This window comes from Rattus norvegicus, chromosome 1, assembly GCF_021556685.1.
Source record: "Rattus norvegicus strain SHRSP/BbbUtx chromosome 1, alternate assembly SHRSP_T2T, whole genome shotgun sequence".
Taxonomy (NCBI): Eukaryota; Metazoa; Chordata; class Mammalia; order Rodentia; family Muridae; genus Rattus; species Rattus norvegicus.
In genome coordinates this window covers 222,571,624-222,715,802 of record NC_141534.1, presented here as the reverse complement: position 1 = coordinate 222,715,802, position 144,179 = coordinate 222,571,624, and the positions used below count along the sequence as shown (strand labels likewise).

General features: G+C 39.3%; 3 protein-coding genes across 9 annotated transcripts; 2 read left to right on the top strand and 1 right to left on the bottom strand.

Moving 5' to 3' along the window:
* Positions 1 to 25,059: 25,059 nt before the first annotated feature.
* On the bottom strand, positions 25,060 to 59,617 carry Lpxn (leupaxin). 6 transcript variants are annotated; one of them, XM_087549453.1, is made up of 9 exons: positions 58,526 to 59,617; positions 50,521 to 50,678; positions 44,845 to 44,891; positions 36,080 to 36,179; positions 32,783 to 32,950; positions 31,884 to 32,057; positions 31,699 to 31,780; positions 26,134 to 26,282; positions 25,060 to 25,798 (listed from the first exon to the last, which is right to left on the bottom strand). In XM_087549453.1, the coding sequence occupies exons 4-9, from the start codon at positions 36,107 to 36,109 to the stop codon at positions 25,529 to 25,531; spliced, it is 873 nt and encodes a 290-aa protein (XP_087405579.1). In that variant the 5' UTR covers positions 36,110 to 36,179; positions 44,845 to 44,891; positions 50,521 to 50,678; positions 58,526 to 59,617; the 3' UTR covers positions 25,060 to 25,528.
* On the top strand, positions 57,793 to 95,617 carry Zfp91 (zinc finger protein 91). 2 transcript variants are annotated; one of them, XM_087619455.1, is made up of 11 exons: positions 57,793 to 58,100; positions 64,512 to 64,540; positions 82,057 to 82,263; positions 82,492 to 82,528; positions 83,119 to 83,220; positions 84,153 to 84,287; positions 85,015 to 85,065; positions 85,420 to 85,498; positions 86,587 to 86,701; positions 91,328 to 91,427; positions 91,965 to 95,613. In XM_087619455.1, the coding sequence occupies exons 1-11, from the start codon at positions 58,087 to 58,089 to the stop codon at positions 92,473 to 92,475; spliced, it is 1,380 nt and encodes a 459-aa protein (XP_087475581.1). In that variant the 5' UTR covers positions 57,793 to 58,086; the 3' UTR covers positions 92,476 to 95,613.
* A 1,464-nt stretch (positions 95,618 to 97,081) lies between these two features.
* Cntf (ciliary neurotrophic factor) lies at positions 97,082 to 99,113 on the top strand. Its single transcript, NM_013166.2, is given in 2 exon segments — positions 97,082 to 97,272; positions 98,211 to 99,113. Coding segments are annotated over 2 exon segments (603 nt in total). The 5' UTR covers positions 97,082 to 97,158; the 3' UTR covers positions 98,700 to 99,113.
* Positions 99,114 to 144,179: the final 45,066 nt, after the last annotated feature.

Here is a 144,179-nt window from a genome sequence, read left to right as displayed (position 1 = left end):
GCATATTTGGGTATTAGCTCTGTATCAGAGGTAGGATTGGTAAAGATTATTTCACAATCTGTTGGTTGACATTTTATACTAATGACAGTGTCCTTTGCCTTACAGAAGCTTTGCAGTTTTACAATGTCTCATATGTCAATTCTTGATTGTAGAGCAAAAACCATTGGTGTTTTGTTCAGGAAATTTTCCCCAGTGCCCATGTCATTGAAACTCTACCTCACTTTATATTCTATTAGTTTGAGTGCATCTGGTTTGATGTGGAGGTCCTTGATCCACTTGCACCTAAGTTTTGTACAGGGTGATAAGAACGGATCAATCTGCATTCTTCTATATGCTGACCTACAGTTGAACCAGCACCATTTGCTGAAAATGCTATCTTCTTTCCATTGGATGGTTTTAGCTCCTTTGTCAAAAATCAAGGGACCATAAGTTTGCAGTCTTATCTCTGGGTCTTGAATTCTATTCCACTGATCCACCTGCCTGTCTCTGTGCCAATACCATACAGGTTTTATCACTATTGCTCTGTAATACTGCTTGAGGTCAGGGATGGCGATTTCCCCCAGAACTTCTTTATTGTTGAGTATAGTTTTTGCTATCCTGGTTTTTGTAGTCCAATTGAATTTGCAAATTGCTCTTTCTACCACTATGAAGAATTGAATTGGAATTTTGATGGTCATTGTATTGTATCTGTAGATTGCTTTTGGCAAAATGGCTTTTTTGTACTATTGTAATCCTGCCAATCCATGAGCAAGGGAGATCTTTCCATCTTCTGAGATCTTCTTCAATTTCTTTCTTCAAAGACTTGAAGTTCTTGTCATACATATCTTTCACTAGCTTGGTTAGAGTCACATCAAAGTATTTTATATTATTTGGGACTATTGCAAAGAGTGTCATTTCCCTAATTTCTTTCTCAGTCTGTTTATCCTTTGAGTAGATGAAGGCTATTGATTTGTTTGACTTAATTCTATACCCCTCCACATTGCTAAAGTTGTTCATCAGGCTTAGTAGTTCTCTGGTGGAACTTTTAGGGTCACTTAAGTATACTATCATATCATCTGCAAATAATGATATTTTGACTTCTTCCTTTTCAATTTGTATCCCTTTGACCTCCTTTTGTTGTCTGATTGCTCTGGCTAGGACTTCAAGTACTACATTGAATAAGTAGAAAAAGAGGAAGCAGCCTTGTATAGTCCCTGGTTTTAGTGGAATTGCTTCAAGTTTCTCTCCATTTAGTTTAATGTTCGCTACTGGTTTCCTATATATTGCTTTTACTATGTTTAGGTATAGGCCTTGAGTTCCTGAACTTTCCAGGACTTTTATCATGAAGGGGTGTTGAATTTTGTCACATCTAAGGATTTCTCAGCCTCTAATGAAATGATCATTTTTTTTCTTTGAGTTTGTTTATATAGTGGTTTACATTGATGGATTTTCTTGTACTGAACAATCCCTGCATCCTGGGATGAAGCCTACAGGATCATGATGGATGATGGTTTTGATGTGTTCTTGGATTCAGTTTGCAAGAATTTTATTGAGTAATTTTTCACCAATATTCACAAGGGAAATTGATCTGAAGTTCTCTTTCTTTGTTGGGTCTTTGTGTGGTTTAGGTATAAGAGTAACCGTGGCTTCCTAGAACAAATTTGGTATGGTTCTGTCTGTTTCTATTTTGTGGAATAATTTGAATAGTATTGGTATGAGATGTTTTATGAAGGTCTGATAGAATTCTGCACTAACCCCATTTGGTCCTGGGCTCCTTTTGGTTGAAAGACTTTTAATAACTGCTTCTATTTCTTTAGGAGTTATGGGGTTGTTTAGATGGTTTATCTGTTCCTGATTTGACTTTGGTATCTTGTATTTGTCTAGAAAATTGTCCATTTCCTCCAGATTTTCCAGTTTTGCTGAATATATGCTTTTGTAGTAGGATCTGATTTTTTTTTTAATTTCCTCAGATTCTGTTGCTATGTCTCCCTTTTCTTTTCTGATTTTGTTAATTTTGACACACACTTTGTGCCCTATGGTTTGTCTAAGGATTTATCTCTTTTTTTGATTTTCTTAAAGAACCAGCTCTTGGTTTTGTTGAATATTTGTACATTCCTTTTTGGTTCTACTTGGTTGATTTCAGCTTTGAGTTTGATTATTTCCGGCCTTCTGATCCTCTTAGGTATATTTGCTTCTTTTGGTTCTAGAGCTTTTAGGTGTGCTGTCAAGCAGCTGATGAATGCTCTCTCCTGTTTCTTTTTGTAGGCACTCAAAGCTATGAATTTTCCTCTTACTACAGCTTTCATTGTGTCCCATAAGTTTGGGTATTTTGTACCTTCATTTTCATTAAATTCTAAGAAAGTCTTTAATTCCTTTCTTTATTTCTTCCTTGATCATGTTATCATTGAGTAGAGCATTGTTCAACTTCCATATATATGTGGGTGTTCTTTTCTTATTGTTGTTATTGAAGACCAGCCTTAGTTCTTGGTGATCTGATAGGATGCATGGGAGTATTTCATTTCTACTTTCCTGTATGTGTTGAGGTCTGTTTTGTGACTGATTATATGGTCAGTTTTGGAGATGGTACCATGAGGTGCTGAGAATAATGTATATCCTTTTATTTCAGGATGAAATGTTCTATAAATATCTGTTACGTCTATTTGGTACATAACTTCTGTTAGTTTCTCTATGTCTCTGTTTAATTTCTGTTTCCATGATTTGTCCATTGATGGGAGTGGGGTGTTGAAATCCCCTACTATTATTGTGTGAGGTCCAATGTGTGTTTTGAGCTTTAGTAAGGTTTCTTTTATGAATGTAGGTGCCCATGTATTTGGAGCATAGATAATTAGGATTGAGAGTTCATCTTGGTGGATTTTTCCTTTGATGAATATGAAGTGTCCTTTCTTATCTTTTTTGATGACTTTTGATTGAATGTAGATTTTATTCAATATTAGATTAGGTACTCCAGCTTGTTTCTTTGGACCATTTAATTGAAAAGTGGTTTTCCAGCCTTTTACTCTAAGATAGTGTCTGTCTTTGTCTCTGAGGTATGTTTCTTGTATGCACAAAAATGCTGAGTCCTCTTTACATATCCAGTCAGTTAGTCTATGTCTTTTTTCTTGGGGAATTGAGTCCACTGATGCTGAGAGATATTAAAGAATAGTGATTGTTGTTTCCTGCTATTTTTGTTGTTAGAGGTGGAATTAAGTTTGTGTGGCTATCTTCTTTAGGTTTAGTTGAAAGATAATTTTCTTGCTTTTTCTAGGTGTGGTTTTCCTCCTCTTGTTGGAATTTTCCATCCTTTATAGTGCTGGATTTGTGGAAAGATATTGTGTAAATTTGGCTTTGTCATGGAATATCTTGGTTTCTCCATTTACGGTAATTGAGAGTTTTGCTGGATATAGTAGCCTGGGCTGGCATTTGTCTTCTATTTGAGTCTGTATGACATCTGTCCAGGATCTTCTGGCTTTCATAATCTCTGGTGAGAAGTCTGGTGTAATTCTGATATGTCTGCCTTTATATGTTACTTGACCTTTTTCCCCTTACTGCTTTTAATATTCTTTCTTTGTTTTGTGCATTTGGTGTTTTGACTATTATGTCACCGAAGATTTTTTTCTGGTCCAATCTGTTTGGAGTTCTATAGGCTTCTTGTATGTTCATGAGTATCTCTTTCTTTCAGCTAGGGAAGTTTTCTCCTATAATTTTGTTGAAGATATTTACTGGCCTTTTAAGTTGGGAACCTTTGCTGTCTTCTATACCAATTATCCTTCCATTTGGTCTACTCATTGTAAGGTGGATTTCCTGGATATTTTGGGTCAGGAGCTTTTTGCTTTTTGCATTTTCTTTGACTATTGTGTCAATATTTTCTATGGTATCTTCTGCACCTGAGATTCTCTCTTCAATCTTTTGTATTCTGTTGGTGATGCTTGCATCTATTACTCCTGATCTCTTTTCTATGTTTTCTATCTCCAGGATTATCTCCCTTTGTGCTTTCTTTATTGTTTATATTTCCATTTTTTAATCCTGGATGGATTTGTTCAGTTTCTTCACATCTTTGGTTGTGTTTTCCTTTAATTGTTTAAGGGATTTTTGTGTTTCCTCTTTAAGGGCTTCTACTTCTCTACCTGTGTTTGCCTATATTTCTTTAAGAGAGTTTTATGTCCTTCTTAAAGTCCTCTATCATCATAATGAGATGTGATTTTTAAATGCAAATCTTGCTTTTCTGGTGTGTTGGCATATCCAGTACTTGCTGTGGTGAGAGTACTGGGTTCTGATGATGTCAAGTAGTATTGGTTGCTGTTGCTCAGGTTCTTACACTTGCCTCTTGCCATTTGCTTATCTGTGATGTTAGTTGGTCTTGCTGTCTCTGACTGGAGCTTACCACTTCTTTAGGCCTGTTAGCCTGTGATCTTAGGAGTGAGAGCACTCCTTGGGACACTAGCTCTCTGTGGACAGGTTTTGAGTCTGGAAGGCTCTAGGGCAGCCCCAATGCTGGGTGCAGATGGGGACCAGAAGGGTCCAGTCTTAGCCTGCTCTATGGTTCCGGTGCACTGTGCAATCCTGTCGGATCTCTCTTTGGACAGTTAGTAGAGAATAAGCCGGGTCTCACCTGTGGGCTTAGGAGTGAGAGAGCTCCTGGCTGACCAGCTCTCTGGGAAGGTTTTGGGTCCAGAGGACTGTTGGACAGCTGTAGCTCTGGGCACAGATGGAGACTGGAAGGCATGAAAACAGTTCTAAGAGGCAAGTCCTTACCAGTAAGATGCTATATCAGAATTTAGAAATATCCCCTATTTATGACTAAAATATACACTTGAAATCTCTAGAACCTAAAGAAATAACCGAAAAAAAAAGTAGATGGAAAAATACTCAATCCAGGGGCTGAAAACTGTGAGATAAAAAAAAACAAACAAGGGGCTGGAGAGATGGCTCAGTGGTTAAGAGCACTGACTGCTCTTCCAGAGGTCCTGAGTTCAATTCCCAGCAATCACACGGTGGCTCACAACCATCTGTAATGGGGCTGACGCCCTCTTCTTGTGTGTCTGAAGATAGCTACAGTGTACGCATATACATAAAATAATAAAAAACAAACAAAATATATGCAGTTTGTATCAATGGAACAAAGTGTTTGTTCTTTGAGAAAATTATTAATTGTATCAAACAGCCAAATTTACTAAAAATTGGAGAGAGAAATCTAAATTAATAAAATTAGAAATAAAAAGAGAACCACTACAATACACACGGAAGAAATGAATAGATTCATAAGGACATACTTTAAAAACCTGCACTTTCGTGGGGATCACCATCCATGGCCTATACTACAAAGCAATAGTAATAAAAACTGCATGGTATTGGTAAAAGAGAAAAACACATTGAATAATGGAGTAGAATTGAAGACTTAGAAACAAAACCACACATTTACACAGACTTGATCTTTGGCAAAGAAACCAAAAATATATAATAAAAAAAGAAAGCATCTTTGATAAATAGGGCTGGTCTAACTGACTGTCTGTATGTAGCAAAATGAAAATAGACCAATACTTCTCAACATGCTCAAAGCTCAAATCCAAGTGGATCAAGGATATCAATGTAAAACCAGATACACTGAATCCAACAGGAGAGTGGGAAAGAGCCTTGAACTCATTGGCACAGAGGAAAATTCCCTAAACAGAACTACAATGGCTCATGCTCTAAGATCAAGAGTTGATAAATGGGACATCATGAAACTGGAAAGATTCTGTAAGGTAAAGGACATAATCAATAAGCCAAATTGGCATCCTACAGGTTGGGAAAAATCTTCACTAACCCCATATCCAATAGAGGGCTAATATCCAAAAATATATATAAAGAACTCAAGAAACTAATCACCAAAAAGTCAATCAACCTGGGCTGGAGAGATGGCTCAGCGGTTAAGAGCACTGACTGCTCTTCCAGAGATCCTGAGTTCAATTCCCAGCAACCACATGGTGGCTCACAACCATCTGCAATGGGATCCTATGCCCTCTTCTGGTGTGATTGAAGACATCAACAGTGTAACCACATACATGAAATAAATAAATAAATCTTTAAAAAATAAATAAATCAACCTAATCAAAAAAATGGGATATAGGCTGGGGCATAACCACAGCTCTCAGACCCAAAACCTGCTGGCAAAGAGCTGGTCTGCCAGGAGCTCTCTCACTCCTCTGCCAGAGCCCTACTGAAACAGATGAGAATGGTTGAAGCTAACCGTTGGACTGAACAAGGAGGCCCCAATGGAGGAATTTGAAAAAGACTGAAGGAGCTGAAAGGGTTTGCAACATCATAGGAAGAACAACAATATCAACAAACCAAACCCCATCAGATCTCCGAAGGACTAAACTACCAACCAATGAGCACACATGGAGAAACCCATGACTCCTGTCACATATGTGACAGAGGATAGCATTGTCCATCATCAATGGGAGGAAAGGTCCTGTGAAGGCTTGTTTCCCCAATGTAGGATAAGGCCAGGGCATTGAGGTTAAAGTGGGTGGGTGGGAGTGGGAGCATCTCATAAGAATAGGGGAGGAAGGGAGGAGGTAAGGAAGAAGGGAAAGGGGATAACATTTGAAATATAAATACATAGAATATACAAGACAAATAAAATTATTTTTTAAAAAAGGCAAAGGACATTATCATTAGGACAAAACAGCAACCAACAGATTGGGAAAAGATCATTACCAATTCTTCAAACAATAGAGGGCTAATATCCAATATATACAAAGAATTCAAGAAGACAGACTCCAGAGAACCAAGTAGCCCTATTAAAAAATGGGGTACAGAGCTAAACAAAGAATTTTCAACTGAGGAATATCAATGGCTGAGAAGTACCAAAAGAAATGTTCAACATCCTTAGTCATCAGGAAAATGCAATCAAAACAACCCTGAGATTCCAATTCACACCAGTCAGAGCAGGTAGATCGGTGGAATAGAATTGAAAACCCAGAAATGAACTCACACACCTATGGTCACTTGATCTTTGACAAAGGAGCTAGAACCATCCAATGGAAAAAAAGAAACCATTTTCAACAAATAGTGCTGGTTCAACTGGAGGTCAGCATGTAGAAGATTGCAAATTGACCCATTCTTATTGTCCCATACAAACCTTAAGTCCAAGTGGATCAAGGACCTCCACATCAAACCAGATATACTCAAACTAAAAGAAGAAAAATTGGGGAAGAGTTTCAATGACATGGGCACTGGGGAAATTTTCCTGAACAAAACACCAATGGCTTATGCTCTAAGAATCAACAAAAGGGACTGAATAAAACTGCAAAGTGTCTGTAAGGCAAAGGACAGTATCATTAGGACAAAACTGCAACCAACAGACTGTGAAAAGATCTTTACCAATCCTACAACTGATAGAGGGCTAATATCCAATATAATATTTTATTTTTATATCCGATATCAGTATTATAGTTGCCTTACAGACTAACCTATTCATCCTATGAGAGGATGGGTTTCCTGAGAACATAACATTTTTCAGAGGCAGAACTGATATTTCTGCTTGAGATCTTTGCCACCTGCCTTATCTCACTGGAATCCTATCAAACCCTCCGTTTGGAGCACTGGGCACACAGCCTGTCAGCCTCATCTGCCCAAGATAAAACTTTGTAGATGTAAGTATTCAGATTATTTATTTTTGTGCTTTCCTCTCCCTGCTGAGGGCTTTGCAGTTCCATGCTGTTAAGAATGCCATTCATTCTCTTTCCCTTTGCCTTCTGAAACTGTGTTTAAAAAACATCTGCCATCATCTAAAGTCTTATTACGGGAACACTCCTTTGTGATTGTTCTGCTCTCCAGTGTACTGCTTGTGTCTTCATACGTAGACTGGTTCCTTTTGTTTATTACTTCTAATAATGTACATAGTAATAGACTTTATTACGTCATTTTTCAGGAGTAATTTATTCAGATTAATCTCCTTTCCCCATACCCCTCCTCTGCCATGAGTCCTTAGACTCCCAATATGTTCTTCCTTCCACCTTCCCATCACATGTGTTCCATCTGCCTCCTCCCTCCTTCAAACCCTGTTCCTTTCCTTGTCTCCTTTCTAGCTTCATGACATACATCCACATTTACACCCATGTAAACATACACACACACACACACACACACACACACACACACACACACACACACATACAAAATGCTCAGGAGACCAGAGGCTCAGACAGAATGTGACAAATATAGAGGCAAATGCTAGTACCAAACCACTGAACTGAGAACAGGCTACCACACGGAGAAGTTAGAGAAAGGATTGAAGGGGCTGAAGGGTCTTAAAGCCCCATAAGAACAACAATACCAACCAACCAGAGCTCCCAGGGACTAAACCACTACCCAAAGACTACACATGGACAGACCCATGGTTCCAGCTACATATGTGCCTTGTTAGGCACCAATGGGAGGAGAAGCCCTTGGTCCTGTAAAGGCTGGACTACCCAGTGTAGAAAAATGTCAGGGTGAGGAGATCGGAGGATGATGATTGGGGAGGGGAACACCCCTATATGAGAAGGGGGAAGGGGATGGGATAGAGGGCTTATGGACAGGAAACTGGGAAAGAGAATAACATTTGAAATGTAAATAAAAATATCCAATTTAAAAAAAGAAAGAAATGTAAAACAACAGTGGCTTAAAATGCACAAATAAAATTAGACAAATTTAAAAGGAGGAAAAAAAGTCAGGAGACAATAGATGCTGGAGAGGATGTGGAGAAATAGAAACACTCCTCCCTTGTTGGTGGGATTGCAAGTAGGTACAACCACTCTGGAAATCAATCTGGAGGTTCCTCCGAAAATTGAACATAATATTACCTCAGGACCCAGCTGTACCATTCCTGGGCATATACCCAAAAGATTCTCCAACATATAACAAGGTCATATGTTCCACTATATTCATAACATCCTTATTTATAATAGCCAGAAGCTGGAAAGAACCCAGATGTCCCTCAACAGAGAAATGGGTACAGAAAATGTGGTACATCTACACAATGGAGTACTACTCTGCTATCAAAAACAATGACTTTATGAAATTCATAGGCAAATGGATGGAACTAAAAAATATCTTCCTAAGTGAGGTAACCCAATTACAAAAAAAAAAAAGAAAAAAAAAACCCACATGGTATGCACTCACTGATAAGTGGATATTAGTCCAAAAGCTCAGATTACCCAAGATACAATCCACAGACCACATGAAGCTCAAGAAGGACCACCAAAGTGTGGATGCTTTAGTCCTTCTTAGAAACGGGAAGAAAAAATTCATAAGAGGCCCTTCTGCCTATTCCTTTCTGCTGGGACAGACTGCTAGCTAGTCTGCTTCCTTGAAGAGGCTACAGTCCTCAGACATACCAGAGGACCCACTGCACTCAGGACATTTGACACATATCCTGAAGCATATCAGAAGAACCACTGTATTCAAAACACGGGATACCATATCCTGAGTCATCCCAGGAGATCTGCTGCACTCAGGGCATCTCTCCCCACAACTGGAGCAACCCAGGAAATCCACTGCACCAGGACACCACAGGTTGAAGGCATCCCAGGAGTTTCTCTGTACCTAGGGCATCTGGGCAATTGGCACAACAGTCTGAAGACCTCCCAGGGGCTCTGAGGCATGCAGGGCAACTGACCCAAAAGCCAGAATGCCTCCCTGGAGTGTGATTGCACACAAGGAAACAGAAAACACAGTACATTGACCCCCCCCACCCCCACCCTGGAAAACAGCTTCTCATAGGAAAACCATCTGAAGGCCTCCCAGGAGATCTACTGCAGCCAGAGCAACAAATCAGCAGCTTCTCTACAACTCTGAACACCCTCCAGTTGGAGGGCCCCATAAGAGGTCTGCTACAGCCAGTGCCACAGGCCTACCAGGAGACCTGTTGCAACCCAGGGATAAAAAAAGGCAGACTTTAGACAGAGTCACCCAGATCAGCAAACACCAGGGATAACCAGATGGCGAGAGACAAATAAATAGGTAGAAGCCCCTGAAGAGGAAACAAATAAACCCCTTTAAAAAATATAGGAAAATACAATCAAACAGGTGAAGGAATTGTATAAAGTGGTCTAAGACCTAAAAGTAGAAGTAGAAACAATAAAGAAAGCACAAATGGAGACAAACTGAAAATGGAAAAACTAGGAAAGAGGTCAGGAATTACAGATGTAAGTATCACCAACAGAATACAAGAGATAGGAAAAAGAATTTCAGGTGCAAAAGATATAGTAAAAGAGATTGACACAATGGTCAAAGCAAATTCAAAACATAAAAAACTCCTAACCCAAATATCCAGGAAATTCAGAACACAATGAAAAGAGCAAATCTAAGAATAATTTGAATAGAGGCGAATGAAGATTCCCAGCTCAAAGGACCTTAAAATGTCTTCTACAAAAGAAAATTTCCCCAACCTAAAGAAAGAGATGACCATAATGGTATAAGAAGTTTATAGGACACCAATTAAATGGGACCAGAAAAGAAAATCCTCTCATCACATAATAGTCAAAACACTAAATGCACAGAACAAGGAAAGGATATTAAAAGCTGCGAGGGAAAGGGCCAAGTAACATATGAAAGCAGACATATCAGAATTACATCAGACTTCTCAACAAAGACTATGAAAGCCAGAAGAGCCTGGTGAGAGGTCATACAGATTCTAAGAGAACACAAATGTCGGCCCAGGCTACTATACGCAGCAAAACTCTCAATCAACATAGATGGAGAAACCAAAGTATTCCAGGAAAAAAAACAAATTCAAACTGTATCTATCTACCAATCCAGCCCTACAGAGGAACCTAGAAGGAAAACTCCAATACAAGGAAGATATCTATACCAAAGGAATGACAAGATATTAAACATCTCACAACAATGCCAAAAGAATAAAACCACAAGCACATAAAGCTACATACAAAAGCAAATAAAATAGGAACCAACTGTCATCTGTCTTTAATATCTCTCAATATTAATGGACTCAACTCACCTATTAAAAGACACAAGCTAACAGATCGGATATGCAAACAAGATCCAGCATTTTGCTGCATACAAGAAACACACCTCATTAACAAAGACAGACACTATCTCAGAGGAAAAGGATGCAAAAAGGTCAACCAAATAGTCCCAAGAAACAAGTTGAAGTGGCCATCCTAATATCCAATAAAATAGGCTTTCAACCAAAAGGAATCAATCATGATGAGGAAGGACAGTTCATATTAATCAAAGGGAAAATCCACCCAGAGAAAGTCTCAATTCTGAACATCTATGCCCCAAATGCATTCACTCACATTCATAAAAGAAACTTTAGTAAAGCTCAAAGCCCACCTTGAACCCCACACAATAATAGTGGGAGAGTTCAATACCCCAATCTCACCAATGAACAGGTCATTGAAACAGAAACTAAACCCAGACACAGTGAAACTAATAGAGGTTATGAACCAAATGAATTTAACGGATATCAACAGAACATTTCACCCTAAAACAAAAGAATACACCTTCTTTTTAGCACCTCATGGTACCTTCTTCAAAATCAACCATATAATTGGTCACAAAAAAACCTTCAACTGATACAAAAAGATTGAAATAATCCCATGCATGATATCAGACCACTATGGCCTAAAGCTGTTCTTCGATAATAGCAAAAGCAACAAAAAACCCACATACATGTGGAAACTGAACAACTCTCTACTCAATGATAATTTGGTCAGAGATGAAATAAAGAAAGAAACTAAAGAATCCTGAAATTTAATGAAAATGTTGACATATCATACCCAGACAATGGGACACAATGAAAGCAGTGCAAAGAGGAAAATTCATAGCACTAAGTGAACTGATAAAGAAACTGGAGAGATCGATCTTACACTAGCAACTTAACAGTACACCTGAGAGCTCTAAAACAAAAAGAAGCAAACTCATACAAGAGTATAAGGCAGGAAATAGTCAAAACAGGGCTGAAATCAATCAAATAGAAAAAAATCAACAAGATATTTGAGAGAATTAACAAGATATATATACCCCAAACTAACTAAAAGGCCCAGAGGCAGAACCCAAATTAACAAAATCAGAAATGAATAGGGAGAGATAACAACAGAAATGGAGAAAATTCAAAACATTGTCAGATCCTACTACAAAAGCTTATACTCAACAAAACTGGAAAATCTAGATGAAACAAAGGGTTTTCTAGACAGATACCACATACCAAAGTTAAATCAATAGCGGGTAAACTATCTAAACAGGCCCATATCCCATAAGGAAATAGAGAAAGTCATTTAAAACCTCCCAATCCAAAAAAGCCCAGGGCCACATGAATTTAGTTTAGAATTCTATCAGACTTTCATAGAAGACCTCATACAATACTGTCCAAACTATTCCTCAAAATAGAAACTGAAGCAGCACTACCTAATTCATTCTACTAACCCACAATTACTCTGATTCCTAAACTATAAAAGGAATTCTAAAGAAATGTTCAAAGTCCTTAATGATCAGAGAAATGCAAATCAAAACAAACCTGAGATTCTACCTTATACCAGTCAAAATGGCTAAGATCAAAACCTCAGGTAACAACACATGTTGGCACGGAAGTGGAGAAAGAGGAACACTCGCCATTGCTGGTGGGATTTCAAACTGGTATAACTTCTCTGCAAATCAATTTGGAGTTTCCTCAGAAAATTGGAAATAGACCTACCTACAGATTCAGAAATAGCACTCTTGGGAATATACCCCAAATATGTCCCATCATGCCAAAGGGGCACATGTTCCTCTATGTTCGTAGTGGCCTTATTTTTGATAGCCAGAAGCTGGAAACAACCCAGATGTCCCATGACAGAAGAATGGATACAGAAAATGTGATTCATTTACACAGTGGAATACTATTTAGCTATTAAGAACAAGGACATACTGATTTTTGCAGGCAAATGGATGGAACTAGAAAATGTCATCCTGAGTGAGGTAACTTAGACCCAAAAGAAAATACATGTTATGTCATCATTAATAAGTGAATATTAGCCAAAATATAAGTGCAGAATACTCAAGATATAGTCTACAGAACGTAAAAAGTTTAACAAGCTGAAGGGCTTAAGTGCGGACAACTCCTTCCCACTTGGGAGGGAGAAGAAAGCAACCACAAGAGGGGAGGGAGGTAGGGACAGTGGTGGGAAAGGGGATAGGGGTGGGAAGAGAGGGTAACATGATTTTGTATTGGGTGGAGGGAAAGGACTGAAGCCCTGAGGACTAGAAAAAGAATGGAAACTAGCAACGTCAGGAGAGAAGGAGGTTGGGAGGACCCTCTAGAATGTACCAGAGACCTAAGAAGTGAGAGACCCTCGGGACTCAAAGTGAAATGCCCTACAGCAATGAGAGGGAACTTGTTGAACCCACCTCCAGCAGAAAGACAAGGCATCAAGTGAGGGATGGGGTTGCTATTCCACAGTCAAAGCTCTGACCCATAATTCTTCCTGTCAGAGAAGATGCACCTAATCCTCAACAGACTTGAGGCCCCAGGAAGTTTAGAGGTCTGGTGGGGTGAGTGGGCTGGGGACATCTTGTGGAGATGGGGGTGAGGAGGAGGTTTGTCATGTGGAACAATTGGGGGGTGGACCGGGAGGGAAATAAAATAGGACCTACCAACTCTAAGTCAAGATCAAATAAGGAATTTAAAGAAACTCATAAACCCAAGTGAAATAGAAACAGTAATTAAAATCTGTCAATAGTAATTAAAATAGCTCAGGGCCAGTTGAACTCAACAAGGATTCATACTGGGCCTTCAAAGAGGAAGTAATAGCAACACTTTTCAAATTAGTTTACAAAACAGAAGCTGATGAAAACTTTTCTAATTCTTTATGAAGCCACTACTCCCCTGATACTAAATCTCACCAAAAAAAAATCAAGAAAAAAGAAAATTATAGGCTAATATCCCTTATATATGTGAAACTCCTCAGTAAACATTTGCAAACCATATCTAAAAGCATATAAAAAAGTTTGCACCCTGTGCATTCCACAGATGCAGGGATAGTTCAACATATATACATCAATAAATGCAATCAACCTCGTGAGCAGCCTAAAAGACAATAGTCACATGATTATGTCACTAGATGCAAGCCTTTGACAAAATCCAACACCCCTTCATAACAGAAAACATGGAGAGATAGGAATACAAATGACACACCTATACATAATAAAGGCAGTTTATAACATGCCTTTAGGCAACATCAACTTAAATGAAGAGAAACTCAAAGCAATTCCATTAAAATTAGGAAGAAGATAGGATTGTTCACTCTTTCTATATTTATTTTATATAGGATTCGTAATCTTACTTTGGGTAACAAGACAGATGAAAGATCAGAGGGATGCAAAAAGTTAAAGAGTAAGTCAAAGTAACCTTATCTGAAGGTGATATGATTTCAGACATAAAAAAATCAAAAGTCCACCAAGAAACTTTTACCACTGATGAACACTTTCAGCAATTTATCAGTATACAAAATTAGCATATACTAAATTAGTAGCCTTTTTGTGTACAAACGACAGCCTGTGAAAAAATTAGGAAAACAGTACCTATCACAATGACCTCAAAAAAGGATATCTTGGGATAACTCTAAGTAAGAAGGTGAGAGACTTGTATAATAAACCTTTATAGAATTGAAGAAATTGAAAAGCACGTGAGAAGGTGAGAGATTTTTGTGGAAATGGTCACCCAGTCAAATGCAATCTACAGATTCAATTCAAACCCCATGATAATTCAACCCCAATTCTTCACAGAAACTGGAAAAAAAAAGCAGCTTTGTAAGGAACCATGTAACACACACACACACACACACACACACACACACACACACACATACACACACACACACACACACACACACACACACACACACAGGATAACTTTGACAAAGGAGCTAAAACACATGGCTCCAACTGCATGTGTGTTTTAGGATGGCCTTGCTGGGCGCCAATGGAAGGAGAAGCCCTCGGTCCTGCCTAGGTTGGACCCCCAGTGCAGAGGAATGTTGGGAGGGGATGGTGGTAAGGGAGGTTGATGGGGGAACACCATATGAAGGAGGGGGAGGGGATGGAGATTTATGAACAGGAAACCGGGAAAGGGAATAACATTTGAAATGTAAATAAAGAAATATATAGAATAAAAAATAGATAGATAATAAAATAAAAATAAAGATTATTACATGCTGTCGTTTCAGAAAAAAAACAAAACAAAACAAAATAAATTCCCAAATAATAAAAAAACAATGTGCTGGAAGCACCAGGTTTCAAGTGGTTCCCCAAAGTCGCGGTAAGAACAAAAGCATGGGATCGGCATAAAACAGACAGGATGATTAGTGTGACGCAACTGATGACCCTGCGTGAACCTACATACTACGAAAACCTAATGTTTGGCAAAGCCAGAAATGAACACTGAAGGAAATGCAATATGTTCAACAAATGGTGCTGGTCAAACTGAATGGCTACAAGTAGCTGTGTGAAAACTGATTCTGATTTATCACGCAGCTCAGAACTCAACTCCAAATGGATGAAGAACCTACACATAAGCCCAGAGACCCTTTATCTGATATCGAGAAAGTGGAAAGCAAGCTTGAACTCACCGGCACAGGAAGAGACTTTCTAGACAGGACATTGATAGCACAGGCATGAAGAACAAGTAACAATGGAAATTCATGAAACTGAAGAGCTCCTGCATGCCCAAAGCTATAAGCACAGTGACATTCAGGCAAAGCAGCAGCCTACAGAATGGGAAAGAGTCTTTACTAGCTACACATTAAAAAGCTGAACATCAGAAGATGAATAATTCATTGCAGGGGGAGGGGCTAGGGGTAACGGAGAAGGGGGAAGGGGATAACATTTGAAATATAAATACATAAATTATCCAATAAAAATTTAAAAAATATAGGGTACAAAACTAAGCAGAGAATTCTCAAAAGATGAAACACAAATGACTCAGAAATAGCAAGAACAAACTTTAACATCTAGGCCATCAAGGAAATTAAAAAAAAAAACCACTTTGATATTTTATACTATCCCAGTTAGAACGCCAAGACCAACAACAATTGACAGCTCACACTGGCAAGGATTTGAAGAAAGGGGAAGACTTACTCATTAGTGGTGAGAGTGGAAACTACTATAGCAATGGAAATCAGGTTGATACTTTCTCAGGAAGCTAAGAATAGAACTTCCTCAAGAAACTGTGATTAGAATATATTGTATAAAAATTCTTCAACAAACTATATGTGAATACTTATACACATAATTACTTGTTTCATAGGTTTTTAAAAAGATCAATGGTAATGGCTTTTCCAGACATTTTTATTGTTGTTTTATCTTCGTCAAAGGGCCCACATTTTCCTATTCCCTTCATTAGATCTCTTGTATACTGCTAGTCCTGTAACTATTGCTCTCCATGAACCCTATCCTGGCCATGGTTCCTTTTTACTTTCCAAGTTTCTATAGTTAATACAGAATATGTACTCGCACATGAAGATTAAGAGCTAGGAGCCTCCAATGAGAGGAAACGTTATACTAGTAGTTCCTGGTCTGAATTACCTCATTCAATGTGATCGTCCCTAGTCTCATCAATTTACTTGAAAAGTTCATTGTCTTATTTTATTTTATAACTGATAGTACTCCATACTGTATATTATATTATATACATTATTCATTCTTCGGTTGAAGAACACCAGTTGTTTCCATTGCCTAGCTGTTAGTTGAGAACCCTTTATTAAACTTCTATGTCCAAAAACATTTACATTACAATTCACAGCAGCAGCAAAATTACAGTTATGAAATAGTAACTAGATAGTTTTGTGATTTGAGGTCACCACAGCATGAGGCATTATAGTAAGTAGAGGGTCACAGCATTAGGAAGGTTGAGACCTGCCATCCTAAATGGCAGTGAAGATGTTTTTCAGGAGCTTTGTACTACTGTCACAGCTAGCATTTCAACACATGGGGATTCTTTCCTTGGAACTCCTGTGCCATAGGGACATTCTAATTTGCTAGAGTCACAAATCTACCCTGAGCAAATACTCAAAACAATAGTTATTTAAAATTTCAACCTGAGTGAATTAAGAGACATCAAGGTGTTCCTTTGAGAGTTTTTCCAGAGATTACCTGAGGTGCTGGCCCACGATAAATATAGGCCCCCACTATTCCTTGAGCTAGAGTCTTGGATTGAAGGAAAAGTCAGTGAGAACCTTTCCTGAAGGAAAACTGGCTGAGAACCTTTCTCCCAGGCTTCATCAACCCAGATATGAACAAGAAACTTCCTTCTCCTGCTACTGTGTCTTCATCATTAGAGTGGATTGTACTCTCACTCTATGAACCTAAATAGGGCCTGCTTCCCTTTAATTGCTTCTTGTCAGGTATTTGATCATAGCAAAATAATAATAATAATAATAATAATAATAATAATAATAATAATAATAATAATAATAATAAATGTTGCACTGGTCAGACTTGGAGCTGGTCCGTGCCAAGAGCAAAAGGTGAATTTATCCCTCCCTAAATTACATGAACCAAAAGTGGAGGATGTGATTCCTTAATGGAGAAACTAAACTTGAGATTTAAGTAAGGAAAGCTAAAAACAAAGAAAACTTACTTCCGCTCAATTTCCCATCCCTACCCTCAGTTACATCCATTCCTCTTTACTCAGCACAATACTCCAAAGGCCAAAAGCATTATAGTCTAAAATCAAATTCTCCCCTGAGTTAACATTCTACAAAGGCAAAGTCCTCTTAGAGTTTTGGTCTGTACGTTGTTGTTAATAGTTGTTCAGCACCTATGATCTGAAACCTCACTGGAATTGGGTAGTTATCCCAAGCAAAAATATTAATCTTATAATATAACATCTGATACTGTTCAGTTGTTCCTAAGAGAGGAAGGATTTACTTCAATAAGGTTCAAAAAAATATCTATGCAATGTTGCAGGCTCCTAAAGGCAGGAGCTATCATCTCACAAGATGTTGATTTAGGTACTATATGCTTTTATTCTATCTGGAGTAGGAAAGCTCTCACACAAACTTCTTATTTCTTACAGAATATGTTTGAGTACTTGCTGCCCTCCAGAAATGTTATGTGAAGAGCACAACTCAAGCACTGCTTTGCCTGCCAACCAGTTCTGTGGGTCTCCATAGATTCCCAGCTCCCTTTAAGCTAAGTCTTAAGGCCATCTTAACCTTCCTAATGTGTCTTTAGGTATTAATACCGCTTTAATACAGCTCCTCATGTTGTGGTGAACCTCAACCATAAAATTATTTTTGTTGGTACTCCACAACTCTAATTTTGCTACTGTTTCCCAATGGTCTTAGGTTACCTCTGTGAAAGTGATTTGGCGGTGAAAGGGGTGAAAACCCACAATAATCAGAACCACTGATAGCTACACTGTGCTGACAGCAAGTTCTCTCTAGTACCAACATCTAGCGTCTTGGGCACTTGGCAGCTTTCCCAGTCTTGTATTTTAGTGAGTTCTGCTAATAGCCTTAGTGAATACCTGCATGAAGCTCATCTCCAAAAGAAGTCACTCCTCATCTTAAAATATGAGGAGCTTTTGTTTGTTTTCTGGGTTTCATAGGGTTTTTTTTTTTGTTTTCTTATCTCCTTTTTTTTTAAAAAAAATATTTGTTTTATGTATGTGAGCACACTGTCGCTGTCTCCAGACACACCAGAAGAGGGCATCAGATCCCACTACAGACGGTTGTGAGCCACCATGTGGTTGTTGGGAATTGAACTCAGGATCTCTGGAAGAGCAATCAGTGCTATTAACCACTAAGCCATCTCTCCAGCCCTAGCAGTTGACACCAGAGCTGTGAGCATGCTATGCAATTTTCTTGTCTTTATTTTATCTGGGAGGGGTTTTTTCACATTCATAACTTAAAGCTGATTTGGGTGTTTCTATTATATGGATTGTGGGGAAGGCAGTTTATGTATGTGCAGGTTGTATATGTGTATGTATTTATGTGCCTTTAAGATGGTCCTACATCAACTGAATATGTTGGCTATCACTTGAGCCCTAGAAGTCCATGGAGCGCAGCTATTTCCCAACACTGGGATTACACATATACACCAGAATACCTGGATTTTTATGTGAGTTGTGGGGATGGAATTCAGGTCTTCATGCTTGAATAGCCTGTGATGCTTCTTAATGTTGTGTTCCTAAAAGGTACCTCTTCTGCATGCTTCTCATGACACAATAATACATGGCTCTCCTCTGCTCTTGAACTCTGAAGTTTCAGATATGTTTCTTCAAGGAACAAGCAACACCTACTTGCTTATTTTTGAAATTCTGAAACTAAGATCTTTATTCCTCCTGTCTAAAGAAAACACAGGGACAAAAAAATGGAGCAGAGACTGAAGGAAAGGCCATTCAGAGATCGCCTACCTTTAGATCCATCTCATCCACAGACAACCCCTAGCACTATTGCTGATGCCAAGAACTGCAGACAGGAGCCTCGTATGGTTGTCCTCTGAGAGACTCTGCCAGCACCTGACTAAGACAGATGCAGACACAGCCCACCATTTTACTGAGCCCAGGGACTCCAATGGAAGAGATAGGGACTGACTGAAGGAGCTGAAGGAAATTGTAACCCCATAAGAAGAACAATATCAACTAGCTGGATCTCTCAGAGATCCCAGGGACTAAACTACCAAGAGTATACATGAGTGGGTTCATGGCTCCCACTACATATGTAGCAGAGGATTGCCTAGCATGGCATCAGTGAGAGAGGTGGTGCTTGGTCCTGTGGGGACATGTTGTTTCAGTGAAGGGAGAAGCTAGAGGGGTGAGAGGCAGGAGTGGGTAGCTGGGTGGGTGTGGGAGGGGGGATGGGATGGGAAGTCTGCAGAGGGGAAACCGGGAAGGGGGGACATTTGAAATGTAAATAATCAATTCAAAAATTAAATGTTTATTTTGGAAATGAACTTGAGATTAACCAATAACACCCAAGGTTTAAGTGTTCTTGATGTTCTAAGTTCTGCTTTCTTTTTCAGGGTATCCAGACACCAGTGCACACTGGACTGGAAAGAAGAAGCAGAGCCCAGAATGGGTTGGTCTACAAGATCCAGATCTGGGTAGGGGACAGGTATGCTTTCTCCAAGGAAGACTTTCTTGGAGGATTGTAGAGTTACAGCTCTTTTAGAAAATACTCAAATTGAACACCTCTCTTACGTGATCTTCACTGAAACAGCTGGTGCACTTTATTAAGGGTGACTAAGGACTATATATGAACCTTGGAGAGTGGGAAGTAGTTTTCAGTGTGAACATAAACTCATTTGCTAGAGTTTAATGAACTTTGAATGACTCATTTTTATACCAGGAACACTAGGGACTTGCTGGGTGGGTTCTTATTGGGAAAGATAAAGTTGAACTTGTATTGATTGCTAAGGACCACATGACCTTCCTTAGGTAGAAGATTGGAGGTCAGGCTCCTCAGAGAATGGGAAGACCTGCAGAAAAGAGGAGTTATTTATTTTTCAAGGAGCTTAGAGGAGCTATCAGGAAACAGTAGACTTCACAGTCTTAGGTAGCAGGATATCCCAACAGTCTTCATAACCTTCACAGGCCCTTTGTGATTTTAGGACATTTGGCCTCTTTTCTAAGAATAATTCCAGTATGTCTTATGCCAAACTGCACAATCCAGTCCCCCAGCAATATAGATGCATCCATATTCATTAATTGGAATGTGGCCTGTGATGGTCTAGTTATGATAACTCATTGAAGTTTTGTTTGTAAGAGCTAGAAAATAAAAAGTACATGACCAAACTTGCATGGAAAAGCAACTGTGTCTGTCAAAGCATCACCCTGGAGAACTCTGTGTTTAGTCCACAAAATAGTGGGCCAGGCTGGAACTCTCCCTCAGCAGCAGAGATTTGTGTCTGTGATGTCTGCCATGGATGGAAAAGTCCTGCCTGAGAGAAGGGTTTTATGTTTCAAACCCAGAAGTTACTTAGAACCAAGATGAGGAGGTAGGTGATCAGTTGAAATAATGTACTTGTGGTATGGATGGGGGTTCTTAAGAAGAATACTTACCTGGGCGCGGTTTGCCTGTTAAAAGACTGGCTCTCAGGGCATCATCTTTTCTGACCACAAGCAGAAAATATTTTCATTCTAATTTGAATGCTTGTAAGCTTTGGCATTTCTTTGATTATTTTTAAGAGTTTAGATTGTAAAAAAATCTCAAAGCAGCCAATTCTTCAAACAAAAACAAAAACACTCACTACCTGAACATTCCTTCCTGTGATCGAAAACCTTGAGTATACTTCGTCAAACTGCCAAAGTGAATGTGAACCTTGCAATGATGTCATTGAGTGAAGACAGAGTGAAAGGGACGCTAAGAAGCTAAAAGTGCATGTGCCTCATGTGCTATGTCAGCCAGACAAACAGGACAGGAAGCCAGACAGCTACACATCTCTGTGGCCTCCGATGTACCTGTTTTATAATGTTAACTCCACTACTTCTTTTTTTTTCTTTTTTCTTTTATTTTATTAACTTGAGTATTTCTTATATACATTTCCAGTGTTATTCCCTTTCCCGGTTTCCGGGCAAACATCCCCCTCCCCCCTCCCCTTCCTTATGGGTGTTCCCCTCCCCATCCTCCCCCCATTGCCGCCCTCCCCCCATAGTCTAGTTCACTGGGGGTTCAGTCTTAACAGGACCCAGGGCTTCCCCTCCCACTGGTGCTCTTACTAGGATATTCATTGCTACCTATGGGGTCAGAGTCCAGGGTCAGTCCATGTATAGTCTTTAGGTAGTGGCTTAGTCCCTGGAAGCTCTGGTTGCTTGGCATTGTTGTACTTTTGGGGTCTCGAGCCCCTTCAAGCTCTTCCAGTTCTTTCTCTGATTCCTTCAACGGGGGACCTATTCTCAGTTCAGTGGTTTGCTGCTGGCATTCGCCTCTGTATTTGCTGTATTCTGGCTGTGTCTCTCAGGAGCGATCTACATCCGGCTCCTGTCGGTCTGCACTTCTTTGCTTCATCCATCTTGTCTAATTGGGTGGCTGTATATGTATGGGCCACATGTGGGGCAGGCTCTGAATGGGTGTTCCTTCTGTGTCTGTTTTAATCTTTGCCTCTCCCTTCCCTGCCAAGGGTATTCTTTTTCCTCATTTAAAGAAGGAGTGAAGCATTCACATTTTGATCATCCGTCTTGAGTTTCGTTTGTTCTAGGGATCTAGGGTAATTCAAGCATTTGGGCTAATAGCCACTTATCAATGAGTGCATACCATGTATGTCTTTCTGTGATTGGGTTAGCTCACTCAGGATGATATTTTCCAGTTCCAACCATTTGCCTACGAATTTCATAAACTCGTTGTTTTTGATAGCTGAGTAATATTCCATTGTGTAGATGTACCACATTTTCTGTATCCATTCCTCTGTTGAAGGGCATCTGGGTTCTTTCCATTTTCTGGCTATTATAAATAAGGCTGCGATGAACATAGTGGAGCACGTGTCTCTTTTATATGTTGAGGCATCTTTTGGGTATATGCCCAAGAGAGGTATAGCTGGATCCTCAGGCAGTTCAATGTCCAATTTTCTGAGGAACCTCCAGACTGATTTCCAGAATGGTTTTACCAGTCTGCAATCCCACCAAAAATGGAGGAGTGTTCCTCTTTCTCCACATCCTCGCCAGCATCTGCTGTCACCTGAGTTTTTGATCTTAGCCATTCTCACTGGTGTGAGGTGAAATCTCAGGGTTGTTTTGATTTGCATTTCCCTTATGACTAAAGATGTTGAACATTTCTTTAGGTGTTTCTCAGCCATTCGGCATTCCTCAGCTGTGAATTCTTTGTTTAGCTCTGAACCCCATTTTTTAATAGGGTTATTTGTTTCCCTGCGGTCTAACTTCTTGAGTTCTTTGTATATTTTGGATATAAGGCCTCTATCTGTTGTAGGATTGGTAAAGATCTTTTCCCAATCTGTTGGTTGCCGATTTGTCCTAACCACAGTGTCCTTTGCCTTACAGAAGCTTTGCAGTTTTATGAGATCCCATTTGTCGATTCTTGATCTTAGAGCATAAGCCATTGGTGTTTTGTTCAGGAAATTTTTTCCAGTGCCCATGTGTTCCAGATGCTTCCCTAGTTTTTCTTCTATTAGTTTGAGTGTGTCTGGTTTGATGTGGAGGTCCTTGATCCACTTGGACTTAAGCTTTGTACAGGGTGATAAGCATGGATCGATCTGCATTCTTCTACATGTTGCCCTCCAGTTGAACCAGCACCATTTGCTGAAAATGCTATCTTTTTTCTATTGGATGGTTTTGGCTCCTTTGTCAAAAATCAAGTGACCATAGGTGTGTGGGTTCATTTCTGGGTCTTCAATTCTATTCCATTGGTCTATCTGTCTGTCTCTGTACCAATACCATGCAGTTTTTATCACTATTGCTCTGTAATACTGCTTGAGTTCAGGGATAGTGATTCCCCCTGAAGTCCTTTTATTGTTGAGAATAGCTTTAGCTATCCTGGGTTTTTTGTTATTCCAGATGAATTTGCAAATTGTTCTGTCTAACTCTTTGAAGAATTGGATTGGTATTTTGATGGGGATTGCATTGAATCTGTAGATTGCTTTTGGTAAAATGGCCATTTTTACTATATTAATCCTGCCAATCCATGAGCATGGGAGATCTTTCCATCTTCTGAGGACTTCTTCAATTTCTTTCCTCAGTGTCTTGAAGTTCTTATTGTACAGATCTTTTACTTGCTTGGTTAAAGTCACACCGAGGTACTTTATATTATTTGGGTCTATTATGAAGGGTGTCGTTTCCCTAATTTCTTTCTCGGCTTGTTTCTCTTTTGTATAGAGGAAGGCAACTGATTTATTTGAGTTAATTTTATACCCAGCCACTTTGCTGAAGTTGTTTATCAGCTTTAGTAGTTCTCTGGTGGAACTTGTGGGATCACTTAAATATACTATCATGTCGTCTGCAAATAGTGATATTTTGACCTCTTCTTTTCCGATCTGTATCCCCTTGATCTCCTTTTGTTGTCTGATTGCTCTGGCTAGAACTTCAAGAACTATATTGAATAAGTAGGGAGAGAGTGGGCAGCCTTGTCTAGTCCCTGATTTTAGTGGGATTGCTTCAAGTTTCTCTCCATTTAGTTTAATGTTAGCAACTGGTTTGCTGTATATGGCTTTTACTATGTTTAGGTATGGGCCTTGAATTCCTATTCTTTCCAGGACTTTTATCTCCACTACCTCTTTTTAACTCCCAAAACTCCACTTTTAGTCACCCTATCAAAGGAGACATAATAAATCTTGGTAAGACTCACTTAATTCATTTTAATTCTCTAAGTACTATTCTCATACCAACCTAAAAATAACGCATTCAGTCCTATTTTAAAGGGGCACCTTCTAGTGAAGGGGTTTTTGCCTGTAATCTCAGAATCTACGATTGTAAAAGTTTCTGTTTTGTGCTATACAAAAATAAGTGTGATTATTTTTAAGATTATGGAAAGAAAATAAACTACACCCATCCCTTGCCCCGTGAGTGCCTCACTTACAGAAGTATGGCTTCAGGTACAGCCTACTTCATAAACAAACCAATAGGAACTAAGAAAGTCAGATTCTTCAAGAACTTGCAAAGTTTTCTACAAATTAGTTTAAAGTATTTGAAAGAACAAGTGTTTGTGGCTTGGCTTTTCCATCCAAATTAAGGGCCACCACTTCATCTTTTCTCACATCTTCCCTCAAAGAAGCTGTGCACTGATTTTGCTCGTCTCTCTCCAGAGGCAGTTTTGATCTGAAGGAGATGCATCCTTCATGCTTCACTTTTAAAACTCATCCATACGGTATTAAAGGTACAGCCAGACCTTTTTACAAGAAGAAAATGATGAATCAAATTCTAAAAGCCTTGCTAAGCTTCTAATGCTCCAAAGATTTAACTCTGAAAAACAAAAAGGGCTAAAGGCTCAGACTAGTGAGAAGAGTTACAAACAGTGGGTCTTCTCTTTTAGTGTCTTCTGATTTGGGTGGGCAGTTTCTGCTACTGCAAGGAAAGAAGAGGAGGAGAACACTTTAACTGCAAATAGTGCCTGCTGTTCTCTAACGTGGGAACAGAATGCTTAGCTACCAAATGAATATGACAGTGAGTCACCAAAACCACAAGCTGCTTTATTCATCACACGTGTCAGTTAAAATACACTTCCACATAAAAAGCAAAATGCAGAGACATTGAGGGTTTAAGAGTAATGTCCTGACCCCTGATAGCAAAGAGAGAGTAAAACTTTGTGACCCATAAGGTCTGAATGGGGCATCAGTAGAAGTAAAAAGTGAGAAAGAGAAAATCAGCAGTGAAAAGAACTGTGCACATAAGAAATATACCTTTTGGGGGTCTTGACAGCATGATCTGAATCTAAATGCAAATACATAATTAAAAAGTAATGAGAAGCATCTTCAAAATTAAGATTATAAGCCTAGAAACATCTACAAATGCCTTTACTTGTTCCTTGTTTTTACTCTATTAGCCCACTGAACAGAAGGTTGGGGACAGAAAGTGTGATCTTCCTATCTTGTCCTTAGTTTTATAGGGAACATGAAGCAGATATAGGTCAAAGGGGAGCTACTGTGAAAAGAGCTTAATGAAGCATTTTTCACAGTAGGTCTTGTTGTTCTGCTCCTTGAAGATGCCTTTGGGCAGCTGTGTCAGGCAGAAAGCACACACGAAGTGCTCAGGATGAAACTTATGCCCCATGGCACTGATGCAGCGGCCAGTGATGGGCTGCCCACAGTCATGGCAGAGGGTCCCTTGGCGGTGATGGTAATGGAGTTCACAGAATGGACGGCCATCCAGTTCAAAGAAGGAGCCAGAAGAAAAACTACTGAAGCAGTCCTAAAGGTGGAGTGAACACAGACAAAGGAGATGAATGTCAAGTAATAATACCAGTAAATAAAATGTTCATTATCAAAATTCCTGCTAGTTACATTCCAGTTGTAGGATTTTGCTCAGGTCCCTGACAACAAAGACTAGATTACCCATTTTTAAAAGAGATCAGCAAATGCCCACAATTGGTTCTGTGTGTTATATTTCCTTTTAAAAAATACTACCAAGGAAACGTGGATTCCTGTCCTTGGACTAGAAGCCATCTCATTAAGTAGAAACTAATCCTCTCATGGAAGAAAACTCTTCAATTTTCCCTAAAACTGAAGGTAATTGAGCATACAAACCCCACACACAAAGCACTCTGGGTGCCAGACAGTGTTCATGGCTGAAAGGTAGTTTTCCAACACGGGGCGGTTGCAGCCACCACACTTGGGTGAGAACATGGCTAAGAAATCCTTTCGGCAGTATGGCTTCTTGTCCTTCTCATGAAAACCTGAAAAGACAAAATCAAAGATTCATAGCTGAACTCTGGGTTCTGTAAAGCTATATTAGAAGTAAATATAAGGTCACTGTTAGAACCTCTCACAATGTCAGTGTCTCCATGTTCAAAAGAATTCAGGTGTCTTTCAGCATTGAGTCTTGGTTACAGTCTAAGTATCAGAGCTATTTTTCATTAATCCTGTGATACAAAGTTCTGTTCCTGACACTGATACAACTGTTACTCAACTCAGTCATCTTCTCAGAGGCATCAACCCTGTCTTTTTTTGTCAACTCATCTGTCTTCATGGTCTTTATAGCACTTACTTTATCTTAAGTCATTATGGTCTGCCTTCCCTCACTCAACTAGATACCATTGGTTTTGCTACATTATCCCTCCCCATATTTAAAATAAAATAATACTAAAGAGTAATTTTCTTTGATAAGTTATTCATAACCAACTAGACAATGGAGGAGATAAACTCATATACCCTGACTTAAATGCATCCTGAACTTGACCTCTCTGTGGGAACTAATATGTCAACTAAGTGTGAATATCCTAACCAAAACTGTGTAACATGAGAACACACTCTATGCCTTGCCACCCTAGTGGAATGCAACAAGATATGTTTAGTAAATTGCTTACGCTGCCTACCCAATAAACATTCTAGAAATATCCTGTTATCATAGTAGCCAGATCACAAAACTGTAATAGGATGCTAGGGGTATGATCCAAATCACATAGCTACTGGTTTTGTTCTTAGTTCTTGTCACGGTTATATGCAGTGTGCTTCACTTAATTGAGCTTCATTTAAAAAAATGAGGGGAAGGGGGTGAGTTGCAAAAATTACAAGACCTATGGACCTAAGACTCCAAACAATTTATTTCATACCTATCCAGTATTATCCCTCTGAACCCTACAGACTCAGAAAGCTCAACTTACTTTTATCTCTCTTTCTTTTCTGACCGCTTCAAAAGATTTTTAGAGTCTGTTTAAGGGAAACTGAATATCAAAGCCCTTGCTACTTAAGAAAAAAAAAGGTAATCTTTCTTGCTTTTGTAAAACACAGAATTCAGTTTTTTTTTTAACTTCAGCATTCTTCACTCACCTGAGAACTTAATAAAATGCAGATTGCTAGATCCTCCCTGCTTCCCCCACCCCTATTCCCAGTTTTTCATTCAGTATGTCTGGAATGGTACTAAAGATTCTGCATTTTTTACATGCCCCCAAGTGATATGAATTGGTATTTCTTAAGAAAGCGGCAAGACAACACAGCTAACCTAGGTATGACCTCCATTTAGAAATCTTCAGAGCAGTTGGTCTCCAGAGGGAGACAGTAGGGGAGTAAGAGCCTCCATTTCAACTTGGGTAAGTCTCAGGAGGAGAATCAAAGCAACCCACGAAACTTGCTATAATGTTCCCACACTTAGTAACCCAATAAATTGGGAAAGTTTCAGCATTACTGTCCCTAAGGCTCTCTCTGGGTCCAATTACCTCAAGAGAATGAATGAGAGGCACTGACAATTAAAAGTACCACAGAGAGACAGGGTGTTTTCACTCTACTGTGACTCTCAGCCAAGAGGGAAATTAGAGAGCACTTGCATGGCCTGGATAATGAACAATTAAAAAGAAAGATGTAGGCACTGAGGACATATGAGGACATAGTCCCCTAGGAAGGATGCTAAGGATCAATACTTTTAGAAACTAGAGCCTTAAAGAGGGATTCTCAGAACTAAGGAAAAATGCAATGAATTTAATTTCCCAGGAGAATCCATAGCTAAACTGTTATTATTGATGCTCTGTATGTGGAATAAAAGTCGGGATGCTATCTAATTAATGGACTGACCACATGGCAGGACACCCATTTACACGAAAGCCAGGAAAAAGAATAGAACTATAACCCCAAAAAAGGAGCTTCTAACTAGTAAATAGTCCCTTCGACAGGTGCCTCCATTAATAGATATTTTCAGTGTAGTTTCGTGATTATTTCAAATCATATTGGCTTAATCAATTTTATCAGGTTATGAGGAGCCCAACTCAAGAACAATTAAATTAGATGTTTTGCAGTCATCCTAAAGGGTGGGTGTTTTTCATTTGTACATAACTATGACTGTGCTTCAAATGTCCCTTTACTTGTTTCCAGGCAATTTCTACATCATCAATACCAATGGACAGTACTGTCCACCCTCTCCTTAAAGGTCATCAATGAGAAACCAAAGTACTATTCCACCAAAATCCAGTTTAAGGAATTTTTGCATTTATTGGGTTTATATAGTGTGGTTAACCCCGGAGCAGCCACATCACCAGAAAGTCTCCCTGAACATGGATAGCAACTTCCCTATAGCTGCATAGGTGGAATTCCCTCTTCTACTAACCTTACACACACTGTATAGTCTAGCACCTCCTGAGAACATACCATGTACCCCTAGATCAAAATCCTACTCAGCTAGCCAGGAAGTGGCCCTCTTTAGCCCCTCCTTGTGTGAAGGAATATCAATAATCAACAAGCTCAATTAGTGTCTCAAGCAAGTTAGCCCTCCCTGCTCAGATGAAGATGATGGTTAGAGGAAAGAATTCTGAAGTAGACAGTATTCATTTAATAGCTAATTATTAATTAATTGTAATTTATTCTCATATTTCTATATCTACTTATACATTCAAATATGACACATTATAGTATGATTTAGACTGTCTCAGTAAAAATGTTGCTTAACTAAAGTGCAATATAGAGGTGAAAGGCATACTGATTTATTAAGGGCATTGAACAAGTTCCAATGAACGGACAAGTCACTTTAAAGTACTTAGTAATTATGTCAATGCTACTGTATCAGGCTCTGTTGTCCAGTAAAGTATAATAAGTTGGTGCTGAGAAAGTAACATGGTCTAGTATCAGGAGAAGAACTGAGCATTAGTCAAAGAGCAGTTAAAATCTGTTAGCAAAACTGTGATGTGGAACTTCGCAGAAATGAGAAATGAAATCGAATCCCATCCCTTCAACTTTCTAGTTAGAGTTTAGGGCAGATGTCTCAGTCAATAAAGTGCTTGCCTTGTAAACACAAGACAAGGAACTCAGATACCCAGAACTCACCAAACAATAGAGAAACAAAGCAGCCATGGTGACACTGAGACACAAATATTTGTAATCTCAGAACTGTGAAGCAGAAACAGGTGGTATCTTGGGGCTTAATAGACAAACAGCAAATTCTACCTGGCAAGCTTTCAGGCCTTACCTCAAAAACAAACAAACAAATAAACAAGGCAGCTGAGGAATAACACCTAAGGTTGCCCTCCTGCATCAGTATGCACTTGGGAGGTATATGGAAGAGGATCAGGAGTCATCATCTTCAGATATGCTAAGTCAGAAGCCAACCTGAGATCATGACACTCTGCTCCAAACACAAAACAACAGAAAAGGAAGGGGGGGGGGTCAAGATATTTCAGAAAAAATCTTCCCGAGCAGCTAAAACTAGGTCACATACAAAAGGTAAAACAGGGTTGGTGAAGTGGCCCACGGGTACATGGGGACCTATGTTTAATCACAGGCCCACCTGGCAGGAGAAACTAACTTGTCTTCTGACCTCAACATGTACATCATAGCATGTTCAAATTCACATACAAAATAAAAATACAATAAAAATGGATAGAATGAGAAAAAAATCTTAATGAAACCTCTCAACTATGGAAGCAGAATTCAATCTTAAGAATGATGGGTGCAGGGTTGGGGATTTAGCTCAGTGGTAGAGCGCTTGCCTAGCAAGCACAAGGCCCTGGGGTTCAGTCCCCAGCTCCGAAAAAAAAAAGAAAAAAAGAATGATGGGTGCAAACAGTCCCCACTATGTATTAACATAATTCCCATAGACTTCTAAGTTCAGGCAACTTAAGGGCAGTGACAGTATAAAAACATGTAAGAAATCATCTACATTATAAAAGAATCAGGAGAAAGGGGGGAAGGGGATGTCACTATGAAATTATCAGTAAGAGTGTGGTTTAGTTTTGAATAAATTAAAGGAGTGGTCTATAGAAGACAGACATAAAACTGAAAGGAACACCCACTTTCACTGTTGGCATCCTCAGCATGAGCACGCTTGCAACTGAATGTAAAGTTGACATTGATTGACAATGACAAGATTGGCTCAAAGACTCAAAAGCTATTGGAAGATCAGATGTCTCACCCTGTCACAAAACACAAGGATTACCTGAAGGAATTTAGTAGAGACTCAGGGTGCTCTAGCACACCTATGAACTAAGCGAAGTCCTCCACTGGCAGGGGAAAATACAATTAATTAAGAAAATTACAAAAAGCTGGCAAATGAGGGCTTCCCTGCGGCTGCACCAGCCCTGCCCTGCCCAAGCTCTCCCACCTGCTTAAACTCCGTGGGTCAAAAATCAAACCTAACCACCAAACACCATAAAACTAAAAAAATCCCCCAGGTCAACAACAAAAAGTCATCAGTGTGAAAAGGGTCCTTGTCAGAAGGAAGGGGGTAAAGTGAGGCAGAAGAGAGATTAAGGAAGGAGGGCACAGGTTATAAAGGTTCAGATATACATTCTACATGTATGGAGTTAGCAAAGAATGGAGACCAGAACACAGAGGGTCTGGGAAGAAAGGCAGCAACAGCAGTTTCCGAGGGTAGCTGGGGAGAAGGACCAGGTGACTGCTGCTTAGCTGGAAGACAGAAAGCATGTCTGGCTGGAGCGGGAGGGTAGGCCTCTATTGCCAGATCACCAACAAAATAAAATGAACAGAAGTATTATCAATACAGCTGTGTGTTAAATAGGATCTCACAGTTCTACCAGGTAAAGTAGTGATAAGGACACTGAAAACTAAGCTAGAGGAAAGAAATTCAAATGTTAATTCCAAGGGGAATGAATAGGCTGGTGTATTTAAGTGATAGGGACACATTTGGGGAGGAAGCGGCCTGCATGTTTGTGTGAGTACATGATGCATGTACCATGATTCAAGTATATGGGTCATGAAAACCTTAGGTGGCAGCTCTCTCTTTCCATGCCTGAGACAGTCTCTTGACTGTCTGGACTTCAGGCTTCCAGAGATTCTCCAGTCTCCACCTCACATCTCTGGTGAGAACACCTGCTGTCACAGGCTTGTGCTCCAAGCCTAGCTTTTAAGCATATCCTAGGATTCAAACTCAAGCCTTCTTCATATTGGTGCAGCAAATGCTTCACCTACTAAGGTATCTACTGAAGCCACAGTCTGTGTTTAAATGATAAATTTTCACTCTTTAATTTAAAAAAAATCAATATAAACAAAACTTAGTAATGTTGGGGAAAGGTATAGATGACATCTAGGTGTGAAATGGGCTTTTAAGTGACAGTGCTGAGAACCAAAACTCAGCAAACAGCTGTCCCCAAGGAACAGTGCTGTTGGCCTTCCCATCTCCCTCCCTTGGAGTTTGCTGTAGCCCCCTCCTACCTTCTGCACCAAACACCTCTCCACAGTGAGAGCAGAAGAAGTGCTCTGGGTGCCATGTCTTGTTCATTGCTGTCAGCACTTTCTGAAAACAGGACACACAGAGAGGTGTTAGAAAGCTTCTGAGTTGTAAAGCATGCCCAGGGCACTTCATGCACAAAAACTGGCAGGGGTAGGGCTTCACTTACATCTGTGATGGGAGCAGCACAGTAGGCACAGCGTGGAGAGAACAGGTGATGGTAGTCTTTTGAGCAGTAGGCTAACCCATTTCGTTCAAAGAAGGGACTGGAGCCAAGCTCCTCCTTGCAGTGAGTACAGACAAAGTGCTCTGGGTGCCAGGATTGCCCCAGAGCATGGATCACCTATAGGAACACCAAAAGACCTGACATGGCAGTGCAGCAGAATGTACCTCTAGAGGGCACTCTGCATGCTGCATTTCATATAGACAACACTGCCTGCCTGAGTTGTACAATTACAAGGCTCAGACCTACGTTGCACTAAGACCACCTATGGCCATGCTTATAGGGTAGTAAAAGTGATAAGCAGACTGATCAAGAAGCCATGCAGATATTACTCCTCAGATCTGAGCTCCTTGTCTCTCGTCATTCCAGAGTCAGATTGGAAAACTCTGTGCCATGGGTTTGGTGATAATGATTCAGAGTCTCGGTATCTCTAATTTAAAGTTACATTTAGTTGAAATTGCATCGAATAAATTTAAGTCCAAGAATGTCTGAAGAAAGGGAGCAGCAAAAAAGGTAATCTCAGTAGTGGCAGTGAATTAGAAATTCAAACTCGGAAGCTATACTGTCCTGGCCTTAAATGTTCCCTTTGCTTCTTATTTACTAGACCTTAGTCTTGCCATCCAATGTGAGTGAGCTCTTGCTCACTTCCTAGCTTTTGCAAATGGCATTCTAATAAAAACTTTCTTAACAGGTTGATTCAAGTATTAAATGCAGGAATATTAAAAAACACTCAGCTCAGTGTTCATATTACTGTAAGCAGTCAATGATTGGTAACAAACACTCCAACATCTTATAATATAAATTGAAAGACCCATCCTTGAACACCCACAAACATGCTACCCCACCTTCCCAGCAATTGGTTTCTGGCAGGAAGCACAGTGGCCCTTGGGGACTGTAGCAATCCCAAGATCTTGTAGTTCCTGTTCCAAACCCCCAAGCATTGAGTCGAGAGATGCCTTGTGATCCTGCTTGTCTGGCAAGGGTTTCCTGCTAGCATCTGCTTTCACTGAAACCTAGGACAAGGGAAGAACCGCAAAGAGAATCAGCCTGTGTGCACCATTACTCTTTTGACATCTACTTTACAACCTATCAGGTCACTTCCAATGGCTAATCTTGTCTACCCCTAACCTCCCTTCAAGGTGCTGAAGGCACCCAACATGAACACAAATAAAAACACTTTTATTTCTATTTCATTTTAAATTCCTTGGCCAAATAATATCTGATCATTTGTCATTCATTTTTAAATCTTCTGGCTGCCAAAAATTGAGTGAATGAAGTTAAGTCTTTGTAGGTCTTACAGTTGCCCAGGTGAAAACTAGTTATTTCTCCCTTTTATTTATTTAATTGTCAAACACCTAATTTGTTCTACTCAGCATTCTAAGAACTTGTTATAAAGCAATATATAAACATATTGAGTGTCTAACCTCATGAGTTTTCATTCTATGAGTAGCAGGTAATAAACATGTGCTGCACGTCAGATAAAGAAGAGATGTAGTTATATGAGAGTGATATGCTGGAGTCGTGTGATGAGTATCAGTTGACTTAGGACAGCTGCCTTCAAGGAAGTGATACTTGAGCATATGTACTCAAGAATTAAGAAATACTGACATTAGTGAGAATGTCGTTTCACACAGAGAGAAGGCCCAAAGAATAAAACTATTTGGCATATTAAAAGAAAAATTACAAGATCAACAGAGCCAGAGCAGAAGGACTAAGACTGAACACACAGAAGACTGTACAGAGAAAAGCAAAAATTATCTAGGGCCTTTACAACAAAATTTGATTTGTCTACTAAGGTGATGAGTGTGGTTGAGACTAAGGGAAGCAAATGTGGAGGACACTTTGTAATGGTTTGTGTGGTATTGAAGGCCAGTTAAGAGAGGCCTGATTGGAATCTACCTATGGAGATCACCTATGACACTACTTATGATTGGATTTGTTCAAACACAGATCCAAATCAATTACTACAAATCATTCAAGCCAGTTTTACACACGCACACACACACACGCGCGCGCACACACACACACACGCACGCGCGCGCACACACACACACACACGCACGTGCACACACACACACACACACACACACACACACACACACCTTTTTCCTTCAACATTTCATGTCATGGGTTGCTGCTACCATCTATTTACTTAACATTTATCTTATCAGATAGTGTCTCTCCACTGCCTCCTCATCAATTTTTTATCATCAATATTCAAAGCTTCACATCCAACTCCCCTTACTTTGTCTTCCCAATTGCATTTTCTTTTTTTTTTTTTCATCTTTATTAACTTGAGTATTTCTTATTTACATTTCGATTGTTATTCCCCTTCCAGGTTTCTGGGCCAACATCCCCCTAACACCTCCCCCTCCCCTTCTCTATGAGTGTTCCCCTCCCCACCCTCCCCCCATTGCCGCCCTCCCCCCAACAATCACGTTCACTGGGGGTTCAGTCTTAGCAGGACCAAGGGCTTCCCCTTCCACTGGTGATCTTACTAGGCTATTCATTGCTACCTATGCAGTTGGAGCCCAGGGTCAGTCCATGTATAGTCTTTGGGTAGTGGCTTAGTCCCTGGACCAATTGCATTTTCTATTTCACAGTTAAAAGTCTTATTGTTGAAGCGGGCAGGCTCCCAACATTCTTCTGAATGGTTTGGACAATATCCACCTGCAGGCCTCTCGTTATTTAATCTTCACTGTCTGGAATAGCCTCATATTATTTTACCATGAAAATGCTCATTTCCCTCAAAAGATTGATCCTTAAACAAAATTCTTTCCTCTGTTTTATATAATGGAGGTTAGTGTTTATGAGGTATCTATTCACAGGGTTAATATCTAAAGGTACCAAACGAGTTACTGATTTTACATTTGAAAAATAACTTAGTAAAAATATTCTTCACATCTACATATTTTTATATTATTTTGCATATTCCAAAATACTTCTGGATACATATGTAAAATGCAGTATATTCTGATGACCTGCAGGGGGCAGAATGGGACAATCTGAGACAAACAGCATGGAAATGGTTTTCCTGTATTTTTTTACTTACAATTTTATATAACGTATGTATGTGGATTGTTTTTAAACCATACATTGTAGGTTAAATTTTAAATACAGCAAGATGCACTTTAAATCAACAAGAAAACACAGCATAAATTTCCTAATGATTATTGTTCTAGCATTAAGTATGCAGTGCAAAGTGTCAGTTCACTCAACTTTAGGGTAGATGTCAGCTAATTGTAAAGTATTAGCCATCAAAGAACCTTGTCTGTGACATTTTTTCATATGTCCCTCCAAAAACTATGTGTTACTGTGTACCAGGACAATGAATGGGATTTGGGGAGTCTCATATCTCATCCCTGCCCCGCTCTATCATAAATATTTTAACAGTCTGCCTTAAACATCTCATACTGATTTCATGGGTATACATGTATACATGGGTATACATCTTTCCAATCAGATTTAAAATGGTTAGATTCTCTGTATTAAGAATTCTAGATCTACTTCCTTGATAAATGCTTAATGCTCCTTATCTGTTTTCTGCTTTCTGCCAGGATGCATGTGCTTGTCATTTTCACTCTACAGACAAGAACAAAGAGCAGATTTTATCTCCGTATAGGCTCAGAACTTATCCTTCCTACATTGGCCTCCCTTGCCCCATCCCAGACTGCCCACTGGTCTTGGTGTCCTGCTCAGGCATGTGTCTGTAACAGCCCTTCTGCATGATCATGCCTTAGGTCCAGTCTTTGCCCCTGAGACTCTAACTCTTAGCAATATTTATCTAGGTCTCATGTATTCTTCAAATATCCATTCTAACTCCCATCACAACTGCTCTGATAAAATCTGCTTAACCTCTCAAAATACCTTGGCTTTACTCATTGGAAAATCACCAGCCTTTTCTTCTAATTCTTCTAAAAATATTGCAGAGTTCTATGACTATACCAAGAACAATCCAAAATGCTCCAGATCAAGGCATGTAACACTGTACACATCTTTCATGCACAAATGAGTTTCTCCACTGAATTATATGTAGTCTAAGAAAATGAATACCACCTTAAAATTCCAAATAAGAGGATGAATACTGAACACTACCGAGCCTCTCTGGAACCCAGAGACTTCATAATGCACACAGTACTCACCTTGGCCTGAAGTTCGTTCAGGTGGGCCATGAGCTCATCCAACTGAGCAGCTGCTGAGGTCTTAGGAGGTAAGACTGATTGTTTTGGCTCTTGGACCTCACTACAGAGAGAATAGGAAAAAGCAAAAATATCAAATAAATGTTAAGTTACATATAACATACCAGAGGATACAATTTTACATACTAATCTATTTGATATGAATCCAAAACCAGAGACAGGAAGTATTTTAAGTATAGTTGCTACTCTAAATTTTTAAGTAAGGTCTCTCTGTATTGTGTATCTGTTTCATTTTGATCAACTTAATAAATAATACATGCATGTATACATACATGCATACATGCACATATACATACATAACCTATTTCTTCTCAAGTGTATTATGAAAAGCACTGGACATGCCTCTAATTAATAGAGTATGAGAAACCTCAGAACAGAGCTGTAAACCCATAGCAAGCATTTTAATAGAGAAATTTAAAATTATAAGTCATCCACAGTGAAAAGTTTTAAAGGTAACCATGAAACCTGCATAGACATTCCTCTAAGGATGACTAACAGTCATCAAATGTACAAAAAGGCACTCAAACTCATTAATCATCAGGAAAATACAAACCAATATTACCATGATATAGTCCTTCATACCCATCACAGCCTGAGGCAAATGCAGGCAAAAGTATAGAGAAATGAAACCAAAGGAAACCGTTGGTAGCGTGCAATTGGTGTAGTCGCCATGCGAAACAATACGAAGGCTTCCAAAGAAATGAAAAATAGAACTACCATATGACCCAGCACTCTGCTGTGAAGGAAATGAAATTGACACACAGTAAAAAAAAAAAGTCTGTACTCCTACACTCCTTACAGTGTTATTTACATAGCCAAAATATGTAAATAACCAAAATATCTGTGGATGAGAAAATTAATTAGGGCATTTAAACTATAATGGATGACATAAACACTGGAATATAATTTAGCCTTAGAGAAGAAACAGATCTTCATTTTTTTGATTTAACATAGATGAGCCTAAAGGACACTGTATAAAATTAAATAAGAAAAAGGTAAAATATTGCATGATTGTACATGCATGCTTACATGTAGAATGTAAAAAGATTATATACATAGAAATATAAAACAAAACAATGGCTTCTAGAAGCAAAAATGGGGGAAGGAAATGAAATGTAGGCCAGACAACCAAAGTAGAAGGTACGTGTCTAGAGATCTAATTTACAAGTTGAGGTTTATAGGTAATAAAATTGTACATATTTGAAATTACTACTAAATGTGAAAATGTGTATATTTGCTTCATTACATCACCTTAAGCACATTAACACTAACCTCAGAGCTACCAATAATTCATCACTGTTGCATTATGGACAGAAATCAATAAAGCACTTCCCAGTGGTGTCATCTGACCCAGAGCGAGCCTAAGTTTGAATTCTCTACTTTGCTCTACCTGTGTCTTCCATCATTCGTAACAAAGTGCATTTGCTGTGTATTTCTTAAATAGCACAGAAAGCACTGTGTGAGGAAAGGATGGGAAATGCTGTACAGAAACCTGTAATAGAGTTTTATAAGGATGAAGTCATAACACAAACTGACCCCAAATGACCCAGATAATAAACAAACCAATGCTATCAAACAATATCCATATGCTTCACTTAACATTTATGGGGATATCCATTTTATAAGGTTGCCATCCATCTTTGTTCTGTTTTCAGCAAATGACTATCATAACAAACATGCGTACATTACTGTTGGGTCAGCAGTACATAACTTCAGGATTACAACTACACATTTACTTAGGTAGCTAAAGTTGATTACATGGGAAATCCAAGGCAAGTGAAGTTGGTTGTTACGTCGTTCTCTTAAAAACTAGTTAAACAAACAGGCTGAGTATACAGCTGGATAGCAGTCTTATTTGGCCTTGAGGTGTACTAATTGTCAAGCCCAGCAGAAGGTCCAATCTTTTGTATGTAAGAGATTTTTGTCATCACGCACTGCCACTAATGTAAACATTCACCTGCCTAGGACCTACCTACCCAGAAACTATGAAGCAGCTTACAACTCTCTGTAACTCCAGTTCCAAGAGATCAAACAGGCTTTTCTGATTTTTATGAGCATCAGAAACACAGATGCTACACATACAGAAATGCAAGCAAAATATCCATATACATAAAAATTAATTTAAAAATAAAGTTTGTTTAAAAACCTCTGAAATGAAACAAAAAAGAAAATTTATTAATAACATCTGTTTCACAAAATTACTATAGTTAAACCATATTCAAAATATTTGTAAAACTTCTATATATTAAAAAAGCAAACCAATGTAAATATGAGCTATATTTTTAATAAGTTTAAGAAAGATAAATTTAAATGTTTATTATTATAGATATGAATGAAAGGTCCCAAAAGGAAACTGTGTATTCAACTTAATCTGCCAGGCTGGTCAATTAACGAGCTTCAATGATTGTGGCGAGGGTGGGATGTTGTATGTCCAGAAGCTTATAGCCATTTGTCTTGCGCTATATTTAGGCCTATAAACTGCCATTTCTTAGTTATGCTTCACATCAACATATGAAAATATACAGCCCACAACCCTATGGAGTTAAGAAGAAGGAAGACAAAAATGTAGATGCTTCAGTCCAATGTAGAACTGGGAACAAAACAATCAAAGGAGGTAAAGGGAAGAAGGGACCTGGGACGGAGGAAGGAGGGGAGTGGACAAAAGGGTGGTTAGGATCAGTTATTGGAAGGGACAGAAGGGAAGTACACCAGATCAGGAAATTGAATAGAAACATGTAGCACTGGGGGATGGGGAACTGGAGGTAGCCACTACAAAGTGCCAGATTCCAGGGAAGCAAGAGGCTCCCAGGCCGCAACAGGGATGACTTTAGGCTGAAAATACAACAAAGGGAAACTACAACCTGTAGAGACCACCTACAGTAGATAGGCACACACACACACACACACACACACACACACACACACAACCCATTTGAGGAATGGGGCCACCCATGCATCTCAAAATTTTTAACCCAGAAATGTTCCTGTCCAAAGGAAAGACAGGGACAAAAAAATGGAACAGAGACTGAAGGAAAGGCTAACCAGAGATTGCCCCACTTAGGGATCCATCCCATCTGCAGACACCAAACCCCCACATTATTACTAAAGCCAAGAAGCACTTGCTAACAGGAGCTTGGTATGGCTACTTCCTGAGGGGTTCTATTAGCACCTGACCGATACAGATGCACATACTCACAGCCAACCGTTGGACTGAGCTGGAGGACCTCAATGGAAGAGCTAGGGGAAGGACTAAAGGAGCTGAAGGGGATTGCAACCCCATAGGAAGAACAATATCAGCTAACTGGGCCACCCAGAGCTCCCAGGGACTAAACCACCCACCAAAGAGCATACATGGAAGGAGCCAGGAAACATATGTAGCAAAGGATGGCCTTATCTGACTTCAGAGAGAGGGGAGGCCCTTGGTCCTGTGGACGCTTGAAGCCCCATTGTGGGAGATGCTAAAGTGGTGAGGCGGGAGTGGGTGAGTGGGTGGAGGAGCAACCTCATAGAGGCAAAGGGGAAAGGAAGAGAGGGGGGATAGGATGGGGAGTTTGTGAAGGGGTAACCAGGAAGGGGGATATCATTTGAAATTTAAAAGAATAAAATGATTAATTAAAAAAAGAAAAAGAAAATATGCTTGATCTTATGAGCTCATCAATCATTAAACAGTTTAAATGAGAAAATTTAACCTATTAATCACAATTTTAAAAATTTGGCAATATGAAGTGTTAGTCAAAATTTTACACACATACATATATATATGTATTTATAATACCTAAAGTATATATGGTATATACATATATATATATATATATATATATGTGTGTGCACACACATATATATGTATATCTTATACAGATTTCTAAAACCCTGTATAAGACATAATCTATCAACATTTCAAATGTAAATAAATACCCTATAGTTTAGCACCTTTACTTTTAAGTCTACATCTTACAAAAACCTGAACTTAGACATGAAAACATAAACTAGGACTATTTGGGGAGAGAAAATAAAGTAGCGAGAGGGGAAACAGGAACACTTGAAAGGGCAATGAAGGAGGAATAGAATAAAAGCAAGTATAATGGCATGTATGAAAATACCATAATGAACAACCATTCTGGAAATCAGTCTGGAGGTTCCTCCGAAAATTGGACATTGAACTACCTGAGGACCCAGCTATACCTCTCTTGGGCATATACCCAAAAGATGCCCCAACATATAACAAAGACATATGCTCCACTATATTCATAGCAGCCTTATTTATAATAGCCAGAAGCTGGAAAGAACCCAGATGCCCTTCAACAGAGGAATGGATACAGAAAATGTGGTACATCTACACAATGAAATATTACTCAGCTATCAAAAACAATGACTTTATGAAATTCATAGGTAAATGGATGGAACTGGAAAATATCATCCTAAGTGAGGTAACCCAATCACAGAAAAACACACATGGTATGCACTCATTGATAAGTGGCTATTAGCCCAAATGCTTGAATTATCCTAGATGCACAGAACACATGAAACTCAAGAAGGATGACCAAAACTCAAGAAGGATGATCAAAATGCGAATGCTTCACTCCTTCTTTAAATGGGGAACAAGAATACCCTTGGCAAGGAATAGGGAGGCAAAGGTTAGAACAGAGGCAGAAAGAACACCCATTCAGAGCCTGCTCCACATGTGGCCCATACATATACAGCCACCCAATTAGATGAGATGGATGAAGCAAAGAAGTGCAGGCCGACAGGAACCGGATGTAGATCTCTCCTGAGAGACACAGCCAGAATACAGCAAATACATAGGCGAATGCCAGCAGCAAACCACTGAACTGAGAATGGGACCCCCCGTTGAAGGAATCTTAGAAAGGACTGGAAAAGCTTGAAGGGGCTCGAGACCCCATATGAACAACAATGTCAAGCAACCAGAGCTTCCAGGGACTAAGCCACTACCCAAAGACTATACATGGACTGACCCTGGGCTCCAACCTCATAGGTAGCAATGAATATCCTAGTAAGAGCAGCAGTGGAAGGGGAAGACCTTGGTCCTGCCAAGACTGAACCCACAGTGAACGTGATTGTTGGGGGGGAAGGTGCTAATAGGGGGAGGATGGGGAGGGGACCAACCATATACAAGGGGAGGGGGAGGGGTTAGGGGGATGTTGGCCAGGAAACCGGGAAGAGGAATCGAAATGTAAATAAGAAATACTCAAGTTAATAAAGATGGGGGGAAAAAAAGAAAATACCATAATGAAACCTACTAGCTTTGCTGTGGTGCTTTGAACAAGGAATGTTCCCCATTAGCACTCGGTCCCCACTGGTGATTGCTGTTGGAGGAGATTATTGGAAGGGTCAGCCTAGCTGAGGACAGTACACACTAAGGTCAGGCTTTGAGAGTTTATAGCCATGCCCTCAAGTTGGCGCTCTCTGTTTTGTGCTTGTGGTTGAGAAGTGGTTCCTCAGCTACTTCCTCCTACCACTGTACACTTCTGTCATGTCTCACTGCCACACTGTACTTTTCTCCCTCCACAGCCGTAAGCGCAAATGAATACTTTCTTCTGAAAGTTGTGCTAGTCATAAAATTCTATCACAGCAACAGAAAAGTAACAAATACCTATGCTAACTTAAAGTTAACTAAAAGACAAAAAGAGAAAAGTTAGGGATATATGTGTTCATACACAAACATAGCAAGAGAGATGTATAACAAAAGAGTTCATTATAATACAGGGTTTTTTAGCAAATAAAAAGTAAACTAAATGGTCTTATAGTCAAATTATGGTTCACCCATTTTACAGAATAAAATGAGACTGCTAAAACTGCACATATAGTGTTAAATTTAAGAAACAAGGCCTCGGGACCATATGAAAATTCCCCTTCCATAGCAGGCACTTTACCAAGTGCTATCTCCCAGCTCCAAATGTAGCTTTTTATCTGAGCCTGCTTATTCATAAAGCCTCATCACCTTACAATTGTAGAAAACTTGTTCATGCTCAAAAAATGTCTACACTCTCTTAAACAAGAGTCCATGTATAACATGTAAAGGAGTAAGGTCATTGTCAAGATTCTCTAACATCAGCTGACTCAGCAATACATTATTCTAAATAGGAAATAAGAACTTGAAGAGCTGATGGTGCAAACTAGAGCCCAAACAGGAAATATTCTTGAAAGGAACCTAAAGTAGAGACCTCTGATGTGTGCCTGGCCTTTTAAAGAAAGCAAAGGCACCTGACTATCCCATGAGCCACAAGCTGCTTTGTGATTTGGAGATTTCAAATACAATACATGTATTTGAAAGAATGCACAGAATGCATGGTTTCCAAGTAAGGAGCTTCATCATGCTGAGGCTCCTTTTGTTTAATTCTGTTATATTTTGTGAATGGTTCCTCCCATTATTACCAAAAGTCTGCTTTTGCTCAGGTAATTGATAAATAATGTTTATAAACTATTGCCATGTTGCTATTGGTGGACAGTGGTTAGAAACATCTTCCTGCTGCTGTCACAGTTGCTACTAAGCACACTCTCAAGGGATACTGAGAGCACTGTGCTACTCATTTAGGCAAACCAGAGTATATGTTGGAAACAAACATGGGAATCTAGCTTCTGCGTTTAGCATTCTCTCTGGGCATGCTAGTGTTCATGATTCAGAATTACAATCACCTAGGAAATTTATAAAACTCCATAGTTATGGAAGGGTTTTATATTACTCTCTCACACACATCTCCATTGTAGGTATGTCTTGGTAATGGAAATATATCAGTCAAAGAAATATACCCAGAAAGTATAAGCAAGTTTGCATTTAAAAATGGAATTAATGTTATAGAAAATTAATTGCACAGATGGTGAGAGAGCTAAGAAGCAAAACAGAAGACACAGGGGGTTATCAAAAAACCCCAGCAGCAAGCTATCACCACCTCTGTGCTTAAAGGACAGAATGCATAGCAACACCATGAGAGCCCATGCCTCTGTTCAGTGTGCTGCAACAATAGCAGGTTGTCATGCTTTAACTGACAGAGATACCGCTGCTGATAAAGACACTGGAAAGTCAAGCACCAAGACAAGGCAAGTGCCCTGCATTCTCCTACTCATCCTCTGCCTTTCTCATTTGCTCTAGCACTTCTTGCTGGTCAAAGTCCATGATAGCCAACTGGCCTGGAACTTAGAAAATCCAACCACCAGAGACAGGTCCCTAGAACATGAAGGTTAAGAGTTGGTGCTCAGGGGAGATCCTAAGGTATACTGCTATTTGGATAAGATTTACTAAAAGAATTACTAATGCCATAGACATACAGGCAGATGGCAGCATGATAGTGGATCTAAGGAGTGTTCAGGTTCACATGAACAGTCTATGGTTTATGCTTGCTTCATGCTAGCTCTGACATGAGGCTGCACACAAGTGTGGGTTTGCGTGTGTGTATATACATGCATGCATGCTATGGATAGTCTGTTAGCATAGGGCCTGCATGTAGAATAAGCTATAAACTTGAGGAGGGCAAGTATCTGGGCCTTTGCAAAATTGGCCTGGCCCTAACTGACAGAGCACAGAATAAGAAAAGGGACAGAGGCCAGTGACTCAGTGCTGTAGGGGAAGATGACCATAAAATAGTGTCGTGACCAAATAACTGATCTCAGTGCCAGGCATACTGGAAAACAACTGATGCTTGAACTGGTTTCCATGTTACATATTTGAGTATTCATATACATTTCTATAAACATCCTAGTAAAACCTACATTTGCTGAGAGCCTCTTAAGTTCAGTCACTGCTTTTGTTGTTTGTGTTTGTTTTGTTTTTAGCTAGGACAGAAGGGTAAAGACAATGGAGAAATAATCATCTACACTTCTGGGAGCTGGAATAAATATGTAGCATGTTTATAAGTAAACTAGCTTCACTCCCACCACAGAAGAAAGTGACTTCAAGTGGCACATATTAAGATGACTTCCCGTAGTTCAAGTCCATTCCCTGATTTAGCTCCCTATGTTTGCTCTATATACTATGATCAGATAGTACAGTGGAGTACTCTGTAACAAGTACATATCTTAAGGGCTGTGTGTGTGTGTGTGTGTGTGTGTGTGTGTGTGTGTGTGTGTGCGCGCGCGCACGCGCGCTATGATTAAAGAGACAAACATAAAAGAGGTGGCCTTTCTGCTTCTGATTTGTTTTAGATGACTAATTCTGCTTTGGTCTGGAGAAATGACTTAACAAGTGAATCTATTCTACATGTAACATTTACTAAAGGGGAAACCCTTCCACCAACTACCTAAACTTTGAGCAGACCTGGAAAGTAGAATTATGTATTCATTTGTGTGAGATGGACCCTTGCCGTCTTCGTGTAGCCTTGGTCCTTGGTCTGCCGTTGGTGGACCCTTGATTACGTTTCTTCGGGTGCTTTCTCCGTTGAGCACTGTTGCATGATACCTGGAACTGCAGTGTCAATGCTCTGTGCTGAGTCTGAAACTGTTATCCTTTTAAGGTAGTAAGGAAAATGGAGAGATAGCCCCCAAACCCCAGTCTGGATACCCGTCTGGAGGCAAGGTACCTTGAGAGGCCACCGAGTCAGTGTAGAAGGGTTCTACCTCCACTCAAAGACCCTGGGAAAAGGCATACTATAGATGAAATCCAATAATAACCTTTACAAACCAAATTGTCAAGTATTAATAATAAATTACCTGATAACTTTTAATTGTGAAGTTATTAATTAGAAACCAAAGCATACCTGTAGACATTGGGTTCCTGGATATTGGTTGTATACACGAGCTGCACCTAAGAAGTGAGTGACAGAAAAGAGCAAAGAATGACATTTGTGTTAGAATGGTGGTGCTTATCAACATTGAGAGTAAGGGCGGTTCATAGCTGCCAAGGGTGATAACCAGAATGGCATTGTGGTGCACACGTGTAATCTAAGCTACTTGGGAGGATGAGGAAAAAAGACACATGAGTATGAGATTAGCCTGGGCAGCAGAATGAGACCTTGTCACAAACCTAGTAATAGTAATGATAATAATAATCAATAAAAGGAATAACTTGCATATTGCTTAAATGTTTCCAAAGACAGAATTACCTTCCATTAGGCAGAGAAACACCTTATTCTAAACAGAGAATTTGGCACTGAAAAGTTACTACCCTCCTGGCCTTAAAAACAAAGACATAACGAGATGTGCCATCCTCAGAAAGCATAAATCAACACAATGGCTCAGGGAAAGTCACTTTAAACACAATGGTGCCTAGGGGAAGACTATATCACAAATTTGTCTGTTTTATGAAAAGTAATTATGTGTCACCGAAGAAGTGACTGGACAGCAATTTATCTATTTATCCATTGAGCACATACTTATTAAGTGACTTATGTTCCAGGGCTTACAATGTTGTACCCAAACAGCAAAATAAGACAATCACACTAAAACCAAATACTCTGGGAAATGGTATGGAGTGCCTGCCTAGCATCCAAGAGGCCCTGGGCTCTAATCTTAATGTCACATATACTTAGTGTGATGATATACTTCTGTAATACAAGCACCTGGGAGCTTAATGCAGGCAAACTCATCCTCTCAAAGTCAGCCTACATTGTTTGAGACCTAACTTAAAAAAACAAAAACTGAATATTCCAGAGCTTTCATTCTATTGGTAAGAAATGGATATAAAAGTTAGTCAGGGAGTCCAAAATAATAAGTATGAAGTATAAAAAAGAGTATAAAATAACAACAATAAGTTTGAAAATAGCAGCTGCTATAAATGCTTTGACGTGGAAAAATTCACTGAGTAGAAGACACTTGAACAATGACTTGCACGAGGTAAAGAAGGCAAACAGGTATCAGGGAAATGTGGCCCCTGTGCAAGCTCTGAAAGAGAATGACAGCTGGGAAACAGGCAGGCCAGGGAGGCCTGTGCAGTGAAGCAAGGAAAGGGGCTAGATCTGCAGGTGGCAGTCGCACATCACACAGCTCAAACTCAGACACTTGTAAGGGAAAGGGAGGGTTCTAGAATCAATTCCTGTTGTTTGATCTCTAAATTTTAAATTTTGAGAGAGGAAGAGAGACAGACTCTGACTGTGTAATCTAGTCTAGAACTCAAGCACTCAGGGTCCTTCCTGTCTCACTGTCACCAGATTTGAGATTACAAATATACGTATCATAATTCCCCAGTGAAGTACATATTACTAGTCAAACAACTTGGTTCTGTTGTATTAGAGACTGACAAAATAATTTCAATCAACAACAGGGTGTGGTAGCTCCTGCTCTTATGGTTTAGCCCCAGCATTTGATAAACTGAGGCAAGAAGATTGCAAGTTTGAGGCCAGTCTTGGAAACTGTCTCAGAGTAACCACAATAACAACAACAATTGTGGTCAAAATCTCTTGGCCTTATGTTTTAATTTTTTTAGAGGCAGAGTCTCATCTAGCCTGGGCTAGCACCAAACTTTCTATGTAGCTGAAGCTGGCCTTGAAGTTCTGTTCCTCATAACAGATGCAAGCCACCATACTTGGAGAGATTCTTTTTATACCAATTTTCCCAAAGTAATTTAAAATAATACATAGCTATATACATGATGGGGAGCTTCTTAAATTTGTTCGATCACTTAAACACTTAAAATCACATAAGAAAACAATTATGCTCAACATACGTCACTTACCTCAATTGGTAACCTGGTCATTGCTCTCTCTAATACTTTCATTTGAATTTTTCTTTTAAATGTTTATGTTTTAAAATATATATGTAGTTCTGTCATATTTTTATTACTTTTAATTTTTACAGTCCATTCATTACCCCCTCTCAGCCTGCCCCGCCCCCCCACAGTTCCTCATCCTATTCTTCTTCCCCCTTGTCTCCAAGAGGATGATTCCCTGCCCCACCTCATCCTCCAGGCCTCTCCACTCTCTTCTCCCACCGCGGCCAGACCAGGCGGTCCTCTGCTGTATACATGTGTATGGGTGCCTCCTGTATACTGCCTGGGTTGTGCTTCAATGTCTGAGAGATCTCAGGGGTCTGGCTAAGTTGAGACCGCTGGTCTTCCTATGGGATCACCCTCTTCCTCAGCTTGGCTGCCCTCCGAAAGGCCCAAAAAGCAGCTAACTGAGACAGACACAGATACTTACATCCCATCAATAGACTGAAGTTGGGGACCCCTGTAGTTCAATTAGAGAAAGGCTGGAAGAAGCCGAGGAGTTCTGTCACTTTTTAATTTGCAATACTATCCTATCCATTTTATAGTTGGTAGATTTGAAACTGCTGTTATTTTTAACTTGTGCTTTTCTCTAGGGCATAATTTTTTAGTAAAAAAAGTGATCTCTCTAGTACTGATGAACCTAAATGTTCAGGACACATTCTGGTCTATGAAACATATTAATTCTATTTTTTATTAAAATGTGTAAATACACTCAGGAAAATGTCTTCTTTTGGTTAATTTAGTATACAAAATAATGGGCTTCACTAGGACATTTTCAATGCTTTGCTTGCATTTGCCCTCCCATCAGCCTCCTGGTCTCCTCTCCCTCTGGTTCATTCCCCTCTACAAGTTTTTTTGTTTTTATATTATTTATAGAACACATCAAAGATATATATGACACAAAGTACAATGTTTGTTTTCTTTCCATCCTCTTTTCTCTCTTGTATTCTGCTCACCCCTCAGTCTTCCACATTTATTGTGCCCCTTCAACTTTGTCTAACACAATATTCCCATGTGTCTTCTCTATCCACTTTTTCGATCTATATTGATTGCATAATTTGATTACAGATCTTCAGCTGATTTTGCACATGATGCAGCCTCAGCTTTATGAAATGAGTTTTCAAGAGGGTAAGCATTTCCAAAAGACAGAGGATAACAGCCAACACATTTGCCAGTCTTGATAATTTTAGTTTTGAGGGGCAGAGTGCTGCTGTTTGTTTAGATGAAGTCAAGAATTCTGTGAAATTTGCAGCCAAATCCAGACGCATTTCTGCTCTTGGGTTTAAGTTGGTAAGAACACTTTACTGTGATGCTACTAACAATCCGTTTTCTTATTCTTACCATAAAAATTTGCTATATTCAATGTTAAACTATTTCAACTCACTGCATTAACACTGGTAATATTGTTTGTCTTATTTTTAACAAGAAAATGAATAAATGAACTTACAGAAGTTTTATTTTGATGCTGTGTTGTACATAGGGTAAAAAATAAATCAAAGAGCTTGGAATGCTCCGACTTTCTAATTGAGACCTCTAGTGACAGTGACTTAATACTGGCGTTTTTTGATGATTTTCAAAGACAATCTACTCTTTCCACCTTGCATGTAAGCAGAAGAAAATGTGGAATTGAAAATGAGCAGAAAAAAAATTTAAATGTTTACAAGAGTGGTTTGCTAGAAGCGGAAATGTGTATCTCACAGTGATCTGCAAATACACTTCCTGCAGCTGGGCCTGAAACCTGAAGATTTGGTTTCCATTTTGCTTTAAGCCAACTGACAGATTATTATTAAGATTTCTAAGTGCTAGCAAAAAAATAAAACACTTAGAAATTTACAAACACAAATAAAAATGCTTTCATTAACATTCACAGTATATTATTTGTGATGATGACAATACTAAATTCTAATCCCTATGGTAGTATGTGTGATTTCCTCATTACTTTTGAACCAAGATGTTTCCAAGTATGCATCACATAGACCACAGCATGGCAGCATACCAAGTGGCTAGCAGATTTCTTCTGCTAGTACCTAAGATCAGAGAGGTTAGCTTATGATCTCACTCTTAGACTTCAGCCATTTCCCTGAATACTGTCATGAAAAGGTGTTGGGACTGACATTCTGTCTGAACTGGATCAGGAAGATCCTATTGAGTTAGTCATAATCAAATTAATATAGTAAAGCAAATACTAATAATAAAACTTCAAAAACAATTGAAAGTGTTTTATGAAAGGAAATCAGTGAGATGTCAGAAAAAGAAGCAAAAGCTCAGGTCTCATTCAAGTAAACAAAGATGTGGTCATCCACAAAGATCAGTGCCAACACTGTGGGTTCTACTACAAATGAGGTGGGAAGTCTCTGCCAGAGTCAGGGTAAAGAACGTGATGCTTAGTCTTGTCTCAAGCCTCTATGAGGAGTCCATTAAGATGCTAGGTTAGAGTTGAATCATTTCAAAACACATCACTCTCTAGTAGAGAGTCAGATAAGCCTTATGGGCAAAGACTGGAAACTAGCTATTCCTGCATTCAAATTCCAGGTCTGGGATACTCATTCTATAAAATACCCAAAAATGAACCAGAATATCATAGTTCACAAATACAAGATATGAAAAGCATTCACTCTTCTATACTAACTGCATTCTCATGAAGCAAGCTTTAATTATAATTAGGGTCTATACATAGTTATCCAAAGGAAGAGAATATATATCTCAGCAAATATGTACTTGATATTTTAACAATCATAAATTAACACATCGGATCTGTGGGTTTTCAAATAAATCATCTCTAATGGATTTAGGGGTTTGGGGTTTTTTGTTTGTTTGTTTGGTTGGTTGGTTGGTTGGTTGGTTGGTTTTTGTGGTAGCTACCAAGGTTTCACCGTCTCTAGCTAGATGAAAACAATTTCTGAATGTATTTAACAGAAAATAATACAGACAAAATAACAGCTGTATAGAGTCACCCTGAGAAGACTTATCTAAACTATCAGGTGATCCCAGGTCTTACTGGGTGTGACTGCAGTCAAATTATAATGTGGCACTTGTGGTAACTGGTTCTGGTTCAGGAAGTAGCATCAAGTAGTCAGCACGTACCAGGCAATACTCTACTATTATGTCCGTACTAGAAAAAAGGTTCAAAGGCTTACTCTATGGTCATTTCCTTAGTTAGGCTTTCCATTGCTGTGAAGAGATGTCATGACCAAAGCAACTCTTATAAAAGACAACATGTACTTGGGGGTGGTCCACAGTTTCAGAGATTCAGTCTGTTACCATCCCAGCAGGAAGCATGGCATGCAGGCAGACATGGTGCTAGAAAAGGAACTGAAAGTTCTACATCTTAATTTGAAGGAAGCCAGAAAGAGTCTCTCTCTTCTGTATTGGAACTGAGCATAGGCCTTCAAAGCCCTCCCTCACAGTGACACATTTCCTCCAATAAGGCCACACCTAGTCTAACAAGGACACAGCTTCTAATAGTGTCACTCCCTGTGGGCCAAGCATTCAAATACATGAATTGTGGTCAAACTTATTTAAACCACTACAGCCATTTTCTCAATTCTACTCTTTCCAAAAGCAACTATCTTTAAATCAATATTGAAATTATGTTCTTTCTTTAATATATATTTCTCCTTAATATATAATATTATATAATTTATAATTTATATAATTTTTGTGTGATACAATTAATTTTCAGAAGTGCTGTCAAACATTGTCTATAATACTATAAGAGATCAAATCTTACCTTCAAGGGACTTGTGTTACCCTGCGTTGACAAGGTCTTTGGTGTTTGGGGAAGCTTGCTCTCCTGTGTGGGTTGCTGATCCAGGCAACAAGAAACTGGATTTGAATAGTCCTCACTGTCCTGAAGGGTGCAGCATTCCAGTTCCTCCAATAAGGCATCTATGTCACAGGAAACAAGAGGAGTATAATGTAGAATCTGTGAGTCTTCAGGATTATTTTCTTCTTAAATATTCTCTTCTTGTTTTGAATTAAAAAAATTTACAAATACCTTTTTCCATCCTTATCTCCCTTCAGGAGTGTGGCATATCCCAGAAAATGTCTGAGATTTACTATGGTTGCATTCAATTTCATAGTCTCTTTACAATAATTTCTGACAGTCTAGGTATTGATTTTAACCAAATAGGGCAGATCTCTCTCTCTCTCTCTCTCTCTCTCTCTCTCTCTCTCTCTCTCTCTCTCTCTCTCTATCTATCTATCTCTATATCTCTATCTCTTTCTGTGTGTGTATATGTGTGTGTGTTGTGCACTTGCATATATATTTCTTATTAGAAAAAGAGAAACAACTGGATTACAGTTTTTCAAAATATACCAACAATATACCAGGCAAAACATTCTTTTATCCTGATTTTTTAGTTTATCTCAAGGGTTAGCCCAAGATCATAATACAATAAATTGTTAAGTATTTTGGTGTTTTGTTGTTGGTTTATATTTCTTGGATGTGGAGAAGAAAAGAAGGTTGAAAAAAAAGAAACTAATGTATTATGCAATCAAGCAATATGTAGCAATCCAAATTACTCGGACTTCTTTTGCAGTTTTCTTGGTAAAAAGCCAACAGACTTCAGAAGAATTTCACTAATACCTTTCTGTTGCAATGTCAATAATCATAACGATTACAAATTAACCATGCCAATCATAGTATATGATGAATACAGTTTGCATTTAATTAATTATCTTGACAGGTTGAAGTAGAGGACATGTCTGTTCTCATTTTATATAAAGGAGAGAGACAGTGCAGCTCTCACAGGCTGGTGAACACAGAATCAGATCTCCAATGAGTGCTATCTTATTCCAGTCTCAACACTGTCAACTTGTACACTGAAGTTGCCAGTATCACCAGATTGTCTGACTCATCTTAAGCACAGCATGTTCTCTGAAGGTCTTTCTTCATCTATATAATGAAGCAATTGAATGGAAGAATTTTTTTTTTCAAATTGCCAATCAAGATACTTGTGTCTTTTTTTTGTTTTTGAACTTCAGAAGACTTTTAAAATATATGTTATACTTTGTATAAGCTTGCAAAGTATCAGATTATATGATGTCTAAGGACCCGCCTATCTCTGAAGTTCTCAAATAAAGAAAATGAACTTTAAATGTCATTGAAAAACTTGCTCATGTATTTCATATTTGGAGAGAATGGAGTTTTGCTCTGTCTAGTTTTTAAGAGAGGCTGCTGTAGATCAAACCTAGAATTTACCAAGTAGCACAAGATGGCCTAAAACTCAATGGTCCTTCTGCTTCCACCTTCTGACTGTTGGGGTTTTATGGGTGTGACATCATGTACAGCTCAAAAACTGTCTTCTCCCCACTGTCTTCCTTCTTAACAATGCTGAACCCAGGAACTTGCATATACGAAGTAATGTATGTCGTGCCACTAAGCCACACCCCCAGATTAAGGATGACTATTTCTCAGTATTTTAGGGGAAGATCTAATTGTTTTGTTTTCACAAAAGAAATCTTCTGTAGAACTTGCTCAATCACAAAAGTTTGACCTTCATATACCATTTTAGAAATAACCAACCTGAATCAATCTCTTTAGGCTAAACTGCCCTTCAAGAAATAAACAGACAAGAAAAAAAAAAGACAGAAGGGGAGAAGGGACACATGTATATTAAGAGAGAACTAAGAGATATATAATTTTAATTTAGATCATTAACTTAAATTTAAAAAATAAACAGTCAAGAACACTGATAGTATATGTTGGAGATTTATGTTAACTTGTGGTCAAAAATTTACAGGCAAGTGAAAAATAAGTCCTGTTGCAAATTCAGAATTCAGTATTCAGCATGAGTTTCATAAGCATTAAGAAGATGATAAGTTAAAATTTTTAAAGGATATTTAACATTGTATAGTTAACAATATTAAATGCTAACATCTTAGAAATTTGAAAATATTGACATTAAAGTGATGTCAGTTAATCTTAGGTATGATAATGTTATTTCATGATATTGAGGAACCACTATTAAGGTTATCAGCTTCTGTTAGTATGGTTGTTTGTTATAGATTAAGACTGAATTACATACAGATAAGAAATATAACAATTGAGATTCCTTAAAAACAATGAATGGATGGAAAAAACAGAAGTATGTGAAGTAAGAATGTCAAGAGCTAATGATTATTGAAGCTGATCCAAAGGGTGCAATCAAAATTCATTAAACTGTTTTCTCCAATTCCGCATATATTTTCATCCTCTACAATAAAAGATTTGGGTTTTTTTTTTAGAGTAAATAAAACAGAACAACAAAGCAAATGTTTTATCTCAGAATCTTATTAGCCAGCCTCAAATGTGAATTTCAGAATTCCAAAGCCTTACATATAAGAATGCAACCATTCTCTTTTCTGGTTTTTAAGCTTCACTCCAATAAGAAATCAGAGGCCTTCCTGGACCAAGAGATTTCTTTTATATTAAGCATGGTTATCCTCAGAGGCACTAGCTCACCAAATCTATCATAATTCCCCTTCCTGCTCATGAGTTACCAGGACTTTCACTTCCTGGTTCCAATGAGCATATGTTTCACCAATCCCCAAAGCTACTCCTTTGGCTTCGTGAAGACTCTTACGATTTAAGTTAGATGACTCACTTTCATGTGACAGATGTAAGATTACTAGGGGTGAGTGAAACTAGACTAAAAACTGCAGTTTGTCTCCCTAATCCTTGACCTGTGGAAATTAAAGATCAACCTTAACTTGTCATGAATACAGTGAAGCCTCTTGGGGGGTCTCCATGGGTTACACTCATCTCATCCCTATATTTGAAGATTTAGGCAAAACCTTCTAGGTGAATACATGCTACTAACATCCAAGGCAGTACTTTAGAAAGGAAATATTTGCCCCCTTAAGCCAACCTCAAGGTTGAATTTGTAGAGTTTGATAAAATTTCTACACAGGCAGAAAGAGAATCCTGTTACTGTTTGTTAAGGCAGGGTCTCACGATAGCCCAAGCTTACCTGGAACTAAAAACGTAGCCCAGGCTGACCTTAAACTGTGGGCAGTCATCCAATCTAGTCTCTTAAGTGCTGGGATCGTGGGTGCACACTATTGTGCCTAGCAGACACTCCCTGCCTTTTGTTTCATTTTGGTGTTTGAGACAGGGCCTAGAACTTGCTATGTAAATCAGACTGACCTCATATTTATAGGGATCTGCTTCTGCCTTCCATGTCTGACTAAAGATAGTATCGCTGGCCTCAAATTTTCTATTTAGCCAAAAATAACCTTTAGTTTTAGATCCTCCTGATTCGACCTCTGGAGCATCAGTATGGAAGCCAAGCAACACCACACTCCATGCAAATTGTGACAATTTGAGAGATCGTTGACGGGTGACCTACAGCAAATTGTATAATCTCCAGTTAGCTTCCAAGGTTCTATACTTTCTACACTTCTTAAAGATTTCTTTAACTTATCTTCCTCAGAAAATCTTAAAGTATACATTTTTTTAAAACTGAATTACTCCCACTAGCCACTAGAATACACTTCTAACATAGGAGAAAAACCTGTAACATCATTTAATTTTACTTAGTGTCTGATGCTCCTGAGAGTGATCAAGATATTTTAGGTTTTCTTTAAAGGAAAACAATAATACTTATTTCAGAAGATTACTGCAAACACTGAAATGATTAACATATTTTAAGTTTTCCCAATATTAATTGCCCTTTAACTTTTGAACTAATTTTGAATTCAGTGTATTTTGATATTGTGGTTAATGCTATATTTGGGATTTTACTGTAAAATCCAGATTCTTTTCTACATAATATTGGTTATTTATTCTTTGAGAATTTGAAACGTGCTACCAATAAAATGAAGCAAAATAAGATCCTATCTGAAAAAGAAAAACAACTTGGTAATACTCTATGGATAAATGAAAACTTCCTTCCTCAATACTCACACAGGATATGCATATATCAATTTCTCAAAGAATAAATAATCAATATTATATAGAAAAGAATCTGGAGTCTACATTAAAGTCCAAAATACAGCATTAACCACAATATCAAACTATATTTTACTAACAAAAGAGTTAGGCATTTATTTAAAAACACCTCTTTTTCCTTCATTAATTTCTATTTCTTTGTTTGTTCCTCTGTTTCTCCGGTTCTTCAAACACAACCCCAATAATTAATTTTAATGACAATGTATCAGCTATGCACTTTGTTATTGTTGGAAGTTTGTGCATAGCTACAAACACAATGTGGAATTAATACAGCTTAAAAGGTGAATAAAAGTAACTTGGTGTTAAGGATACCAAGAATAAATAGGAGATAGATATAGACAGACAACAGACGGACGATTAAAAGTTGCCAAGCTATATGAAATGAGCACTAAGGAGGCAGACTTCATAGCTCCGAGCTTTGAAACCTATGGTCTTTCTGGGCATGGTAGCCAGCGGCACTTCCACTGGTGTCTTCATTACCTCAGAGTGGAAGGAAGGACTCTTTTTCTTGCCAAGTAATCTGCTCCTTCAAGACTTCTCTAAATAAAAAGCAACAAGACCCACTACAGTGATGGTATAACTATAGTCTAATAGTAAACTACAGAGAAAGGAAGCCCCTGGCCCTTCTGCAATGTCTACAGTCCTTTACTCTGCACAGTTATTTCACTGTCCTTCCACTGTACTCCCTCCCTCCTGGTTTTCTTTCCTTTCCCTCCTTCCCTTCCTTCATTTTATGTCCTCTCCTTTTCCCATCCTTTTTGTCTCTTTCCAGTATCATATCTCCACAACGACCTAGCTGTAGAGCCGCCCTATGACCTCCAGGAGCTGCCAAGGGGAAAGGCAAGTTCAATTATAATTCCTTCTGTTTCTTTGGGTGTCTGATCTATAGTTAGCTCTCAACTCTCTGCCTACTGTGCCTGTGCAACCCAATAGCTCCCCTCAACAATGATAGTTCCTCCTGCCTCACTCTTGTTTGAACTGAGGACAGAAGTGAAAACAAAACTCTTTCAGTCCTATCCTCACTAACTAGACCAAACTTCATTACAGATGGGGATGCATGGCAGCCAAGCCCACACTTCCTTGGAGCAGCTTCTCCAAAGGCCCCTCACTCACCCAGTTCTTCCATTGTCCTACACCTCCAATACTCTAGTCTTGAAGACTGTGAAGAACTGCATTAGCATGTGGTGAAGAAGAGAACCACAACGGAACTGAATGAGACAGTGCAAAGCAGCTTCTGTGACCCCCTTTTGGTTCCTGTATTTGCTTAGCACTTCCTCACGTTTGATTTGCTGAATACTTTTCTTTTCTAGAAGCTCAGTTTTTGTTTTGGGGGTTATTTGTTTCTTTGTTGTTGCTTGTTTTAAATAGTGCTGACAGAAAATGGCAGGCTGTGCAAGATTCTGATGCTTTGTTGGCCAGGGTGACTATGAAGACTGAAAGTTAGATTTTGATTTGTTTTGTTTTTGTTTTTGTTTTTTTAATTTAAACACCTACCATATTCAAGTGATCTTCTTGAACTCATAGAAAGTTTAGGTTTATACTTGCGGAGTTTTCCAAGTTTAAGTTTTCCACCAGCTATCTTTTTCTGTCTCCTCCCTCCTTTTTCTTCCTTCTCTTCCTTTTTCTGTAAAACTAGTGGACCATAGGCTCCTTTCTTAAAATTTCTGCCTAAATAGCATCAACTTCATTTCACTATCTGTACTTACTTAGAAATCAAGCTCACTTCATTTCCCAAACTGTGATTTTTAAAAGCAAACCTTTTAAAAATTGTGTGGGTGAATGTATAGGCATTCTCGAGTTGTAAGAGTAAAGTCAACTCTCTCCTTCAACCACCTGGGTCCCACAGATCAAACTCTTCAGACTTTTTATTAGCAACGTGACTTTATCTGCTAAGCAATCTCACTGGCCCAAATTATAAATTCTTTAAAGTTGAATAAAAGTAGGTTCATGTTTGAATTCTCTGGTCCAGTTATCCAAAATGCAAACATTTATAGGAAAAGGAAGAATCAATTCAGAAGATTTAAGATTCTAGGTATTAAGCCTCCAGAATTTGAAATACAATGCCTTGTAACAGTTTCTCCAGAAAGGTGAGAAAGGTCGGCTTTTTTAATCTTATTGTGCCTTTGTTCATCTCAAAAGGAAAAACACATTTACAACAGGCCCACCTACAGAAGGCAGTATGTAAAAATCTACACTATATAATTATGACCTGTGAAATGGGTTTTGTCCAGGTGTTTACCAGTATATAAACAGGCACAGGGAGTAGTAACTGGCTAAAAGGACAGGATAAAGAGAGAGTTTTGTTACTTAATACAAAATCAGTTTACTTTAATATGTAATCTTGCTTCTGAAGTGCAGTGACCATCTTTTAAAAGGAACAAGTCATTCGTTTTACTAAGACCTTTTTTAAGAGGCTAGTTTTTTGTATTACTGTAAGCAGCCATTGGATGTCAGTGCTGTTCCAAACGTGCTCATTGCAAAGAACTGCAAAAAATTATTCCTATTGACACTGTCGGTTTTTACAACTGAAAAGGACACTAATCCTTTGAAAGTGCAAAACTCAGTAAAGACTATAAAGCATTTGCCTTATGTGTGTGGCAAATGAATCAGATTCTGAGAGGTAAAAGAAAGAAAGAAGAGAGAGAGAGAGAGAGAGAGAGAGAGAGAGAGAGAGAGAGAGAGAGAGGGAGGAAAAAGAAAAGAAAAATGAACTAAAATTTAATGGCTAATGTAAAATTCAAAATTAGATTTCCAAACTTTGCATCTACCCATCCTCCTTTGTAGCATTTAACTTAAGACGTTTCCATCTTCGAAGAGTAAGGAGTCTCCTTGAAAGTTGTTTCCTGATTACAACGCGTAAAAAGCAAACTAAAGAATGCAAACAAAGGTTAAGAAATGCCTACAAACGTGTTAAGAGGGAAAAAAACCACAAGAGTCTGCATTACCACCAGCTGCGGTTTGAACAATTGGAAAGCCCCCTTTACTCATCAGGAAGGTACTTAGCTGCAAACGCTAGACAGAGCTGCTATTATGACTGTGCTTCCTGTGCTGCAGAAACATCTACAAACCGCAAAGGCATGCAGCCTCTGGGCGGAGAACGTGACGGACCGCTAGCTTCTCCACAAAAATCACTGGGAGTCACGCTAATCGCCTCTCCAGCTTCATCTCAGGGACCACAGTCAACGCCAATTCCAAGACGCCTTATTCCTACTAGGAAACCACTTTACAATCAGTCCTACATGTTTTATTAAAATTGAATTCACAGAGGCATAACGAGTCCATGATCTCCAGGACCTAACGAGTGAAAGGCTCAACACAAGATGGAGGAATGAAAACGAACGTAGCAGGTCGTAGAAGCCTCAAATGAACAAACCGAAGTAAGTAAAGACTATGACAAGGGCACTTCAGAGCACTTACACAAAAAGATTAACAGTAGAAGCAGAATTCTCTCCCAAGCACCCCTAACCTATAATTGGCTCAATATTTGTGCCAGATCTACGCAGGCGTCCCGGCCTAACCCGGAAGCAATGCCTCGCCGAACCGTAAACTCGGACCGGGAAAAGCTCCCAGCCTACCTTCTGCCTCTAGTTTCCCATAATTTCCCTAGAAACACAGACTAAAAAGGACTACGTCCCCCAGAATGCCCTTAGCGAAGTTGGCCTTGCGCATGCGCCTCAAAACTATCCCGCGCAGTCTCCTCAACCCCGCCTCTATCCTATCGCCGCCATTTTTGGGGACTTTCATCCGGCAACGGACAGGGCCTTTTTTTCTTAAAGGAGAAGCTGCAACGCAAATAATTTACCACTTCTCCCCTCAAGAGCTGGCGGCGCTGGGGACAGAAAAGCCAGAGCAGGAAGGTGGGGGTCCGAGTGGAGGCGGGATAACGTCCAGGCTACTTCTTAGGCTAGTAAGAACCCTTGAGGGAACAGCGGTGCCTCCGGGAGGCAGGTGCGCGCGCAGCCGGCAGGGGGTTGCGCGCGAGGCTGGGAAAGGTGCGTTTTGTCCTCGCCACCGCCCTCGTCAGCCCTGTCCCTCCCACCGCCCCTAGCTTGATCTGAACTCCAGAGGTGGGGGGGGATAAAAAGGTCACTTTGGGATTGTCGCGAGACGCAGCCGTTTAACGGTGAGAACGGGCGCGCGGGGAAGGAAACCTCGCGCTCTCCCTCAGAGCCGTTTCCTGATTGGTTGAAGGAAGGGGTGGGGGAGGGCACCGAGTGCGCTGCTGCGTGTGAGAACACGAGGGGCTGGGCCGGGGAGCCGATCCTTCTCCCCGATTGGCTCGCTGCGTGTCTGTACGGGTGCGCGCGTGCGCGCCGCCGGCGGTCGCGAGCTTGAGTGGCAGGGGGCGGGTGGGGGGGCGCCCTCGGAACGGGCGGAGGGGCGGGGGGAGAGAGGCGCTCCGGAGTGAGGGAGCCGGACGCTCCGGGAGCCGAGGGGGGCGGGGGGAGCTGCGCCGGGGGCGCCGCCGCCTCCACCGCCTGGGACGCAGGGGTGGGGGACGGACGAGCCCCGATGCCGGGGGAGACGGAGGAGCCGCGATCCCCGGAGCAGCAGGACCAGGAAGGGGGCCCGGCAGCGGCGGCCGACGCGGCTTCGGACGAGCTCCGGTCCGGCGTGGCGGCGGCGGCGAAGCCTGCAGAGACTGCGAGCAGCCGCGTGCTGAGAGGAGGTCGGGATCGCGGCCGGACCGCTGCGGCCGCCGCCGCCGCCGCTGTGTCCCGCCGGAGAAAGGCCGAGTATCCCCGCCGGCGGAGGAGCAGCCCCAGCAACAGGCCTCCCGACGGCCACGGGCATCAGCCCGCGGCCGCGAAGCCCCCGTCTCCTGCTCAGGGCAAGAAGAGTCCGCGACTCCAGTGAGTAACAGTCTTTGAAGCGTTGGGGAAGACCCCCCTCTAGTTCTTACACTACCCTCCCGGCTCCCGTAGCGCTCGCTCCACGTGACACCCTGCTTGCTCTGCCCCCTGCCGGCTCTGCACGCCAGATGTCACGGCGCTGGCGGCCAGGCTCCCGCTGCTTCGCAGCCTGTGGCCGCCAGCCCACGCCCGAAGTAGCCCTGTGCAGGCTGCACGCCCTCTGCCTCCCGCCTACTCAGTCCTCACTCTGGCTTCTGCGCCCCCTTTGTCAACCTATCGCTTCCAGTGTTACCTCTCATACCCGTTAGGAAATCAGCCGCACCATTACTAGCCCTGAAGAGTGTTTTTACTTGTTATTAACTTACCTTTGAGCCACTTACAAGGTAGCCTTTCTCGCCCTTCTAAGTGGTCAGGTTCATTTGTATGGTCATGGTGGAAACACGGCTGTGCCAAATACAAGTATATTAACTACATGTATAGTTCTTTGTACGAGTGTGTGAACTTTTTCTTTATGAGTATATTTTAACGTAGGTACTTACTCTTAAAATTACATTGATATGAATTATTACTTTGAACTAATTAGAGGCCCTTAACAGATGGCCAGGAGCGTAAATATTTTTAATTGCTCATTAGAGTAATACTTAAGAATAGTTAAGTTCATGAGTTTCTAAGTCAGACGTTTTAATCAAATTAGCTATTCACTGTTGCGAATATTATGTCATTTGATTTACAAGTGGAGAAAAGAAAATAAAAACAGGGACTTCGGTTTCAGATAACCTGTAACCTCCCAGAAGAAAGAGTGCAAGAGCTTGGCTTACCTTAGACCTAGGAAATTTTTAAAGCTTAGAAACAAGCTTGCTCCAGAATTAAATCTGTGACTTGGAACAGTTGCATAAGAAGCCTCAGGAATAAAAGCCAAATGTATCATATTTTGCTACTAGAGTCTTTTCCCCGGTTTTGAATGTGATTTAAGTTAACAAAGTTAACTTCTATAAGAAAACTTAGGAACTATAGTTCTATGAAAAGTAAAAGTCTCCTTACAAAGTTTTAAGCCGAATTGAAAATTGTAACTGCTGTATGTACATTTTTAGAAAAATCTTAATGTACTTAATCTCACAAATTTGAAAATATGTAAATCATTATTCTTACTTGGGCATAAATTCCTTAGGGAAAATCTTTAACCTATGTGTCCTTCAGTTTCTTCTCTGTACACAGTTATACAATACAACGAATAATCTATATGGTCAGAGTTTGTGCGTATTAAATATATTGTGCAGCCATTTCACACAGTGTCTTACACATTAAAATACTAAATTCAACTTGTTCTTTGAGGAGTGGTAGCCAGAGGCAGGAGTACTTTATAGTGGTATTTTTGTGTAGGTTTTGTAAAGTTTTGTGGTTTTATATTATTTTACATAAAGCTGCCACTTGAGAATTATTTAAGTACATCAGAATCAAGTTAAATTATACATAGAATGGTGTTTAGCTTTTTCCTACATGGTAGGAAATACTAATGGACCTTGAAGCCTACAATGTAATTGTGGAAGCAGTTGATCTTGGATGAATATGATTACTTGTATTAATTTTTTTAATCACAGTTGTCCTTGTGAAGAAAAAGCAATCTTAATGTTTCTTCACATCTAGTACTATCAATAGTTATGATCTTTACTTTATTTTGCCTTCAGATTTATCCCTTGTTCATGTATTTAAGATTATACCATTTTACCAGATTCTTAAAATTTTCATCATTTTTATTGCACATTTTTACTTATCAGCAGCCCACAAATCAGATAGATCTCAATACATTCTAGCTTTGCAGTCCTTGTTTGAAAAGTAACTAGGGCTAGTACTGTTAACTCCTCTAGGCAGTACAGCACTAAATTAGATCTGGCCTTGTCTTCAAGGACGTTGGTAAGGAAGGAAACGTTGATTAGCACTCATTAATTAAACTTGTGCACATGGTTTGCAGATGTTCTGTAACAATTTTTTTTTAAACTATGCAGGACATTTAATTGCAACAGAGTATGACATGTACATTAAGCAACAAGTTCAATCTTTGAAAGATGAAAAACAGACTAACATTATTTGACATCCTTAAAGCATGGCATTTACCCAATATTTCAGAATATTGATACTCAAAGTTTGGTTCAAGATCAGTGACACTGGGAAGAACACAGGAAACTTACAACTTGACTTTGCATATATGGATCACCTGGATTTTTTTCTGCATGCAGTCTTAATGTAATGGATGTTTCACTGTCCTTTATTTAGGGATCTAATCTATGCCTGGCGGGACAATGAACTTTTAAAATTTATATTCTATTTATCCTTTGAGACATGCAGTTTTGGGTGTCAGTGTACTGAACTCTGACCTTGATTAAGCTCTTCCAAATAAAATGACATTTAGAAGGGAGATGAGAAATGTAATTATTAAATTATTATAATAAATGTGTTCTTTTCAGATCCTTTTCCCTCCCTAGTTTTTCATCCACTTTCCCTATCCCTGCTTTTTTACCTACAAAGTTCCTGTGACCTATTAACCTGTATTTGTTTCTTCCAATTAAAGAAATAGCCAAATATACAAAATCATTTAAAATATCAAAAACATAGGTTTAGATTAACTAAAATTTGTGTTATTAATGGACGACATTATATAGTGGAGAAAAGCTTGAACTTTATGTTCGGGCTGAAAATTTGATGTCTCAGCTTGTATTGTTCATTGGCTTAGTGACCATCATGAGCAAGTCACTAGCATCTTAGAGCTATTTCCTCTTGTAGATATTTTGAGTTTGTGGCAAGAGCTTTACAGCTGAATAATCAGTTATACTTTCATAAATTTGACTCTTGACATTTTTGAGAACAGATATGAATGCAAGAAAATAAAAATTGCAGGAAAAATATTCAGGAGAAAGGCTAAATTAACAATAATTATTATTATTATTGTTAATTAATAATCCTTGATGCATTATACACGAAGATCTAGATAGCTAGTAGTTAGGAAGTTAGATCCAATTGTATGAAGTGGATGTGTTTGTGTTATTCAAGAATTAAGCTCATCGTTTGCTGTATTCTCGTTAGGATCCTCATTTCTTGAGGATATGCTTCAAGAAATGGGATAGTATAATAGTTTGAAGGTTGAGGATGTAATTTTTTCCCCTTTGGCTTATTTCTTATGTTTTTTGTTTTTCTCTTTTGGTTCCTTTGTTTGGTTTGAGTTTTCTGTTCCTGTATTTATTTCTTTGAAGACAGGGTCTCACTATGTAGCCCTTGCCTGGAATTTTGTATGTATACCAAACTGGCCTCCCAAGTGACAGATCTGTCAGTTGTCCTCCGCCTCCCAAGATTAAAGACATGTACCACCATGCTTGGCTTTTCTGGTTTTTGATAAATTAAAATATCCATGTGCAAGCAGCAAAATCAAATTAAGACTAGGATAGGAGGCAAAATATCTTTATTCCACTTTATTCTGTCGTACAGAATTAAATATCTGCATTCCAGATTTTAAAACTCTTCAATAAGTAAGACTTAAAATGTAGCTATTGGAAAAGCCTTTTTAAACTGAGAATTGAATATTTTTAGAAGTCTTTAGGTTCATTTGAGTGACACATGAAGAAAAGTGTTGTTTTGTTCTCTGATATATGGAGTTCAGGGTTCTTTCAGGTTGTTTATATCAAAAGTAAAATAGTAATGAACCTGTAGGTGGCATTTTCTAGCTGTGTTTCCCTTGAAGGGTTGTGGGGAAGTATGGATGAGGTGATGAATATTCTGAATTGACAAACACAGCTCTTTGTTTCTAGAAGGCTTCAGTTGCACAGCACTGGAATCCTAAGTGGTTGGGATCCTAGGGCAGTCGGGATGATGGTAGAAACATTGAAAGATTTCAAAAACATTTCAGGCATCCATCAGGTGTGTTTTTAGTGGTCCAATTACTAAAGTAAAGGTGGTTCACAATTGCTTGGGTCAGTTGGGAAGTTTGTAACAGAATAAAGCCGTCATACTACTTAAGCTTTTTAAATTGAGGCAAAAATCACAGCTTTTCTTACAAAACATCTTTTAATTATGTTAAGTTTATTTGCAGTCTTTCTGCTGCTAGGTACTATGTGCTATCTTTATGATTAAAATAGGAAGCAAGTTTACTTCTGAGTTTGGGGAAGGGATATGGAATTCATAATATTGTACCTACCAGTTTCAGGTGATAGAAACAATGCCAAATTAAAAGTTGTAGGGATCACTTTTTTTTTTTTTTAAGGCTTATAACTTTGAGCTTTTTACTTGTATTTAATTTGTAAAGTATAAGTAATACTTCAGATATGTGTATATTGCCTTTAGAAATTTTTATTGGATTTGTTGCTCAATTTTGGGGTCCCTTAAAATTCATTAAATTTTTCTTAGGAAGATTGTTCAATAAATACAAAGTAAAGGAAGTGGTGTAACAAAACCTCACTTTATCAGTGAGAGTTACTGACATTTTACCATCCTGGCTGTACTTACTTCGTAGCATGTCTCGGATGTTGTCATTGCAGTCTTTTTTACAAGTACATATATAAGATAAGGGCATTCATTTTCTTTCATAACCACTTTAAATAAAATTAGCAGCATTTTCCTTGTTTTTTTTTAAAAATAATTAAAAACAACTATTTCAGAAGTTCTGTTTGTGTGCTATTGATTATGGTGACCACTCTAAATTTACATTAATTGACATAAACTTGAGTTTGGTTATAGTAGCTTTTTCAAGTGATCAGCAGCCACATGGAATAGTATAGATGGTATTTCTACCACTACTGAAAGTTAGACTTTGCTTTGAACAACATATTATAGAAAGCTAGAAGCATCTAGCTTTCTATATTATTCTGAAGATGAATCTAAAATAAATACTTGTACCTTAAGGAAATGTACAAAATTATTCATTTAATACTTGACTTTTTTTTCTTTCAGGTGTATAGAAAAAATAACAACTGATAAAGGTAAGATTTCTCTTGTGTGTCTCATTGCTTGTTTTGTAGTCTTAACAGGAAAAGCACTACACTTAAGTCTGATTATTCAGTGTTGTTCCATTCAAAGTGGACTTTATGTTAGTAGGCCTACTGGAGAAATTAGAATATATTTAGAGGACAGCAAGCGGATTTGAATAATACATTGTCTTTGAATTTAGAAAATCAATAATGGGCTATAATTTAAAGGGCACGCTAATTTTTAAAGCTAGCCATTGTTAAGAAGTAACAAAAATTATATATAATAGTAAAGTGTAGCCAAATCTTGATAACTGGTAGACTAGTAGTTGGAAGAGGGCAAAAAGTGTGCTAAGATTTTAGTTTGATGAATAAATTTAATGCCTGAGTGCATGTAATGTTTATACATAAATATATATGACATTTTATATTTTTTTTTGAATTTCAGTGTTTTATTATACAGTTTTCTTCTTGTACAGAAATATAATGGTTTAATGGTGGAAAACAAAGACTTATAATAATTTCTTATCAGCATTCCCCAGCATGTGTCAAATTAGTATACAATTAGATTGCATTTGTATTATAATTTTTTACTTTAAAAATTGCTGTTTGAGCCATTGATTTGAGTTTCAAAAAAAATCATTCAATTAATTTTGGTTGTAGCAAAATTTCCCATGGTTTCTATAATAGCCCTAAACACTATTTTGTATTATGTGTTTATGCAAAGAGGCCAATTATAGAATAAAAACATCCATCAACTCTGAAAAATATTAAAAATGCTTAGTGAACTATTTAGCCAAGATTTAACACTTTAAGCAGAAACACATATATCTATCTAGGGATGCAAATATCTATTTCAGTGTTAATTTGCCCTTCATCTTTACTAAATATTAAATTATAGGTGTGCCAAAAAACTATTTTAAAATAAATGTCTTTTTATTAACTTGTGTATTTCTTATATACATTTCGAGTGTTATTCCCTTTCCCGGTTTCCGGGCAAACATCCCCCTCCCCCCTCCCCTTCCTTATGGGTGTTCCCCTCCCAACCCTCCCCCCATTGCCGCCCTCCCCCCACCAGTCTAGTTCACTGGGGGTTCAGTCTTAGCAGGACCCAGGGCTTCCCCTTCCACTGGTGCTCTTACTAGGATATTCATTGCTACCTATGAGGTCAGAGTCCAGGGTCAGTCCATGTATAGTCTTTGGGTAGTGGCTTAGTCCCTGGAAGCTCTGGTTGCTTGGCATTGTTGTACATATGGGGTCTCGAGCCCCTTCAAGCTCTTCCAGTTCTTTCTCTGATTCCTTCAACGGGGGTCCTGTTCTCAGTTCAGTGGTTTGCTGCTGGCATTCGCCTCTGTATTTCTGTATTCTGGCTGTGTCTCTCAGGAGCGATCTACATCCGGCTCCTGTCGGTCTGCACTTCTTTGCTTCATCCATCTTGTCTAATTGGGTGGCTGTATATGTATGGGCCACATGTGGGGCAGACTCTGAATGGGTGTTCCTTCAGTCTCTGTTTTAATCTTTGCCTCTCTCTTCCCTGCCAAGGGTATTCTTGTTCCCCTTTTAAAGAAGGAGTGAAGCATTCACATTTTGATCATCCGTCTTGAGTTTCATTTGTTCTAGGCATCTAGGGTAATTCAAGCATTTGGGCTAATAGCCACCTATCAATGAGTGCATACCATGTATGTCTTTCTGTGATTGGGTTAGCTCACTCAGGATGATGTTTTCCAGTTCCAACCATTTGCCTACGAATTTCATAAAGTCGTTGTTTTTGATAGCTGAGTAATATTCCATTGTGTAGATGTACCATATTTTCTGTATCCATTCCTCTGTTGAAGGGCATCTGGGTTCTTTCCAGCTTCTGGCTATTATAAATAAGGCTGCAATGAACATAGTGGAGCACGTGTCTTTTTTATATGTTGGGGCATCTTTTGGGTATATGCCCAAGAGAGGTATAGCTGGATCCTCAGGCAGTTCAATGTCCAATTTTCTGAGGATCCTCCAGACTGATTTCCAGAATGGTTGTACCAGTTTGCAATCCCACCAACAATGGAGGAGTGTTCCTCTTCTTCCACATCCTCGCCAGCATCTGTTGTCCCCTGAGTTTTTGATCTTAGCCATTCTCACTGGACATTTTATATTTCTGTTACTTAAACGAAGTTTTTCTTTTTATAAAATATGCTCTGCAATTGTTTAAATCACATCTAAAACTTTGGTTTTTATGTTTGAAAGAATGGCAGTGTGATTAGGAACCAGTAACTTGAATTTGACTTTTGCCAAGTTTCTTTCTCAAGTTTCTTTTCTCTGATTCTTGGCATGCAAAGCTAATATTTCAAATACCAGGTAAAAGTATTATCTATAAACATGATAGGTATTTTTAGGGTTTTGTTTTTGTTGTTTGTTGTTTGTTTGTTTTGTCTAGCAAGGTTCTTTTTAACTATTTGGAAAGTATTAAGATCTGTGGAAGGTCTGTTCCTTATTCTGCAATCACTTTGGAGATCTTAGTACCCAGGGAAAATGTGTATTACAGTAGTTTTTACAAAAGAGGTTTTTTTTTGTGTGTGTGTGTGTGTTTGTTTGTTTTAAGAAGTTGACTTCTATCAGAGCTGAAAAGAGTTTTCTTGAATAACACTTTGGACTACTCATAGAGAGGATTTTTGCTTGAGTATTTTAACCAGGAATTGCTAGCGTAATGGGTTACTATGCTGTTGGAGAAGTATGAAAACTTCATTCCAGCTTTGGGTATTTTCAAAATCTCACCTCCTCTATGTCTTCATTAGTCTAATGTCTGCACAGCTTAAAAGAGGAAACTTGACTTCTGCTCACTGCTGGCTTCATTGGTCCTCAATTCTGATAATCCATCTACTTGTTTATTTGTCGATGTGATGTATATATGACTCTGTTCATAACTGCCTTTTTAACACTTTCTAAACCTTGTTTTCTTTACTGTATTATCTATTGCTATATAAATAGTAACAATAAGAACCTTGCCACCCAAAAATTACACAGTAATTTACATTCCAAGAATCAGAAAAAGAAACTTGAAGGAATGTGACAAAAAAGTCACCAGTTCATCCCAAACTTGGTAACTTAGAGTGCAACAATTTGTTGTTTCTTGGTTGGTCTGTTTTCCTCTACTGTTAGTCTTTTGAGGGGTCTTTTCTAGATCCTTACACTTAATCATTCTTTTTGGCAGTAGTTTGAGTTGATCATTTCATTGTGTGTTATCAGTATTTATAACCATGAGGGTTTTGTTGTTTAGTGTTTCTAGGTGCGCATGTGGCTTATACTTGTAAATGCAAACACTCAGATGTCTTAGAAGAACTTCCTCAAAATCCCAGGCCAGCATGAGCTACACACCTTGTCTTCAGCAAAGGAGAACAACATAATGTAAATTTAATACCCCATAGCCCTTAACAAAAAGGAAGCTATCACTTGCAGATGGAACTAGAGAACATTAAGGGAAATTAGCCCTAGAAAGACAAATGCTGTGGACTTTAATGTTACTGTGAGTTGTAAATTACTCTGTTATAGAAGTAGTCAAAGAATGGTTACCAGAGGCCAAGATGTTAGGGGAGAGGAACTGTTGATGATAAGGTACAAGTTTTGTTTGCACTGCAAAGTGCATTTCAGTGTTTTCTTGTACTGTACTTCAGCACACAGTAACAATGTAATGGATGTTTCAAGATTGCTAAAGTCATTTTAAGTGCTCACACAAAAATGGTAAATCAGTGAACTGGCAATTATGTTAATTTGCTAAGTTGAAGTGTTATGTTATAAATACAAACCACACTTTGTGTGTGTTCTGAATGTAACTTCCAGGTTTCTGAAGCTAGGTTGGCAATTGCCAAATGCGAGGACAAAAGAGCAGCAATAGAGGAGGCACCTGCATTTATTCCTCGCAGAGTATATTTGCTTCCTTCTACTGCAGAAAACCACAATTGGGAAAGTTTTTACTACTCACGCATTAGTACTGGCTCAGATAAAGGTCCCACACTGTTAGCAGTCACGGAGAATAGAAGCAGCAAATGGTAGAAGTAACCTGGAAGTTTATGGGGCTGCAGGCCTTACAGAGAGAGACATCTCTGGAGATTTTATTCATGGCTACACTCTTAAGGCATTTTGGATGTGCTATTAAAAATTGCCAAGCAGTGGTGGTTCATATACCTTTAATCCCAGATCTTAGGAGGCAGAAGTAGGTGAAGCTGAGTTCAAGGCCAGTCTGTTGCTCAGAGTGAGTTCCAGTACAGCCAGAGCTACACAGAGTAGCCCTATTTTGGGGAGTCAGGATAAGGTGTGGAAATTGATGGTTGAATGAGCCTTGCCTCAGTTAGCTAATTATGTATTTGAAATAGGTGCTGAGACAAGGTTAAATTACTTTTATAACATTTACTACACCACTAAATAGAGTTACTTGCCAGTTAAAAATGAGTTTTGAGAAATTCAGGGTCAACCAGCCAAGTAGAAATTCAGTAGACGTTGGTTTTAGAGTTTTTAAACTGTAGGCTGGAAACTTGGGGTTTCTAACACAGTCTTGACATTGAATTTCTTCCCAGAACTTAAGACTTAAAGTCCTTCAACTGATCTAGGTTGATGTTCAGGCCAGCAACTGAACACTACAACACAGGCATACTAATACTGAGAATTAATTTCTCAGGTTTCTTAATTTTCTTCAAATTTCTCATTAAAATGTAGCACTAACTGTTTATCTTAAATTCTCAAATCAGAACAAATAGCACCAGTTTGTAGAGATTTGCTCTTTCCACATGCCAAGCAACTGGTCTTTTCTATATAAGACACTAACTGTGGTTCCTCTAATTCATTGGTACTCAACCTTCCGCATAAGGCAACTATTTAATACAGTTCTTCATACTGTGGTGACCTCTCAACCATGAAAGTATTCTTGTTGCTATTTTATTAACAGTAATTTTGCTACTGTTATGAATTCTAGTGTAGATGTCTGACATGCAAGCTATCTGATAAGCAACCCCTATGAAAGGATCATTTGACTGGGGTGGGGGAGTTGAGAGGGGTGAGATGTCAAGACCCACAGGTTTAGAGCCACTGTTCTAGGTGACCTCAGTTTGATACCCAGTTCCAGTATCACCTACCTGGGACTAATATCCCATTTCACAAGTTGCTCCCACAGAATTGTTCACCACTTCCATTGCTAATCTCAAGTCCCTGGTTTTTCTGCTAGTGCTTTCCACCAACACCGTTCTCTTCATTGGGCCAACAAATATTCTAGAGTGACTGGTAGAACTTGGAGAAACAGAATATAAAGGAAGTAGAAAGGATATAGATGCATAGGGCAAGAGTATGAGATGAAAAGGTAAAGAGCATCCATACCCTTTCTGGCTTAATGGACAACCTTCCAGGAACCTTTTTAATGAGTCCAGGCTTTCTGAGATTGTCTGGAAGCTTCACTGAGTGGGTATGGTTGATTTAATCACTGGTTATTAGTGGTTAGCCAATTTAGCCCGGACTTCTTGCCGGTGAAGCAAAAAGTTTCAAGTGTTTAATCACACCTTAATATTTAATGTTTACTGTCCTAAAGCTGCCTAGAAACTACTAGATTCCAGTCTTTTATTTAGCATACAAGGACAATTACTAGGTACTCTTAAGTACTGTATGCTCTTACATTGTTTTTACTTGTATCTTAAAAACAGGATTCATTGCTGTTCCTTTTCTTTTTTTCCCTCAACTACAAAATGCAAAGTAAAAGTGTGTGAATGAATTGGTCTTTATTTTCTCTCACGGATAATGTGGAGCAGGAAGCTTTTGAAAATAGAAGTTTGATGCAAGCCTAGTGGCATACAGTAATACCAGCAGGCAGGAAAATGTTGGTTTGAACCCAACTGTCACTAGTTTTAGGCCTTGTCCTAATTTAAAAAAAAAAAAAAAAAAGAGTGATGTGGATATGGCTTTCCGAAAATCAGTTCATTGTCTTTAAATAGAAAGTCTTACATATCTTGCTAACTGGGTGGGGAGAACTTTGCTTTATTTCTCCTAAATAATAAAAACACATAGGATCTCTATGATCAAAACTTTTTGGAGATAAAAATCTCTTTTCTGTTTTTTTTTTTCCGACTGGCCTAAAAATAAAACAAAATCCTCCCATCTCAGTCTCCCAGGTGCTGGGATTTTAGGCCTGTACCCAACCAGACCAATGTCAAACTTCTTTGAAAAACATGTTCTTTTCTTCTTCCCCTACACTCTGATTTTGAGAAATGGCATTGTAACTCCAATTAATGAACCTTTCTGGAGTGGTTTAAAAAGCAAGCTTAACAAAATACATATGTATCCTCTTTAACAAGTCCCCTGAACACTCTAAAACCTTTTTAATTCCATCTCTCCTCTTGGAATTTGAAGAGTGTATCAAATGAATTAGATGTGATTTTAGACCTCCTTTCCCCTAACCTTTCATTTAAAAGTGAAGGCACTGAGATGTAAGGAAATTTAAAATTGTTGTATTGCTTTACATAAGAAACCACACTAAATTTAGTTTCTTAAAAATAAATGATTTGATATTTTTCTGAGATGGATGAGTAATTGTCTTTGGGACTCATTGGGCATTTGTGAAATCAGATAACTTTGGAAAGGGCCATCTGGCATATATAGCAGCTGTTGCCTAGTTATAGGTTCTCTTCTCTTGCTTGTAGATGGCGGCTAGATAAGCATCATTACATGACAACCTTGAGGTAGCTTTGTAAAAGAGAAAGTACACTACAGAAATAATAATGTCTCAGTTATGTCACAGTTGCAGTATAGTAAATCACTAGAATTCTCTGCCTTTGTAGACTTTTTACATCTCCAATGTTAATGGTTCACAGCTGTTCGTTATCACCTATCTCATTGCTAGTCTTCTTATTCTGCATTGAAAATGTAATTTTTCATAAAATATACAATGGAATATGATCGTTTCTGTTGCCCATTTTCCCTCTCCGTACCCCCCTACACACACACACTGTCCCCAAACTTAGCTCACTGTTTCAATTAGAATAAATCTTTTTTGAGACAAGATCTCAGTCTAAGCTGACCTTAAATTTGTAGGATCTTTCTGCCTTGGACTACTAAGTGTTAGGATTCCAAGAGTGCAATCAAGCCCTGCTTTTGTATAAACATGCAAATCTGGAGTCAGGTGTGATAAGCACACTTGTAATCCAGCACTACCGCTGCTACATAGAGTATTCAAGCCAACTGGACTGTATGATACCCTATTTCATAGAGAGAAACAAAGAGGGGGTGGGGAAGCAGAAAACCCAGTCATGCCACTTAACCTACTTGATTTCTTTCCATAATTGTTATGATAAAATCCAAATTCTGCCAGAGTCGTCTTAATGTGATGACTGTCAAGTCTTAAGTCCTTTTGGTCTGGCCTTCTTTCTTTGGGGTATTTATATGCACCCTTTTGTGCTGTTCTAATATCTAGCTGTTATTTATCCTTTAGAGTACAACGATGTCTATTAAACACTGAGCTGAGCTAATTGTCATGTAAAGAGGCCATTAAGTGAACACAAATATACAGGCTGCTGCTTAAAGAGAAAGCAAAACCAGCCTTTTGATTATTTTAAGAAATAAAACTAATTTACCTACTGTAAAAGTCAAAAGTGATTTTATCCTAAGCTTTTAATATCACCTAAAAAAGTGTGTAAGTATATTGAATTTATACTTTTCTATATATGCTCTATAGGGTAGTTTATGAACTGAATAGTAATAAACAGAAAAATAGAACTGTCTAATTTAAATGTTAACATGTATATGCATAAATAGTATAGTTAAAATAAGTGAACCATTTACCCTGAGATGGTAAATTTCACTTCAGTTGGTAATTTCCCTTACATTCTGGAAGATTTTCCAGAGCTCATTTCCCAGCTCCCTAAATTATAGTATTGCTCACCTAAATTTCAGCACTCAGAACGTGGGTATACAAGGATCAGACATGGTCATCCTCAACCTCAAATACCCAGTTTCAGACTAACCTAGGCTACATGAAACCCTCCTGTGTAAGTTGGGGAGAATAAATGCACCTGGACAAGACTCTGGGTCATTGAATTTCTCATAGTTTGAAAAATCTATCACATTTTCTCTTGGTTTGTGTTCACAAAAAAAGTTATTTGTTTAGATACATAAATATCATGTGCACCTTTAAGTCACTTCATTATGTAGATAATCTTGGTCTTGGCTCTTTGTAAATTATCAAATCTGAAGGAAGTTTACTGTGAACTCTTCCTGTTCTGTGGTTAGGTACAGATAGTATAGGGAGGATTTGGATGGACTTTTCTGTACTCTTCCATTGTGACCTCCATAACTTATGTGTGAACATGAGGAAATTGGTTACTTGCTTTTCTTTCCTTGGACTATAACGATATGACACAATTATTTGGCATGTTTATTTGAGCTAAATTTAGAGAAATGGAAAAATAATTGCTGGCACTTAGATAGGTATTTGAGGTTTGCTAGTTCTTGGTAAGACAAAATTAAGATATGAGAAGGCCTTTACACTAGCTTCTAACCCAGCTAAACACAGCCTGTTTTAACTAAGAACCAAATATTAGCTGTATTTGACTTTTCTAAGCTTTAATTGGATAAATAGGTAAACTGAAAAGCAGAGGATCAAATACTGGGTTACCCCACCTATTATACTTCATCGTGACCAAATGGCTGCAATTCCCAGAACTTTATTTAGCTTCATCTTGATTCTTAAGAGAATTAGGAAAAATATTCTAATCGGTAATATCAATATCTCATTGTCCCACTAACCATTCTTGTCAAATTGTCTTAGCTACTCTGGCTTCCTGCTAGTACCATCTTTTTCTGTTTGGTCATAATTATTTATGATAGTCTGTGTATCCTTGTCAAATCTGTTCTCTTTGTGTAGTGAAGTGATAATTATGTAATAAAAATGTAGAGCATACAATTATTTGACAGTATTTATGGTAGTCTGAAATGAAAATGGCCCCCATAGGCTCATAGGGAACATCACTATTTGAAAGAATTAGGATATGTTGCCTTGTTGGAGTAGTTGTGGCTTTTTTGGAAGAAGTATGTCACTTGGGGTGGACTTTGAGGTTTCAGAAGCCCAAACCAGGTCCAGTGACTCTCTTCCTGCTGCCTACCCATTTTGATACAGAAAAATGAGCTACCTCTCCAGTGCTATGTCTGCCTGCATGCCACATGCTTCCCATCATGACAGCTTGGACTAAATAAACCACTGAATGTCAGCAGGCCCCAATTAAATGCTATCTTTTATGAGTTGCCCTGGTTATGGCAGTTCTTTAAAGCACTAAAACATTAACTAAGTATTATACAACCATGGATTCTTATCTAAATTTTAGATGTTTCCATTATTACCCAAGAAACCACTACACCATCTAAGAGCAGTTATTCCTCCTCTCTCCTACCCTGATTCCATTCCCTACGCCAAAGGGTAATTTCTACTTTTGTGTCTAGATTTTTCTGGATATTTCATATAAATAGAATCATAGGACATATGATTTTTATATGTATTGCGTAGCACACTTTTAAGGATCATGTTTTTGTTTGGTTCCTAGTTTCTTCCACTGTCTTGAAGGCTTGGGGTTATATGAGACCCTACTGGTATAATTAGGTTACTGGAAACAGGCTTCAAAAGTTTAACCTGTCCCAGGTTCTAGCTGCAATCTCTATTTCTTCTGTCTATCCAATGAGAATCTGCCTCGTGCATCTATTGCCTTATCTTCCTGCCTAATGGACAGAAATCTGTAAATTTTTCTCCCTTGCTTTTGTCAGATATTTTGAACAGTAGGCACAAAAGTAACTCATAGTACAGATATACAAGTTTTTGTCGATTGATAGATATTTGGGTTATTTACACATTTTGACCATGGTGAATTATGATACTATACCATTTCTGTATAAGCATTTGTTTGATTAAATCCCTGTTTTCACATTTTGACATGTCATTTGTCTTTGCTAAGTCAAAGTGCCAGAGAAAACAACATAACAAAGAGAAAGGACTTATTTTGGCTCCTTGTTTCAAAGGTTTGTATCTATTTTCATTTGGTCTGAGTTTCTGGGCCTATAGTTAGGCACAGTTAATTATTTTTCTCCTTTTATTGAAAATAGATCCTTTCCTCATACAGTATTATCATGGTTACAATTTTCCCTTCTCCACTCCTCCCAGTTCCTCCCTACCTGCCCTCCCGTCTGAATCCATTCCCTTTCTGTCTCTCATTTAAAAAGAACATGCTTCTAGGAGATAACAACCAAACATAACAAAATAAGAATAAACAAAAACCATCACATGGAAGTTGAGCAAGACAAACCAACAGAAGTAAAGCCCCAAGAGAAGTCACAAGAATCAGAGACCCACTCATTCACACATTCAGAACTCCCATAAAAATACTAAACGGGATGCTATAATATATACACAGTACCTGGTACAGATCCGTGTCAGGCCTGTGCTGCTGCTTCAATCTCTGAGTTCATAAGAGTTTTCTTTGCATGGTTTAGAAGGCCTTGTTCTCCTGTTGTTCTCCACTCCTCTAGCTCTAAACTCTTCTGCTTCAGATTCTTCCTTGGGGTTCCCTGAGCTCAGGAGGAATTTGATGAAAACATCCCATTTAAAGAAAGCTGTGTGTTCCAGAATCTGTCTTTCTGTGTAATGTCTGGCTGTGGGTCTCCGAGAAGTTTCTCTGATGATGGCTTGAGTGAGACACTGATACATGATTGTAGCAGAATGTCATTAGAGTCATTTTATTGTTACTTTTTTTTTAATTATTAATTTGGTTTTTAGGTCTTTGGGCTATTTAGACTCTGGTTTTAGTTACTAAAGCAGTATTGGGTGTGCTTTCCGTCTTGCATAGTGGACCTTAAGTCAAATCAGATTACTCCCATAAGCTTTGTGCCACTATTGCCCTAGCATAATTTTACAGGCAGGACAGTTTGTAGATCAGTAGTTTTGTGACTAGGTTGGTGTTTATATTTCTCTTTTGGTAGCCTACAGAGTACCTTCACAAACCAAAGACAGTAAAATGGACACCATGTAGACAGACACCAGCTCACCCTCTCCATATTCAGTAAGTTTTATGGGAGTTGTTTTCAGCAATGGAGATTTGCTATTAGTTTAAGGAGAGCAATCTATTGTCTTGTCAGCAGTGTGGGTTGATTTGGGGGATTTCTATGGGACCCCTTTGACCCATAATGCAGCTAAATGTAATTTAGTCCCAGGATTGGAAACTTCTTTGGTGATAAGAAACAGCTAATTGGGATTCCATCTTCTTCATTCTTTGGAGACTTCACTAGGAACACCTTCATATATTTTAGGAAGTTTACACTGCACTGGGTTTCCATACCACCCCTCAGATGCCCCTCGATTCTAGTTGTCTCTCCCTGAGTTTCTATCCTCAACCCCATCTCTCCTCTTCCTCCTCTTCCCTACCTTATCTTGTTCTCATGACCCAACATCACTCCCAGTCACCCATAAAATCTATTTCTTCCAGGGAGACCAAGTGTACCCACCTAGACCTAACCTATTGTTGCTTGGTTATCATTTATTTAACAGCTAATATCCATCCACATATACGTGAATGCATTCAATATTTATCTTTGGGGATCTGTGTTAGCTAACTTGGGATGATTTGGGGGGAAGTTCTGTCCATTTGTATTTCTAGTTCATATCCATCTGCAAATTTCATAATGTCATTCTTTTCAACAGCTGAGTAATACTTCATTGTGTAAGTGGACCACATTTTCTTTATCCATTCCTCTGTTGAGAGATATATCTAAATTGTTTCCAGTTTCTGGCTATTATAAATAGAGTAGCAATAAATACGATTGAACAAGTGTTCTTGTGGTAGGATGCAATGTCTTTTGGATGTATGCCTAAGAAGGGTATAAGCTAGATCTTGAGGTAGATTGATTCCCAGTTTTCTGAGCATCCACCATATTGATTTTCATCCACTAGTAATGGACAAGTATTCCTCTTACTCCACATCCTCACCAATGTGAGGCACTTGGGTTATTGTATTTTTTACGGGTACAAAATGGAATCCCAGAGTATCTTTGATTTGTATTTCCCAGGTGACTAAGGATGTTGAAAATTTATTCTTGCCATTTGAGTTTCCTCTATTGAAAATTCTGTTTAGATCTATACTTCATTTGTGGAAAGGATTATCTGTTTTGTTTTTTGACAGGATGAATTTTGTTGTTTTGTTTTTTGTCTTTTTTTGATACCAAGTTTCTTGATTTCTTTATATTTTAGGATATTAGTGTTCTCTCAGATATAGTTGGTAAAAATCTTCTCACATTCTGTAGGTTACTGCTTTGTTATTAAAGTAAACTGCTCTATGTCAGTCAGGAGGAAGGCCTACTTCCTAACAGTCCACTAAGCTATGAGTTTATCTGTGGATTAATCTACTTAAGTTAGAGCTCTCACGAATCAGTCACTTCTGAAGGCTCAGCATTGTTACATGTCTGCTTGCTTTGTACAAGGGTTCTAGTTACTTCATTCTCTCCGGCACTGTTTTTATAACTATCCTAGTCAGTATGAAATTAGTCTCATGAGGCTTTTGGTTTGCATTTCATTGATGACTGATGTTTAGTATCTTTGCATGTGGTTTTGTTTAGCTTGTTTATTTTTAGTGAAATATTTGTTCAAATATTGTTTATCTTTTTAGTTATTTGCCTTTTTGTTAAAGTATTGTAGCAGACACAGTTTACAGATATTTTCCCCACTCTATATACTGTCTTCATTGTGAGATTTTAAAGTGTTAGCTCTTAAAGTTTATGACCCATTTTGAATTAATTTTTAAAAACTAAGAATCTAGCATCCTTCTTTGTATGTAAATACTATTTTCCCAATAACATTTGTTGAAAAGGTTGTTCATTCCCACACCCAGCAGTCTTACAACCTTATTGAAAACCTGTGTGTGTGTGTGTGTGTGTGTGTGTGTGTGTGTGTGTGTGTGTGTGTGTGTGTGTGTGTACAGATGGATGGATGGATTTATATCATATTTATAAATAGGGTCTGAAGTCAGTTTACTGGCTTATTATGTTTAGTTTTTTACCAGTACCACACAATGGTAACTGTAACTTAATAGGTTTTAAGATTCTGAAAAACTTCCAACTTTACCCTTTTCTGCAATAGTTTTGACTACTATTAGTCTCCAGAATTTTCATATGAATTTTAGGATCAGGCTAACAGAATCTGGATTTTTTTTCTTAATTTGTTTATCTGTTTTGGGGGAGATCATCCTCTTAGCAATATTTTTTACTCCTATTTTGTAAAGGGAACTATTTTCTGGATTTTCTTTGGGGATTGTTCATTTGCTAAAAGTATTTAAAACAAAATTTTTTTATTGATCTTGTATTCTGCCACATTTGTAAATTTATTAGGATATCAACCAGTTGGTCTGTATGAAAATAAGGTCATTTAATCTGTAAGTAGTAAAAGAGTTTAATTTCTACTCCCCAGCCCTGCTTGGGTTCAACCTTTGCTTTGCTTTTGTTTTCTTTCTCCTTTTTTGGGTCTAATGGAGTATTAAACAGAAGTAAAGATGTCGTCTATGACTTTCTGCTTAGATAGAAGACTTGTTCTTCAATGTCAACCAACCAGAGCTTCCAGGGACTAAGCCACTACCCAAAGACTATACATGGACTGACCCTGGGCTCCAACCTCATAGGTAGCAATGAATAGCCTAGTAAGAGCACCAGTGGAAGGGGAAGACCTTGATCCTGCCAAGACTGAACCCCCAGTGAACTGATTGTTGGGGGGGAAGGTGCTAATAGGGGGAGGATGGGGAGGGGACCAACCATATACAAGGGGAGGGGGAGGGGCTAGGGGGATGTTGGCCAGGAAACCGGGAAGAGGAATAACAATCGAAATGTAAATAAGAAATACTCAAGTTAATAAAGATGGGAGAAGAAGGAGGGGGAGGGGGAGGGAGACGATGAAGATGAAGTCGTCGATGACGACTACTTGTTCTTGCCCCAGAGTATGATGTTAACTGGGTTTTTTGTGTCTTAGAAGTAAATGTTTGCTTTTGTCAGTTTATATCTGTTGAAAAGTTTTAGTTATATTATTAATATTTTATTTTGTATATAAAAAATTCATACTGATTTGAGTCTCAAATATGTCTCAATATTTGGTATATGAGGAATATCAATTGATATGTAGGTGTTTTTGCTTTGGTGTTAGAATGTTGGCATCATAATATGATTGGAAAGTGTTTGGTTCAATATTTTTGAGAGTTTGAGAAAAACTAAGTTGGGTTATTTTGGTTATCTTTTTTAATATTCAGTGGGATTGACTACTACGTTCTGAGCTTAGACTTCTGCGTGGGGAGTTTTTGTTTGTTTGTTTATGGAGTCCCTGTCTTTATATAATATGTTTAGATTTTTGTTTTTTGTTAATGTTCAGTTCGGTAGTTTCTGTATATAAACTTCTGGGTTTTGTCTAACATGGTACATAATTATTCAGTTTTCTTAACATCTAAAGAAACTTTATTAAGAACTTTCAGCTATATATCACTAGCCCAGGAGAAGTAAGTTAATAAAGTTTCTACTTTTTTTTAGATGTGTATGACATTTCTCATGGAAATGTCTAGGAAGCTCTAGGAAACTGACATACTGAAGATGGGATATAATAAGATACTAAAAATAATTGAGTATAGCTTTAGAATTGGGAGGTAGATAGTAGTTGAGATTATTATAAAGTGTGTTCTCAAGTAGTTCAGACTGCTTTGAAGAGATAATGGATATTAAAGTCAATCTAGGGAAACCTTGGAAGGAAACTGAGTGTGTTGGATAGTGGTAAGTCATCTTTGTTATAAAGTTGCAGATGATTTAGCTTGTGTTCTGTCATTGAATTAACAGTAGAGTTTATAAGCAAGGAATTTATATGTTTAGCTGAAGTTTTCTAGCAGTACTTACAAGATGCTGCCTAATTTCTGTTTGCTGCTTATATAAAAGCATTTCTGTGACATGTGACAGGAAAGAAGTAGAGGAATGGATTGCTTAGCAAAAAATATCATTCATATATATATATTCATATATATACATATATATATACACATACATACATACCCACCCAAATTTGGTCATTTGGGAAAGTTTCAATCTGCCCAAGTAAATAATGCTTTCTGTGGCAATTTTTGCTAAAAAAAAAAAAAAACTAAATGTTTAGCTTATAGATCATAAACTATGTCAGTCAGCAGTTTCTTGACACATAGTAATCAATAGCTTAAGACATACCCCCTACTATGAATGATAGATTAACAAGGATTTTGAGAATTTTGTACCAGCATAAACACTCACCACTTAGACTAGTAAGGACAAAATCAGAATGAAATGAAAAATTCTTGAGACCAAAATATAAAGGCATTTGGTAGGAGATGTAATGCTAGCAAAAGCAGACTCTTGCTACCATTGGACTTGGAGTACAAAGCACTGTTTACAAAGATTATTCATAGGCTTTACAATCTAGTAGTATTGGCATTTTTAACACTGAAGCCTTGCCATACATTTGTATAGCTATCAGAATGATAGGTGAGACATATTACATTGCTATGTTGACATCATTATAAATGAATTGAGCCTTTTGTTATTTACATATTTAAAAACCTGGAACTATACCATGAGGTTACTGTACAGGTGAGTTTAAAATTCATGGTTGTGAACCTTAGTAAAATTTAGCATCAAAGAAAATCATTCCTGTTAGGATATTCCTTTTAAGTAATTTTTAGTAACATTGTAGTTGAAATATCTTGAACTGTCATTGTTTTTGCTACCTCTAGTTCAGGTTCTCTTTCTGAGACCACTTTCTTAATTTAACTTGGAGCTAGCTAATGATTAGAGTCCCATGAATCAATTTCTTGGGTCAGTTTTGCATTATGTTTTTTACTAAAGGTACTGTTTAGCAGTGAAAAGTGTTTTACTTAGAATAGCAACATAAGGATAAATGTTGTTCTTAATAGTTGGAACTTTAGTACTTAATGTGCTTGCATGAGCATTGATACAAGGGCATCTTACCAAGGGGCTAAGTCATAAGGCAGTATGGCTACCTTGTTTCAGCAAACATTAACTGCCTCTCAGAGACTGGTGAGACCTTACATCAAAGGCCCCATTGCTGTGATTTTTATCAGTACAACAGCCATAACATATTCAGAACATAGCATTTTACAGCAGTTTCCCATCTTCTGGCTCTTATACTCTTATCTCCCTTCCACAGTGTTCCCTGAGCCTTGGAGTAGATAGCATAGATGTCTTAGATAGGGCTAAGCACTCAGCAGTCACTTACTCTTTGCATTTTAGTCAGTTAAGGGTCTCTATTAACCTACTGCTTAATTTAAAAAAGAAACTTCTCTAGTCAAGGCTGAGAGAGCATCAAACAGTAAATGTAAACATAAAAGCAATGTGATATGTCTGGATAAGAAAAGAACAGTGATAGGTTTCCCTTAAAGCATATCCTGGCTGCCTCCCAGCTAAGGGGTTTTCATCAGGTTTTCCCTGAGCATAAATTTGCTCTTAAGGAATAAACTTCAAATTCAGATCAAAAAACAGTTGATCACCCCTATCACAGTTGTGCCATTATATAGAAATAGGAATATCTTGCCTAGCAAATCAGTATTGTAGAACTCAGGGTCTACAACTGGACGAGACTGTTAATAACTTTTCCAGCACTGTGCAAAATAAGTACATTTCAATCCTATAAACTTGAGTAAGCAGAGACAAAGCATACAGTTCAGTTCCAACTTGATTTTTGTCTTATAATCGAAGTGTTTGGTGTCTTGTCTTCATCCGTAGATACTGATCACTCAGTTCTGGTCAGCAATTGCCCTTGGGATTTCTTTTATTTTGATTTGTTTTGTTTTTTGATATTTTTTATTTGCATTTCAAATGTTATTCCCTTTCCCAGTTTCCGGCCCATAAGCCCCCCTTCCCATCCCCCTCCACCTTCTATAAGGGCGTTCCCCTTCCCAAACCATCCCCCTTACTTCCTCCCCACCCAGACATTCCCCTACAATGGGGGGGTCCAGCCCTGGCAGGACCAGCCCTTGGGTTTTTTTAAAAAATAATCTCACTGGTCTTAATTCATGAATCTTCTATACTACCCTGAGTGATGGATTATTGGAATCCTACCTACCACATGTGTTTAGAGTTACTATTGATGGGATGAACACCATGACCACGGCAACTCTATAAAAGAAAGCATTTACCTGGGGCTTGCTTACAGGTTCAAAGGTTTAGTCCTTTGAGAGCATTAGCAGGCGTGCAGACAGAGGTGGTGCTAGAGTGGTACATCCAGATTTACAGAGAGAAATACTAGGACTGGCTTGAGCATTTTAAACACCCAGAGCCCATCCAACAGTGGAACATTTCATCCAACAAGGCCACAAAGCATTCAAATACAGGGCTATTCCTTTTTGTTTGTTTTGTTTTTGTTTTGTTTGTTGCTACTGCTTATTACAATTACTAGATTTTTCAGAATGGTTACTGGTTAACCATTGAAAAGATTACACGTTTCTTGAAAAGAATTACACGTTTTCATCTAGATCCCAAGGAAGAGAAAGAAGATGATTCTGTCCTCCCTCAGGAAGTTTCCATTACTGCAACTAGACCTAGCCGGAGCTGGCGCAGTAGTAGCAGGACCTCTATCTCTCGCCTTCGAGACAGTGAGAATACTCGGAGCTCTAGGTCCAAGACTGGCTCGTTGCAACTCGTCTGCAAGACAGAACCAATTACAGATCAACTTGATTATGGTATGGTGCAAATACATTATGCTTACTTCAGATACATAATTGGTTCTCTAATCTTAAACGTAATGTAGACCAGTTACCTAAATGTTTTGGGAAACAGGTAATATGTAGGTAGAATTTGTTCTAGACACATTGTAGATGGTCTCGATTTGTAAAACTGCTTCATACAGTAAGTTTACGTAAGTCTTTGGCCATGCAAGTGTCTCAGTAAATCTTGTTTTAATTTTCTAGACGTTCCAGAAGAACATCAGTCTCCCAGTGGCATTAGGTATAAAGTTTATTTTATATTTATATCTTTGAATATTTCATTGTATCAAATCTTTGGGACAATTTCTATTTGACAGAATTTTTGAACTGTTAACTGAAAAATAACTTGTTTTAAGTTGTCACACTTACTATCCAACATTTGGTCTTGAATGGAACTTAAAATGCAAAACTTTTAGTTTCCTAGTCCCAAAAACATGTCTTGAGTAACTTCTGTGGATAAACTTACCTGCGTTGGGCACCAGTTTAAACTAGAGTATCTAGCTCAGTGCCTTTTATGGTACTTTAATAATTTAATTTGGTTAGTTATTGTGTGATAGAACACATTATCAGACAAAGAATTACAAAGCCAATTCTCTAAATCTTGGTGCCTTTGGATAATTATCTCTCATTTTTACTTAAAATGTTATATTGTATTTGTGTAGTCTGAGTTCTAAGTATTACTTGTAGTAAAGTAACTTAGATTATAGTCCAACCAGATCATAAGGATAGAAATTTTAGGTAATGTGAATTTTTGACTATGTGTAAGTATTCTAACTCAGTCCTATTAGTTCTTGAAAGGAGAATTTATCATTTTTGTTTGCTTATTTGTAGTAGTGATGAGGAAGAGGAGGAGGAAGAAATGTTAATCAGTGAAGAGGAAATACCATTCAAAGATGACCCAAGAGATGAGACTTACAAGCCCCACCTTGAAAGGCATGTTTGAAATTTTACTGTACATGCTGGTAAAAAATACATAGGAATACACTTGTTTTTGTTGCATGATTAAATAAATATATAAATAATTTTAAATGAATGTTTTAGAATTATGTCTTATATACTCTCTCTTTTGAGCTGTTGAACTTTAATATATAAACTGTTCTATTTAATAGACACGTGCATGTTTTAATAAGGTTTTCTGGAATGTTTAGAATTGTTTTACTTAGTATCTTATTTTTCTTTGTAGTTGTAGAGAGACTTGATTTTTGTGATTTCAGCCTGTCTTAGTTTGGGTTACTATTGCTATGATGAAACATCACCACCAAAAAAAAGCAAGTGGGCGAGGAAAGGGTTTATTTGGCTTACTCTTCCACATCTTTTGTCTTATCACTAAAGAAAGTCAGGACAAGAATTCTAACAGGATACAACCTCAAGACAACTGCTCGGTGCATAGGCGATGGAAAGGCACTGCTTACTGGTTTGCTCAGCCTGCCCCCTAAGAGAACCCAGGTCCACCAGCCCAGGTTTGGTCTCATCCACAATGGGCCTGCTTTCCCTCCAGGAATCAATAGTTTTTAAAAATCCCTTACAGGCCAATCTTACAGAGACATTTTTCTCAATCGAGGCTCTCTCCTTTCAGATAGTTATGACATCAAGTTGACATAAAACCAGCCAGTATAGAACAGTATTTATCCATGGGTGTGCGTGCGCATACGCAGACATGCACATATATGTATGTGTATGTGTACACACATCCTGGCTATGGGACATGGGTATAAATTGGTATAAAGTTGTGGTTTGTAAGCTGAGAATCACAGCTTCAGAATACTGAGATAATGATAAACCCTAAGCTTTAACCTACTATTATAGGCTACCTTTAATGAATCCTTTGTTAGAATATTTGTGTTGAAATGTTTTTCTGTTTTCAGGGAGACCCCAAAGCCACGGAGAAAATCAGGGAAGGTGAAAGAAGAGAAAGAAAAAAAAGAAATTAAAGTGGAAGTAGAAGTAGAGGTGAAAGAAGAAGAGAATGAAATTAGGGAAGATGAGGAGCCTCCTAGGAAGTAAGTAGGCAGTCTCTACTAAAAGTGGAAACCTACCATTCAAAGGCACAGATGCAGGTTCACATCCACGTATCTCCAAACTTGGGGCACTTGCATTTAATCCTAGCATTTGGAAGGAGGGGGCAAGCAGATATCTGTATGAGTATGAAGTCAACCTAATCTACATAGCTATTTCCCCGACTAGCCAGGGCCACATAAGACTCTGAAAAACCCAAACACACAAAAGACAGATGAATATAAGCCCAAATGAGCAATAATGACAGTATTTTTAGGGGTACAGAGAGAATAGAGAAAGCCAGAAAAATATCTTAGGTATGTGTGTTCTCAAAAACTAATAGGCTAAATTATGCACAAACCTTGATCACACATTTTGTTGCAAGAATAAGTTTAAGTGCTTTCTTGTCTTCTTGATTGCATTTTTAATTGTATTTACATGGTAAACTTTTTACCATAACTACTTTTTAAGTAGTAATATTGAAATTTATCCAGATATCCCATAGCAATTCCTAGTTTACTCCAAGATAAGAATTAAGAGTGAAATTCAAAATAAATAAGTAAATAAATAAATAGTGAAATTACCTCAGAGTAAGTCTGGTTTGATGGCCAGATGTATTTGGTTTTTGTATTGTTGGTTATCCAATGTGTCTGCCTCCTGTTATTTCATGCTTAGAATATGCCTTTAGCCATATTTAGAATATTTAGTCAACTACTCTTTCTTAAATTATAGGAGAGGGAGAAGGCGAAAAGATGACAAAAGTCCACGGTTACCCAAAAGGAGGTGAGACATTTCTGCTTCTGCTTTTTATGTCCTAAGTCTGGTACTAGGCATTTGATTGATTTTTTTTTTTTCATAAACAGAGGGGGTGTTGCTTCTTTAAAATTTTACAAATGTGGGTACCTAATTCCCTGATGCACACACAGATGGTATGTTTTCATTTTCATTGCATGATGCTGAATTGTCTGAAATTCTTAGTTCTTTCTATAGCTTGCTAGCTTATTCATGTTTTTAAGCCATCAAACATTTGACGGTTTGATACTTAAGTACAAATTTTGTGAAACCTATTATCTATAATCATACTATATATGGAATACCACTTCTGTTGCTAACTTTTTTCTGACATTTCGGCATTAGAAAAAAGCCTCCAATCCAGTATGTCCGTTGTGAGATGGAAGGATGTGGAACTGTTCTTGCTCACCCTCGCTATTTACAGGTCAGTAAAGTTGTTACAAGACAGTCTTTACAGTGTCCATTACTTGTCTCCTAAGATATTACTTTGTGTGGGATTTGTAAACATTAACATAAAATACAAAGAAAAATGTTCCTAAGGGTAAAATTACATAAGTTGTCTTTACTTTTACTGCTTTAACAGACTTCGGGAGACTAGCAATTTAAAGAACAAATTCATTGGCTTTTGATTCTGAGTTCCTTGTAAGTCCTAAGAATGTGGAACCAACATCTAGAAAGGGGTCTTGCCAGTGTACAAGGCTGAGGAACAAGAAGGAAGCATGAGGAGAAAACAAACTGAGTTCAGTTTGTTAAAAATTTTAATCCATCTGTGAGGACAGAACACATAAATGTATCTCAGCTTTATTGCATTGAAGATTTGAGTTTTCCACACAGGAACTTTGGAGGATACATTTACACCTTAGCACATCCAATTTAATAATAAAGGACTGAAAAGTCTGAACCTAAGTACAAGACTTATTTAGATTCTCAAGTGTTACAGTATTTCCCAAAATACAATAGTAGATTATTGTAACAACACACAGAGACATAGAATAATAGATTTTAATATCCTAAAATGATTATAGCATTCAGACTCTAGTAATTTCTTTGAGAATAGTACAAAATGGTTGATTTTTTTTTTTATTTTGATTTTTTCCCCCCTTAAGTTAATAGATATTTCTTGAACTGGTTGGGTTTCTGATTGTGTACAAGTCTGGCATGAAATGGGAATGGGAAATAGGAAATGTTGCTTAGGAAATGCCTGTTAGTCTTTGCAAGCAAGTATAAGACTATGGCCTTACTTTTGGATTGTGATTCTATTACAGTAATTGTGGCTACTATTTGGGGGATGTAATATGCCATTTGCACACTCATTACTGTGCTTATATTTTACAAATGAAAATTAGAACTTGAAATGTTTTTTAAGTACATCCAAGATAACATTGCTAGTGAGTGACAAGTGCAGGTTAAAATTTCTCTCTTCTACTTTTCCTTTAGACTTAGCAACAAAAAAAAAAATAGAGAAAACTTACCTTTTTTTTTTCCCTTTTTCCTTTCCTTTTCCTATTTTAGCACCACATTAAATACCAACATTTGCTGAAAAAAAAATATGTATGTCCCCATCCCTCCTGTGGACGACTCTTCAGGCTCCAGAAACAACTTTTGCGACATGCGAAACATCATACAGGTATATTTCTAAGTAAAAGGTTTACCGAAAAGCCAAACAAATTAAACGTGTATATACATATTAATAATAAAGCAAGATTTTCTAGTACAAGTCCTATTAAAAGAAACTAGTTGGGGAAAAGTTATGAAAATACATATTAGCAAAATATAAACATAAAAATTTAAATATGACATTTTTGAATTGTGCTTGGTCACATATTTATAACCACAGCACTGGTAAAACTGAGTTTGAGTTCCCAGCCAGACTAGACTATACAGATAGAACCTGTTTTAAATGATAGAGATAGAACAGATGTGTAAAGTCTCATTAAGAGGTCCTGGCTAGCTTGGAACTCACTGTGAAGACCAGGCTGGCCTCAAGCTCCGAACAAACAGTCCTGCTATAGTCTGCCAACTATTAGAGTTTTCTAGTGTTAAATACCCTTGTTGGGATAAAGCACTTTCCCTGAAAGCAGGAGGGCCAGAGATCAGATACCCTAGAATCCAGGTAAAAGCCAGGCAGGCATGGTGGCAGCCTGTAATCCTAGTGCTTGGGAAAACAGGAGATAGTATTTCTAGAGTAATTTGACTGAATAGCTGAAATCAGTGCTTTCTGGGTTTCAAAGGCAATCCTGACTCCAAGAATGAGGTGGAGAGTGATTCCAAAAGTCACCTAAATTAAGCTTCATGTAAACATGCAAAAATAAATATTTTAAACCAGCAGACATGAATATTACAGGATATGATCAGACAGAACATTTATTCTTTGACTTCTGAATTTTTTTCATAATGGGAATATTGATCTTTTTAACTTAGCATGTATTCTGTGTCAATTGTAAACTTACACACAGCCATGCTAATCTGTTTACTCAGTAACACTAAGTGGTATTTTTTTACTTAATAAAACCAGAAGTTTAGCACAATTAAGCAATTTGTTAGTGATCATCTAGTTAAACTAACAGAACAAGGATTTTTCAATTCTGCCACAGGTAAGTACTTGTCAATAAAGATAAAAACTTGATCATAGCGGCACGGGAATAAAAGTAGAGTGAACACTAATGAGAAAGCCTAAACAATAAAGGAGGTTTGCTTTCATTTAATTTCTAACTGTTAAATAGCTTGAGATGATTATGTTTGGAGATCTTAAAATCTAGTTACTGAATTTGTTCGCAAATTTCTATCAGAATAACTCATATATATAGAAGCTAATTAATGTTATGGAATAGGCTCAAATTCCATTCATTTATAGCCACAATCTCAAAGAAATTCTGCTTTAAGCATGAATTGTTTACCTATTCCAATACACACACACACACACACACACACACACACACACACACACACACACACACACCATATCCAGTTGGCACATAGTACTAATTGGGTAAGTCTCACACTTGAGAATTATATATCTGTTCTCTCTTCAATCTTAGACAATAAGACTTAAAATTCCCTTTGAAAAATTATGTCCCTCACCTAACTGATGATAGAGATACTCTTGTCAGATGTACAACCAGTGTACTTGCCTATTCTGTGAGATTCCTCTTCACTCAGTTGTTGTCTTAGCTGTACAAAAGCTTTTCGATTTTTTTGCAAGGCTTGTCACTTGTCAGTTATTAGTGTTAATCCTGGGTAAGTGGAATCATAAGTTCTTTCTTACACCTATATCTTAACATTTTCTTCTAGTAGTTTTAGTGTTTTATGATTCACATTGAAGTGTTTGATACATTTGTATTTAATTTTTGTAGAAGGTGATAACAGGTCTGATTTCAGTAGACATCCAATTTTCCCAACACCGTTTGAAGATGCTGTCTTGACTCCAGTATTTGTGTTGGCATCTTTTTATTATTGAATTTTATAATCAAATTTGATTTAATAATTTTGTAATTAAAATGTATTAATGTTTAATAAATACTGCCCCCCAAAACAACTTGGGGAGGGAAGGGCTTATATTGCTTACATATCTATCTACATTATAGTTCATCAAAGGAAGAACTAAAGAAGATGCCATAGTAGACATTGTTTAATAGCCTGCTCACCATACTTTCTAACCCCTGGGCTACCTGCCCAGTGGCACCAGTAGCAGTGAGCTGAGAGCCCTGCAACATCAATTATTAAGAAAGTGTAGCGCAGGCTTACCCACAAGCCAGTCTACTGGAAGCATTTCCTCAGTTGAGATTTCTTTTTGAGAGTAGAGCTTGTATTAAGCAGACAACAGAGCATCTTCAAATATCAGGTGACTATACTTGTGTATACTTGTGTATAAGTGTCTTTAGATTGTGTATTTTGTTCCATTGATCTACACATCTATTTTTATGCTGCTACCACACTTTTACTATAGCTCTGAAATATATTTTGAAATTGTTTGGTTTGGTTTGGTTTTAGGGTTTTTTTTGTTTTTGGTGGTTTTTTTGGGTTTTTTTTGGTTTTTTTTTTTTTGTTTGTTTGTTTGTTTGTTTTGCTCAGGATTACTTTGGCTACCTAGTATCTTTTAGGGTTACATAAAGAACAGAACATTGGGGGCATTTTTTTTTTAACTTGAGTATTTCTTATTTATATTTCCAGTGTTATTCCCTTTCCCGGTTTCCGGGCAAACATCCCCCTCCCCCCCTCCCCTTCTTTATGGATGTTCCCCTCCCCATCCTCCCCCCATTACCGCCCTCCCCCCAACAATCACGTTCAGTCTTAGCAGGACCCAGGGCTTCCCCTTACACTGGTGATCTTACTAGGATATTCAATGCTACCTATGAGATCAGAGTCCAGGGTCAGTCCATGTATAGTCTTTAGGTAGTGGCTTAGTCCCTGGAAGCTCTGGTATGTTAGCATTGTTGTTCATATGGGGTCTCAAGCCCCTTCAAGCTCTTTCAGTTCTTTCTCTGATTCCTTCAATGGGGGTCCTGTTCTCAGTTCAGTGGTTTGCTGCTGGCATTCGCCTCTGTATTTGTTGTATTCTTGCTGTGTCTCTCAGGAGAGATCTACATGCGGTTCCCTGTCTGCCTGCAGTTCTTTGCTTCATCCATCTTGTCTAATTGGGTGGCTGTATATGTATGGGCCACATGTGGGGGAGGCTCTGAATGGGTGTTCCTTCTGCTTCTGTTTTAATCTTTGCCTCTCTATTCACATTGGGGGCATTTTCATTCTGGTTGCGTTACATTTATAAATTTCATTTGGTAAAACATTCATTTTCCCACTATTCTAATCCGTACTTGTGAGAGATCTTTGTTTTGCAGTGCATTTCTCAATGTCTTTATTCAGAGATTTAGTTTTTATCATCACGGTCTTTTACCTCCATATTTAGATTTAATCCTAGATACTTTATCATTTCTTTAAGGGGAATGGGCCCTTATCTTGGTTTCTTCTTTGTATAGAAAGGCCGCCGTAGATTGATTTTTTTTTTCTTTAATACTACAACTTTATAGAAATTGTTGACTGGTTCTAGAAGTTTTATCGTAAAAATTTGGATCTTTGTTATGTATAATGTATTGTTTAAATAGGGCATATTTGATCTTTCTTCTGCTTTTGTATACTTTTAATTTCCTTCTCTTATCCTGTTGATTCAAGCAGTGTTGAAATGGAGTGAAGCTAGAGGATAGCCTTCTCTTGTTCCTGATGTTGGTTGGTTGGTTGGTTGGTTGGTTGATTTATTTTGGTAGAGGAATTTAGATTCACTTAGCAGACATAGTTCTAGGTGTGTCTCTCCAGGGTTCCTGGAAAAGTGTAGTGATGCTTTGAATATGGGCATCAGCACTGTACTGCCAACTAGATTATGGAGGTCTGAAATGAACTGAGTAATTGCATTCCCTTCCATCTGTTTCTGGATATTCATCATGGACGAAGCTTTCCCTCCAGTGAATTGCAGTCAGCTCATCTGTGGGTGAAATAAACCGTTTTTCCAGTTACTTGTCTGTTACTTGGTCACAACAACAAGAAATGATGTAACTTAAACCTGAGAGATATTCACCCTTAGCCGATACGTCTAAAAAAGGATGTCATAACAGCATATCTTGATGCATTACTCCTCAGTTGGACTCTTGCCAGATCCACCTTACCCCTGTATCTTTTTTTTTTTCTTTCTTTCTTTAACTAGTATCTCACAGTAGCTATCTTCTTGGCCATCCACCTCTTAATATCTTTTTGTGGATACTTCATGACTATAAGAGCATTCTGGATTTTTTTTCAAAGGTTTCACATGTCTATTGAGATGACCTTGTGGTTGGTTGGTTTGTTTTGTTTTTGTCTTTGAGCCCATTTATATATTGAGTCTATTTCTGCATCTCTGAGATATAACCATATATCTTTTTGGTATATGTCTGTATTCAGTTTGCAAGTATTTTATTGACAGTTTTCGCATATATGTGTGTCAGGGATATATTAGCCTGTTGTTTTCCTGTTGTGTCTATACCTGGTTTAGTTATTAGAGTGATACTGGCTTTTAATATTTTTCTTAAGCTGATTTTTATGTTGCTTAATGTGTGGACTAATAAACATTTTTTTTGGTGTTAAATTTAGCTTTCTCAGAATACTTCCTCACTGTAGAGTGTGTTATGTGCTGTAGAGTAACTGCCAGAAGACTTGCTCACCTGCAAACTGCAGAAAGTACTTAGCAGGTGCCTTAATGGAACATTAACCACATTACTTTTCTTCTTAGACCAGAGGGATTATATCTGTGAATACTGTGCTCGGGCTTTCAAGAGTTCCCACAATCTGGCAGTACACCGGATGATTCATACGGGCGAGAAGCCATTACAGTGAGTATTTACTTAATAGTGAACATCTGGGTAGAAGTGCAATTATCTTGCATGGAGATTGTCCCTTAAAAATATTTCAGTTGGGGGTTCGGGATTTAGCTCAGTGGTAGAGCGCTTGACTAGCAAGCGCAAGGCCCTGAGTTCAGTCCCCAGCTCTGAAAAAAAAAAAAAAAATTCAGTTGACACTGCTGTATACTTTTACTAAATTAAAGACTGAATATTGGGAAATTTTTTGTTGCTTTTTCTTTGCTTTACGCTTCTTTTTAAATGTATCTTTATTAGTTTGAGAATGTATTCTTCCTTAACCACTTCCCACCCAACCCAACCCCCTTATGTAAATAGTCCATGAATGCAATTTATGCTTCCTATGTGCTTAAGTGTGTGCTTGTTTTGCTGTTTCTTAAACAACAAAAAAGTTTTTTTAGTTAGCTTACTTAAGCTTTCGTAAGTATTGTATGGCTATGTAAATTTTTCAGTTCTTACCTGGCCCTTGATTTAAGATTCCTCCTTGATCGTTTACCTTTGTATTTCCTTTAGATGTGAGATCTGTGGATTTACTTGTCGACAAAAAGCATCTCTTAATTGGCACATGAAGAAACATGATGCAGACTCCTTCTACCAATTTTCTTGCAATATCTGTGGCAAAAAATTTGAGAAGAAGGACAGTGTAGTGGCACACAAAGCAAAAAGCCACCCTGAGGTGCTGATTGCAGAAGCTCTGGCAGCCAATGCGGGTGCCCTCATCACCAGCACAGATATCCTGGGCACTAACCCAGAACCCCTGACACAACCTGCAGATAGTCAGGGGCTTCCTCTTCTTCCTGAGCCCTTGGGAAACTCAACATCTGGAGAGTGCCTACTCCTAGAAGCTGAAGGGATGTCAAAGTCATACTGCAGTGGGACAGAACGGGTGAGCCTTATGGCTGACGGGAAGATCTTTGTGGGAAGTGGCAGCAGTGGGGGCACTGAAGGGCTGGTCATGAACTCGGATATACTCGGTGCTACCACAGAGGTTCTGATTGAAGATACAGACTCTACTGGACCCTAGTGCAAAGGAAGACTTTGGGCACTGGGACAGTACAGACTTTGTATTTAAAAGATAAAAAGGACAAAAAAAAATTTAAAGCATTTAAAAATCTAGTAAAAATAACTGAAGGGCCTGCTCTTTGCATTGTGGATCACAACACACACACATACACACACACAAACACACAATCCCTATTCCAGGAACTCTCTCTTCTCATCCTTAAAATATTGATGTAACCTTTACCAGAAAGGTTGATGAAAAAGCAGCAACATACTAGGTTCCAGCCAATAGCAGACTTCCTGCTCATTGGCAGATCTCCTTTTCCCAACCTATAACTCTGATGTGCTCTGGATCAGCTTTGAACTCATAATAGTATATTACTGTCATCTAAATCCTTTTTCCTATACTACTGCCCTATGGCTCTGGCTTCTCCCCACTGCAACAACCAACATTTATCCTCAAATATATAATTCTATTTCCTGGAGGCTGGCAGCTTAACTTGGCACTTTAGGGCCCCTTGGCAGGATGCTGTTAAAACAGCACGAATCTCTCACCCCTCTTCCATTACTCACTGGGTTTGGGGAAGGAAGGATACATGGGGACCACCTCCCTCCCTTTCAATGGATCCCAGCACCTCAGTTCCCCCCACTCCTGAACCTCCATATTGCTCTTAATGGTGCTCACTTGCTTGGAAGCAGGCTCCCAAGAGAGAGGGGACTGCCCTCTACAGTCTTTCTGGCTGTAAGATAGGGCTCTATGTCAGTGAGAAAAGTCCCAGGCTAATGGCAGAAATTTGCACTTTGAACATGTGTGTTTTTGTGTTGTGGAACCTGAGATTCCTTATTTATTAATGGAAAGTCTGATTTTTGGGGGGGGAGGGTCTTTGTTGCTATGTTTTGTGGGGCTGGGAGAGTAGATTATTCTGACATGGGATCCTTCCTACAAGAGGTACTTTGAAGGCAAGGCTTAGAGTTAAAGAAGCACAGCCAGCCTCTAAAATCATAGTTCTCCAGTGGCCTTTAAAGAAAGCTGGTCCTCAGCACTAACAGAATCACTACAATAGCCTAGTGCTTTTTTGGAAGCCTTAGGGAAGTTTGATAGGTTTGTGGTAACTAGTGTGCTCTTTGAGATTTTAAGAGCATTGAGATAAAAAGAAGTTTGAGGGGATGAGGAATGTTGGTTAAGGTCTGAATCACACATAAAAGATTTTCTCCTGTGAATCTATCTTCTCTCCACCATTTCTTTGCATATATATCCCTGCTGGCCCCTTGTTTTGATTTTGGATTTTGTTTTGTTATTGGTCATTCCAGCTCTCAGTTAGTGGAAGACCAGACCCTGTCATTCATGAAGGAACAAAAATCTAAAAGTGCTAGAGATTTGGTTAAGAGTAAACTGTTCTGTCTTATCTCCCCTTTAGAAGAGATAAAGCTTCAATAGTCAAAAACAAAATGAAAATCTGTACAATAATGTTTTTTGGTTTTCCCCAGAATTACCTATTTTCCTCCAAGTAGAGATTTTAATCCAATGCCTTGTAGATTGTTTATTACTGTCCGTGGGAGACATGGATCGTGTTTTTACATGCTTATACCTCTCAGAAGACTAAAACCGTAATTCAGCTCATTTTTTGAAACTTAGAAGTGCAGTTCTTCCCTGTGTACTTCAGAATCAGCCATTGAAGACTGGGCCAGCTGTTGTCAGAAATACATGATGACTATTGGGAAAAATAAGAGTCTGACTGAGAACAAAATAAGGAGCAGCTTGTTTTTCACAAACACTAAAACTGTGGAGTTTATCGAATTTTCTCTGCTTGATTTTTTTTTTTCCCCAAAAGGAGAATAACAAAATGTCATCTCTGAAAGACGCTTACTGTACACCCACCTATGTCAGTGGTTGGGATGCGAGGGAGGAGGGAGGAAGACACCTACAGGAACAATGTTAAACACATTATTGTTTCCTCTAGGGTGTTGCAGAAGGCATGAAGACAGGCTTTCCTGTCTCACAGAGTTTGCGGTTGACTTGGTACATTGCATAGATTTGAAAATACTGTAAGAGTAATTATAAATGGATCAGCAACAAAGTTGCTCCACTTGATACTGTTTCTCTAGTATCTGTGTCCTATACTTACCCTTGTTTTTCACATTTAGATTGTCTCCATAAGTTAGAGTGGTTACTCATCAGATAGATCCACCCACAGCAAAGCAAACTGCATAGTAAACATCTCATTTGGGGGAATGTGGGGAAATAAGTTTTTTGCTGTACTTCACTGTGCTCCCCACAAAAGCAGGTAGCTCTAATACTTAAAAACTTCCTGTCCTCACTGGGGTTGGGGTAGGATGTAAAGGGGGCTAGGTCATCTTAGCTGCCATCTGTTGACAATAAGTTATTTTAGCAGTTTGCAGTAAACTTTTCATGAATTCATATTTTTCCTTTTGAGAGCTAGTGCTAACATAGTAAAAAGTCAGTATAAGCAAACTAAGCTGCATACCATTTCCTTTTCTCCCATGCCACTCATTTAATTGTCCTTCTAAGGGGTCCTTTTAATCTTGAAAATCGATATTTCATACTCATTTTGTTACCGTTTAAGTAGCCATACTTCCATTTTTAATTGGCAATTGTAAATTTTTAGATATAGTTGTGATAATTACTCGGTATTTCTGGGAGTTATGTGGCCTCCTTGCTTGGATCGCTAGTGTATTTTGCATAATTAGGCCCTAACACATTTTACAGGGTTTAGTCAGACACTGGCTGGGAGTTCTGGGAATGAGCAAAGAAAACACCAGCATAGAGCACTTGGACCTCCCTTGCACCTGTTTGGAGGACGAACATGAACTACCACCAACCTAAGTGAGGTCTTACAGCCTTGCTGCAGGACTACTTTCCCTCCTGTCTTTCTATCAATTTTCCACTATACTCAAGAAAATAGGAAAATTGTAATGGGGCAATTATATCTCTTAAAACTTTTTGCCTGTTAAAATGCGCAGGGCCCTTTTCCTGTGATGAGAGATAGGTGGTTACTTGATCTAGGTTTAAAGTTATGTAAAAGAAAAAAATTATAATAAAAGGGATACTTTGCTTTTAAAATCTTGTTTCCTTTTAATCTAGGTAATCATATTCAAAATAAGTATGTAAAGAAGAAAAATAAAAGTTATCTTCTTGGAAGCAATTTGTCTTCCTTGGTTGTACTGAGTTAGTCATGCAAGGGTAAAACAGTTGATGCTGCTAAATGAGGAAAACAGATGCCCCTGGGGTAGGCTTTTGTATGCAGCTCATTGCTCTTTGTTAAGAGTTGGGAAGCGCTGCTAATGCCCCCGACAGGCCTTGTAGCTCTGTTTGGCCAACTCCACATAGAGTTTTGGTTGCTTTCTAGGGGATGTTAAGGATACTATCTATGAAGTACAGATTACTGTGGTTGCATTTACCATCAGTGCCTCTTAACTAAACTTTCGTGTCAAGTAATAACTTTAAAATAAGAAAACATAATCTAACCTTGCCAGTTCTACGGCAACCATTTCTCATTATTGTTCACCTATGTCAATTTGCTACTGAAGTGTTTGAACTTCTTGGCAATATCTGTGATATAAAATAGGGACATTCACTGACCTGTTTCAGGTTGAAACTTTGAAACTTTAGCCTATTAACATCACCCACTGAGTGCAGTTCAATAGAATGACAGATCAGTAAGACCTCTTTAACTCTTTTGTCTTCATTTCAAAGCCTTGTTCATTCCCTTGCTAAGCATGGAGTATGACGGACTGGGAAGAAAAAGAAGCATGTTGTCACTTGAGTAAAACTGCCTGAGAAACGTTACCAAGTTTGGGTTGGGTGTTTCCTTTGGGAGAGAACAGGCCTAAACAGTGCCTTTCACATCCTGTCGCTACCAGGAAGGCACCATGATTGAGATTAGAGATGCTCCTTTAGCTAATTTTTAAACAAGTCTAAACCTTCCAAATAATGGGAACGGAAACATGACTACAAAGGACCTGTATCACGTAGTCTTTGTTCCTTGCATGTATCAGGAGCTACCCAAAGGAATTGTAAAGTCAGTGGGAGTTAGGGGGGAAGAGCCAAAGAAGACTAGTGCAGAAATATGAATCTAGCATATTGCACTCATTTCGTAGATAAGTTTCTTATATCAAATGAGAAAACTATTATTTACACCCAAAGAACACTATTTAGCCCAGAATTACTCAAGAATCCAATGAAGTTTAAATGTGTAGCATAATATCTGACTCGTTTAATAAATGATACCTATTTTAATACTACATTTTGCCAGGATAAAACAAATTAAAATACAGCAAGCATAGAAAGTAGAATAGTAAAATCAAATTATATGGGTAAATACCAGACTACATTAGGCAGGGGTGGGTGTCATGAGGATTAGTGTGATAGTGACCTTGTTGCTAAGTACAAAAGCAAAACAATGACATAAAAACAAGTGCTAACTACTGAGTGGAGGAGAGATGGGGCAGACGCTTCGGGAAAAAAAAAAACTGATTAAAAGGGCCCTTTGATTCCACAGGCACAAAATCCACAGCCAGGAATTTGCTGCCACCTCTGAGTCAGGCAGGGGGTGGGGATGGGGGTGCACAATCCCATTAGAAAATGCCCAGTAGATTTAGTCCGTGGGAGTCACATTTCTTATTTGGACTAGTGAAGACAGAAGCAAACCAGCTCACTTGTTTCCTGGGACAGTTGATTTAGGGGATGGCTTTCGCAGAGCAAACACCTCTGACCCTTCACCGCCGGGACCTCTGTAGCCGTTCTATCTGGCTAGCAAGGAAGATTCGTTCAGACCTGACTGCTCTTATGGAATCTTATGTAAGTTGACTATTTTGCTGTTGTCTGGTTGTCTGTTTCAACTCTTCAGCCCAACTCTTAACCATCATGTTCCAACCCCCATAACCAGTTATAAAAAACTGTGTGTATGATGTATACATACACACACACACACATATATATATATATATATATGTATATGTATATACGTATGTATGTATCCCTAGTCATTCATATATTAGACACCTATAATTTGGCATGTTCTTTTCCCTTGAGAAAATTCACATACCTTAAGTGTCTTCATCCAAGCTGTTTAAGGTGAACAGGTCCTTAAGTGAGAATAAACATCATTTGGTTGCCTTTTTCTCAATTCTACCAAGGTAGACTGGGGGCTTTCTAAGTCTTGGTTCTTCATAGAATTTTTGAACCTTAGAAATAAAAAGATTACAGGATTAAGAAAAACTGTTTGGAATTTTAGAGAAATATATAGTTGCCCTCTGTACAGTATAAGCTTACCTACATTTTAGTATTCATCAGAACTTGTAACAAAGTACAACTGTCAAATAAGAGTCTTGGGAAAATGTTAAATTAACCACAGTTGTGGGCTTGTTTTCTCATAAAGGGCCTCTGTCTAAAAACCTGCTGTGGTAATATTCCAAGCCTCTGATCAAAATTATAAATTTAACTTCTCTTAAGAATTGATAACTTTGGAAAGCCTTGCCAGATATGAGACTAAGATGCTTACCTTTTTAAAAACCAGTTATATTCTAAAGGATTGATACCACTTGAGAGTGGACATTGGGGATAGGAAAATTCAGGTGGTGCTCTGTGATCATGACTCCTCATATGAAGGGTTTCCATTCTAGACATTTTCTTTACAACTTGGATCACTGACTATGGAAGTCAAGGAGATAGTATTTGTGATTGAAGAAGGAAATTGAGATGATACCGAACATGTGTTTTGCTATATCCTTGGCTAGGTAAAACATCAGGGCCTGAATAAAAATATCAACCTTGACTCAGTGGATGGTGTACCAGTGGCAAGCACTGATCGTTGGAGTGAGATGACTGAGGCAGAGCGACTCCAAGAGAACCTCCAGGCTTACCGTACCTTCCAAGGGATGTTAACCAAGCTCTTAGAAGACCAGAGAGTACATTTCACCCCAACTGAAGGTGACTTCCATCAGGCAATACATACTCTTATGCTCCAAGTTTCTGCCTTTGCCTACCAGCTAGAGGAGTTAATGGTGCTTCTGGAACAGAAGATCCCTGAAAATGAGGCTGATGGGATGCCTGCCACAGTTGGAGATGGTGGTCTCTTTGAGAAGAAGCTATGGGGCTTGAAGGTCCTTCAAGAGCTCTCACAGTGGACTGTGAGGTCTATCCATGACCTTCGTGTCATTTCTTCTCATCAGATGGGAATCTCAGCACTTGAGAGCCATTATGGGGCCAAAGATAAGCAGATGTAGCCATTCGCTCATACCTCTGTCTCCCTTTTTGATCTAATGAAATATTGATAGTTCCCTGGAGCCTAGTTTTCTCAGCATCAATTTTGGAACACTTTAGACCACATGCATTTCATCAAGTAGGGTTGGCCCACATATGAATAGATAGATATACATGGTTATTCTGGCTATGCAAATGTGTGCACCCATTTTGTTTGCATTGGTGGTATAATAAATGATGCCACTATCCTTTCACCATAGTAGTGCTTTAACCTTCCTGATACTAAGTAACCTTTTCAGGTGTTTAACAGTCTTACAGGCAGAAGAGAAATTGTAACTCGTTTTGGTTGACTTCTGAAAAGACTGAATAAACAAATTGGAAGTCCTAGACTATCTTCATTCAAACTACCCGAATAAAAAGAGTATTGTTGTACAGAGGCAGTGAGTGTTCCATGGGCTTTGTATATTCTGTAAAACTTTACATCTTTGTCCTGGAGGGGAAGATGTGTCTTGCAATCTATCCCTAGCATTGAAAAACAACCCTTGTTACAGATCCTCAGGAGTCAGCAGCATCCCACCATGTTAAAGGACTATTTGTTGCCTGCATCTTCAGATTACATTTGAGAAGGGAAAAAAAAAAAATGGGGCCTACAGTACTTCCATACTTGGGGCTGAAGATATGCATTAGCAGCATGGCTTAATGTTGACTAATGTATTTGGATATTGGGTTAATCTCAGTTTATAGCAAGGTGACAGATCTGTCATATAGGTACTATGACCAGATGTTCATGGACAGAGGTGGATAAAATGCTACTCAGGTTAAAGAGTCACAGGTCTCTAGCTTAATTTTACATTCTCCAGGCTTAGTCATGAAGGGAGGATGAGGCCTAGTTGGCCCCCAGTGAGGATGCCAGAGATTCTTAAACACAGTAAAGCTCTACTTTTAATGTTCTTGTAAGAGCCACTGGTGTGGAAGGCTAGGAAACACATTCCTGGGGAGGGTCATTTGCAGTGAGGCCTGTACACTGTGAATCCAGAATTTGTCAGTATCATTTGTTTTTACTTATCTTTAAAACCCAAGAGACCTTGATTTGGGGACCTAAGTCTAACCACATTCTGCCTCATAAATAAACCATGCGTTGGGGAGAGCTAACTTCTGTAAGTTTCATGATACAGGGATATGTGACCCGTCTTGTATCCTCTTATATAGGGGTTCCATACAGGGTAGTATGGAACTCCAAGTACATGACAGGACTCAGCCAAGCACTGTGGTAGCTCAGGGGAAGCGAGACCCTGCTTTCCACTCTGTGTGTGGAAATACATTTGTGTCTATAAGAAATAAAGAGACCAAAACCCATAGTGGATTATGAAGAATTGAAAGATCACTTACAGCCACAAGTATGCTTCCCAGGTTGGTGGAGTATAATATAGAATATCCTTGAAGATAGAAACACCAAGAGTTGACTCCTGAAAACAAGTTAGACAACAGTGAACATCTGAAAACAGCACAATAAAAGACCTTTTTGTTTTATTCCATTCATGATTTTGGTATAGATAGTTAATTTTCTATTAAGTTTAGGCTTATTTTTTCTAATTTTTTAAAATTTTTTATTGGTTATTTACATTTCAAATGTTAACCTCTTTCCCAGTTTCCCCTATCATCCCCTCCTCCCTGCTTCTATGAGAGTGCTCCCCTACCCACCGCCCACTGCCACCTCACCATCCTAGATGCTGGGTCATCAAGCCTCAGAACCAAGAGCCTCACCTCCTATTGATGCCAGATAAGTCCATCCTCTGCTATATATAGATTGATCCAAGAAACATTCTTAAGAATCTCAAGCATATGGGTATTTATTTTGAACACCAAACATTTCATTTTTTCTTTTTATCCATGACTATCAAAAAGTCTTTAAAAGCTTTTGTAGTGAGATTGTTTTTACCGCTTTTCACTTTTGAATGTGCACTAGCATTAAGAGGGTTCATTTTTGACCATGAAGCTCAAAGTTTATCTCTTTAAAGAATTCATATTCTTAAGTTGTTTTGTCAGCATTTTTTAAATTAGTATATGTTAACAAAGTCATATTTAAAGAACAGTGTGACTACAATTTCATTATGGGGAATAATATTATAAACAGTCTGTATCATGAATGACCCCTCTTCTAGGGTTTTTGTGGCTCACAGGTGTGACAGATTGCAGGATTTTCAGAAAATAGTGAGTCTGGCTTATGCTTTATTTGGTTAATTCAGGAAACTCGTTGATGGTACATGGCAGCATCCCAGCACTCAGGAAGCTCAAGGATTGGGAGTTAGAGGCATGCTTAGACTGTGTAGTAAGAATCTATGGACCTGCACATACCTCAAAAAGGAAAACACAGTGTGCCTCATAGTGTATACAAACCCTTCAGAAAAGAAAAAATGTGGGGAGGGTCTGGGGAGATGTTTCAGTGGATAAGAGTTATAAACTGGAGTTTGAATCCCTAGGTAAAACTTGAACATAATTTTATGTGCCTGTAATGCCAGCATTGGAGAACAGAAACTGAGCAGATCCTTTGAAGCTCACTGGCCTTACCAAGATAGTGTCCTGTGAGACCATGTTTCAAGACAACAAGGCAATAATAAATGAAGACATTTGGCAGCCTGTTCTGACCTGAGCATTCATGCAAACTCATATGTACTACACACACACACACACACACACACACACACACACACACACACAACATATTTAAAAAAACAAAAAAAGCTGGTTGTGGTCACGCATACTTGTTAATCCCTGTACTCAGGAAGCATAGGCAGGAAGACTTTGAGTTTAAGACCAGCCTGGTCCAGCTCCAGGACTATATAGGTCCTGCCTCGAAAGAGAGAAGAAAAAAAAAGGTAAATAGGAACTTGGCCATATAACACAAATAGAAGTCCAAGTGAGATTAAAAATGTGTAGATAGTACATCATGTTTATCAGAAATTCATGAGTAAAAGACTGGCAGTGTACTAGCGTAGTAGTAGTATCTTCATAGTACAGATACTGTGGGCACACATTGATTCTTTTCATAGCTTATATGGCAGCAAAGATCTTGCTGGGCTTGGGGAGTGGTGTGTGTTTCAGTGTTCATGAAACCCAGTGCCTCACAAAATAAGCATTCTACACAGAGCTCCAGTCCAAACATTTGGAAGAGTATATTTTTAAGGATTATCATTAATAAGATTTTTCTTTAGATTTTACTCCCTTATTTTATAGACCAGTCTATGGATAGAATCTTGTACTAAGATATACAAATTTCAATTCCTCACCATTAATCTTTACATTGTTTTTAAAATTAAAAATCCTAGAGACCTCCCCACAAAAATTTTAGCCCTTTCTGAAGAGAGAGATTCTGAATTGCATGAATGAGGCCTGACAAATTTTCAAGATGATAAGTTGAAAAACATAAATCAGCACAAACTTGAGATCAAGTATAGAATAGAGTCAGCTTTAAAATACTGGGGGTTGAAGGAAGTGGTTATTTTAATAAAACCTGAGAGTATAAAGTCATAGCCCTGGAATTGCTGTTATTTTAGGCTGTTGTGAATGACAGCCCAATGAATGAATGACACTGTTCTGATCTTTAGTCAGGGGGGGGGAAAAAAAACGAAAAGTGGTTTTGAGTGACTTGATCATGTGCCCTTGGGTACCAGAGCATCAGCTCATTTATTACTTTTATTAAGGGGTAACCTAGCAACATAGGAAGTAGGCCTCCACCAAAATGAGTGGGGGAGTTGAATTAAGAATTCAACTGATTGTCATGTGTGTGATATGGTGTGATTTGGGAATTCTTTAAAGAATAGTTTGGCCTCTAAACTTTAAGCTTCATGGTCAAAAATGAATCCTCTTAAGGCTAGTACACATTCAAAAGTAAAAAGCAGTAGAAAACAATCTCACCACAAAAGCTTTTAAAGAATTCTGACAGTCATGGATAAAAAGAAAAAAATGAAATGTTTGGTGTTCAAAATAAATACTCATATGCTTGAGATTCTTAAGAATGTTTTTAGATCAATCTATTTTGGGCACATAAAAAATAAAAGATGCAAGAATGGCTAACAATAGAGTTCTTTTCTCAGCAAGACCACAAGTTGATTCTTTTATTTCTGTGTCTTTGGATGAACAAGGGGAATTTCAAGTGATTTCAACACTGGATAAAATGTAATCCTCTCAGCTAGGGCCAGGCTCAGTCAAGCATGCTGGGTAAATCTGCATGATGCCAGGCCACTGGGCAAAAATCCCAGGGACAGGCAGCCTGGAAGAGGATGAGTACACCACACCACCAAGCCAAATGCTTCTGCAACGCTGAATGTGTAGTCCAGTCACCTAGGCTGTAACTGAAGAAGGTTTAGTTTCATTTCACAGGTTTTATTCTCAGTCAAGCTTTTGGCTGAGAAAGGTCTCTAGTGAGTGCATTCCTAGTTATTTTAGAGGTGAAAGTACATTGGTGAAAATAGAATTGTCCAGTCTGTGTTTCTGTCTGGACATTGAGGGAGCAGGGAAGAAAGCGATGCATTTACTTAGCATAAAGACAATGACACTATTTTGTGCTATTTAGTCCTTTGAGATATCATTTTTCACAGATGAGGGAAATGACAATGGCCATTTGTTCAAGTTTATTACTTTATGATAGGACTAAAATTTTTATTCTGGTCTTAGAACTTTCTTTCACACGCATGTCATGTTTACCTAGATCATCTGATTCTGAAATCCACCCTCCATCTGTAGAGTTCACTTTCCTTGGATAAAGCCAGTATCAACTTGTCCCAAAGGGCATCAAAGCCAATTTAAGTTCCCAACCTACGACAAGTCACTTTCCCTGCACTCCCCTCTTATGAAATGGAAATGATGACAAATACCTGACCTCAGAGGTTGTTAAACAGTTCAGACAAATTATCTGTATATACCTGTAAGTGGTGTCTGAACTTCAGATGTATTTAATTATTCAAGTAGCTTAGATTCAAATTACACTTCAGACTGAGGAGTAAGCTCTAAATAGAGATTGTCATTTTCTCCCTAGATTGACCTTGTCAAGGACTACCTAGTTTTCATTTTGTTGACCCTTAGGCTAGAGAATACCAAGCCAACCTCACTACCAGCCTCCAGGAATCCTACATCTCTGGAGAGTTTGAAGTGCTATTCACTGCTCATGGAAGATGCCTTTCACAGTAGTGTAGTCAGACGGGCCCTGGAGACACCTGGCAGGCCCTAGACTGGGTAGCCAAACAAATACGCAAACCTAGGCTCCACCCAAGATGTGTTAAAGCATGCATTTAGACTCATCTTTCATATACCCACACCCTCTTAGTACAGGAAGGAACTCAAGCCTTTAGTCCTATCCCTTTATTAAGCACATAGCACGAGGAAATCAAAGACACTCCAAAATGTATCCCACTATTCCATCTCCAAAGAAAATGAGAACTGTGACGATATAAGTGCATGCGTGTGTAACACACACACACACACACATACACACACACACACACACACACACACACACAACCTCTGCATTAGATCAACTTTCAGAAGGCATCAGCTGTCTGTTTCATCCTCATTAGCTTACATCCAACCTCCTCAGCTCCTGCGTCTAATAACTCGTTGGAGCTCTAAGACTAACTTCTTTGAGACTCAAGGGTTGGAACCCTTCATAGTTTCAGCAATTCATAAACCTTTTACTCCCTAACCACAACATCTCTTGTAATCTAATAGTCCCATATCCTATCCCTCTCTGACTTGCAGAATCCATTCTAAAGTCCTTCCCAGGACTGAAAGCACCCAGAAAAGATTTTAAATAATATTCCAAGAAAGGTGTTTTTATATCAAATCAGCCTTTATGTCATAAAGCTTGGATAAGAGTTAAGATATTTCTCTTACTTAACAACTACCAAAACAATTCCTATCCACAAAACTTGGGATAGCAAGAAGGTTGAGGCTTATACAAATAACTTGAAGAAAATGCCAATAATTCCCAAGCTAGCTCAAATCTCTAAAGCTCAACTTTTGGAAGTTGCCTCCCAAACTTCAACCAATTTTAACAGCAATGGATTTTGACAAGGCTACTTAGGTCCTTGCTGGTACCGAAGTGAATAATACAGATCAATGAACATGGTGTTAAATCTATGCCGGGTGTTCTCATTGCTTTCCATGCATTGGCTCATTTATTCCTCTTAAGAAGCCTGTAAGATACTAAGGATACTTGTTTTACAAAGGAAACAGGGAAAACATGGAGATGATCATTGACTGTGCTTGAGACACTTGCGGCCTCTTGGGAGAGAACAAATCTACAACTATGAAGGATCTGGAAGTGTTTAACATTTCATGTAGAGAACACAGAGCTGTTAAAGCAACACACACACACACACACACACACACACACACACACACACACAATTAGAAGTTGGGCACTCTGGCAGTTGGGCATTGAAGGACAGTGTGGATTTTGCCCTTAGGAAAAAATAAAAGGGAAAGGCAGGCAAGAGCACTGCAGGTAGATGCAATGGCACTTGTTAGGGCTTGGCTACTGGAAAGCTTGTAGCATGCCCGAGACCATTCAGGGTGGCTGAATCTCAGGGCTTTCTGAGACTTTCAAAGAGGAGACTGCAGGAGAAAAATGATGACATCTTGGAAAAAGAATCCATGAATGTTTTTAAAGCTGAGGAGTGCTAACATCAAGCCTTTGTTCTGGAAATTAACTGAGACAGCTTGGTCTGCACTAGAGCTAAACACAGCTAGAGGCAGAATAATTCACTGAAAATATGCTGTTTGCTTCTCAAGGAAAGACATGTATATATTGGAGGTACCAGGATATTGAGACAAATACAATATAGCCTATTCTGGTTTGCTTTCTGGTGAGTGAAGACAAGCAACACACAGTAGTATAACTTAGATAATGGTAAGAATTACATAGAAAAGTGAAAGTTACCAAGAGTAGTAGCCACAAAGCAAAGTGTAGAGATCGATGAGGGACAGTCATCCAGGCTTTCATTTCTTCTGCACCTGAGTCAGGAACCACACATGGACTTTCCTAGCCAATGCACATCCACAGGGGAAGGAAAGGAAATTGAAACTGGAAGATTACATTTTCTACAGTAATTTGTTGCTAAAACCTCAGCAGCAAGCAGCATATTATGTAAAATAACATCTGTTTTCTAGCCATATGAAATGGTTTATGTCTGCCATTATTTTTCACCATTTTCAAGAAGGCATTGTTATTTTGCTCTACCTTAATTTTCAGGTTACATTTCCCTGAGATCTGAATCACCCATGAGTAGATCTGAGTAAAGACATTTTAAGTAAAAGACCCCAAGGCTGGAAGAAGTTTCTTGTCTTCAAGGAAATGAAATGTTGATGGGGCTGAAGCCAACCAAGCAGTCAAGGCCAAGGTCTTTCAGCCAGAGGCCAGGAGAAGTACATTGCTTCTTACACAGTTGTATGAGAGGAACATGACCCGAAAGCAACTTGGGTAAGTATTTCAGGAAAAGCATGTTAGACCCTCTACTGGCATCTTAGGCTGTGAGTGATTGATGGAATAGAGGCTACGCAGAGCAGTTTGCTGTAGTTGTGCACTGTCAAGAAGTGGGGCAACTCTCTGTTGCTACAATCACATAAAGACAGAGATGTGAGTATCTCCAAGGTTGGACTTTCACCCACAACCCACCATTACAGACAAAGAGAGCATTGGTACTACACAGAGGTAAAATGAGTGATAATACTCTTTAATAGAGGTGGTGAAGAACAGCAGCATATGTTGGTATATGCATATTACTCCCGAACTTCAGAAGCTAAAGCAGAAAGATCATGAGTTTGAGGCCATGTGTTTGGCCACCCTAATTCACCATCATGACCTAGCACATAGATTTCCAGAGCTGTCACATCCTTAGGCGAGAACTAAGCCCATCTTTGTGGGCTTCATCCACCTGTGAAAATCCAGTATATCAAGCTGGAGGAGACCCTTGTGCTGAACACTAAGTCAACCCCAACCAAAGACAGGCCAATAGGTGAACCTCAGTAAAACTGCCCAAGAGAAGAAAGCCTTTAAAAATGTCTGTTTGAGTTTGGACAGTGGTTTTGAAATGCAAAGAAGACTTAATATGTAAGAAACAAACAAGCCAAAGATAGGGCTCAGGATGGATGGATGGACTTTGTAATGCTGATTTATGAATGTGCAAGTTAGCAAATGGGAAAGGAGAAAAGAAGGAGGCTGGAGGAAAAGGTCAAGGATCAGCCCTCAAGACCTTTAAACATATTGCTGAATTTTAGTTTTGTTTTATAGACCTAGATCTGATAGTCCAAGGCAGGAAAGAAAGAAATCAAAAACAGGAGAAAATCAACAGGGGTCAAGCCCATTCTCCTGCCTTAACCACAGAGGGGACTGAAAATCTAAGCACTTAGTTGGTGAGAGACACCAATTTTCATTCCCCATCTTGGAAAAGTCTGCATCTTCTAGGAAGTTTCTACCACATTTACTTAATCCTCTCTGTGTCCCCTTTATCCTTCTCATTATGACTGTTAGTCAAGTTTTTATATGAAAGAATCCCTGAGATGATCAATTTATAAAGAGAAAATGTTTGCTCTGCTTCATATATCATCTATCTACATATAGATGTTGGTTCATTCCATGCCAGCCTGTGGTATGGCATCAAAATGAGGACAATGACACGAGGATTACAAATTCCGGGCCAGACTGAGAGGTTTAGTGAGAATTTCTCTTAGAAGAAGAAAGAGGAAGAAAACGAGAAAGAGGGGGGAAAGGAGGAAGAGAAAGCGAAGGGAGGGGAAGGGAGGGGAAGGGAGGGAAGTGGAGTGGAAGGAAGATGGTTAGGTGATGGGGATAGACCATAGAACGAAACTCACTAATTCATGGCTAGATGCCAGAAGGCAGAAGAAGAAAGATAAAAAGTCTCTTATATTCTCTTTAAAGGCAGACAGCCCCCACCCCACCCCTGTCGCCACCACCAATAACTTAAAGTCCTCCTACCAGATCCCACCTTCTAAGGATTCCACCACCACCCAGCAGTACCAGGCTGGGTACCAAGCATGCAACATATGGGTTTTTGGAGAAGGTTAATAATCAAACTGCAGCAGTGACATGATCCCTGATCAGGATCCATGCCCTGGCCCACTTTATTTATTGTGGCCATTCTTCTACATCAGCTACTATGACTGCCTCTGCTCCTGACACTTTCACTGCTGCTGACAGTAGAAAGAGTACTGACTCGGGGCCTGTTACTGTACACTTAGCAGCTCTTGTAACCCTCATCACAACCTCTGATGCTTATCTTATTTCCACTTTATGGAGGAAGCACCCAAAGCTCAGAAAAGTTGACTAACTCAAACTGCAGAACCAGGGAGTGGTAAACCGCAGTGGCCCCTCTTTGGCCTATTTTTTTTTCCACCGTTCAATTACTAATGGTCAGCTTTAGTCTGAACACATTTGTTGTGGATTTGTTCTAATGTTAATTCAGCTCCTGAAATCACATGGGAACCCAAACATCTGTGCTGAGGGTTCCTGTCCCAAGTTGACTCTGATTGGGAAATAAAGTTGCCAATGGCTGGGCACGGGGACGGAGGCAGGACTTTTAGGACTCTGGGGAAAGAAAAACAGCAGAGAAGGCAGGATTCTACCTTGACAAGGACTTAGGAGACAGACCATACTGGAAAAGTACAGGAAAGGGAAAGTGTAGGTGCAAGGGAAAAGCAGCAACCCTTCACCCCCCCCATGTGTGTGGGGGGAACTGCCCAGCAGGGTCCAGGGCAGCAAAGATAAAATATAGATTTAATAAGTATTAACTCAGGAATATCACAAGGAAGTGTGTTAATTACGTGGATGTTCAGGAGTGGCCCAATCATCGAGCTAGTTAAGGCATATTAAAAATTAAGATTGTATACATGAGTCCTTCCATCTGGGAACCAGAACATAGGGGCGGATGGCCAGGAGCCATGCACATACCAACCAGAAGCAAAGAGAACATTTGACAACAACTGTATCACACTTTGTCTTGAGTTCTTCTAGAGACAGCACATTATTATAACTTTTATTATAGAACACTGTTATTTATGTTGTTTTATTCTTAGTTATGATGCTTAATTTCTTACTGCACCTAATTTACAAATTAAAGGTCATAGATATATGTATGTATACATGTATGCATATGAAACTATATAACATATACATACAAATATGCATATATACATATTAAACATACAGATAGATGACTGAAGATGATAGACAGCTGATAGGTATGTAGGATAGACAGACAGACAGACAGAGCATATGTGGGTGCAGACCTCACTTATGGTCTGCATCAGTGACTAACATGTTCATGCTTCTAAGCCCACATGATCTCACTTCTTTGTGGCATGATTTCTGACCAGTATCTAGTCCCCACAAACAATATACATAAATTATATTTTTCTGTATGTAACTATAATGCTTCTTGCAACATTGAATATTAGTTGTTTATATGCATGCCCTTCTCTTGCAATGTGGGCATTTGAAAGGCATGTCTGTGTCTTCCTTGGTATAAGGAAGGAAATCACCAAATGCTATCTAAAGGGAAGAGCACAGTCAGGGACAAGTAGTGACAAAGGCAGTGTCTAATGGAAAACCTGATTTCATCTGTGTGCTTACCAATCTTTCCCACAGAGGTAATGACTTCTGTAAAGCACCACGGAATAAGCTGCACGGTCTGGATTCTAGGAGGAAGTTGCTCTAGTACAGAGGGTACTGGACCATGGTACATGCAGTATGCCTGGCCCCTTTACCCAATTTGGTTCCTATCATGATGAAGAGATCAGTACATCTTAGATATCTGCTCTATACTGAGGGTTAGCAAACACCTCTTATAAAGGTAGCATATAAATGTTTAGGCCTATGAGCTGCAAGAATTCCGTTGCAACTATCCAACTCTCTCATCTACCCAAAAGGAGTTATAAACTTAGAAACAAGTGTGGGGCTGTGAAAGGCAGCCTGGTTCCCGGTTGAGCTAAGGCTAGAAACCCCAGAGACCCTGAAGGGACAGTAGGTGCTTTGCCTGATTTCTGGGCACCAAGCCCCTGTCACTAGCTGCAGCCCTCCATAGATTTGTGGCTATCAGTCATGTAAGGGCAATGCCCCAAAGCCCTCCATAGGTAGAGGACGTGACCTGTGGTCATGTAGGCTCAAGACAGATCTCCATTTTAATGAGATACCTAAAGGCCTGGAGGCTTAGCCAATAAGCTTTTCTTCCCAGACAGTCCTCTCTGCAAAAGGTCTTTAATCTCAGGCCCACCCTGAGAAGTGGGGTATGGTTTTACTCATCCACTTTCTGCCATGACAATAAATGCCTTAAAGCCATGGACTGCCTCTTTTCACCAGGATCAGCAAAAAGGAGCCATGGAGAAGGCCTTTGCCTATAGAACAGAGGCCCTTTGGTGCTCCCAGCCATGGCTGCCACTGATGCCAAAGGCCACCTGCCACCCAAGCCTCAAGCCATCAGGCCAAGGACTCATCTCTGTGGGACCAGCCAGAGTCCCCCTTTTTTCCCCCTCAGCCCAGGCTAGATCCAGCCTGCAGGCTCCCACTCTGTTCTCAGCTCTTCTGCAGCTTCCTAGATGCCCAAGAGGCTGAGAGTCAGATGACCCAGTCATCACAACAGGCCCAGGGACCCCTGAACCAGCTCTAGCAGTCCCATGCCTCAGACTGGCTTCCCCACCCTGCTTGGAGACCTGTGGTGGAGTGAACTTGGGACCCAAACAAGTATCGTGCTATTTCCAATAAAACCTTGCTACAAAAGCAGTCCCCTGCCCTGTGGGCCACTGGCTGACACATGTTATTGTGGATATTTTACTGCACAGACCTGGTATCATTTCCTCTCCATCATTTTTAATTTTGATACAATCTAATTTATTAATGTGTTCTTTCACAGGTTCTTCCAATGCCATATCTAAAAAAACCTTTGCCTAACCCAAGCCCACAAAGAGTTTTTTCTTACAATGTTTGCTTCTGTGCCTTTTATCTTTAGCATATAAGGTGATCTTTGAAAGGAAGAATTCATACAAGAAAAGGAGGGAGGAAAGGAAATGAGAGGGAAAAATAAATGAAAGATTTATTTCAAATAAAGGTTCTTTCTTCCTTCCTTCCTTCCTTCCTTCCTTTCTTTCTTTCTTTCTTCCTTTCTTCCTTTCTTCCTTTCTTTCTTTCTTCTTTCTTTCTTATTTTTTCTGCACTAGACTCTTCAAGCCAGAACCCACAAAGGCTCTCTTTGAATGTGAACCTGAGTTTTGAACCTCCTACCTGGTTGATCTCTTTTACCTGTGATTTAGAGACTCCCTATTCTTTCAGTGCTGTAGTGTGACTTTCCCCAACATACATGCCAATGTTAATGTGCACCCTAAACTGCTTTTAAAATTGTAATTTATTGGTGCTGGGGAGATGGACCAGGGGTTAAGAGCACTGGCTGCTCTTGCAGGGGACCCAGATTTTGTTCTCAGCACACACGACAGCTAACAACCACCTTAACTCCATCTTCCGGGTGGGGAGTGGGGATGGGAGGGATTACAACTCCCTTTTATAACCTCTAGGGGCATCATGCCCACATGTGGTACACATACTCGCATACTGGCAAAACACCCATTCATATAAAATAAATACATCTAAAAATTGAAAAAAGAAAGAAAGAAAGAAGATTCTGTTACTGCCAAATAGTACCTCCCAGGGGACCAAGTTTCCACACATGGACCTTGAAAGGATGTTCTGGTTTCCACCTCAGCCCCTACTTTATGTATGTGATTGTTCTCAGAGAAGAGAGTCTGCTCCCAACCACAGCTCCTAAGCAGTCATACAGGGAAGCCAGCCCAAGTCTGTCTGATTTGGCTCTGGCCCCCACTCTTAAGTTAGCTTAAGGTTTAAACAATCACAAATTTGAACTTTTACAAGCTGAAAATCAGGCTTCTAACATGGTTTTCATATAGTAGCTCATCCAACGTTTTCTAAGACTCTGACACACATCACACACAGGACAAAACTGAACAAGGAATGACGAAAGCACACCATCTGCCCCAGATCAGATCTCTGCTCTGAACTACAGCATTGTGTAACCACTCCTGACCTTTGCTGAGTGTTCGGGCCTTTCCTGGTTTTTATTTTTTTAAAGCATATTTTACCACTCAGTTGAACTATCTTACTATCTTTGACTTTTTTTAAAGTTTTTTTTTCCTATGGTGCTTTCCTTGCATTTACATCTGCACCCTACATGCACGCAGTGCCCTAAAGGGCTAGAAGAGGGTGTCGGAACCCCAGGAACTGAAGTTACAGATAACTGTGAGCTGCCACGTGGGCACTGGGAACCAAGCCTGAGTCCTCTGCATGAGCAACAAGTGCTCTTTACCACTGACATGTTTCTCTAGGCCCAGAAGTTGTCTTTAAAATAAAGAATCAAATAAATACTTTTTTACATGGTAAGTTCTAAATACTTAGTAAGCACCATAAATTACTATTATTGAATTAACTTAACAATTTAGTCACATAAATTTCAATTTACCATGTGACTTTGTATAAGTGAATTACATCTCTGAATCTAGGGTATTTTTTAATCCATAAAAGGGTATTTATTACCTTAGGGTTTATAAAGATTAATTAGAATTTTATTAGAGTAGTTGTCAGTAAAGGGTAGTGACCAGGTTGCACAGGATTCATGAGAACCACCAGTCATCCAGCCCTCAGGAGTCAGTTACAATGGGCATTACATGCAAAGTAGAAATGATAATAAATGTTTCTGCATTGCCTGAACTTTAATTATCCCTTCTCCTCAAAATTCAGTATCGATATCAATATTGTCATGAGAAAGCATCTCTGATAGACTCCAATTTGTAGCTTTAGAAGTTAAAGCATTAAGACACGAAGGACATGCTTGGGCTCACATAGATCACAGAAATCTTATCAAATCTTCTCAGTCATGAGCACCAGGATTTCTCTGTATGCTTCAGAAATTGACTCTAAACTTGAAAGTGTCTAGGCTAATTTGAACCAAGTCCTATTATTCTCTCTTGCTATGAAGGTAGGGCTTATGGTGTATGATGAAACTTGTGTTCTAAGAATATTTCCAAGCTAAACTACCTCCCCAAAGGTTTCCAGTTGGTATTAGTGGAGGTGATTAGCTGTGGCTTGTTTAAGCGAAATAATCTCCTAGCAAAATAGCTCCAATAGTGAGTGAGGGAAGGGGTGTGAAAATCGTTGACTGTAATGGAACATCCAGAGTTTGAAATACATTTATGATGTGACCTAAATGTACAAACGTGCATGTGTACGTGCATGTGCAGACACACATACATACACAGAGAGACAGAGAGAGAGAGAGAGACAGAGAGACAGAGAGAGAGAGAAAGAGAGAGAGAGAGAGACAGAGAGACAGAGAGACAGAGAGAGAGAGAAAGAGAGAGAGAGAGAGACAGAGAGACAGAGAGACAGAGAGAGAGAGAAAGAGAGAGAGAGAGAGAGAGAGAGAGAGAGAGAGAGAGAGAGAGAGAGAGACAGAGAGAGGAGAGTCGTCTCACTGCTTCTAAGACACAGTGCCCAAGGCTTGGGTAGTAGCTGTGTCATCCATGTTGGAGACTGTCTATGCACTGATGTAGCCAAGACAGTCCAAGTGCTTCACACAGAGATTTAGGGTTCTCCCTGTGTCACTGTATGTACACAGTCTGGATGTGGCCCTTGCCATTCTCCACGGTGAAGCACTTCAAGCAATCTCAATAATGAAGTTTTACATCGCACAGGTTGTATACTCCAATTATCCATGAGCTCTGTCTGTATTTTCAACTGTGGAAGCCTGGCTTCCCAGGATTCCCCAATCTTGTGGTGTCCACCCTGGACCAGGAATTACAGAGGAGTAAAGCACATTTACAACTCTTTCTCAGCCCTGGGTGGGACTTGGGGCTACAGAAGGGAAATCTGCCACCTGGGACCTGAAATATGCCCAGCCTCAGGGTATTGACTCAGCTGGAAGCAAGATCCTTGTCAATAAGCAGTCCCGTCCCAGGTTGCTCTCCCCGGTAGAAAGAGTAGAAAGGACACCTGTCTTAGTCAGGGTTTCTATTCCCGCACAGACATCATGACCAAGAAGCAAATTGGGGAGGAGAGGGTTTATTCAGCTTACACTGTTCATCACCAGAGGAAATCAGGACTGGAACTCAAGCAGGGCAGAAGGCAGGAGCTGATGCAGAGGCCATGGAGGGATGTTACTTACTGGCTAGCTTCCCCTGGCTTGCTCAGCTTGCTCTCTCTTATAGAACCCAAGACTACCAGCCCAGGGACAGCACCACCCACAATGGGCTGGATCCTCCCCTCTTGATCACTAGAGAAAATGCCTTACAACTGGGTCTGGTGGAGGCATTTCCTCTTCTGAGGCTCCTTTTCTCTGTGTTAACTTCAGCTTGTGTCAAGTTAACACACAAAACCAACCAGTACAACACCCCTTAATCAAAAGCATTTAGAAATTAAACCTGGATGGATTCGAGGCTTTGGGTTGTGCCAGAGAAAGATGATGAAAAGCATATAGAGCCCAGGGACCCTCTGAATTCAGCCCTGTAATAAGATGTTCAACTATCAAGGACCTAGCGCTTTTAGTTCCTTGACCTTTAGCACATGCTGCGGTAACATCCTGCTATGAAAGCTTGTAAATGTAAGGCTTAAGAATGAACTGGGGTACAGCCAGGAGCAAGTTTACTTCTGGTTCTGGAAAACTGAGCTCCTCTTCTCCCTGTTGGGCCAGCTTGTGACACATGAAGCCTGGGTTGTCACCCTCACTCTGGGCAGAATTCCTTAAGGGTTTTCAGCATACAGTATGCAAAGGACCCCTCTCCTGAACTAAGGCAGGCAGTGCTAGCAAAAGTATGACAGCTGTGCCATCCTCCAGAACCCTGGCTCATTGGCACATTTCAAGCCAACTTAATACGTTGAAACACTGAGAATTATTGTACAGCATAAACCCAGCTACACAACAACGGACCCCCAAATCCAAGATTTTTCCCTTGCTGTGGGGTAAGTGGAACTGTGTCATCAGACAAAAATTGGGAAGGCTGAACAGATTCAGAAACCCTGGTATTCTCATATCTGAGAGTGGTAGGCATTTCATCTGCTCTCAACCCAGTTCCTGTCCTGAAGCATGTGACCATGACACCCCCACATGAAGATCATGTAGCACAGAGTTTCCATGCCAGTGAGATATCTAGATGGGCCCACCCCAAGGGTTTAGCCAATAAGTTTTCCTTCCCAAATATTCCTTCCTGAAATAGGTATTTAATGTCTGGTCCATCCTACATAAGTTATATGCAGCCTTTTTCCATGATGAACAATGAATAAACAGTTTGAACAAGCAAGGATTGTCTCTCTCATCACGAACTGCCATGGGGAAGCCTTCGTCATACAGAGCCGAGCTGCCTAAGTCTCCTGAAGAAGTTCCCTCTGTGCTCCTGGACACTCTATCATAAGTAAAGCAGAAGTTCCCCCCACCTCACCCTGGGCTTGTCCTCAAAGGCAGGTCCCTCACAGCGTTCTCGGGTAGTTAGTTCCCCTTTACTCCACTCAGTTTCCAGTGGCGACTGGACGATTAGGAACCCCAGTTTCCTTGGCCTCAGCTTACCTTGTTTCCCACCCTGGCTGGGGCCCCCATCTTAGGCTAATGCCTCCCACTTAGTCTGCCCAAGCAGAGTCATATCCCCCAGTGGTGAGACAGATGGGGAAACTACAGTACTATTCTTTTTTCTGAAGCTTTATAGGAACTTTTATTTTTCCTGAGATAAGTCACACTCCTAAAAGAGCCCCAAAGGCTAGATGCTCTCTAATATCATCATGTCTTCTACCATCTTTCTTTTCTATCTGTAGAGGCCAAGTAGTCACGTGCTGAGGTCCCAGTACATGGCAGTGCTGGCATTCGCAACCACTTTCCTTTGACGCCAAAGCACAGTTTCCATTCCTCATCTGTACTTGCTATTTCTCCCTATGGCCTAGGGCGCTTGCATTTTAAGCAAGGCTTATGGAAAGGGCACACATTAGTTACTTTTTTGGTAACTATGACAAAATAGCTTCCAAAAACCCAAATTAAGACAGGAAAGACAGTTTGTTCTGGCTCAGTTTTAGGGTCCAGTCATCATTGCTGGAACGTCACAGCAGCCACAGTGTGAAGGGGATGGTCCCCTGTATCTGTAGTCATGAAGCACAGAGAAAGGAGCGCTGGTGTTCAGACTGCACTCCCTTTTCAATTTAGTCTAGGACTCCAGCCCGTGGATTAGTATCCCTAACATGGAGAGTCAATTTTCCCACCTCAATTCAGTTTACAAACCCTCTCACAGATATGCACAAAAGTTTGTCCCCCTGGTGATTCTAGAGTCTGTAAAGTTGTAAATCAACATTAGCCATCTCTGGGCATATGGACTACTTCTGGTAAAATATGGTTGCAGCAGGGTGCGTGTACATGGGTGCTTGGTTTCTCAACCACCATGATTAAAAAAAAGGTTCCCTATCCAGTTGCTGCTAATGGTTACTTACCTCTGAATGTTTGAACTGGAATCTCGGTCTAATCATCACATCAAATGAATTCTTCTACTCTCCTGGTTGTCTTTCCTAGCCCTACCTTCCTTGAACCATACAATCCTCTTCAGGCTTGAGATATTGGGTATAAATTGCCACTAGGTGGCACAGGCATTCGTATCTCAGCGAGGTGGACTGAGTGACTTGGCCTAAGTCTGGATTTGATCTGAGGTTTGTCTGAATCCAGACTCTGGTGTTCTTTTAGCCCAGTGTTTCCTTTCAACCTCTAGTTTCATTAAAGGCATGATTTTGTTAATTTGAATAATGTCTCTGTTCCGTTTAGTCAGAGTTTGGTTAAGGGTTTATCAATCTTGTTGATTTTCTCAAAGAACCAGCTCTTGGTTTTGTTGATTCTTTGTATTGTTTTCTTTGTTTCTAATTGGTTGATTTTAGCCCTGAGTTTGGCTATTTCCTGAAATTTACTCCTCTTGGATGTGTTTGCTTCCTTTTGTTCTAGAGCTTTTAGGTGTGCTGTTAAGTTGCTAGTATAGGATCTCTCCAATTTCTTTATGAAAGCATTTAGTGCTATGAATTTTCCTCTTAATACTGCTTTCATTATGTCCAATAAGATGAATATGCTGTGCCTTCATTTTCATTGAATTCTAGAAAGCCTTTAATTTCTTTATTTCTTCCTTGACCAAGTTATCATTGAGTATAGAGTTGTTTAGTTTCCATGAGTTTGTGGGCTTTCTGTTGTTGTTATTGAAGTCTAACCTTAATCTGGTGATGTGAAAGAATGTGTGAAATTATTTCAATCTTCTTGTATCTGTTGAGGTTTTCTCTGTGCTTGATTATATGGTCAATTTTGGAGAAAGTTCCATGAGGTGCTGAGTAGAAGGTATATTCTTTTGTTTTGGAATGAAATGTTTTATAGATATTTGCTAAATCCATTTGATTAAACACTTCTGTTAGTTTCACTGTGTTTCTGTTTAGTTTCTGTTTCAATGACCTGTCTATTGGTGAGAGTGGGTGTTAACGTCTCCCACTATTATTGTGTGAGGTTCAATGTGTGTTTTGGGCTTTAGTAAAACCTCTATTACAAATGCCTTTGCATTTGGGGCACAGATATTCAGAATTGAGACTTCATCTTGGTGGGTTTTTCCTCCAGTAGATAGACAGGTTCCTCAATGGAGGGATGGGGCCATCAACTTACCTTAAAATTTTTTGACCCAGAATTGTTCCTGTCTGTCTTAATTAGGGTTTCAGTCCTGTGAAGGGACACTATAACCAAGGCAACTCTTATAAAAAACATTTAGTTGAGCCTAACTTACAGGTTCAGAATTTCAGTCATGTATCATCAAGGCCTGATAGTGTCCAGATAGGCAAGGTGCAGGAGGAGCTGAGAGTTTTGATGAAGATCTGAAGACTACTAGTAGAATGCTGGCTTTCAGGCAGTTAGAATGAAGGTCTTAAAGCTCACACCCATAGTGACACACGTACTTCAACAAGGCAACACCTACTCCAACAGGGACATGCCTTCTACTAGTGCCACTCCCTAGGCCAAGCATATACAAACCATCACACTGTCGAAAAGAAATACATAGACACAAAAATGGAGCAGAGACTGAAGGAAATTCAGTGACTGGCCCAACTTGGGATCCATCCCATGAGTAGACACCAAACCTTGACACTATTACTGTGCTTGCAGACAGGAACCTAGCATAGCTGTCCTCTGAGAGGCTCTACCAGCAGCTGCCTGAGACAAGTGCAGATACTTTCAGGCAACATTGCACTGAGGTCAGGGACCCTTACAGAAGAATTAGGGGAAGTATTGAAGGAGCTGTATCAACTAACTAGGATGCCTCAGAGCTCCCAGGGACTAAGCCGCCAACCAAAGAGCATTCATGTGCTGGTCTATAGCCCATGGCACATATGTAGCAGAAGCCTGCCTTGTCTAGCCTAAGAGTGAGAGGATGTGACTAATCCTGTAGAGATTTGTTGCTCTAGGAAAGGGGAATGCTGGGGGGATAAGGTGGGGAGTGATAGGTGGATGAAAGTGGTGGGTGGATCCTTTCAGTGGCAAAGGAGTGGAATGATGGGGTAAAGAATTTTGGAAGGGGAGACTGGGAAGGAAAGCGGCATTTGGAATATAAATAAATATTATACATAAATTAAAACAATTTAATAATAATAAATAATAATAAAGCATGACTGACTCATCCTCCCCGCTACCCAGGGCACTTGAGTTTTAAACAGTCTTCATAGGAAAATCATGCATTCATTACTTTTTTCTTAAACTATGAGAAAATACCTTACAATTTTGGAAAAGGTTTTCTGATAGAGAGAAGCTGTTAGCTGGGAAAATGACAAAGCTGTTTTGTCTCTTGGAACCCCTTCCTATATCAAACACAAGGAATTAGTGTTGATTTGCCACTTCCTAATTCAACAAAGCCAGGCACAAGCATCTCATGTCATTATAAGTCCATACGAACTCATAGTTTTGCTAGTTTCACTCCCCTGGGACCTCGGTCAGGTTCATTCTTTAACCATGTCTATGAAAGAAAATAAACACACTTTGGGCTGAATGACAGCTTTGTATTTGCTGGTTTGTGTCAGAAGGCAAAGAAAACTGTGCAGCCTAAGCAGCATATGCTAAGGCAAAGAGATTAGGAACGGTCAGTTGGTACCCAGAGCTCATATCCCCAAACTGTTCTAAGCAGTATTAGAAATAGTCAAACTGCACAGCCTTCAGAATGTGATACGATAGCCCTAGGTGGCCTTGGGTTAGAAGTGTGACTTTCTTTTAAAAATAGCAAACAGGCTTTTTAGCTGATAACAATAGCAGCAGCAACAACAACAACAACGACAACAAAGTGATGGCAAATGCCTATTATGGGAAATTATGAACCTAGTTTAGTCCTTGTTGCACACTGCTTTCCCCCAAGTCCCCTCTGGCCATTCACACTCTTATTGGGACACATAAAGAGCACAGATGTAGATGATTAGTACTGCAGATAAGTGAGAGAAATAGTGAAAATATTTAGCACATGCATGCTGTTAGCCCAACCATTCAGAAGTAGCAATAGCTGCAAATGGCCTTCCTCGGATTGGTTACTAGATTTATATTTACTCTGCATGTAGGGCTCAATTCTATGTATCTCTAAATGAGAACCGGTATAAAAATGTCGTGTGATGATTTTAAATAATACTCTTCTAGTTAGCATTAAAGATCAATGACGCAGCCAGGAATCTTTTAAAGAAATGAAAGTTTCAAATGGGTAATTGTCTATTAAATTGGAATATCAGTGAGAAATTGTGTTGATAGTTAACTGTTACTAGAGGATCCAGTCCGCTATGGATAGGACTATTCCCTAGGCATATGATATATATTTCTTATACATCTAGGTCCTAGATGTATAAGAAAGCTCACAAACCATGAGACACACAGAGAAAGCCAAAAAGCAGGGTTCACCAAAGTTTTGGTTTCAGTTTCCTGCTCTAACTTCCCTCTGTGGATGGACTGTAGCCTGGAAATATAAGTCAAATAAATCTTTTTCTTCCTTAAGTTGTTTTGTTATTATAGAAACAGAAAGGAAACTAGAACAACCACAACAAAAAGAAAGGCACTTCCTTTAGCAGAAGCACAATGTTATAATTATCTGGATGTTTGGAATAGGAGAAGAGAAGGCATTTCAAAGGATAAAGTTGAGAGGACAGGTATGGAAGAGTTCTGTGAAATTGGATTAGTTTATATAATACTGAGCTTGGTAACTTTGAGACTTCGTAAAAGTGACTTAACCTCCTCAAGGCAGCTGAAGAGATAACACAGTTGGTAAAGTGCTTGCCACACTTTTTTTAAGATTGCTTGTGACAGAATGCACCTGTAATTCGAGTATTACACACACAGGAACATACACATTCACACAGAGAAAAATTAATCATTGGTCTAACTCATGCATGTATATTTACATACACAGATTTCTCAAGGGTCTACTGTTAATCCCACCAGCTGAGAATAAGACCACTACCACAATTTTTAAGCCAAACTTGAAGCAAGCTTTATTAAACAGTGGCCAGATCCAGGAACATTGGCCAGGTCCATACCCAGGATTCCCAGAATATAGTAACCAATTATATTAGTCAAGGGGCTTATAAAGGCTACATTTGGTCCAGTCAGGAACAAGCATATATCCTCTGCAGTTGATGCAACCAAGCTTTTTCACAGAAGTGAAAACAGTTGGCTTTTTATCGTACATGAAGAGCCCCCAGCATTCTCGAAAGTTTTCTGTCCTTGGACAAGTATGGCTTACAGGTTAGATGCAACTTTGCTTTATAGATCTCTTAAGCATAGTAACTTAAACATGAAACAACACTAGCCCTTGCACTACCTCATCTGATTATAGATACACATAGTCTTTGTGATTTAGCTTTGAGAAGACAAAATCATCAAAATGAGGAAAGCTAGGAGAGAAAGAGTCGGAGGAGAGCCCTGAGTTAGTCTGTGCCCTGCAAAATCACACCTCATATCAACATTACATTTTCCCCGGAGGATTATTGTAACTCCCCTGCCGGTATCCCAACCTCCTGAAAGACACCTAGGATGTGGGCAATTTCAAAATAAAAACCTGCCCTAGGTCCCTGCAGAAGGCATTGATTACAAGTTATGCCTGTTCACAACCCAGTTTCTCAGGCTTTCCTGAACTAAACTTCCAAAATATGAGTTGCGACAATCAAACTAACCAGGCCCAAAAGAACACAGGCCACAGACATCACTCTTCCATGCCACTCCCACACGCTATCAAACTCCCTTGTTTTCAGCAGCCTATTAACTCCTGAGCAAAGGGGATCTTGAAATTAAAAGTGTTTATTGAGCTATTACAGATATTTTTCAGAAAAGGAATGATTTGTAACTACCAGTGTAAAGGCCTGTGGGAAATTGGGACTGAGTCTTCTAGGATCTAAGAGCTGGAAGCACTTGTAGAAGTGCTGTGCAAACAATTTACACTGACTCTACAATGGCTGTTAGTCAGTAGTATAAGAAAAGGAAGGCTTGGAAAAGCATCAGGGTAGGACAGTTCTCAAGAAGATTTATTACTTCTGAGTTACTTGATGGTTCATCCTTGATGATGTACTTCGTGCTTGCATCTAGGAAAATCACTGTAACTGGGTCTCGTGGAACCAGAGGGTTGATTGACTCTGAAGTTTGAGACAAGGTTTCAACACTCATTCAGGAATGTAGAGCAGACATGTTCATTAACCTCCCTTATCCTTTACTCTCTCTGCCCTTGCTCTTTGCCCTTCGTAACTAAATTGGGGCATCTAAACCTTTTCTCTTATCAAGCATAACTTCACTATCACAAGAGACTCATACCAAGATCAATATCATGATATTTATCATAGGAATTTTCCAGAATATCCATCAAGTCTTCAGCAGAAAACCTCAAGAGACAGTTTTTGCTCTAAGAGTTTGTGAATACCCTTATCTTGCTTTTCCTACCACTCTTAGACAGTGATGCTCTGTTGTGCAATCACAGCAAAGCCTTCCCTTTCTCTCTTGACAGAACTGCCTTCAATAGTTTCCAATTCCTCATAATTTCTCATTCTGTGTGCTGAGACATTATCAAATCCCTGTCAAAATGTACTATAATCAAATCCCTGTTAAATTGTATTTTCCTGTCTTTAACATGATATTTGGAAAAATGGCATTTGGCAGCCCATAGGCACTGTGTGTGTGGCACAGTTAGCTTTGAAAAATACTGGATGAAGAAAAGCCAAGTTGCTGGGCTTAATGTTCAAGGTTCTCAGTGACCTGAACATGCCCTCACTTTCAAATGCATTGCTCATCAATTTTCTTTTTTTTATTGGATATTTTTAAATTTACATTTCAAATGTTATTCCCTTTCCTGGTTTCCGGTCTATAAATCCCTATACCATTCCCCTCCCCCTTCTACTATTAGGGTGTTCCCGCACCCAGTCACCCTTTGTCGTCTCCCCACCCTGACATTCCCCTACACTGGGGGGGGGGTTGAGCCTTGGCAGGACTAAGGGCTCTCCTCCCATTGGTGCCCAACAATGCCATCCTCTGCTACATATGTAGCTGAAGCTATGGGTCTGTCCATGTGTACTATTTGGATGGTGGTTTAGTCCCTGGGAGCTCTGGTTGGTTGGTATTGTTCTTCTGGGGTTGCAAACCCCTTCAATTCTTTCAATCATTTCTCTAATTCCTCCAATGGTGACCCTGTTCTCGGTTCAGTGGTTGGCTGCAAGCATTTGCCTCTGTATTTGTCATGCTCTGGCAGAGCCTTTCAGGAGATAGCTATATCAAGCTCCTGACAGCACGCACTTCTTAGCATCAGCAATATTGTCTGGGTTTGGTGGCTGTATGAGTATGGGCTGGATCCCAAGGTGGGCCAGTTTCTGGATGGCCTTTCCTTCAGTCTGTGCTCCAAACTTTGTCTCCATATTTACTCCTACTAATATTTTTGTTCCCCCTTGTAAGGACTGAAGCATCCACACTTTGGTTGTCCTTCTTGAGCTTCATATGTTCTGTGGATTGTATCATTGGGTAATCCGAGATTTGGGGTTAATATCCACTTATCAGTGAGTGCATACTTGTGTGGTGCTTTTATTTTTTAAACCTGAGGGTTACCTCACTCAGGATAATAATTTTTAGTTCCATCCATTAGCCTATGAATTTCATGAAATCATTGTTTTTTAATAGCTGAGTAGTACTCCATTGTGTAAATGTACTACATTTTCTGTATCCATTCCTCTGTTGAAGGGCATCTGGGTTCTTTACAGCTTCTGGTTATGATAAATAAGGCTGCTATGAACATAGTGGAGCATGTGTCTTTATTGTATGCTGGAGCATCATTTGGGTATGTGCCCAGGAGTGGTATAGCTGCATCCTCAGGTAATACAATGTCCAATTTTCTGAGGAACCTCCAGACTGATTTCCAGAGTGGTTTTACCAACACCACCATTCCACCAACAATGGAGGAGTGTTCCTCTTTCTTTACATCCTCGATAGCATCTGTTGCCACCTGAGTTTTTTTATTTTAGCCATTCTAAGTGGTGTGAGGTAGAATCTCAGGGTTGTTTTGATTTGCATTTTCCTGATGACTAAGGATGTTGAACATTTCTCTCAGTATTTCTCAGCCATTCAATATTCCTCACCTGAGAATTCTTTTTTTAGCTCTGTACCCCATTTTTAATAGGGTTATTTGATTCTCTGGGGTCTAAATTCTTGAGTTCTTTGTATATATTGGATATTAGCCGTCTATTGGATGAAGGATTGGTAAAGATCATTTCTCAATCTGTTGGTTGCTGTTTTGTCCTAATGACAGTGTCCTTTGCCTTTTTTTTTTTATTAACTTGAGTATTTCTTATATACATTTCGAGTGTTATTCCCTTTCCCAGTTTCCGGGCAAACATCCCCCTCCCCCTCCCCTTCCTTATGGGTGTTCCCCTCCCAACCCTCCCCCCATTGCCGCCCTCCCCCCACCAGTCTAGTTCACTGGGGGTTCAGTCTTAGCAGGACCCAGGGCTTCCCCTTCCACTGGTGCTCTTACTAGGATATTCATTGTTATCTATGAGGTCAGAGTCCAGGGTCAGTCCATGTATAGTCTTTAGGTATGGGCTTAGTCCCTGGAAGCTCTGGTTGCTTGGCATTGTTGTACATATGGGGTCTCGAGCCCCTTCAAGCTCTTCCAGTTCTTTCTCTGATTTCTTCAACGGGGGTCCTATTCTCAGTTCAGTGGTTTGCTGCTGGCATTCGCCTCTGTATTTGCTGTATTCTGGCTGTGTCTCTCAGGAGCGATCTACATCCGACTCCTGTCGCTCTGCACTTCTTTGCTTCATCCATCTTGTCTAATTGGGTGGCTGTATATGTATGGGCCACATGTGGGGCAGGCTCTGAATGGGTGTTCCTTCAGTCTCTGTTTTGATCTTTGCCTCTCTCTTCCCTGCCAAGGGTATTCTTGTTCCCCTTTTAAAGAAGGAGTGAAGCATTCACATTTTGATCATCCGTCTTGAGTTTCATTTGTTTTAGGCATCTAGGCTAATTCAAGCATTTGGGCTAATAGCCACTTATCAGTGAGTGCATACCATGTATGTCTTTCTGTGATTGGGTTAGCTCACTCAGGATGATATTTTCCAGTTCCAACCATTTGCCTACGAATTTCATAAAGCCGTTGTTTTTTATAGCTGAGTAATATTCCATTGTGTAGATGTACCACATTTTCTGTATCCATTCCTCTGTTGAAGGGCATCTGGGTTCTTTCCAGCTTCTGGCTATTATAAATAAGGCTGTGATGAACATAGTGGAGCACGTGTATTTTTTATACGTTGGGGCATCTTTTGGGTATATGCCCAAGAGAGGTATAGCTGGATCCTCAGGCAGTTCAATGTCCAATTTTCTGAGGAACCTCCAGACTGATTTCCAGAATGGTTGTACCAGTCTGCAATCCCACCAACAATGGAGGAGTGTTCCTCTTTCTCCGCATCCTCGCCAGCATCTGCTGTCCCCTGAGTTTTTGATCTTAGCCATTCTCACTGGTGTGAGGTGAAATCTCAGGGTTGTTTTGATTTGCATTTCCCTTATGACTAAAGATGTTGAACATTTCTTTAGGTGTTTCTCAGCCATTCGGCATTCCTCAGCTGTGAATTCTTTGTTTAGCTCTGAACCCCATTTTTAATAGGGTTATTTGTCTCCCTGCGGTCTAACTTCTTGAGTTCTTTGTATATTTTGGATATAAGGCCTCTATCTGTTGTAGGATTGGTAAAGATCTTTTCCCAATCTGTTGGTTGCCGATTTGTCCTAACCACAGTGTCCTTTGCCTTACAGAAACTTTGCAGTTTTATGAGATCCCATTTGTCGATTCTTGACCTTAGAGCATAAGCCATTGGTGTTTTGTTCAGGAAATTTTTTCCAGTGCTCATGTGTTCCAGATGCTTCCCTAGTTTTTCTTCTATTAGTTTGAGTGTGTCTGGTTTGATGTGGAGGTCCTTGATCCACTTGGACTTAAGCTTTGTACAGGGTGATAAGCATGGATCAATCTGCATTCTTCTACATGTTGACCTCCAGTTGAACCAGCACCATTTGCTGAAAATGCTATCTTTTTTCCATTGGATGGTTTTGGCTCCTTTGTCAAAAATCAAGTGCCCATAGGTGTGTGGGTTCATTTCTGGGTCTTCAATTCTATTCCATTGGTCTATCTGTCTGTCTCCGTTCCAATACCATGCAGTTTTTATCACTATTGCTCTGTAATACTGCTTGAGTTCATGGATAGTGATTCCCCCTGAAGTCCTTTTATTGTTGAGGATAGCTTTAGCTATCCTGGGTTTTTTGTTATTCCAGATGAATTTACAAATTGTTCTGTCTAACTCTTTGAAGAATTGGATTGGTATTTTGATGGGGATTGCATTGAATCTGTAGATCGCTTTTGGTAAAATGGCCATTTTTACTATATTAATCCTGCCAATCCATGAGCATGGGAGATCTTTCCATCTTCTGAGGTCTTCTTCAATTTCTTTCTTCAGTGTCTTGAAGTTCTTATTGTACAGATCTTTTACTTGCTTGGTTAAAGTCACACCGAGGTACTTTATATTATTTGGGTCTATTATGAAGGGTGTCGTTTCCCTAATTTCTTTCTCGGCTTGTTTCTCTTTTGTGTAGAGGAAGGCTACTGATTTATTTGAGTTAATTTTATACACAGCCACTTTGCTGAAGTTGTTTATCAGCTTTAGTATTTCTCTGGTGGAACTTTTGGGATCACTTAAATAAACTATCATATCATCTGCAAATAGTGATATTTTGACTTCTTCTTTTCCGATCTGTATCCCCTTGACCTCCTTTTGTTGTCTGATTGCTCTGGCTAGAACTTCAAGAACTATATTGAATAAGTAGGGAGAGAGTGGGCAGCCTTGTCTAGTCCCTGATTTTAGTGGGATTGCTTCAAGTTTCTCTCCATTTAGTTTAATGTTAGCAACTGGTTTGCTATATATGGCTTTTACTATGTTTAGGTATGGGCCTTGAATTCCTATTCTTTCCAGGACTTTTTTCATGAAGGGGTGTTGAATTTTGTCAAATGCTTTCTCAGCATCTAATGAAATGATCATGTGGTTTTGTTCTTTCAGTTTGTTTATATAATGGATCATGTTGATGGTTTTGCGTATATTAAACCATCCCTGCATGCCTGGGATGAAGCCTACTTGATCATGGTGGATAATTGTTTTGATGTGCTCTTGGATTCGGTTTGCCAGAATTTTATTGAGTATTTTTGTGTCGATATTCATAAGGGAAATTGGTCTGAAGTTTCTGCTCCCGAGATTCTCTCTTCCATCTCTTGTATTCTGTGGTGAAGCTTGTATCTACAGCTCCTTGTCTCTTCTTTTGGTTTTCTAAATCCAGGGCTGTTTCCATGTGTTCTTTCTTGATTGCTTCTATTTCCATTTTTAATTCCTTCAACTGTTTGATTGTGTTTTACTGGAATTCTTTCAGGGATTTTTGCGATTCCTCTCTGTAGGCTTCTAATTGTTTATTAATGTTTTCCTGTGTTTCTCTAAGGGAGTTCTTCATGTCTTTCTTGAAGTCCTCCAGCATCATGATCAAATATGATTTTGAAACTAGATCCTGCTTTTCTGGTGTGTTTGGATATTTCATGTTTATTTTGGTGGGAGAATTGGGCTCCGATGATGCCATGTAGTCTTGGTTTCTGTTGCTTGGGTTCCTGCGCTTGCCTCTCGCCATCAGATTATCTCTAGTGTTACTTTGTTCTGCTATTTCTGACAGTGGCTAGACTGTCCTATAAGCCTGTGTGTCAGGAGTGCTGTAGACCTGTTTTCCTGTTTTCTTTCAGCCAGTTATGGGGACAGAGTGTTCTGCTTTCTGGCATGTAGTTTTTCCTCTCTACAGGTCTTCAGCTGTTCCTGTGGGCTTGTGTCTTGAGTTCACCAGGCAGGTCACTTGCAGCAGAAAAGTTGGTCTTACCTGTGGTCCCGAGGCTCAAGTTTGCTCGCGGGGTGCTGTCCATGAGCTCTCTGTGGTGGCAGCAACCAGGAAGATCTGTGCCGCCCTTTCCGGGAGCTTCCGTGCACTAGGGTTCCAGATGGCGTTTGGTGTTTTCCTCTGGCGTCTGAGATGTGTGTGCAGAGTGCAGTCTCTTCTGGTTTCCCAGGTGTGTCTGCCTCTCTGAAGGTTTAGCTCTCCCTCCCACCGGATTTGGGTGCAGAGAACTGTTTATCCGGTCTGTTTCCTTCAGGTTCCGGCGGTGTCTCAGGCGCAGGGGTCCTGCCGCTCCTGGGCCCTCCCCTACGTGAACCCAGAGGCCTTATACAGTTTCCTCTTGGGCCAGGGATGTGGGCAGGGGTGGGCAGTGTTGGTGGTCTCTTCTGCTCTGCAGCCTCAGGAGTGCCCACCTGACCAGGTGGTGAGGTCTCTCTCCCATGGGGTTTGGGAGCAGAGAGCTGCTGCGGGCCGGGATCCGCGGGTGTGGGACTTCCGGTAAACACAGGAAGTGCCCGGTCCTAGAGGAATTTTGCCTCTGTGTGTCCTGAGTTCACCAGGCAGGTTTCTTGCAGCAGAAAAGTTGGTCTTACCTGTGGTCCCGAGGCTCAAGTTTGCTCATGCCTAAGTCCTCTCCATGGTGGCAGCAACCAGGAAGATCTGCGCCGCTCTTTCCGGGAGCCTCCGTGCACCAGGGTTCCAGATGGCGTTTGGTGTTTTCCTCTGGCGTCTGGATGTGTGCAGAGTGCAGTCTCTTCTGGTTTCCCAGGTGTGTCTGCCTCTCTGTAGGTTTAGCTCTCCCTCCCATGGGATTTGGGTGCAGAGAGAGTGTCCTTTGCCCTATAGAAGCTTTGAAATTTATGAAGTCCCATTTGTTGATTCTTGATCTTAGTCCATAAGCCATTGGTGTACTGTTCAGGAAAATTTCCCTAGAGTCCACGTGTTTGAGGCTCTTCCCCACTTTTTCTTCTATTAGTTTGAGTATATCTGGTTTAATGTGGAGGTCCTTGATCCACTTGAACTTGAGCTTTGTACAGGGTGAGAAGAATGGATTGATTTGCACTCCTGTGCATGCTGACTGCCAGTTGAACCAGCACTGTTTATTGAAAATGCTATCTTTTTTCCACTGATTGGTTTTAGCTCCTTTGTTAAAGATCAAGTGATAATAGGTGTGTGGGTTCATTTCTGGGTCTTCAACTCTATTCCAGTCATCTATCTGCCTGTCTTTGTACCAATACCATACAGTTTTTTTTTTAATCACCATTGTTCTGTAATACAGCTTGAGTTCAGGGATGGTGATTCCCCTGAAGTTCTTTCATTGTTGAGTATAGTTTTTGCTATCCTGGATTTTTTGTTAGTCCAAATGAATTTTCAAATTGCTCTTTCTAGCTCTATCAGGAATTGAATTGGAATTTTATTGAGGATTGCATTTTGAGTCTATAGATTGCTTTTGGCAAGATGGCCATTTTTACAATATTAATCCTGCCAATCCATAAGCATGGAAGATCTTTCCATCTTTTGAGATCTTCAACTTCTTTCTTTAGATACTTGAGCTCTTGTCATACAGATCTTTGTCTTTCTTGGTTAGAGTCACACCAAGGTATTCTATATTATTTGTGACTATTGTGAAGGATGTTGTTTCCCTAATTTCTTTCTCAGCCTGTATTTCTTTAAGGGATTATTTACGTCCTTCTTAAAGTCCTCCATTATCATCATGAGATGTGATTTTAAATCTAAATCTTGCTTTTCCAGTGTGTTAGGACATCCACTGGAATATTTACTTTGGTGGGAGAACTGGGTTCTGACGGTGCTAAGTAGTCTTGGTTTCTGTTGCTTAGGTTCCTGCACTTGCCTGTCACCTTCTGGTTCTCTCTGGTGTTAGCTGTTCTTGCTGTCTCTGACAGTGGCTTGACCCTCCTGTAAGCCTGTGTGTCAGCGCTCCTGGAGATTGGCTTTCTCCCAGTGGGATCTGGGTACAGAGAGCTGTGGTACAGGGTCAGCTCCGGGCACAGGTGGAAACCAGAAGAATCTCCTCCCAGATTGTTCCTCCATCCCTGTGTCCTGTGTGGATCCCTTGGAGCAGAAGTGGTGGTCTTACCTCTTCTCTCAGGTGTGTCAGTACTCTTGGAGATCTGCTTTCTCGTGGCTGGATCTGGGTACTGAGAGCTGTCACAGGCTCAGCTCTAGGAGCAGGTAGAAACTGGAAGGATCCTGTCCCAGTCTGCTCCTAGATCCTGTGTCCAGAGGACTTGAGGCAGGTTCCTCTTGGGCCAGGAATGTGAGCAGAAGTGGTGGTCTCCCTGTGTTCTCAGGATTGACTTCTAAGAGTCCAGCATAGAGAGTTGCCATACCAGGCCAGCTCTGGGTGCAGGCAGAAGCTGGAAGGATCGTGTCCCAGACTGCTCCTCTGTTCCTGTGTACTGAGGTTCCAAGAGGGTCCCTTGGATCAGACGTGGTGATCTTACCTCTGCCCTCAGGTGTGTCAGTCCTCCCAGAGACTGGCTTTCAGCTCAGGGCACATGTGGAAACCAGAAGCATCTAGGTGTTTTTAGAAACCTGACATGTGAAACTATCCCAATCCCTTAAATATTATCAGCTTTGCGCTTTTCTCCATGCCTTATGCTCTGTTCTCTTTAAAACATTATTTATTCATTTTTATGAGAATGCCATACCTATATATAATTTATTTTAATCATATCCATCCCACTCTTCCCCTTTTAATTTTCTCCTATGACCCCTTCAACCTTCTCCCCCCTACCGCCTCACAGACTCCAGTTAGTACTGTCTATATGGCATGGATATAGTGAAGTGCACTGAAACATGAGAAACCTCCATGAAGACTTAATTCCCCTCCCCCAGCAGCCATCAACTGCCAATATCTCTTAGCTAGATGTGGGACCTTTTGAGTCCCCTCCCCCATCCACACTGGAATGTTGACTGACTTGATCTTATGCAGATCTTATGCAGGCAGCCATCATTGTTGTGAATTCATGACTATAATGGCCCTGTTGTATCAAGATGGTAAAATTTTACAACATTCCTCTCTGATCTTTAACTCATATCTTTCTGCTCCCTATTTCATGATGTTTCTTGAATGTCAGAGAGATGGGATAATATAAATATTCAATTTGTGATTACTATCTTATGTTCTGCCTTCTACAGCTAAACATGTTTTATTTTTTAAAAAAATTTAAAGCTATTTTTAATTATATGTATATACATACATGTGCCTGAGCCCATGGAGGCCAGAGGCATTGGTTTCCCTTAGAACTGGAGTTACAGGTGATTGTGAGTTGCCTGATGTGGGTCCTGGTTAACTCACTCTGCTCTTCTGGACAAGCACTATGTGCTCTTAACCACCGACCCATCTCTCCAGACTTTTACTGGTCTCCAAAATAATAGTCCTTAATCATGCTTTCAGTATGAATATCCCTGAGAATCTTTGCTCCACAGCAAACCTGCTCTGTTCTGTAATTCACTTTAATTCAATATGGTAGCCCTGAAGCCATCTCTATACCTATAAAGATCTGGAAGCATCCACTTCTAGGAAACTGAACCTCTAATGAGTCTGTGATCATTAGAAAAATCACAGACTGTTTGTAGAAGGAATCCCAGCTCTGCCCATACCCAACTCCTCTCAGCCCTCATGCTTTCTTTACATTCAGGGATTCAACACAGAAGAGCCATTTGGACACTAGGACCCAGCTGCGCTTCTGGCTAACAAAAGTCCGGGTAAGTCAAGTTAGACCATAGAACCATCAACTTTTGCTTCCTTGTCTGTTTTTTGCTATGAGGATTGTACTCAGGACCTTGTACATACTAGATATATGATTTGATTATGCTCCCAGACCCCAGTCTACCAAAATTTGTCATGATCTGTTAAGCAGCAACAGATACTTTGCTAGTAACCCTGTCCCACTACCTACCCACACTATAGCTGGAAGAAAGAACAGTTTAGTTCAACCCCTGCTTATGTCAAATAGAAGCCATTTAACTTGCTGAAGTGAAACCTCCTTTCATTTAATGGCCATCTGGTAAACTATCCATGAACTCAATATATTTTATGACCAATATATTGATGCTAGTCTGAATGAGATGACCTCCATAGTCTGAGCATTTGAATACTGGGACCACAACTGGTATATGTTTGGGAAGGTTTAGTAGGTATAGCCTCACTGGAGAATTTGTGACTGTGGGCTTTGTGAGCATAAAGACTGGTGTTATTTTGATTTTTTTTTTTTGGTGTTATTTTGAATTTGCTCTCTTTGCTTCTGCTTTATGGTATGAGATGTGAGCCCTTGGCTCTCAGCTTCCAGTTCCAGCAACTATTGCCTGCCTGCTGCCACACTCCCTGCCATGGTGGTGATAGACTCTGATTCCTTTGTCCCTGGAAATATGAGCCCCAAATAAGCTGCCCTGGTCATGGTGTTTTATTACAGCAATAGAAAAGTAACTAGTAGGGGATAAGAAATTTATCTTTGTTAAAGATCAAAATTACTGATGTAAAATATCTGTAAATCAAATGTGTTACACAGAGAGTTATGGCTACTATCTACCTTTGTGTGGCTGCTCAGCAGTAGTTTAGTAGAGGTAGAAGTGATAATAAGGAAAGTGTACACAGACTGGATAGATGGCTCAGTGATCAATGGTGCTGCTTTCCTTCCAGATGATCCAACTTCAGTTTACTTATATCAAACAGTTCAGAATTGCCTGTAACTTTAGCTCCAGATTTAAAAAGAGAGCATTCAGGATTATCAACATGAGTAAACCTCCAGGGGAAACCATCTTCTTGTCTTATAGCACAATATTTTTTCCTAAATTATTACCCATGATCATACTTACTGCCAGTTTTTAAAACAATGGACCTCCTAGGAGAAAAGACTTCTTTGTTGGTGAGCAGTTTCTTTTATTTTAGAGACTTGTACCACCCCGATATTGGCTTCATCTACCAGCAGAGGGCAGTGCCAACACAAGAGTTACCCACCTAAGACACTACTTTTTCCTGTAAGGATTTTTTTTTTTCTTTGTTTGGATAGTTGGAGAGTTAGATGTGTGTGTGTGTGTGTGTGTGTGTGTGTGTGTGTGTGTGTGTGTGTGTGTAGAAAGAGAGAGAGAGAGAGAGAGAGAGAGAGAGAGAGAGAGAGTGAGTTAGTTGTCTACTAAGGTCAGAAGAGGGCATTAAATTACCAGGAGGTGGAATTACAAGTAGTTATGAATCCCCTGATGTAGGTGTTGGGAATTGAACAGCAAGTGTTTTTAAGGACTATGTCATCTTTCCATCCCCGTCTCCAAAGAGTTTAAAAAAGCAGAGATATCACTTCATCTGCTGGTTTTATAATCCAAATCATTGATTTTGCATAAAGAGTGATGATCAGAGTGGTGACTTCTTCTCACCACTTTCTGGTCTTTGTAATTCAAGTGAGGACATCTTCCATTTGGTATCTTATCAAGCATAACTTTATTATTCCAAGGAACTCTTGTCCAGACCTGTGTATTTGTAAGTGATGACATGCCGCGCCCAACCTCGACCAGCAAGGAAGACACGACCACAGGAGATCTTCTTCAAGCAGTTTTACTCAGGAACCTTGATACAATCTTCTGACCTCTATCTCTTCTGACTCTCTCTCCTCTGACTCTCTCTCTTCTGATTCTCTCTCTTTTCTGACTCTCTCTCTCTTCTGACTCTCTCTTCTGACTGTCTCTCTTCTTACTCTCTCTCTCTCTCTTCTGACTCTCTCCCTTCTGACTCTCTCTCTCTGGGGAACGCCCTGCACCACACTTAAATAGCTAGCACTGGCCAGTCCTAGCAAGCCACGTGGGTCATGTAGATAGGCTGTCACTATGCAGAAGCTAGCAGGCCAGGCAGACATAGCCAAATAAGGACTTGTTTACTGCAAGGAGCGCTCACCTTTGGGAGGGTGGAAGGCGGAAACCAGCGCTATCTTTGAGGCATGGCACGTCACAGCTCTCTACAATGACATCCCTGTGTCCTTTCAGTTTTTTCTGGCACCTGTTGCATGTGCATATTTAACTTGCAGCCTGGTGTTTTATACCTTGGGCTAAGTAAAGTGAGAAAGGAGCAGGGAAACTTCATTAACTGGGTCGAGACCCCAAAAAGGGCAATTTGGCTGCCCATGAAAGAACTTTAACCATTCATACGTTTCCTTTAATTGTGGTGGAATCATTTATCGAGATTGATTCAAGGGAAGAAACTACCAAGTTAAGTGTGGTGCACTGTATATACCTCTTCACAAGAGAGGAACGCAATCAGTACACAGCTGTTAGGTGCTCCTCGGCTAACCTCTGCAGGACTGCAGGAAACCTCTCTTGGAGAGCTTTTCATGAAAACTCAAAGAGTAAACTGTATGTGGTGCCTCATGACTGTATTCCCAGTACTTGGGAGGCTAAGAACTGTAGCGGCTCAATGGATAAGAAGCATAAGAACACAAAAACAGGGTAACAGAGCATTTTTAAAGTAAATGCAGACTCTTAAGATGCTAGGATTTGAGAATAGGTGCAGCATGTCCATCACCAGGTGGAATCTGCTAGAACATCTTGCAGTAAAGAAAACTCTATCTTCATAGTAAGTAGCAATCAGTCTCCATGATGACTTACTGTCCTGGGAAATTTTTGGAGTTTGTGTTGGTTTGGATGAGAAATCTCTATATCAGCTGATGTATTTGAACACTTGGTTGTCCCCCCCCCCCCTTTCTTGTGCTTCTGGGAAACTTTAAGTAACTTTTAGGAGATAGAGCTTTGCTGAAGGAAGTATGTCACTAGGGGTGAGCTTTGGGTGTATAGCCTGGCTTTACTTCCTATTCTCACTTTGCTTCATGTTTCCAGATGTAATGTGATTAGCCAGCTTCCTGCTCCAACCATTTGCTTCCATGCCTTTCCTCCTATAGTGGCCTCTAACCCTCTGGAATCAAAATAGTTCCTTTCTTCCTTAAGTGATTTGATCAAGGTGGTTTTTGTTTTTTCTTTCTGTTTTATTTATTTATTTATTTTCGTACCATAGGAAAGAAGTAATACAGAGCCATAGTAAAAACATCTCCCTTTTAATTTTCATCTGACAGGGTTCCAGGTAGTTGAAGAGTATCTATTCACCATGAAAGTATTATAGCTAACACTCTAATAAGAATTACTATTTGACCAGTCCCTATTACATGAGAAATGCTATCACATATTTATAGTAGAACACAAGTTAACACTTATAATGTTTTCTCCTTTCAGGGTTGATAGCATTGAGATAGAGAAAATAATAAACTCTCTAAAAATCATTGGAATTAGGATTCCACATAGATTTGTGCAATTTTTGACCGTATCATGCATCATAGATCCAGGGTAACTAAACTGGATAAAAGTGAAGCATGGTGGAGAAATATTGACAAGAGAAAAGAACACATACTAAGATCTTAAGTTGTAGAGAGTACAAGAAGTTTAAAAAATGATTTTGTGAGGGCTAGAGAGACCTCTGCTGGTAAAGGGCTTGTCTCATAAGCATGAGGTTTGAGTTACATCCCCAGAACCCATGTATAACCTCTAGGCATAATGATGAAAACACAGGAAGTGGAGGCTGGCTCCTGATGCTGTGGCCAGCAGGTCTAGCCTTCCTGGAGAGTTTTGCTAACTAGTGTAGAGACAGAGAGTACTAAAAGTATTCAAAAAATCAAGAGACTAGTTACAAAATGTAGGGTGTTGGTATTGAAACTAGAAAATGATGCAAAATGCTGAAGAACAAATTAAGAAAATTATCTTTAAGGATATACATACCACCACCCAAAGCTGCTTTTTGCATGCTCATCTAGTGAATGGGCACAACTCCAAAGCCCACATTCAAAAATAGGTACGGAGCTGAACATAATTAAAAAGGAATATTATGTTAGGAATCCCCAGCAACAATTTCAAGTTTGACAGTTCCCTGTGAGAATCCACAGAGCTCAGCACAGCTATCTTATCCGTGGTGATTACAGTGTAAGGACACAGGCTATTAAAATCAACAAAAGAAAAAAAATGGTATGCAGGTAAGAGGCCAGCTCTGTTCTCCCTGGGAAAACCAGGAGTGTGTGACAATGTACAGGCCCTGTAGTTGAGCAGAGAATCTCTCCTGAAACTAGACATCTAGAGTTTTTACTGGAGTCATTCACAGAGACTTACGTGACTAATGTAAGTTCTCCAATCACCAGTTTCAGCTCCACCCTACTAGGTCAAAACAATCTAGCATGGCTCAGGATCTTAGATGACAGAAATCATGGCTCAACCATAAATCATATTGTTCGCATAAACTATCCAGTGTGTGATCAATCCAGCTTTGATAGTCAACAGAGTCTCCAGGGAGGGAGTGAGGATTGAAAAGAAAAAGGCAATTAGATAACACTATAACTTGACTGAAGCCATTTCTGAGGCTGAAGAGTCTTTTTTCTCTTAAGTCTACTTTTAATAATTCTAGGTACAGACAAAGAATAAGGTTAGTCCTAAGGAATAAACAGAGTAGTCAAGGGACAAACAAAGCATAAACAAAAGTCCCATGATTACTGTATTCAAGGTCTTTACAAGACCCAATGTCAAATTCCTGCCAAATTCTTAGAAGTTGGTACCAAGAGCTCTTCACAGGTGTAGATCAACTTCTAGGTAAATAAAGAAATTCTTCTCAGTTAGGATATTCCAAGAATTCAGTGGGACTTGCCTGAGAGATGAGAATTCTCTTGCTTTACTCACTTTTTGCTTTGGTTGTGTTTTTGTCTTCAGGGAGTGCCAAATATTAGAGCCCCAGAGGGCTGAGCACTATCCAATAGCAACTGTAAGTTAAGTCTCACACTCCATGCATTGAGACTGCCAGAGTATACATGGGATAAGAACCTGTAGTCACTCTGGAAGAGATGGGTCGACAGGAGGGTCAAGCATGAAGAGTGCTTTAGCAATTAGAGGGAAACAGATTAAAGAAACAGTTGGAACCTACATTGTCAATTGAGCACAGTTGCTTCACAGTACTGCAGTCCATTCAATAGGTGCAAATAAAAGGAAGACCACAATGAGAGCACGTACTTTTACCAGAATGGTATCTGTTGTGGTTTTTTGAATGAGAATGTTCTCCACAGGCTCATATGCTTGAATGTTTGGACTCCAGCTAATTTAACAATTTGGGAAGGATTAGTGTAACAGAATTTTAGCAGAGCTATTGTATCCATCATGAGTGGTGAAGTGAAGGCCCTAGACTTTGCAGTTGTCTTTTATAAATAGTCAGTGATTGTTATCTGAGGTTTATGGAGTTGCTTTTCTGAAGAATTCACAGAGTCTTTGCATATCTCAGTCCCAAGACATACCTGGCAAATACCTAGATCAGACAAGAGGTTTTAGTATGTGGAATTTGACTTGCTAAAAGAACTTTTTGTGTAACAGTGAAGAGGCTCTGCAAACAAGTCTGGAGTTGTGTGTCCTTCAGAGCTGAACTACCCGCTGCCCTGAAGCCTAAATTCATCCTACGGTGTCTCTTTCTTTGATCAGTCAACCATCTTGCATAACCCACATAACTGACATTTGACACCCAACGTTGTGGGGCTTGGGGAAAATAGGGGCTGGACAATCCAGGACTGGAGATAAAGTAACACTCACAGAATAGACCCCAGGATTGTGCAGGGACATGGAGAATCCCCCATTTCATGAGCAGTAAAAGGCTTGTTAAAAAGAAAAGCATTAACCGCACATTTATGACAAATACTTCAGATACAAACAGGAAGGCTCCTGAGACAAAGAATAAATCAAGGAGGGGAAATGTTTGATCAAGGCCTACAAATAGAGAGGCTACAAAAACAAAAAAATAAAAGCAGAAAAAGGACCTCTCCTCGGTAGAAATGGAGGAAGGAAAAAGGCTCTTCCTGGTAGAGAAAGGAAAGCAGTTATTAATTGGAAACCAATGAAAATGACAAATCTGAAACCATTTAAAGGAGCAGCGGTGCCATATAAAATGATCCATCCTATGTAAGAGAGAATTTAAAAAACTGGTCTACTCAAATATAGCTATTCCAAACAATTGGGAGGAACTAATGGCAGCTAGAACACAGAGGTCAATGGCTGAGAGCTGTCTGTCAGCTCTTGGCCAAAGACTCCACACAGCAGAGCAGCAACATTTGAATTCCAAAGAACTGTGGGCTGGGCTCCAATGCTGCAGCTTGAGCCAGCATAGCTGGTCCAGAACTTAGAATTTGTTTCTTTGCTTGATTTTCATTTACATGTTTTTGTTTTTGTTGTTTTTCCCTCGTAGCAAGAATAACTCAATAATAATGGCCCCTTCATGAGAGAGAGAAAAAAAAGAATTAAAACAAGCCAAACTTCTAATACAAAACCAATTACAACCAGGGCATGAAAAAGCACTAAACTAATACTGTTTTAATTTTCAAAAAGTAATAGTTGTTCATTAGATGAAGGATGTTCTCTTGATTGTCTAATTGATCTTAAATAAATGTTTAATTTTCAAAGTAAATAAACTGAAAGAATAAAATTCACAGTTTTGAACTGTATCACTGGGTGTTAAGATTTGGATATGCTCTTTAGGTTGCCTTGTGAAAACTCTTGGTTAAATTCTATAAAATGTAACACCCGAAACAAAACAGGTTATTAGCTTATTAAATTATGGGGATGTTAAGGTAGCAGCTCATAGAAATAATCTCTTACTGATAAAAAAAAAAAGTCCAAACAAATACTAATTGAATCTTTGTATTTTAAGGATGTTAGCAAGCATTCTTTCAAGCCCTTGAAAGCTCAGTGAGTTCCTTTAGAGAAATGACTGGTTATAAAGCACAAAAGATGAATGTAATTCAAAGTCCATACTCTTCAGTCCCAAAATCAAAGTTATATGCCATTCTGATGGTTTGATCAGACTTTAATAAATCTGTTAATATAGTTATTAATTCTCAATGTTATATTGCATGTGTAAATTGATAAACTTACTCCTGATAATTCAAGACTAGCTTTACTATTCACGCAATAGAACAAGTGATTCAGGTCAGGAATTACCCACTCAGGAATTATCCACTCAGGAATTATCCACGCAGGAATTATCCACTCAGGAATTACCCACTCAGGAATTATCCACTCAGGAATTACCCACTCAGGAATTATCCACTCAGGAATTACCCACTTATACCATCCATATTCTGTCTCACACTGGGCCATAACAAAAGGAAATAAAGAAATTGATTAATTATTGAATAGAAATGTGTTGAAAACCTCAAAGTTTCATTAAAGAGACCACACTAATAATAAAGGCTTGAAATTTTCTTTCCATTATCTGACAGGCTAAAAACATATTTAAAACTGTTTTACTTGTTCCTTGTATAATCAAATTCCTTTACCTGTGAGAAGTAATAATAAAGGTACACAAAGAAATGAAATTTGACAAATAGATGCACTTCATTTCGCAGAATTTGGAAAATCAAAGAATATGCATCATACTACTGATACATATTGATGCATGGGTTTCCACCAGTATCTGCTTTGGGTTCTGAAAGGGATAATTCTGTAATTACATATTTATTGGAAGCAATGTCTATAATGGGCATATTGATACAAATAAAAACTCCTAATGCCCCTGATTATGTTTCCAGTAAAAGGAAACTATTTTTGCATGTTGTAACATAAAGCACACCACAGAGATACCATATAATACTACAGGATAAGCAATTGTTGAAAGATCTAATAGTACTCTAAAAGAGATTTTCTTTTAAAACAAAAGGAGATATGAGGGCTTCCGGGATAGCTTGCATAATGCTTTACTAATTTTAAATTTCTTAAATTATGCTGAAGAAGGGACAACAGCTGCTGAGAGGCATTGGATGGTGGGAAAACTGCTGAATTGAGTCAGCCTGTGTACTGCAAGGATGCTTTACCATCTGAGTGGAAGCCAGGGAAGGCGTTTGTGATGGGGGCAAGGTTGTGTTTATGTTGCTGCAGGGGACGAAAGGTTGTGGATACGGTTGAAATTGATAAGAGAAGTTTCTTGGATGCTTTGGCTGCTGATATTGAAGGACCCTAGGGACTTTTGTCAGCTTTGTACCCAACCCACCTTGGGGCAAGTCTAGGCTAGGTTCCAGCTTCCCTCCTCCAGTCAGGGCTAGGCCTAGTTTCATTCTCCACCCACCGTTCTCAAAAGGAGCAGGAACATTCTTGAAAAATCCAAGTATATACTGACTGATAGTTACCTGACTCTCTGGAGTTGAATTCGAATGCATGTCATAATCTGCCCATAGACTAAATGGGTCTTATACATGAATAACATGACTCTGGGTAAGAAGAGAGATTGAAAGCACTTGAAATATATTGTTGATCTTCCTACTTGCAGACAGCTTAAGAAATTGTCTGATAAAGAGGAAAGAATAAGTTGATTGACCAGGAGAACCTTGTAATGCTAGAACTTTGTTCCCTGCTATGCTGTTTGTGGTGACTGTTAAGGTAACACATAACAGGGACCAACCATACACATTGGACCTATATTCCTAATCCTCCACTTAACATAGGAGTAAATTGAGGAAATATGAATACCCCTGTGATAGTTAATGGATTTTATTGGCTACCTAGTCCTTATCATCACTGAGGACCTGATAAAACCTATGGAGGAGGATAAGGACATCAAAACTTATACTCTGAGAGTGCAAGAGAATTCCTATTTGTATGGTGTGATGGTCAGTATATGCAGGGAGTGGCACTGTTAGGAGGTATGGCCTTGTTGGAACAGGTGTGTCACTATGGTCATGGGCTTAAGACCCTCACTCTAGCTGCCTGGAAGTCAGTCTTCCACTAGCAGCCTTCAGATGAAGATGTAAAACTCTCATCTCTTCCTGCACCGTGTCTGCCTGGATGCTGCTATACTCATTACTTGATGATAATGGACTGAACCTCTCAACCTGTAAGTGAGCCCCAATTAAATGTTTTCCTTTATAAGAATTGCCTTGGTCATGGTATCTGTTCACAGCAGTAAAACCCTAATTAAGACATATGGGTAATGGAACTCAATGTCTAAATACAACTTTCCAAGTGTGGTTATATATAGTTAATACTACCCAGGATTTTCATAATAAATTTTGTAGGCTTTATGCATCTGGCTTTAAGAGAAAGAGATTTTGTGAGATGTGGGTTACCAACAAGGAATCTAGCTGGATATATTGTCCACAATATAAAAGTGAGAACCCTCCATGCTTGCTAATGTCTCCCACTGAGAAGTCTTTGGTTGGAGTTGTTATGGGTTCCAGAAAAATATTCTCACCCAGAATTGAGTTAGCAGTGGTATAATTTAAATGAAACTGTGGAAATTAGTTTTATTGTTTATGAACTTGAATGACATGGAGTTGGGATGTCAAAGCCCTTGAAATTTTACAATTCAGTTCAAACTAATTTGTGGAAATTAGCAAGTGCCTTTTGCCCTTTTAAAGCATGGAAAGGAAAAGTAAACATTAATGACAGTAAGTCCTACTTTGTGTACAAAGTATACAGTAAGTATGCTTTGTCTTTTAGATTAAAGTAAAGTCAATCATTTGCAGTATGTGTACCTTATTTGTTACTGAAAAAGTCTGTATAGTGGCACCCTAATAATTATAGTATCATTTGTGAACTCTGTATTCTTCATACCTGTGTTAATACTAGTATGTCTTTAGCTATACCTTCTGAAAGTTTGTACATCCTTAGAGCAAGTCCAGCAGTCTGGATACTGATGAAGGTGTCAAGGTCATGGCAAGACTCAACCTGTGATGATTCTAGTACAGAAGCTCCTTGAAAGAATATTAAGAAGTACTCATTGGATGGTTGGACTGATTGTTGCTGTAATTCTGGGAATAATTGCATTAACTGTCACTGCTGCTACAGCTGGACTGGCACTTCATAAAGACATTAAAACTGCCGATTTAATTAGAGACTGGCATGGGCATTCTACAGAACTTTGGACTCTACAGACTAGAACATACAGTGAGACAGTGAAATAGCTGATTTGAGACAAGCTGTAATTCTAATGGGACATCGGATAGAAATATTGAGGGAGTAAATAAAATTAAAATGTCATTAAAATGTTACATCTTATTGTATTGCATCTTTAAAATTTAATGATAGTAGTATAACTGGGGAAAGGTTAAAATGCATTTGTTGGGTCATCTTCATTCTTCTCAAATGATTTATGATTTACAACAAGAAATTAAGGAAACTTTCTCAAAAAGGTTACCTGATGTAGCAGGAATGGATACTATGGGAAGCCTTGCGGATATTGGAGCTTCATTTAATCCTGTGCATAATTTTAATAGATTTCTTATTCTAGAGATTTTTATAATTATAGTATCATTAGGAAGCATGATGATGTTTTTGCTGTAATAATTCTACTGGCTTTAAAATATATTGTGGCTTCTTTGCATAAGATTGTGAAACAACAGACTAGACTTGAGGCTGTCTTTGTGTGACTGCATAATCTTTAACATATATATGTATATATATATATATATAAAATCCTCAACATAATGAAATATAGCTTAAATAAAATGGGAAATGTAGCAGAATTTTAGCAAAGCCATTTGTATCTGATATGAGTTCTGGAATGATGGCACCTGGGCTTTGAAGCAGCCCTTTGAAAATAGTCAGTGGTTGTTATTTGAGGTTTATGGACTTGCTTTTTTTTTTAAAGATTCACAGAACCTTTGCATAACTTAGTCCTAAGACATACCTGGCAAACCAGGAAGTCTCCTATGGCTGAGAATTGCTTAAGTAATGTTTCCTTCAGACATCGCCTAGATCAGATAAGAGGTTTGGGGATGTGGAAATTGGCTTGCTAAAGGTGCTTTTTGTGTAATAGTAAAAAGGCTCTACACAGTGATTGAGAGTTCACTTCTTCAGAGGCTGATCCACTTGCTGCCAAGAAGACTAACTTCATCCTGCAGTCTCTCTCTTTCTTTGTTTGATCAATCATAACTCAGAAAACCTACAGATTAAAAGAGGTGGCCTTGTTGGAGTAGGTGTGACCTTGTAGAAGATGTGTCATTGGGCTAAGCTTTGGGTTTAAAAGCTTATGGCAGGCCCAGTTTCTCACTGTCTACTGTTTGCAGATCAGGAAGTGAGCTCCCAGGCACTAAAACTATAAGAAAGCCACAATTAAATATGTTCTTGTATTAGTGTTGCCTTGATCATAGTGTCTCTTCACAACAATAGAACAGAAACTAAAACAGATGCTTTGAAAAAGATTAACCAAAAAAAAAAAGAAAGAAAGAAAGAAGAAAAAAAAGAAAAGGAAAGAAAAGAAACAAGTGTACTGAGGTGAAGAGACACCATGACCAAGGCAATTTATAAAAGACAGCATTTGATTGGGGATTTGCTGACAATTTCAGAGGGTGTGAGTCCATGAGCATCATGGTAGGAAGCATGATGAGCAGTCATGGTGTTGGAGCCATATCTGAGAGCTCATATCCATAAGTAAGTGGTGTCTAGGAATGCTGAAAGTGTAGTAAGAGTAGATGATGCTTCTTCTGAAAGATAGAAAGAAATCAGACATGAAATTATCTCATCGCTATTCAGGACACAGCCAGTGGGGATGCAGATTTACTGTAATTTTATTTATACATTCATAATAGAAGGAAATGCTAATGTGTAGCTGGGAATTAATGAAAATCTCTCTCTCTCTCTGTCTCTCTGTCTCTCTCTGTCTCTCTCTGTCTCTCTCTGTCTCTCTCTCTCTCTCTCTCTCTTGATTCCCTGAGTTTAAAGGAACCTCTGGGAAATCAACTTGTAAGGCTCGAAGCAAGTCTTAACTACTAGGAGCCCCAAGTGAGACACAAGAACAGAGTTTGATGCAAACACAAGAGGTTTATTTTCCAGAGCGTCAAGGTTGACCTTCAATCAGCCCCTCGTGGCCAGTGACTAGAAGGCAACCCCAAATGGCTATAATGAGCAGTTTTTATACTTTTTAGGGGTATAGGTTACATCAGCAAGGTGACAGTTTAAACTTATTGGCTAAGCATATTGACCTTTGAATCTATTGGCTAGCAAGCATATGACATGTATTCAAACTCTATCTGGGACCAGAGGGTCAGGTGACTATCTGTCAGTACATTCTGCAATTTTTCAAGAATGTCCCAGCTCCTCCTGAGAACTGTGGGTGGAGAATGGAATTTAGCCTAGCCTTGACCGGAGGAGGGAGGCTGGTACTTGGCTTAATCTTGACCTGAGGCAGTGGGTGTAAAGCTGGCGAAAGCCCTTAGGGTCCTTCACTGGCCAAGCCTCTTAATAGCTCTTACACTTTAGTAAGAACTAGGATCCTGCAAATTGAGCAAGACCAAAACTCCTCGTTCTGAAAAGCCTTCCAAAGGCCACAGCAGAGCTTCTTCCTGTCAAAAGATGTCTTCTAACATCACCCCTAAAACCCTCAGAAATGTACATTCCTTTCAAAATAATGGAGAGAGCACCTTAATGAATCACCCTTTCCTTCCTTCCAAGTATTGACAAGGTCTACAATGATTGATTTCCAAGATTAGAGGACATTCCCATGCACTAAGGGTCTCTTCTCTTCCCAATAGGAGATATTATTAAATAGGTTGATACAAATCTAAGAAAAAAATGATGAGTCTGGAGATTTGAATGAGTATAGCCCCCATAGGCTTATATATTTGAATGCTTGATTCTCAGTTGGGTAGAACTGATGGGAATGACTAGGAAGTGTGGTGTTTTTGAGAAGTGTGTCACTGGAGCAGATGTTAAGTTTTCCAATGCCCAAGTCATTCCCAGTTAGTTCTCTTTATGCCTTCTACTTGCTAAACGGGATATAACCATTCAGCTACTGTTCCAGCACTATGCCTTATATGCCTGCTTCCATGCTCCCCACCATGATGCTCATGAACTGGCCCTCTAGAACTATAAGCCTTGGATAAATTCTTCTGTAATTTGCCTTAGTCATGGTGTTTTGTCATGGCAACAAAAAAGTAACTAAGACAGTGGGAAAAGGCATTGTCATAGCTTTCT

Bases quoted from the DNA above. Each gene is read 5' to 3' on its own strand.
- Lpxn (XM_087549439.1), bottom strand. The intron at 36,180-44,844 runs GTATGCTTTGGT...TTCTCTCTGTAG, and splicing joins CAGGAACCCAATGTCTACAG to TGAGGTCCAAGAGCCAAAAC. The intron at 32,058-32,782 runs GTGGGGTAGCAT...GTGTTCCTATAG, and splicing joins AGAAACCAATTGCTGGGAAG to GTGATCCATGCTCTGGGGCA.
- Zfp91 (XM_087619455.1), top strand. The intron at 82,529-83,118 runs GTATAAAGTTTA...GCTTATTTGTAG, and splicing joins CAGTCTCCCAGTGGCATTAG to TAGTGATGAGGAAGAGGAGG. The intron at 83,221-84,152 runs GCATGTTTGAAA...TTCTGTTTTCAG, and splicing joins TACAAGCCCCACCTTGAAAG to GGAGACCCCAAAGCCACGGA.